This window comes from Heterocephalus glaber, unplaced genomic scaffold (genome assembly GCF_053883595.1).
Source record: "Heterocephalus glaber isolate CG9 unplaced genomic scaffold, H.glaber_assembly_v1.0 deba00001456, whole genome shotgun sequence".
NCBI lineage: Eukaryota > Metazoa > Chordata > Mammalia > Rodentia > Bathyergidae > Heterocephalus > Heterocephalus glaber.
Window position 1 is genome coordinate 2498429 of NW_028258304.1, and position 109983 is coordinate 2608411.

The following is a 109983-nucleotide window of genomic DNA, read 5'->3' on the forward strand; positions in this document are numbered from 1 at the left end:
AAATGAGTAGGAGGGTGTTTTCTTCAAGTTGAAGGAAATGAGAAGCAAAAATAAATCCAGTTGTAACAATCAGATTGTCAGTACCTAAGACAGAGTGACTCAGGACGAGTCCTTGGCAGGCAGGCTCTGAGCTAGGATGGGTCCACCCCCGAGAGTTAGAGGAGTGGTCTGTGATCCAAGAGGGAAGGAATGCATCTGCTCAGGAAAGCAGGTGAGGTGAGCCTGTCATTAAGGCAATCTGGGCAGAGCTGTGATTACAGATCGACCAACCTGTTGAGATGCAAACCACAGTCCATAGTGCCTGCTCCCTGTCATGTGCCAGTCTTTCCCGTGCAGCCCTTTTGTCCAGCTGGTATATCTTAGCAGTGTCATGGCCTTAAGTATTTGTGGATAAAGCACCTGATAGTTAGCAAAAATAATAATTTAAAAGTGTTGAGTGAACATCATTTCACATGAACTAATCAATCCTTGCCCTCTTGCTTGTTAATTAGGATGGAATGTTCTAACTTGAGAGTTGAGTTTTTGTTTTGTTTTATTTTGTTTTGTTTTGCTACAGATTGAATCCAGGGCCTCACACAGGCTAGACAAGCATTTTATAACTGAGCTACACCCCCAGCCCTAAGAGAATTTCTGTATAACAAGATAGACACATTTATTGGAGAAAACTTAAAAACTCCCGTGAACATGCAGAAGAAAATTATAATCATATCTAATCCCTTGATCCATATATATAATGACCTTTAACCTGTTATGGTGTGACTCTTCAGACTTTCTTCTATGCAAATATAAAACACAGCTGTTTCTTGTAAAAGATAAAACCATTGTGCACAAGACATTTTTTTTTTTGGTACTGGGGATCAAACTCAGCTCCTTGTACTTATGAGGCAGGCGGCGGAGCCACTGAGCTAAATCCCCAGCCCAACAAGACTATTTTGTTACTTAATTTTTTCACTCAAATATATTGTTGTACCTAATTGCGAGAGATTATAGAGAATCACCACCACTCTGAGCCAAATTTGAGTCCTTTATTTTCAGCTGGTGGCATTAGTGAGCAGCTAGTGCTGGGAAAACTCTCTTTGAAATCGGCTTGCTGGCTTCTTTTAAGCGGCCCTTCTGATTGGGAAGGGCTCAAGGAGAGCGGGAGCACAGGTAGAATTTCACAGGAGCTGAACTTTGCTAAATTAGTGGGGGTCGGGGAAGTTTCACACAGCTTAGTTGAAGTATCCTGTTTATACGGTTGTAAAGATTCTACCAAATGGGAAGGTGTAAAGGTAACATATTGTTGCAGACTGCAGGATGCTGAGGTCTGTCATGTATTAACTGAGGGGACTCTCAAGGCGGGAAAGGGGAGGCGACCACCCAGAATCACTCAACTTTACACAAATGGAATCAGGTTGGCTATCACAATACCACTTTCCAGGTCATAAAAAACTACAGTGTCATTCTTTATGTCCATTCTTTATGTCTGTATGGTGCTCCAATTCATGGTGCTTTAACTACTTGACCAATTACTTAACAGTTTCCTATTGTTACAATTAGTCATTTCCTAACAGGGAATACTATTAATACTGTACTATACAACCACAGCGATATATGTGTACCCATGTTTATAGCGGCACAGTTTGTAATAGCTAAAGCTTGGAAACAGCCCATCAACTGGAAACTGGATAAAGAAGATGTGGTTTTTTTATAAAATGGAGTACTACTCAGCCATAAAGAACGAGAAACTAGAGACATTTATAGCTAAATGGATGCACATTGAGGCCATACTCTTAAGTGAAATAAATAGGACACACATGTAAATACCAAACAGTTTCTCTGGTGTGAGAAACTGAAAGTGTAAATAAGGATTAAAATGATTAAAATGAATAATTGATAATTTGAAATCAGAAGAAAAAGTCCAAAGGGGTAGGGGAAGTGTGAGGGGAAGGGGAAAGAAAAGAAGGGAAAGGAAAAATTATGAGAAAAGGAAAAAATGGAAACAAAGTCTATGTTAATAGGGAAGGGTGGAGGGGGTGAAGGGTGCACATGTAATGGGGAAAGAATAAGAACCAAGATACATCATGTACAGGTACAAGCACCCAATGATAAATGTAAATGTACTGTATACCTAGAATGTAACAATAAAAGAATTTAAGGGAAAAAAAATACTGTACTATACATTCTAGTTCACATATTGTTCCAAACATGTCTGATTATTACCCTAGGTTCCTCCTATAAGAGGAATAGTTGGGTCAAGGGGTTTTTGAGTATTTATGGCTGGTGATACTTATTGCTCAATAGCCTTGCCCTACACACTAATTTACATCTGTATCATCACTGTGTCAGTGTTCCTATTTCCTCTCATCCTTGCCTACAGATGACTTTGTATTGCTTTTTAACAAGTTAAAGCAATTTGTTTTATTTTTGATTTCTGAAATTTTTAGTGAAACAACTTATTTCACATGTATATTAGTTTCCTATGGCTACTGTAACAAAGTATGATGCACTGGGAGGTTAAAACAACAGATACAGATTCTCTGATAGTTTTGCAGGCCACAAGTCCAAAGACACCAGGGAAGGATCTGTTCCAGGCCTGCTCCTGACTGCAGGCAGCCTCAGGTGTCCCTTGGTTTATGGGGTGGGAGCAGTTTGAAACAGGGTCTCACTGTGCAGTTCAGGTTGGCCTTGAACTCACTATGTAGCACAGACTCAAACTCAGGACAATCCTCCTGCCTCAGCCTCCCAAGTGCTGGGATCACAGGCATGGGACAACATGCCTAGCATTGTTAGACAATTTTATATTGAACTAATCAGCCTTCCTGAAATAAACCTTTCCTGAACATAATGCTTATTCTTTGAAAACATTCCTGGAAGGCTGGGGATTTAGCTCAGTGGTTTCGCTGCCTGCTGTGCAAGTGCAAGGACCCAAGTTCGATCCCCGGTACAAAAACAAAACAAAAAAATTCCTGGATTATATTTAGAAGTACTCCATTTGACATTTTGCATCGCATTTATTCATTAAATTAGTCTATTAAGTTTTGTTTGTTAGAGTGATGTTTTGTTCTTTTTACCTCTCGATCATGCTAGCTATGTAAGATAAAATTCTCTGCTATTCAACTATTTATATATCATGGAAACTCTTTCTTTGAGGACTTGAAAGAACTTATTTACACAAGAAGCTTCTTGAACATATATTTACAATTTACATTTTCTTTAAAAAGAATTCCATGAAGATTCTGAAATATAATAGCATAGAATTCTACATAGTATTTTCCTAGTAAGTTTTGTTTTCCATAGTATGTGTGTTTGAGTCTCCATTCTGATTGCTCATTTTACATATGGGTCTACCTGAGGTGTCTACTGTATTGTTGCTGTCTTGTGTTGAATTGGTTTACCCACCAATGGCCGCCACTATTTTTCACGAATCTGTCTGGCCACCCTCTTCTCCATCCCTTTTCTGGTAAGAGACCCTGCAGCCTCAACCTCAGGGCTGCACATAGGTAATGCAGAGCTGGTCACATTGCCTGAGCAAACTCATAACAGCAATTGGACCAGGGTTTGCAATGAGACCCAGGCAGAGACAATCAAGTTTTGCCCTGGGATTTTTCTTGTAAGAGCTAACAGGTCTATTTGCATCCTTTTCCTCTCTGCGTACAAGCTGAAAATAGATAACCCTTGAGTTGCCAAGATCCATGTTCTTCTCCTTGTAGAGACTAAAGCAGAGCCAACACAGAGAAAAATGCAAAAGCAAAAGGCACTCTGACTGCTCTGGGGTCCTCAGATTCAGGCAAGGCCAGTTCTATCTCTGTTCTTTCCTTATTTGATGTCATAAACCAATAAGTTCCCTTGTTAACTTTAGTTAGTTAGCATATGGTTTATTAAATACCAGACCCATCTTTTCCTTGAAGGTCAGAAAGACCTTCAGTGTTTTTGTCTTGAACTCATTTTTCCTGGCATCAATATTACTACAATCTTTAATTTCTTTTTGTCTTCCTTTGAAAGGCTCACTGAAACCTTTCTAGGTTGCTTTGTTTTGGAGGTATATCTTAATTTAGATTACATTTCATTTCACGTGCCCCACCAGGAAGTGCACCTGATACAATGGGAATATGGAGTTTCAAGATCTTCCTTGGTTTATTTCTTGGCCTCACTGGCCAGCTACGTTTGTCAGATTTCAGTCATAAGACAAAATACCTAAGAAAATCAACTTATAACTTGGTTTTGGATCACTATTGTAGCAGTTTTGCTCCATGGTCACTGTTGCTTTGGGCCTGTGGTGGCACAGTTCTTCATATGACAGAGAAGCTGCTAACCTCACAGAGGCTGTGAAAGAAAAGAAAGAGAAGAAGGGCCAGTGTCCCAACATCCCTTCAAGAGCACACCCCCAATGACCCAGCTTCCTTCCACTAGGCCCTGCCTCCTAAAGATTCCACTACTTCCCAATATCACCGTAGGCTGGTGACCAGGCCTTTAAAACGTGGTCTTTGAGATCCAAACTATAGCATCAGCAATAGTCATTCTACCTCCCTCACAAGACTGTAAAACATAGAAGGCCCCAGCCATCCTTCTACTTTGGCATTTCCATCATCATACCACTCAAAATTTTCATGCCCTGACTCAACTTCTGTTTCTTTCCCAAAATTCTCCACTGGGCCCACCAGAATTCATTTTGTGTGTAATAAATCCTCCCATACTGTGAACCATTCTACTCAATATTTTTAATAGAGACATTTCTTCACTTCCTTGCCTTAATGAAAGCCTAGCTTTTCCCATAGGGCCCTTACTTCTGAAATGTGTTTAAATTCTGTGGAAACTGCACCTCCACCATTCATTTCAAAATATTCTTTCATTTCTTTTTTTCTTCAGTATTAGGGGTTCAACCCAGAGCCAACCCAGGGTCTTTGCATTGAGCTATATCTCCAACCCTTTTTTTTTACTTTTTATTTTGAGATAAGGTTTAACTTGCAATCCTCCTGCCTCAGCCTCCCAGAGTGCTCAGATTACAGGCCTGCCCGTGCAAGCTTTCTGCTTTCCTTTTTATTTATGTACTTTATGTTTATTTCTGTCTACTGTCCCATTAACTCATCTTGTTTACCATTTCCTACAAGCCATTTTCTTGACTTAACTAAAGAACAATGCAGATATTAAATTCTATGGAAATCTTCTTTTGTTTCCTGCAATAAACAAAGACATTTTTCCTCCACTTGATCTGTGTTATAATATTCCTGCAGGTCCAAGAGGTATTTTTCTTTTCAGTGCTAGGAATCAAACTAAAGGCCTTGCAAATGTATCCCCAACCCCGAGTCATAGAATTCTTTTCTAGGATTCATGGTATTTTATGTGATTTGTTTCTTTGTTTTGTTGGTGTTGGTGTTTTGTTTTGTTTTTCCTTTGGTTTACTTATACCTAAAATGTAAGAATTTGGGAGCTGGGCCATAGCTCAGCTCTTGCCCTTAAATAAATAAATAAATATTTCATCTAAGTCTAGTGTTTCTCCTAGAAACAGAGTGAGTGGTCTTTTACTAGGATTCCTTAACTGTCCATTTGTAGGCAAGAGCTCAAGCAATTCAGGATGGAAGGTGCAGGGGCTATTCAATGGCCCATTGCAACCAGGGCCATGGATGGTCATGAGAGAGGAACTTTTTGTTGCACATATCATCTGCATGTTTAGTGAAATTGCTGTACTGTGTGACATCTATTGGTTCTTCAACCCTACTTAACATCTATAACAAATCTTGCAACCCTCTTCGTGGCTATTTTTGAAGTCACATGCATAGGCAGGCAGCCTCCTACCAGCCCACCAGGTCTTCCCTTCCTCCCCTCCTCCCACATCTAGCCCAATTAAACCAGGTGAATACCACTTATATCTGTGAAGAGCTTTGCTGGCACTCTAAACTGCTCCTCAGAAGCCACTAAAAGCTTACTGCCTCCACTGCCACAATGCCACCACTGCCCTTACATCCCACTGGACCACAGTGACCACAGGCACTCCTGTTACAAAGCAGGAAGGCATGGTGGTTAAGGGTGTGGCCTCTGGAGCCAGGTGGCCCAGGTGCAAATCCTGACTTTACTACTTGCAAACACATAGCTTTGTGCAAGCTACTTAACTGTCCTGTTCTCTCATCTGTAAAATGGGAACAATAACAATAACAACCCCAAAGGATTAAATGAACACATATTTGCAAAGTACTTAGAATAATGCCTGGCATATAGTAATCTAAGTGTTTATAAAAAAATAAATTAGATTGTCCATTCCACCTGACCTACTTCCTGTATGTCTGGCATTGATCATGGGTCCCATAATCTTCTCCATTTGCCTTCCTTTTAATTGTTTAATTTAAAATACTTCAAGTAAACAGGAAAGTTTATATAGAGACTAATATAGCCAACACCTATGTGCTTATCAGCCAAACTAATTTTTAAAACATCTACATAGCAGAGATATAGATATATAGCTACTCTAAGCGTTAGCAATGCGATCCTGCCTGAGGAGATATGTTTCCCTTATTTCATTTACATATAAAAGCAAAACTTCCAGGGCCTAGGCCAGGTGGACCAGATGAACTCACACAGAGGATGAGGTAGGAAGGGCTGCAGTAGTATGGAGGACATAACAGGGGAGGCAGGTGGGAGGTTCCAGTTCTCCACAAAAGGCAGGAAAGATTGAAAACATTATAATAGATATTGAGAAATGGGAAGAAAATGTTCAAATGGGAAGGAGGACAAGGGAGGGGGAGAGGGAAAGGAAAGAAGGGACAAGGGGAAAAGAGAATAGAAGAAAAAATGGAAACAAAGCTTTTGTAAATAAGGAGGGGGAAATGGGTTGAAGGGAGAGGAGGGGAATGAGGAAAAAAAGGAAGAAGCAAGACATATCATGTACAGGAACAAATTCCCTATGATGAATGTGATCATTATGTATATCTAAAATGTACCAATAAAAAAAGGAAACATTATAGGCCCTACTATCTCTTGTCCAAGTTAAAATTGTTACCAGGCTATGATGTCAGTTCTCTTACTGCCTCAAATTTCCAGTCAACTACTGCCACTCACACGGGCTCCACTGTGTCTGAGGCACCAAGAGGGAGAGTGGGAATCAGGGCAGTACCAGGGTAGGGTGACAAGGTTTAGAAATAGGATAGCACACACTGGAGTTGAGACGGGGCGGGAAGATGCCACAGAAGCAGGAAATTCCAACAAGGTTAACTAGAGAAATGATGGCATGCACATAAAAACCCAGCAACTCAGGAGCCTGAAGCAGGAAGATCACAAGTTCAAGGGTAGCCTGGGCAAGTTAGCCAAACCTTGTCTCAAAGTAAAATAAAAATGGGTTGAGATGTAGCTAGTGTTAGAGTGCTTACCTTGTATGTATAATGTCCTGGATTCGACCGCCAGCAATACAAAAAAAAAAAAAAAAAAGAAAAAAGTAAGCCCATTATAATATTCAGAGAACTTGGAAGGGTGTAACATTTGCCAGCAGATGTTGATGCATGGTACAAGACAATTTTGTTTAAATATTAAAAGACAGGAGAACACTGTAGACATTCAGAGGGCAATACTGACTTTACACCTGAGCACCTCTGCCAAAGTGGGAAGAAGTCATAGACTGTGGCCTCCAAAAAAGATTTCCATCAGAAAATGAAAGATATCTTAATGTGTTTTGCTAAATCTTCCCAGTGAATCTGATCATCTTAGTTCAGGTAAGAGTATCTATCAACTCAGGTTGCAAAGCATTTATTATTCTCTGAATTCTTCCTCTTAGCAGGAAAAAAGGAAAGAGGAGGAGGAGAGAAGTAGAAGGAGAAAAGAAGAAGTAAGAGAAGAAAAGAAGAGGAAGCAAAGAAGAAGATGAAGAAAGAGGAAGAGAAGAAGAAAACATCAAGAGAAGAAGGAAGAGGAAAAGAAGGAAGGAAAAGGAGGAGGAGAAGGACAAGGAGAAGACAAGGGGGAAGAGAGGAGAAAAAGAAAAAAAGAGGAAGAAGAAAGAGGAGGAAGGAGGAAGGAAAGGGGAAAGGGAAGAGGAGGACATATTCTTTCTATTACTCACTCATGTAGTTAGCAGTCTAACTATGTGCAGCACTTTCCTGGGTTTTAGAAGAAAAATGAAATGTGATTTATGCTTCAGAGTTCACAGTCAGATAATTCTGCAAAGCTGACTGGGATGAGGAGCTTGGGGAAAGTTATACCAACAAGTGCTGCAGAAATTCAGAGAAGTGTGACAGGTGTTCACAAGCCAGAGTGTTACAAGGAAGCCTGTGGAGAGGTGGGACTCACACTGGGCCTCCAAACACAAATAGGTCTGAGTAAGAGGAAAGATGCCTCACACTGACTTGTCCCACTGCCTCCTTGGCACAGCTGCAACATTAGCCCAGAGAGCCCCATTTCAAAGGCATAAGAGCTTGGGTTCTCATTTGAGGTGCCCAATATTCTGAAGAACAAAGAACTTGCTATCCTTGTGACTTCCTCAGCATGTATCAAACTCCTTTAAGCAGTTGGAACAGGACCAACTGTGCTTGATCTTGCCATGCTCTTTTCTTCTAAGCCACCTTCCCAGGCTCCTTCTCCATACCACACAAGCTGAGGGGAGAACTACCACAGCCCCAAGAGCCCCTTGTGAGTCCCACTGTTCTCAGAGGGAAAAACTGATGCCCAGGAAGGAGGCACACCCTGGAGGTCTTTGCTGTGTGTTGTCAGGACAATCCCAAGAGCCTGTATATAAAATGGCCAGAGCATATTTAAGAATAGAACTTTGGCCTGCAACCTGCAGCAACCTGCCCAGAAAACCAACCCCTTATCTGCAATAAACAATCCAAGAAGCCAGTCTGCTATGTCAGACTTGGAGAAGGCCAATTACTATCTCAAGTGACAATCCAGGAAGCTAAACAATAACTTCTGCAACAATCTACTCAAAATGGGCAGGGATTAACTAATAGCTGACAGCAACTATAATTTTTATCTCCACTTTCAAATTAGAACCAACTAGAGAAAATCAAATATGTACCCCAATGAATTACAAAGGATGCCTTGTTTCTAGTTAGCTACCTATAGCTTCCCCAGGCCAACTGCCTCCAATCAGGGCAGGCCTGATACTTCCCTTCTTTGTTCTTTTCTCTTTTATTCCATGATTGGAGATTAAACTCAGAGCTTCCAGGGCCAGGGATTTAGCTCAGTGGTTCCGGCGACTGCCTCGCAAGCGCAAGGTCCGAAGTTTAATCCCCGGTACCAAAAAAAAACAAAACTCAGAGCTTCCACACTGAGTAACTTTCCCACCCCTTTCTCTCTCTCTCTCTCTCTCTCTCTCTCTCTCTCTCTCTCTCTCTCTCTCTCTCTCTCTCTCTCTCTTTTTGTGCCAGGGTTTGAACTCAGGACCTTGCACTGGTGAGGCAAGCGCAGCACCACTGAACTAAATCCCTAGTATCCTTTTTCTCTTTTGAGATAGGATTTCACTGTGTTGCTAAATTGCCCAGGCTAGAATCAAACTTGTGATCCTCTTGCTTCAGCCGCTCAGACTGCAGAGATTACAGGTGTGTGCCACCGCACCCATCTCCCTTTTTTGAGCTATGAAGCTTTCCCAGTCATCTGCCTGCCTTTGAGTCGCAGCTAAAATCAAGGTGATGGTGATTGACTTTCTCTCATAAGTTCAGAATAAATAGCCTTTGCTTTTATTGCTCAGTTGGTCTTCTACTATTTCCACAGTGCCCATGAGGTCTACACCTCCAGGTTACAGGGGCCCACAGTGCTATCAGGAGATGACAGCCCCAGTAGAGGGGCAATGGGAGACAAAAAGACACGAGGAAACTGGTGCTAAGATCCACTGGAGACTCATGTACAGACCACCTGCCTCCACTCCAGACAATTCTCTGACTGGTTCCTTCCTTTTCCCTCAGCCACCACAACTTTGCCACCCATAACCCACTCTTTTGTGTCTCTCCAGCTCAGTATCTTGTCTGTTTTATGTCTGATTGTCAAATACACTTTAGCTTTATTGTTCCCATGTGCAAATGATGAAGAAACCCAGCCTTGGCCCCACCCCATGCCTTACTCCTGTGAGAAACACAGTTCTTCTCTGGGTAGATTAAAGCTTTCCCTGCAGGTGTTCCACTGGTGCAGGTGGACCAAGGGCATTTTTCTTTCCCTCTTCTATCCCTCCATTAAGAATGTGTTTCCCAGGGGCCAGGGATCTAGCTCAGTGGTTTCACCACCTACTGCGCAAGCGCAAGGACCTGAGTTCCATCCCCGGTACCAAAAAAAAAAAAAGAATGTGTATCCTGGGGCCGTGGATTTAGCTCAGTGGTTCTGCTGCTTGCTTTGCAAGCACAAGGACCCAAGTTCGATTCCTGGTACCAAAAAAAAAAAAAGAATATGTTTCCTTGGGCCAGGGATTTAGCTCAGTGGTGCTGCACCTGCCTCGTTAGCACAAGGTCCTGAGTTCGATCCCTGGTACCAGAAAAAAAAGAATGTATTTCCCAACCCTCTTCTAAGTATTTTCCATGCCCCTAGAAGGGAAGACACAAAAGACACAAAATCACACTGATTTTCCTCCTGGTCATTGTCAACATTATCTCACCTCCACCTCCCTGCAAGTCTACTGAGAATTTAGCTGGAACTTGCTAGTCCGGCCTCTCTTCCATTCCTGACCAGGTGCCTCAGGCTGTGGCTAAAAGCCCTAGAGACCACCAGTCCTGCTGGTAGAGTGACAGTTCTTCTCACTCCCTTCAACATGTCACCCACCTCAGCACAGACCACCTGGCAACTCTCTCCTCCCAGCCCACCATCACCTCACCAATGCCCCACTAAGTGATGATGACTTAATGACAAGTAAATGTATATATCTTGTGTTTAAAAGTTGAAGGCAGGAGAGAGGAGCAAGCAGATGGGTGAGGACTTCAGCCACATGGAGCTGGGGCTGCCGCCCCCCACCCCCACCCCGCATCCCAACAGGAGTGGAGCCACATGGGCTCCTGCAACAACCCCTGCCTGTCCCACCCACCCACCAGGAGTTGGTACCTGGTTCGACACTTCAGAGGCACAGGGGGTCATAAAGACCATTGTCCTGAGCTCCAGAAGATAGAGCAGAAGTCAACAACAGAAAGAGGGCCTCTCTCAGGCTCCTTGATGAAAATTGAAGCCCACTGGAAAGTGAAGAGAATCTCTGCTATAAAGGCACACCAGACCACCATAGTTGGTAAGTTGGAGGAATCATCACCTCCCATTGGAACCTGGACTATCTTCAGGGGAAGGGCAGCTGGAAACTGCAGTAGAACCTTGCAGAGTTCAACCCTGCAGGATGCCAGGGAGCTCAATTCGGGACTTGCAGCCAGAAATCAGCCTGAATCTCATGGGTCTGCTACTGGCTTGCTGAGACTAATTGACTTATATCTGCACACTGCTGTCCACATTGTCTATTGTGACAACAGAGACATACGCTGAAGGAGGCCCTTCATTTTTATTCTTTATTTGTTATTCTCAAAATTAGTGGGTTTTTTCTCTTATTTTTCATTTATTTTTTTCTGCTCTTTTCAAATTTTTCTTTTTTTCTCTTTTTCTTTTTTTTCTTTTCTTTCTCTCTCTCACTCTCTCACTCTCCCACATTGTTCTTCATCTCCCTTTTTGTTCCTGTTCTGGCCCTAATTCGGATTTCTTCTTTTTCTTTTCTTCACTTTTTCCTTCTGTTGATTGTGATTACTTTTAAAGGAAAGCAAAGAGTTTCTAGCCTCCCTATTGCTGTTAGGTGATTCTGTTCTCATCTTTGTTCTTTCATTCTCTTTTTCTCTAGTCTTCAACAGTTTCCTAGAGTTTGTGTGATCTTCCTCTGGCCTCTGGCCTCACTACTAACCTTTCCTTATCCTTCTACCTATCTATACCTCCTTCCCCAACTCCTTCTAAGTCCCCATCCTCAAGAGTAAAGTTGCTATATTGAAGAATTTATTCACTATAACCACATTTTGTGCTGGTCCTCGATTTTGATTTAATTCACACAGTTAAAGGTGATAGATTAGTAACGACCTCAAATTGTTATTTTCTAAGCTGTGCTTGATGCTATTGTGTTGCTGATTGTATCACTTGGGTTAAGGTGTTGTGATTGATCTAATCAGTTGTCCTTCCTGGTATAATGAAAATGGGATAGCTTCAGAGTCATTAGAGACTCAAAACCTAAAGACCAGCTATATCTAGAAGACACCTGTGAGAAGCAATCATTCCATAAGGGTTCTAAATACAAGCAACAAAGATACTTACAATAAGCAATATCAAAGTATCAACCCAGGAATTAAACCAAGTACAGTACCAACAACAAAAATAGAAATGAAAAGACATGTAAGCAAGGCACAAACCCAGACTACCAGCCCACAAAAGGCAAATTCTGGGGGAAACAAGGTGGAAAAGTCTGATAATCAACCACCTGGTCACCCTGAACTGATAGCACAGGAAGTAACAAAACAGATGAATGAGGCTCTAGAAAAATTCAAAACAGAAATAATCTCCCAGATAACTACAGAAATAATGAGCAGAATGAAAGACATGATTAGAGACTCTAGAACAAAAAACAGATAAAAAAAAATAGATGAGTTCAGGACCATGATGGAAACCATGAATGTCCAACATAGGAAAGAAATGGAAACCATGAATGCCCAACCTAGGAAAGAACTGGAATCCATGAAACAGATTTGAACAGATATCCAGGAGATTAAAAACTCTATTGAAAGCATACACAGCTTTTCAAAGCACCCTGAGCCAATCTGAAGACAGAATATCAGATATAGAAGACAGAATGGTGGTCAGTGACCATGAAAAGAGAGATCTCTTAATAATAGTAAAGGACCATGAGAATTCAATCCAAAAGCTCCCAGATGAGGCAAAAAAGAATAACATGACTGATAAGAGCCCATGAAAAAGCAGGAAAAAGTACAAATGACATAAAAAAAAAAAACTGTTCTCAGAATTAATGGCAGAAAACTTCCCAGACAGAGCAAAAGAATTTGACATACAGATAAGTGAGGCATTATAGGACTCCAACAAGCCATGATCAAAAAAAAAATCTACACCTAGACATATAATAATCAAGATCCCAGAAATCCAACAGAAGAACAAAATACTATAAACAATTAGAGAAAAGAAACAAATCACATGCAAAGGAAAGCCCATCAGAATCACATTAGACTTTTCAACAAAAACCCTTGAGTCAAGGAGAGCCTGGAGTGAGGTATTGCAAGCCCTAAAAGAAAACAACTTCCAACCTAGACTGATGTATCCTGCAAAACTATCTCTCAAAATTGATGGGGAAGGGGCCAGGGATTTAGCTCAGTGGTTCTGGTGCCTGCCTCACAAGCACAAGGACCTGAGTTCAATCCCTGGTACCAAAAAAAAAAAAAAAAAAAAATTGATGGGGAAGTAAGATACTTCCATGACAAAGAACACCTGAGAAACTTCATGAATACCAAACCAGCACTTCAAACAATTCTAAACAATATCATAGAAAAAGACAATGAAGGTCACAACTCCATGAGGCCCAATAGAGCAAATTCATCAGGCAAGGCAAGAAATTAAAGGGAGAGGGAGAAAAATTAAAAAAAACCAACAACAGGAAAATAACATGACAATGATAAGTCAATACATATCAGTTATAACCATCAATGTTAATGGCCTCAATTCACCAATCAAAAGAAATAGACTGGCAGAATGGATTAAGAAGCAAAATCCAACAATATGCTGTATACAAGAAATGCACCTAGTTCAAAAAGAAACTCACAGACTGGAAGTAAAAGGATGGAAAACAGTTCTCCATATGGCAGGAACCTGGAAAAAAGCAGGGGTAGCTATCTTATTTGCAGACAAAATAAATTTCAAATCAAAACTAATTAAGAGAGACAAAGAAGGTCACTACATCCTTGTAAAGGGAACAATCCAAGAGGAACAGATAACAATCATGAATATATATGCACCAAATACTAATGCCCCCAACTATATAAAACAAGTATTAGGGGACATGAAGAACCAAATAAGCACTAATACAATTGTGGTGGGGGACCTCAATAACCCACTGTCACAAATAGACAGATCATCTAGACAAAAATCAACAATGAAATACTAGAACTGAACCAAGCTTTTGAACAAATGGACTTAATAGACATCTACAGAGTGTTCCACCCACAAAATCAGAATATACATTTTTTCACATGGGTCATTCTCCAAAACAGACCACATACTAGCTCACAGAACACGTTTAAGTATATGCAAAGGAACTGAAGTTATCCTGCATATATTATCAGACCATAGTGTAATTAAACTGGAGATCAATAGCATAAGAAACCACAAGAACTTCACAAACACATAGAAATTGAATAACACTCTCCTGAACAACCAATGGGTCACAGAGGAAATTAAAGAAGAAATTAGACAGTTTTTACAAATAAATGATAATCCCAATACAACATACACAAATCTATGGGACACAATGAAAACAGTTCTACGAGGGAAATTCATAGCAGTTAATAGTCACACTAGGAAAACAGCAAGCTTAAATAAACAGCCTAATGCTGAATATTAAGCTCCTAGAAAAAGAAGAGCAAGACAAACCCGAAGCTCATACAAGGGAGGAAATTGTAAAGATCAAAGCAGAAATCAATGCAATGGAGACTAAGAGAATGATATAAAAAAAAATCAATGAATTGAAGAGTTGGTTTTTCAAAAGAATAAATAAAATTGATAAACCCTTAGCCAACCTTATCAAAAAAAGGAAAGAAAAGGCTCACATGCATGCAATTAGGAATGAAAAAGGTAAAGTCACACAGATCAAGCAGAAATCCAGAGGATCATCGATACCTACTTTGAGAAACTGTACTCTAATAAAATGGAAAACATAGAAGAAATGGACAGATTTCTAGATACATATGAATTACCAAAGTTGAACGAAGAATATATAAAAATTCTAAATACCCCAATTACAATCAGTGATATTGAAAACATAATTAAAAATCTACCAACAAAGAAAAGCCTAGGTCCTGATGGCTTCACTGCTGAATTCTACAAGACATTTAGAGAAGAACTATTGCCACTACTCTTTAAACTTTTCAATGAAATTGAAAAGGAAGCAATACTTCTAAATTCATTCCCGGAAGCAAGTGTTACTTTGATTCCAAAACCAGGGAAAGACCCAGCCCAAAAAGAGAACTACAGACCAATCTCCCTAATGAACATAGATGCAAAAATCCTCAACTAGATACTGGAAAACAGAATACAGAGGTCATCAAGAAGATCACACACCCTGACCAAGTCAGATTTACCCAAGGATGCAAGGATGATTCAACATATGTAAATCAATAAATGTAATACACTATATTAATAGAGTCAATGACAAAAACCATTTGATCATCTCAATAGATGCAGAAAAAGCATTTGATAAAATTCAACACCCATTCATGATAAAACCCTGCAGAAAATCGGAATAGAGGGTCTTTATCTCAAATTGATAAAGGCTATCTATGAAAAACCAACAGCCAACATCATACTAAATGGTCAAAAACTGAAAACCTTCACACTAAAATCAGGAACAAGACAAGGATGTCCACTATCATCACTCCTGTTCAATATAGTTTTGGAAACATTAGCCACACCAATTAGAAAAGAGAAAGAAATAAAAGGAATAAAGATAAGAAAGGAAAGAAAAAGTTAAATTGTCATTATTTGCTGATGATATGATACTCTACATAGAAGACCCAAAAAATTCTCCCAAAAGACTTCTAGACTTAATTGACAGATTCAGTAGAGTAGCTGGATAAAGGGTCAACACTAAAAAATCAATAGCCTTCTGGTACACAAATAACAGACTCACTGAAAGAGAAATTAGGGAAATAATCCCCTTCACAATAGCATCCAAAAAATGAAATATTTAGGAATCAATCTAATGAAGGAAGCAGAAGACCTCTACATTGAGAATTACAGCACTCTGAAAAAAGAGATCAAAGAGGATATAAGAAAATGGAAAGACATCCCCTGTTCCTGGGTAGGAAGAATGAATACAGTGAAAATGGCCATGCTTCCAAAACTGCTATACAGATTCAATGCAATCCCGATTGAAATCTCAACAGCATATTTCACAGAACTAGAGAAAACAATCCAAAAGTTCATCTGGAACCAGAAGATACATAGAATACCAAAAGCAACTCTAGGCAACAAAGTCATAGCAGGGGATATCACAATTCCCAACTTGAAACTGTACTACAAAGCCACTGTGATAAAAATAGCATGGTACTGGCAAAGAAACAGACCAGAGAATCAGTGGGATAGATTAGAAGATGCAAAAACAATTCAAGATATACTCAGCTACCTCATCTTTGAAAAAGGAACCAACCATCCTCACTGGAGGAAAGATAACCTCTTTAATAAATGGTGTTGGAAAAATTGGATTTCAACTTGCCAAAGATTAAAACTAGACCCCTCTCTTTCACCATGCACTAAACTAAAATCAAAATGGATTAAAGATCTAAATATTGGGCCAGGGATTTAGCTCAGTGATTCTGCTGCCTGCCTTGCAAGTGGGAAGTCCCGAGTTCGATCCCCAGTACCAAAAAAAAAAAATCTAAATATTAAAACAGAAACACTAAACTTGCTGGAAGACAAGTTAGGTAGAACTCTTGAAGACATTGGCATGGGAAAGGACTTTATGAACAAATCCTCAGTAGCACAGGAACAAGCACAAAGAATCAACAACTGGGATCTCATCTTATTAAAAAGCTTCTGCACTGCAAGAGAAACCACCAACAGAACTAAGAGACAGCCTACAATGCGGGAAAAAAATTTTACCAGCTGTTCCACAGACAAAGATCTACTATCTAGAATGTATAAAGAACTTTAAAAACATCAGACCCCCCCAAATATAAAGACCCAATTCAAAAATGGGAATCTGAAATGAACAGACATTTGTCAGACAAAGAAGTAAAAGCAGCAAATAAACATATGAAAACATGTTCAACATCACTGGTCATTCGAGAGATGCAAATGAAAACACTGAGATTCCACCTCAGCCCAGAAAGAATGGCTGCTACCATGAAATCAACCAATAACAAGTGCTGGCGGGGTTGTGGGGAGAAAGGAACCCTTCTCCATTGTTGGTGGGAATGCAAACTGGTTCAACTACTGTGGAAATCAATATGGAGATACCTCAAACAACTAGGATTGGAAGTCCCATTTGACCCAGCTATTCCTCTACTGGGTATCTTCCCAAAAGAATTAAAAGAATCATACCACAGTGATATATGGCCACCCATGTTTATAGTGGCCCAATTTGTAACAGCTAAAACTTGGAAACAGCCCAATTGCCCATTAACTGGAGACTGGATAAAGAAGATGTGGGGTTTCTTATAAAATGGAGTACTACTCAGCCATAAAGAATGAGAAACTAGAGACATTTATATCTAAGGATGCACATTGAGGCCATACTTTTTTTCTTTTTTTTTTTTTTTTTTTGGTACTGGGGATCGAACTCAGGTCCTTGTGCTTGCACAGCAGGCAGCGAAACAACTGAGCTAAATCCCCAGCCCCAGAGACCATACTCTTAAGTGAAATAAATAGGACACATGTGTAATTACCAAATAGCTTCTCTAGTGTGAAAAACTAAAAGTGTTAATAAGAATCAAAATGTATAATTGATATTGTGAAATAGGAAGAAAATGATTAAAGGAGTAGGGGAAGGGGGAGGGGAAGGGAAAAGAAAAATATGAGAAAAGGAAAAACATGGAAACAAAGTCTTTGTAAATAGGGAAGAGTGGAAGGTGTGAAGGGAGGGAAAGGGAATGGGGAAAAAATAAAAACAAAGATACTTCACGTAAAGGTACAAGATCCCAATGATGAATGTAACTGTATTGTATACCTAAAATGTACCAATAAACTAAATGGAAAAAAAAAGTTGAAGGCAATCTTTTTATTTCTCTAGAACCAAATGACCCACAGCAGTTCTGAATGGGGAATCAGCCACTTTTTTTGCCCTGTCAGATGTGAGCTGCCTACACTTTATGTGAAATGCCACTGACAATCTAATATCACCAAGAAAAACTACATCCAGCCCCCTCATATCACTGTCATTAAATGTGGGTGCATTTTTAATATCTGCACTGAATGATGTTTATAACAGATAAAGTATTCAGTTTTTACAATTGATGAAATTAGTCATTGGCAACTCTCCCCTTGTAAAAAGCCTCATGTAGGGCCGAGGATTTAGCTCAGTGGTTTCGCCACCTGCTGCACAAGCACAAGGACCCAAGTTTGAGTCCCTGATACCAAAAAAAAAATAGTTTATTTGGCCGGGGATTTAGCTCAGTGGTTCTGGTGCCTGCCTTGCAAGCGCAAGGTCCCAAGTTCGATCCCCGGTACCAAAAAAAACCTTCATCTAATCCCTGGTCCTCTCAGGAGCCCATTTCCCTCATTTAGCCCTCTAACTGCTCATTATTTTGATAGTACCTTTGGACCCTCACTACATTCACTACCTTGAGAAAGCCTCTGCTGAAGTTTGGATTAATGTCTCCCAAAGGCCCATGGGTCAAAGGCTTGGTCACCTATCCATATCTTTATTGAAAGGAAAGCTGAGTGGGGGAAGTTAGGTCACCAGAACACACCCTTGAAGAGGATATTGTAGCACAAGCCCCTTAGTTACCCAGATGGCAAAGGGTGAACAGCTTCCTCTGCCAAGTGCTCTCCACCCTGATGTGCTCACTCATTGAAGACCCAAAAGTAATGCAGTCAAGGCTGGGGATTTAGCTCAGTGGTTCCACCGCCTGCCTCACAAATGCAAGATCCCAAATTCAATCCCCGGTACCATAACAAAAAAAAAATGTAATGTAGCCAACTGATTGTGGACTACACCCTCCAGAACTGTAAGGCAAATAAATCTTTCCTTCTTTCTGGTGATTATCTCAGGTATTTGTCACAATAATGGAAACTTATCTAACACAGCCTCAGAACAGATCTCTTCTCCCCTCTAACTCTTCAAAATTTGACTACCAAGTATATTTCTCAATTAGCAAAGGACCCTCTGTCTCTTTGGTAAAGGCTGTTGTAGGGAATACAGTTGATAAGAACCAAAGAGATAAATTATTCCAATTCTATTCATTTTACAGCTAAAGAAACTGAGTCCCAGCAAAATAAAGGGCTAAGACCTGCACAGACGCAAGGACTTCAATCAGAGTTCTCCAAATGGGCCTTCACTGTAACGAGAAGCACAGTCCTTTGGGTTAAAAGTGTGTGTGACAGTCTCAGTCTTCTCCTGCCAGTGAACTGACCATTACCCCCAAGGGGCCTTTCTTACCAGGGATCCTCAGCACCTCAGCTCCCACAGCCTGCTCCTCAGCAGGTTCCACCAAAGAGTATCATTACCACCATTGTTGTTTATGCTTTGACAACCAAAGTAATAAGAGGGAGAGAGAAGGGGAAATTCTCAACAATAATAATAATTATTTACTTCATACCTCAGAAACACTAATTCATGGCCTGCCACCACACCCCTGAGAGTTAATAATATTCTCCACAATTCATAGGAGGGAGAAGGAAGGAAGAGAAAGGAGGAGTGGCTCTGTTGTTGACTTAGCCAAAGGTCAGATTGCCAGAGGTAGGCTAAGGACACAGAAGAGTTGGCTGCTCAGCACAAGATGGAATCTGTAGACCAGAGTTTCAACAGAACCATGTCTGTGACCTACAATATGTACCTCAGCTTGGGCTTTCCAAACCCTTTTGACCATTATCCACAGTAAGAGATAATAATTTTACATTTACACCTTTACACACCTATCACACACACACACATGCAATAAAAGTTTTCACAAAACCATTCTTTAACCCTCACTATACACAATATACTATTCCAATATTTTCTATTTCATCAAACCTATTCTACTTTGTTTTTTATAGTTACAATCATCTAAGTGGACTTCATTACACACTAATGTCTTGCAACTCATAGTTGCAAAGTAGATAGATCCTGACAGAGAAGATGAAAGTGCTGTCCTTCAGGGGAAGAGCTGAAAGAGATTGCTCAGTAGGAAAGCAGGAGAAATTTACTTACATAGGAAATCAGAAGAAAATGAGTATATAGTGAAATTGGTGAGATTAACATATAATAACAGGGCTGAATATGTAGCTCAGTGGTAGAGAACTTGCCTAGCATATGTGAGGCCTTGGGTTCAAGACCCAAGCATATATATGGCCAACTATCTAAAATTTTTGCCCAAAATGTTGAACCTGAATCTAATTGTGCAGACACAATCACACAAATCCTGATAATGTAAATTTCTACAAGCTGCAAGCCAGAAGTCTTGAAAAACCCCATTGTCATAAAAGACGAGAAAAGAATACCAAAGAGATATACCAGACAAGTGCAATACATGCTCCTTATTTGAATTCTGAAGAAAGAAAATTAAAACTAAAACCCAGCCACAAAGTACATCATGGGGACTGTAAGAAAATGTGAGCCAGGGATTTAGCTCAATGGCACTGTGCCTGCCTGGCAAGTACAAGGTCCTGAGTTCAATCCCTGTTAGAAAAACAAAAGTTCTACTGCAGAAAGTTTTACTGACAAAAAAAAAAAAGAAAAAGAAAATGTGAATGTGGTCTGCTTATTAGATTATATCATTGGGTCATGTTAAACACTTTGAGTGTGATACTGGTATTACGGTTTTATAAGAGAAGGAACTTGTTCTTAGGAGGTACCGTATATACTGAAGTATTTGAGGAAGATGACTGAGGGAAGACCCACAGAGGCCTCCCTTGTTTACTCAGGACTGGGCCCAACACAAACCTCCAAATCCCCTTCTTTGCCTTATACACAATAGCTGAATAGCTTGTCCCCATGGACCAATCAGAACAAGGGGCTCATTAACCAAACTTTGGGTTGAGCTTTTCTCCTTCCTCCAGGCCCCCAAACTCTGGTCTGCTACCAGCTTGAGCCGACAGAGTGCCCTCCTTAACGATCCCTCCCAGAAAATTGGCTGAGCTCCAATCCACTCTCCATTGATCATGCCATCCTTTGTCCCACTTCCTCACCCTTGATTCTTTCTTGCTTTGTTTGCTCCTCCATAACTGGGAGATTCTTTTTGCCTAACTCTTGAGGCCTTTGCAGATCTTACGGTCACAGGGTACTCCCTACTACAGCTGCCTCCTCCCCCTATTGTACTAGCACCCTCCCCTACTGGAGGAGTCCCCCTCCTCTTACTGTAACATTACCTGTCCTATTGCAACAACTTCCTAAATTAAAGTGACTCCTTATTAAGCCTGGATTTTTTTCTTTTCACATTCACTTGGCATTCCCCTGACAAAAGGATAACCATAACACCCACACAGCTATAGAGAGGATTAGAGGTCCCATCTTAATGCACCCAGGATATCTAGCACAATAAATAGCATCAATAAACTGATGCTACCTCTACTATTATTAAAGGCAGTACCAGAAAGGTACTGAGAAAGGTAAGACTTCACTTAGCTCACAGCTTGGATCCAGCTCCAGGCCCCACACTTCAAAAGAGGTCCATGCCATGATGTGGTAAGAATAATAAAGGAAATTGATCAGAGACATTTTAAAAGCCTCATGTTTGCCCATCTGCACTATCCCTTTAGAACTGAGCTCTGAGTGTTCCCAAGAAAGGTTCACTCTCTGCACCCAGGGGTTGCTGGCAGGTGAGAAAAGAAGCTGCATAAGGGTGGAAAGCCCTCAAAGTCTTCTTGGGCTTTCATAAATGAATAACAAAATTCTCCATATTTTACCCTGTTATTCTCTCCAGGGATCAGGGGCTAGTACGTTCAATGGTTTGACTCATAATAATAACCCTTGTACTGAATTTCTTCCAAGAACCTAAAAGTACTGTTTTTACTTCCCTGAAACTCTTCAGTGACTATGGACTTGCCTTTCTTTTTTTTCCAGATTAGGAAACTGAGTCTTGGGGAGAGAGAAAGAGTAGTCTCAGCCAGAAGCCTCTAGCTCGGGAGTCCACAGAGTTGGGAACAACTTCCAGTCAGGTCCTATCCAGGTAATCCTACCCCATACCACTCTCTTCTCTCTGATTCTAGCTAAAGTGATTTCTCCATGAGAGGCTCGATTTTTTCATTGTTTTGGTTTACTTGAGACAGGGACTCGCCATGTAGTTCAGGCTGGCTTTAAACTCACTATGTAGCACAGGCCAGCCTCAAACTCACAGCGATCCTCCTGCCTCAGCCTCCCAAGTGCTGGGATTACAGGTGTGCACCACCACGCCCAGAAAGAGGTTTGATTTTGATCTGTCTTTTCCAAGAGCCCCTCAGCAAGTTGTCCAGGATCATCTCAAGCACATAGAGGAGACCGAGGGCCGGCCACAAGCAGTGTCATCCTTCTTCCCAATCATCGGATCTTCGAAGATCCACCTCTCTGAACTACTTCTGAGCTCTGTGCTTCTCTCACTTGCATAGAGATCACTCCCTCTGGGCCATGGAGAGAGATACTCCCAGGCTGTCTGAGGCGCTGTCTGGTTCTGTGGTTCTGTGGGGCAGCTCCCGGTCATGCTGAGCCCTGGAGGACCTTGTGGGGATGGCTGAGGCCCTCTCTGCCTAGACCCATCTCAGAGCCATCACCCCTCTGGAGTCGGGTCAGCTCCCTGGGGTTCTACAAAGGCACATGTGCCCCTTCTCCTAGAGTGCATAATCTATCTGGGGACTTTAGCAACTCTAGCCCCAGGACTTTACATTTTTACATTTGTATGCTTCTATTTAACATTAATCACTGGCTACATGCTGTTTTCCTTTATTTATACATAATGAAACATGTAGATGTAAATGCAAGATATCCAAGTATCTGTATGTTATTTCTGCAGTATTTAGAAAACCACATAGGAAAAAAAGACTGGAAAGAAATAAATCAATACTATATGGAATGCCCCTCTGGGAATGGCAGAACAACTAAAAAGAAGTCATGGAGCTACTATATAAGGCCTAGCCTGCTTAGTTTCAGATGACACATGAGAAATCAATATTTATTAGGCAGTGGCACCACTGAGCTAAATCCCTGGCCCTCTTCCTTTTTTTTTTTTTTTTTAAAACAGGTTCTTCCAACCAAGAGAGATTATGTAAAGGTGCAAATTTCCAATGATGAATGTCATTATATTGTATACCTAAAATGTGCCAATGACTAGAATGAATAATCAATAATACAAAATAGGAAGAAAAGGTCCGAAGGGGTAGGGGTAGGGGTAGTGGAAGGGGCAGGGGAAAGGAAAGAAGGGAAAGGAAAAATGATGAGAAATGGAAAAAATGGAAATAAAGTCTTCGTAAATAGGGAAGGGTGGAGGGGGTGAAGGGAGGGCTAGGAATGGGGAAAAAATAAGAACCAAGATGCATCATGTAAAGGTACAAGTTCCCAATGAGAAATGTAAATGTGTTGTATACCTAAAATGTACCAATAAAATAATTTAAGTAAAAAAAAAAAAAGAAAGAAAGAAAGACAGGTTCTTCCTGTGTTGCCCAGGCTGGCCTCAAACTTATGATGCCTCAGCCTCCTGAGTAGCTGGATTACAGGCATGGGCCACTGTACCCAGTTTACATTTCATCTATCTATTTGTTGTTCCTTTTCTCTAGTTTCCAAATATTTTAGTAATCTGATTAATTAATTTTAAAGTGAAATTAATTTATTCATTCATTAAACAAACTTCCTGAAGGGTACTGCCAGACACTAAGAAATGAGGAAGAACAATGAAAAGAACAGATATGGTCCCTGTCCTCAAGGAATTTATAATCTACAAAAAAAATGGGACAAGTAATGAGTACTATTGATGGGCACTGTCACAAACCAGCACAGGATGTTAAGAAAATTTATGACAGAGGCATACAAGGCAGGAGAGGGCCAGTCAGAAAAGTCTTTTTTGGTACAATAAAGGAAGTTTCAACACATCAAAAGAATGAAATTACACAGAGTATGTTTGCTGACCATAATACAATCACCAAAATTGCCTAAAAATTACCCACATCTTTGAAAATTAAGAAGTTCAAACCAGTATGGTGATGCACACCTATAATCCTAGCACTTAGGAGGCTGAGGGAAGAGTGTGAGTTCGAGGCCAGCCTGAACTGCATAGGAAAATCCTATCCCTCCCTCTCCCCAAAGAAAGAAAGAAAGTTCATTTCCAAATAACCTATTTGTCAAAGCCTCTTTAACAAAGAATTTGTTTCCAGAGACAAGTGGAAGTCAGTTCCTTTTTCATAGCCCAGTATAGTGCCAGTATAGTGTCTTACACCTGTACTCCCAGCACTCAGGAGGTTGAGGCAGGATTGAGAGCTTGAGATCAGCCTGGAGTACAGACCAAGCCTCTGTTTCAAAAAAAAAAAAAAAATCCTTTCTTCATAAATACTAAAGAATCATTCATTTAGGTTTTTTTTTTTAATTGATGGTCAAGTTTCACATGTATTAAAGGTAGGAAAAAACGCCCTGCAGAGTGGGTTCGGGCCAAGTAAAAGTAGGAAAAAAAATAGAAATAAAAATACACCCTATGGGACCAGGGATTTAGCTCAGTAGTTTCACCACCTGCTGCGAAAGCGCAAGGACCCGAGTTCGATCCCCGGTACCAAAAAAACACCCTGTGGCATAGGGTGGGTTACGTTGAAGAGACACAATAGCCAAGAATCATTCGTTTTGTGTACATAAACTAATAAGGCTATATGACTCAACGATTTTTTAAAACTCACTTTAGTGCAATTAACTGAGTGCTCATACATAGAAGGTACTAGAAATTTTCAGTCTGACCTTTTTTTTTTGGTACCGGGGATCGAACTCAGGACCTTGTGTTTGCGAGGCAGGTGGCAGAACCACTGAACTAAATCCCCAGCCCTCAGTCTGACCTTTTATGAAAAGGAGGGAAAGTGAAGAATTTCAGATTGTGCTTTAAAGAAGAAAGAAAAACTTTCTGTGGAATGTGGGGATATAAGCACACCCAGTAAGTCAGTCACAAGAGAGATTTCCTTCTTGCACAGTCACCATCCGCTCATCAGCGTGGGAAGTCTAGCACCACCAGTTTCTGAATGTACAACAGTTAGCAAGTTACTTCACCTCCCTAGGCCTCCGTTTTCTGCCCTGAATGGGAGAAAAGTACCCATCTCAGAGGACTGCTGTGGGAGCTTAACGAGAAAATCAGTGTAAAGCACTTGACCCAGTAGGGAACAGCCAGTGTTACTGATTCCAGATGCTGCTGAGAGCTGCCTGTCGCCAGGTTTGAGGTGGACAGGAGTCCTAGCCCCTGAACAGTGGTTTCCAGGGAGCTGCCGGCACTAGGGAGAGAGAAGGCTGCGTGATACAAGTAGATGTCTCTCTTGAGAGGCCCGTGGGTTGACAGGTTGCCCACTACTCTCACACTAGGGTTACCCTGCCATCTAGTGCCCAAGGACAGCAAATGCTTGAATGCCACCAACAGGGTCCCATTCCTGTGGGGCTCATCCACCAGTCTTCTTTTCTACTCCAGGCAGTTCCCCAAAGCTTCAAAGCAGCCTCTCATGCCTGGCCTGACACTCTCTTCACACACTCAAGGGCCAAGCAATGGCTTTTTGGTTAAAAGATTCAATGCAAGCCTTGCCTCCTGTAAGAGGGCTCTCCTGAGACTGATACACACTTGCTTCCTTCTTGCCCCCTGGGCTGTCTCCAGCACAGCTTTTCCAACACTGCCTGCAACTGATACCTTGCCCTTCTCCACTGACCTCCCTTCTCCAGGGCAGCCCCTACCTAGCATGGTGCCCAACATGTGTTCAATAAACAAATGCATAGCACAGTAAAGATGGGGGTCAAGTGAGGGGATGCTAATAGACTTGTTCTGGGCGTCAGAAACAGCTCCACATTGCAGGCAATACTGGACCTGTTTCGCTGTTGATTGGGTACCTCTAGCTCCCACACTGCCCTTAATTTTTTTTATTAGAAATATATGCATAGGGCCGGGGATTTAGCTCAGTGGTTCCACCACCTGCCTTGCAAGCGCAAGGTCCCAAATTCGATCCCTAGCACCAAAAAAAGAGAAAGAAATATATGCACAAACATGATCCAACAATTCCACTTCTGGGTATTTACCCAAGAATAAAAAAAAAATCTGTATCTACCAAAGACTTGTTCAAAGATGTTCATAGCCTCTACTTTATTTATAACAGCTAATAACTAGAAAAGACAGAAATGGCCACCAACAGAGGAATGGCTAAACAAGTTGTGATACTGTCACCAGTTAGTACAAGTCCTTACTTCAGTGATAATGGAAATTAAAATTCAAGTGATCCATATGAATTTACAGAAAAATTGGAAAGTAAGTGAAAATGAAGGAGGGATACAGCTCTGACAAAAATCAAGCTGTCCCACAAACAAACAAAAGAGAAAAATAGGAAAGGGGCTTCAGTCTGAGGAGCTAAAGAGGACACAGATCTGAAGATCACACTGGCCCACAAACAAAAGAGCAGCTAACATTCTCAGGCTGTGATGTGGGCTGGGGTTTAGCTGACCATTATTTAAGAAGCCCTGGAGGAATCCTGCTGACTTGAGGGGCAATTCAGTTGCCAAGATATGATTATTCTTTCCTGGAGGGGTGGTCTCAGTCTTGTGAGACTGCTGGAATCCAAGGTGACTGTAGGTTTAGGGCAACAAGACTTCTGGATGTAGCTGAATGTCCTCGTAAATCCTTATCTTGGTGTCCTCAGTCTTGAGGGATGATGAGATAGGTTACATAAATTCAGGCTTAAGCAACTCTATTTTACCATCTTTTAGACAGACCCTCCCTAAATGACTAACTTGCCTATATGCAGAGCTGAAAAGGGATTTGACCCAAAGCTTTACAAAATAAAGGTCAGGCTTTGTTTTGCTGTTAGTTACCTATTGAGCATCTGTAGGCCTAAGTGAAGAGTCACTGTTTTTAGCAAAAAACACTTTTAAGTCCCTGACTACACAAAACATACTTTTTTAATGAGTAACAGGTTAAGGCTGCGTTTGTCCTCTGTCCCTATGGTGACCTCTGACTATGTCACTATGTCCATTCAATGGAATATTATTCAATAAGAAAAGGGAACTTAAAAACATGTTTCAGTCTAAAACGTATTGTGCTGTGTGAAAGAAACCAGACACAAAAAGAATATATATACAAAATATATTATATTATTATATATTATATTATATATATATTAGAATGGGAATATATAATCCATAGTGATAGAAAACAGATCCATGGAGTTAGAGGAAGAGGGCTCCTAGGAGAAAAAGCACAGATTGACAAAGGGCAAGGCTTGTGAAAAACTCAAACTGAAGGACGGGGATTTAGCTCAGTGGTTTCGCCGCCTGCTGCGCAAGCGCAAGGACCCGATACCAAAAAAAAAAAACAAAAAAAACCTCAAACTGTATACCCAAGATCTGGACATTCATCTGTATGCTAATTACATTAAATATATGTTAATAACCTGAAGGAAGGGACAGAGGCAGGGAACAAAGAAGGAGGTGGCAAAAGGGAGGCTGGAAGCCAGCCGAAGTACTCAGGACCCAATTTGAGTGGGATGAGGGGCTCAGTCGAGGGAGAGAGCGGGCTTGGGCGCTGGCATGTAGTAGCTCAACGAGGCCGCCAGGAGGCGGAGTGGGGACGGGTCGGCTGGGGGACGGGGCGGTGGGGAGGCGGGGCGCGGGGCGGCGACGGCGGCGGGGGGCGGGGCGCGGGGCGGTGGCAAAGCCATGTGGGCGCTGGCGTAGGGCAGCGCGGGGTCGCTATGGCGGAGCTGCAGCAGCTCCGAGTGCAGGAGGCGGTGGACTCCATGGTGAAGAGTGTGGAGAGGGAGAACATCCGGAAGATGCAGGTAACGGGCGGGGCCGAGCCGGGACCCCCTTTTCCGTGGCTGGGGTCCCGGGCCCTCGTCAGCCGCCGAGCCAGCGCGACACCGCTTTCCCCTCCCCGCGCTCTGGGGCTGAGCGCCCGTGGGGTCCCCGGGGCTCCTCGGAAGCCCGCCAGGCACTGAGACAGAACTTGTCGGAGCTGCGGCTGATCGCGTGACGTCCGTGCGCCCCGGCCACGCGCGAGGCCGCGCCCCCCCCCTCCGTCCAGCCCGGCGGCGGGATGTCCCCTGGTATGAGGCGCTGTCCTCCACCTTCCCCGTAGCGCGGCCCCTTCCGCAGGTGAGCAGCGTCAGCCCCGGGAAGGGCACCGCCAAGGTCAAAGACCCCAAGGCAGAAGTTCATCCCGCCCCGCCTCACCTGCGCTGGTTTATATGCTGTTCATCTTGGATCCCCTAAATGTTTTGTGGGTGTTGGGTTTGCCCCCTCACTAGATTATGGGTTTCCTTTATAACTATTCTTGAGTCATTGATTAATGGATCGGCTGTCAGGCTGAAATGCAGATTACCAAATTGCCGCCTCTGAACTTGGTCCTAGGTTTTCAGAACATGGCTTCATCTGGCCCGCCCCTTCCTGCTCCACTCACCCAGCCATTGATGCAACAAGTGCCAAAGAGCTAACAGCAAGAAGACCTTGAAACACTGTAATAGGCACAGAGGATAATTTTTCCAGTCATAGTTTTAAGATCCTGATGCCTGTTTTAAGAAGTGAAGTGTGGAGAAGGAGATGCAAATACAAACGTGGCCTCCTTACCTTTGTAGAACTCCCTGGTTGTCTTTGCCCTCAGAGATTTTCCTACCTAACCAGGCTCTGCTCTTCTTCCTACCCAGGGCCTCATGTTCCGGTGCAGTGCCAACTGCTGTGAGGACAACCAGGCGTCCATGCAGCAAGTGCACCAGTGCATTGAGCGCTGCCATGCACCTCTGGCTCAGGCCCAGGCCTTGGTGACCAATGAGCTGGAAAAGTTCCAGGTGAGGAATATTTCAACCAGATATCTCTAGACCTTGGTGTGCCCTACCCCAGGAAATGGCAAGCTTTTTGTTCACAGCTCTTGGCTTTAGTGTCTTGGTTCTGTTAACATTTGTGACGGTCCTATGGCTGACCAGTCTTCACAGGGTTTGAAATTCTGGAAAAGTCCTGGAAGTTGAGTGCTATTAAGTTGAACCATATTCTCCCACAGAAACAATAACATAATAGGGAAGTCCATGAGCAAAAAAGCTTTTATGCCTTGTTATTTTGTCATGTTGAGCACCAAATACAGTCTGGGTACTGTATAGTATAAAACTCCCTAAAATTTATATTAATTCATTTTTAAAACAGCAGGATCCCTGGGAAAGTGGAATAAGATAATTTTTAAAAGGTGCAGATGATAGCTGGGTGTGGAGCCAGTCTGGAGGGTAAGGCAGAAGGATGATAAATTCATACCAAGCCTGGGCAACTTTGGCTTAGCAAGACCATCTCAAAATAAAAAGGATTGGAGATGGAGCTCAGTGCAGAGGCCTGGGTTCCATCCCCAGTACCACAAAGAAAAGGAACAGATTAGAGCAAGGTCCTACCATTATTTTGTTGATTCACACACCTACTCCGGACTGTCCCTGCTTCTACACCCAGAGAGCAGTTCCTGTGTCACTGAGGTGCAGTGATTTATATGAGGCATTGTTGATTTAGTGATGCATGGCTCACATGCCCCATACAGGCCTACTAAGAGAGTTCCCTTATTCCCTCTCTGAAATAAGAGGTGAGGTATCTGCAGCTTCATTTACTCCCTTCCTCTAAGTCAGTGATGGCGAACCTTTTAGAGACAAGTATCCCAACTACAACCCAAAACCCACTTAACTTATTGCAAAGTGCTAACGCTGTAATTAAACCTGAATACTGAGGTTTTAGTATAGAAAACAACTCATACATTAATATCTTTTGTCTTAAAAGAATAACAAGTAACACCTGTGCCATAGGTTCCCCACCACTGCTGTAAGTATACTTTTGTAGAATTTGAAAGAAGAGCTCTCTTCTCAACCAGTCTTTCATAGCCTGAGATTCTCTTCACATGAAAACATTATCCCTAAAATGTGATACTTTTTTTTTTTGGTGCCAGGGATTGAACTCAGGACCTTGTGCTTGGGAGGCAGGTGCTGGAACCACTGAGCTAAATCCCGGCTCAAATGTGATACATTTTTACATTCTGCTGTACAAAACTTAGCTAAATTACTGCCATTTTGAAGGAAAAGCTCCAAGATCATGAAACTCCAAAGGGTTTCTTTGTGTTCATTCTGACATCTAATTTTTTGGATGCAGTCTTTGAAAATTTGATTCTTGGGTTACTATGTAACTTTCTCCTTCCATTCTCTTTGCAGTCTGTTCCAGGCAGACTTTCACTCTCACACTGTGCCTTCTGGTCTTGTAGTTGTGAGTGCACCTCCACGGGGCTAAGTCCAGTGGTTACTGGTCAGTGATCAGCCTTCATCTTAATCTGTTTGCATCTTCCCCTTGAATCATTTTATTCTTCATTTTGCCACCAGAACACCTCCTGGTTTTCCAACTCCCTCTCTGGCACCGTTTTTTGTTGCTGTTGTTCCTCCATACTGGGAATTGAACCCAGGGCTTTTGCACTGAGCAACGTCCCTAGCCCTTTTGTTTTGTTTTAACTTCATAAGTCACTGAATTGCCCAGTCTGGGCCCAAACTCAAAATCCTCTTGCCTTAATCTCCCAGAGTGCAACAATTATAGGTGTGCACCACCACACCTGGCTGGCCACTCTCCTGGCTTCCTTTGCTGGCTCTTCCACTCTCCAGCATCTGAGGATTGGAGGGTGCAGGCTGTCCTTGGGCTTGTCTCTTCATAGCTAACTATACATATCATCTATATGCTGACAACTCTTGCATTTGTATCTTATTCCTAAATTCAAGATTCAGATATCCAGCTGTCAACATCTCTAGTTACTTATCCCTGCACTAGAATGTAAGTCCCATGAGGACAAGAACTTTATCCATTTTATTTATTGTTCTATTCACAATATTAGAAGACTGGCACATAGTAGGTGCTTAACATATACTATAGTTGAATTGTTTCTCTGTAGCAAGGACAGACATTAAAGAATCAAGATAGAGCTGGGCATGGTGATGTGCACCTGTAACCCCAACTACTCAGGAGGCTGAGGCAGGAGGATCCCAAGTTTAAGGCCAGCCTGGGTAAACTTAGAAAAACCCTGTTTCAAAATAAAAAATGGCTGGCAGTGTAGCTCAATGTTTCTTGGATTTAGTCCCAAGTACTGCAAAAGAACACAAAGGAATCAAGGTGTTTCTAAACCTGACAGTAACCTTTAGTAACCTCTCACTAGCAACCAGTCTTCTGTACAATTTATTTGCTCATCCCCTGCTTAGTAATGGTTTGTGTGAGCTCTCCTGTGTCAGCCAAGACAATTTTGCACTCTGTGTCATTTTAACTGAACAAGATAATAGACATCAAGCCTGTAGCCAAGACCTGGCACACAGTCAGCACCCAGTAAATGAAGGCCAGCCTTTCAGCCTTCTCTTCCTTCTTGCCATAGGACCGCCTGGCCCGGTGCACGATGCATTGCAACGACAAAGCCAAAGATTCAATGGATGCGGGGAATAAAGAGCTTCAGGTGAAACAACAGCTGGACAGTTGTGTGGCCAAGTGTGTAGATGACCACATGAACCTCATTCCAACTATGACCAAAAGGATGAAGGAGTCTCTCTCATCCATTGGGAAATAAAAGTCTTTGCCAGTGGCCATCGGGGATTAGGGCAGGAAGTAAAACTTACGAATGAAGAAACTAAGGATGACAGCAAGTTTAAGACATTTCACTTGCCTCTGGACCCTGATTGCTCTACATTTGGATGCTAGAAAATGAAATGAAAAAAAAAAAAAATTGGTGCTAAAGTTTGGGTCAAAGATAGCACAAGAGAGTGTTTTAGAGCCTAAATTTCATGTGGCAAGACTTTATCCTGGCAGTAGAGATCTCAGTTGTACAAACTGAGAACCCTCCAAGGTACCTGTGTTTTAATAAACAGATATTAGCAGGCTGGCAGGTTCCTCTAAGCTGCCTGTGACCTGGTGGAGTTGCAGAAGTGTCTCTGTACCTAATTTTCTATGTACCAGAAATATCACCACACTATTTTCTACTAAGCCATAAAACAAAATTCAGATAACTAACTTACAAGCCTGTAATCCCAGCATTTGGGAGGCTGAGGCACAAGGATTGCCATGAGTTTGAAGCCAGCCTGAGCTACATAGTGAGTTCAAGACGAGCCCAGACTACATAGCAAGACCCCTCTCAAAAGAGGTGTGGGGAGGGGGTACATACCTTCATTTTGCTTGGTTTTTATAGGCAAGGGCATGAAGCGGATTTAAGATGTGGAGTTGAGAGAGTAGATGAGAACTCTGAAAGGCTCCTTGTGTATGTCCTTTTTTAGCCATCAAGATAGGGATGTGCATGTCTTAATATTCGTACACTATGTCTTTCAATCTGGAAATGATTGCAAAAAATGAGTTAGTGTCACACACTATATGGAAAACAGACCTTCCTCATGCTTTTTGTGGCAGTTAACAGGACAATCTTGCAGTGACACTTTTCCCTTGTAGGGTAAAGAGTTTTGACTCTGATAAACTGAAATAGGAACTGTTGGTTAGTTAAGAGAGCTGTGAAGTACTGAACTTGAAGAAACTGGTTTTTATAAAACAATGGAATAAAAGCCTAAACCCAGCACTGTTAGCCTCCTGAATTACAGCGCCTTATCGAGGTAATCTCCTGGCAACAGGAAGGTCAAAAAGTAAGCAATTTGAGCTGTGACTCCTTTACCAAATAACATTTTTGCCTGGGGCCTTTACAACATAGTGTTCCTGCCCCAGCATGGCACCTTATCTTTTGGATGAGGTATGTGTTGTCTTTTTACCAGTTTATTACTTGAAATGATTATATAGCCTGTCTGTTTGCTGTGTCAAGCCTGTGATACATTTTCCTAGTGGTTTGGTCTCATAAATAAAAGTTTCATTGTCTCCTCACAATTGGGTTTCTCCTATCTGGGTAGTGATAACTTTCTCAGTGTTTCTCTTGTTATCTTTAAAATAAACTGAAGCTGTCCAGAAAAGTGGGAATTAGTTATGTTACAGTTCAGATGCAGGACTAGATCATTAAAATAGGGAGCACTAAGGGAAGAATAGGGTAGTATGACTTGAAGTCCATTAATGTACAAAAGAAACTGTCAGCCAGGCATGGTGATGCATGCCTGTAATCCCAGCACCTAGGAGGCTGAGGCAGGAGGATTGTGAGTGCAAGGCCAGCCTGAACTACACAGTAAGACTCTGTCTCAAAAAACAGAAAAAAACTGTCAGAAGTGGGCATGGTCACACTTGCCTGTAATCCCAGCTCTGGAGAGGCTGAGGCAGGAAGATCCTGGGTTCAAGGACAGCCCAGACTACGTACACATCACAAGACCCTGTCTTAAAAAAAAAAAAAAGAATGTCTATGAAGATAAAAATAAATTCAGTATCCGAGGTTTCTAGTTTCAATGAAACACAGCAAATGTCAAGAAATACGACCTCTTTAGAGAAAAATTCAACATCTAGAATCTTCAACAACAAAGGAATACAAAATGGATGATGTTTGTGGTTATGGGGGGCCAGGGATTGAACTCAGGACCTTGTGCTTGCCAGGCAGGCCGTGGCACCACCAAGCTAAATCCCTGGCCCCTGTCCTTACTATTATTGATACTTAAACAGACTGCCCCCCCCGCCCCGCAGTCCTGAGGATTGAACCAAAGGCCTTAGTGCCCCTAGGCTCACACTTCTGTTTTTTTGTTTTGTTTTGTTTAAACTTTGAGACAGGGTCTGGCTAAGGCTGGGCTCTAATTTGCTATCCTTCTGCCTCAACCTCCCAGAGTGCTAGGATTACAAGCTTCCACCACCATGCCCACCCATATAGCCATTAGGAATGAATTTAATTTTGGAAAACCATCCCCTACTTACTATCATCAAGCCCTTCTGTTCTGATTTAAATATGCTATAATCCGTGGAATTTCCTATTTTGGGATAACAGAAGCAAGTAGAAGCCCATTTTCTTATATTTGTGCACTTGACTTGGAAAATCAGTACACATATTAGAAAATACATCCTGTGCCTCACATTTTATATACAGGGGCAATGGGACATTAAGTGGAGTCCTGGAAACAGTGTTACAAGAATTGTAGGACTGGGCCGGGGATTTTGCTCAGTGGTTTCGCTGCCTGCTGCACAAGCGCAAGAACCCGAGTTCGATCCCCGGTACCAAAAAGAATTGTAGAACTGTCAGTTGGAAATACAATCTAGGACTTCAAATTTCTGCAGCTAGGCCCAGTCCCTTTACTCTGTTCTGCTGCAGAAAGACCATTAATTTGGGTACTACAAATGTTTTGACCTGACAGTATGCTCTAGGTGTATATATGCCAAAAAAAATTATGGGTCCACTAACCAGAGTTCATTTTCACTCCACATATACTGTATTTAAAAAAAAAAAAAATCACGAGATCCACAAAAATAAAGGGACTGGCTGACTTCGCCCAGAACCTAGACGCGGTACCTTTATCTCAATTTTAGACAAAGGAAATAGAATCGAGGCCCCGCCTCTCTTCCCTGGCCGCTCGCTGATGACGCAACTGGGAACTGGCTTACCCACATGCCCTAGCTTCCCCTAAGTATCGCGAGGTGAAATGTAAAAATTACAGACCGGCGATTGGCTCGCGACTTGTGACGCCAGACGTAAAGCGCCGAGCCTACCGCGGGAGCGCGACGTGAGCTGCAGATTCACTTTCAAAGGATCTCTGTGCCCGTGGATTAGACAAGATGAGCAAGGCTCACCCTCCCGAGCTGAAAAAGTAAGTGGTACGTGAGGCCCTCGCGTAAGGGCCTCTTCTCTGCGTGCCCCGCATCCCTTAGTTCGTCTGCGTTTCCCTTCTTTTCCTCTGGTGGGTTTAGGTCAAACGGCTTGAGTCCCTTCACCACATGTCCTCCGGTCTGAGCCCGCCAGGATCCCGACCAGGGGCCGGCGCTTTGGAGTTTAAAGCCATCGTAGACATCGCAGGTCGGGCCGGTTAGCAGCCAGGGCACCTCCATTTGTCCAACTTGAGTTCTCGGCCTAGGTCTTCCGACGCTATCCTTATCTCTTCACTTGAAGAGCTCCAGTCCCTCTCTTTGGTGAACTACTTGAATAACATGTTCTGAGTAAGGTGGCTGGAGGGTTAATTTCATAAGGAATTACAGAATTGGCTGGAATGCAGGTGTTTGATAGTTTATAAGGAAATGAAAAGCCACTTAAGCCATGGAGAAAATGTAGTTCTTTGCGCTTTTGCATAGATAGCCCGTTCCTTTTTCTTACTTTTTAAAACTGAAAATTAATTTTAACCAATATATAAATACAGTGTATTAATTTGGTACCATATGATGTTTCAATAAATGTGTACACACAAAATGTGTACATTCCTTTTTTTTTTAATAGACAGGATCCCGCTATATAGTGCAGGCTATCCTTGAACTTACTTTATAGCCCAGGCTGGCCTCGAACTTGCAGAGATTCTCCTTCCTCGGCCTCTCAAGTGCTGGGATCACAGGCGTGCGCCACCACACTCGGCTAAATGTGTACATTCTTGCCTTATAATTAAATTAAACTTGTATGTACTGTGGTATCTTGTTCTGATATTGTAACTGTAAGAACATTTCATTACCCCAATCAGGGAAAGTTAGTTTGACCCAGTATCATCAAACAGTAGGATATCCTTCCTATACATAAAACCCAGTTTAAAGCTTTGGCCTCCTAAAACACTTCTTGACTGAACTTCACATGTTCCGTATCTACTGAGTAGTTCTATCTTTATGTATAATACTGGAATTTTGCATGTAGTAGTTGGGTTGCACAAGGAGCACAAAGTTAATACAATGATTAATTTTCCTTGTGTAGCTGTATGAGCTCCTTTTGTATAGCTCATCTGCTGTTGGGTCAAGTCAGGCACAAGGATAAGTTCATGTTGATAACTCTGTATTTAAATACACCTTTGTGTTTTTTTGTTCTCAGTACTGGGAATTAAACTCAAGGCCTTCACACTGAGCTACATCCTTGCCCCCTTTTTCTTTTTTTTTTTTTTTTAATACAGTCTCATTAATTTCCCAGACAAGGCTTCAACTTGTGCTTTTCCTTCCTCAGCCCCCAAAGTAGCTGCATGGACTACTATGCCCAGCTCCTGTGTCTTTTTTTAGCACTGGGGAGTGAACCCCGGGCCCTCAAAGTTGTGATCCTCCTGCTTCACCTTCCTGAGTAACAGGGATTACAGGTGTGTGCCACCAACCCAGCTGGACCCTATATTATACTTGGCTGGAATTGTCCCACGATATTCTATGCATTAAAGTTGAGTGAAATTTCATACTTTCTAGCCAGGCATGGTGGTGCACACCTATAATCCCAACGCTCGAGAGGCTGAGGCAGGTGGTTCACCATAAGTTCGAGGCCACTGTAGGCTACATACTGAATTCAAGGCTAGCCTGAAAAGAGCAAGACTGTCTCAGAAAACCAAAAGAAAAAAATTCATATTTTGTAGACTATAACTGGAAGAGATAAAATTTGATTTGATATCGTAGCTTAATGTTCTCATTCTGGCCTACTGTGATGGGATAGTCTTGTTTAATTCAAATTGTCCAAGGGCCAGGGATTTAGCTCAGTGGTTCCAGCGCCTGCCTCAAAAGGGCAAGGTCCCGAGTTTGATTCCCCGGTACCAAAAAAAAAAAAAGAACTAATTGTCCAAAGTTTTAAAATATGTACTTGGCTGAGATGTGTCTTAGAACTGTCCTGAAAACTTAAGCTTAAAGCTTTAATATTAAATAAACATTACTATTTCAAACAGTAATTGAATTTGATGTAGTTTGATTACCGTTTTGGAGATAACCAAAATATAACCAAGTCTTTGTTTTTCTGTTGTGTTTAGTCATAGATCCAATCACTGAATTGCTTCTCGGCCTTTTGGCTAAGATCAAGTGTAGATCCAACCACTGAAAATTAGGTCAATGAAACAAAACAGTTTTTCTTTTGTTTTGTTTTGTTTTGGTACCGGGGATCAAACTCGGGACCTTGCACTTGTGAGGCAGGCGCCGGAACCACTGAGCTAAATCCCCAGCCCAAACAAAACAGTTTTAACAATAACTTTTTTTCATAGTTCATATTTGTGAAAAGAATTTAATGAAGATTATGTAGTTTAAACATACTCTGTTTTTATTATCTTCCCCCATCCCAAATTATATTGCTTTGTATAATGCCTAATTTAGGTGTTCCATTGTTCTTTCACTCTTTACAGCAATACAAGGTTTTTACTATTTTAAATTTCATATTCCTATTGTATAAATTAAGTCAGATGTGTAATTTTTACTCTTGTTTTTTCCAGATTTATGGACAAGAAATTATCATGTAAGTTTGTTTTAATCTTGCCTCTATTACCTGTATAGCTTTTTTTTTTTTCCTGGTACCAGGGATGGAACTCAGGACCTTGCACTTGCCAGGCTGGCACAGCACTACTGAGCTACATCCCTGGCCCCGTTTGCTTTATCTTATATCTTGGCAGTATGTAATGTTTGGAATCACTTTACAAAAATTTAAAGCACACAGTCTCTGATTCATATCCATTAATCAAGCAGGTTTATCAAAGTTCTGACTAGATAGCTTTCCTTACTGAACAGTACTTAAGACTTGGGATTATCACAAATAGGCCCTCTCCCACTTTGAGAAAATTAACAGGAGTTCCCTGTGTTGTAATATTTGAAGGTTTATCAACCTTTTTTCCTTCAAACAAGCCAAAAAAGACTTAGACAAGGAGCATTTAACTCTTATTTCTTGGAAATGTGTAGAAAAAACAGATTTGTTCAGCCTCACTAAAAACCTAACCCATGCATTACTTGAAATACATACGGATTAAACACAAGGGATTTAGAGGTAAGCAATCTTTAGTTTGAATCTCAGCTCTACCATACAGTTAGTAGCTATAAAACCTTGAGCCCTGTTACTTACAACTTGTTTTCATGTATATACTACTTTAGAGTGCTTATAAATTAAAATGTTGACGTGCTAGGTGTGCTAGCACACACCTGTAATCCTAATGGTCAGGAAGCTAAGGCAAGAGGATCACTGAGAATTTGAGAACTCAGGACCTTGTGCTTTTGAGGCAGGCGCAGTGCCACTGAGCTAAATCCCCAGCCCTTGGTAAATTCTTTTACCACACGTTACTGGCCTGTGCAACTGTTTCACTCTAAACTGGGTCGTATCCCACCTGATCTGTAATGAATAGTTAATCATTGATAATTTTATTAAAACTTTTTTCCCTTTTTATAGTGAAATTAAATGGTGGCAGACATGTCCAAGGAATATTGCGAGGGTTTGATCCCTTTATGAATCTTGTGATAGATGAATGTGTGGAGATGGCAACTAGTGGGCAACAGAACAATATTGGAATGGTGGTAAGTGAAGATAAGACTTCTCAGAGATTTCATTTTTCTTTAAGAATATGTATTCTGTTGCATGAAATTCTTGGATTAAACTAGAGTTAGTCACAAGGAATATAAACATGTACTTCACAGGTTCTAATAAGCTTAAAAAAAACCCAAATAAAGACACATGAACCCTTCCCCCCCCAAAAAAAAAATAAATTGGAGTAATAAATAAAAGGCAAATAACAGGCAAGATTATACATTGCATTTCCTTTTTAGTGTAACATATACAGTCATTCAGTTGTCATAATATCCCAATGACCTGTATGTAAGATCTCAATTGTACAGAAGCTTCTAAGATCTTAGGGCTTGAAATCACTTTTGGACATCTTTTTTTTGGTGACAGGGTCTCACTATGTACAGTGGTACCTCGATTCTTTCTATGATTCTGGTCACAAATCCAAGTTGGACAAGAATGGAATCAAATTCAGTGGTTGGGTTCAATGTTAACCTAATGGGAAAATTTGATTCAGTTTGGAACTAGAATCGTCGAGAGAACTGAGTTTGTGAACCAAGGTACCACAGTAGTTCAGGCTAACCTTGAACTCGTGGAGATTCTTGTTTTGTTTTTGTTTGTTTTTTGGTTTTTTGGTACCAGGGATCAAACTCAGGACCTTGCATTTACGAGGCAGGCCGTGGCACCACTGAGCTAAATCCCCACCCCGCTTCTGCCTCACCCTTCTGAGTGCTAGGATTACAGGTGTGTGCCACCATGCCCAGCAGTTGGAAATCATTTTGAGCTTTACAGTATTCTATAAGAGAGGCCCATAGTCAGACCATAATTAGGGTCATAGCTTTCAGACTAACATGCATATATATAATTCTCCAGCATATTTTATTAATCTAGATTATTCAGTATGTGTAGGATAAAACTTGAAATTTTGCTTTCTAACAAATACACATTTTTAATCTGCTCAGTGCAGAGCTGCCAGTTACTTTTTACTTTGTGTACTTAGTTAACCTGGGTTTTTCTAGTTTATTACCCTGCTGTCCTAGAATTAAATTTCAGTGAGGAGACAGAATCATCGTGTATGTATAACTAAAGCTACCTTCAGTAAGGGAAGAAAGTAAGTTCTAGCTGCTTTTACTGTAGTTGGCTATAAGCACAGCTCCATCTGAGTCTTATTCAGAATTCTGTATTTCTAATAAACATTTCAAATTATTGCCTGTCATCCCCCTTGTGGCCTTCACTATCCAGATAATTGTGATGTACAATCCGTCAGGGACCTGTTGTTCCCAGTCCCCTCAGCTTCCAGGTTCACGTATTTTTCTCCTTGTGAATTCAGTACTAGCCATCTTGTCTGCAATCTTGTAGATGTCCCTGCTAGTTTTCATTTACCTTTCAAGCCAGGTACTGTGCTCCTGAGGCCCTTTCTTCCTAACTCTTTCTACCTCCAAGTACTATCTCATTCAAACACTTAAGATTTTTTTGTTGCCAGAATGGTTACTGTCTTTTCTCCAAATGTAGCATTTAACTAGCAAATTGTTGGTTTCATGATGCTCCCTACACTAAGATTGGCATTCAAAGCCTTCTAAGGTGGGGTGCCAGCTACCTTTGCTTTCTACTTCCCATTATAACTTTTTTGTTGAATATAGATTAGATTCTTTATACTTTGTCTTCACCTTAGTTCTGTCAACAGTTTGCCAGATTGACAAAATTCTACCCAATTTCCTCGGTCCAGCTACAATGTCATCGTATGGCCTACTTTCCACAACTTCCATCCTGGTTTATTCCCTAAATGATCTTATACTCTTCCTCCCAAGCACAAGGTCTTGAGTTTGATCCATAGTACCAAAAAAAAAAAAAGGGCCAGGGATTTAGCTCAGTGGTTCCTCCGCCTGCCTCCCTAAATGATCTTATATCCCTAAACTGGCATATTCTACTGTACCTATTTTTCCCATCAGTTTTTGGAGCTAAGGACAGGGTTAAGCATGTTCATTTGAGTCCTGCCATTTAAAAGGCAAAACTAGTCAGTGACTCAGCATCTCATAAAGTTAATTATTGGCCTTCAAAATAAATATGTGTCTCTTCTAAAAGAATTAGTGACTTCCTGTTGTGATTAAACTATTTATTTGGTGTCTGTATGGTTTGAAAAAAGCCTTACAAACTGTCATGTAATATCAAAGAATCAGGGCCGGGGATTTAGCTCAGTGTTTTTGCCACCGGCTGCACAAGCACAAGGACCAAAGTTCGATCCCCAGTATCAGGAAAAAAAAAATATATCGAAGAATCAATAAATTGGTGAAAATCGTGTAATCATTGATCTATTAATTTACTTTTCTCTTTCCTAGGTAATACGAGGAAATAGTATCATCATGTTGGAAGCCCTGGAACGAGTTTAAATAACTGTTCAGCAGAGAAATCCATGCCCCTCTTCAAACCGCTAGTTTCACTATGACCAAAAATTGAGTCATACACATTTTCATATTAAATTTTTTTGTTAAATAAACTTTTGTAATAGTCAAAAATGCTTCCTTAGATTCCTGAATACACAAATGAAATATTAGCTTTCTTTCTAAAATGAGTTTTCTTGGTGAGACTGACTTCAGACACTAAAATTAATTCATGTTTTATATACATGCACCTTATGCATGTAGCCTGAATGTGATTTTGCATAGTGTATGTGTGCCTGCATTTTGACCAGTTACATGAGGATGTGTAAGATTTTCCGCCTGTGGCATCAAGTCAGATTTTGGAATATTTCACTATATATTGACATTCAAAAGGTACTGCAACAGAAATGAAAAGTAATGACACAGTTGTTTATTGTTAACACAATCACTGGGGAAATTTTTCAAGAGATAGAAACAGGATTTCAGAGAAACAGCATATTGTAACTGCGAGTAGAGTAGTGAATGTAGCCAATAATATGTTCATCTAGTTGATGAATTTTGTTTTTGGCTCAAAAGCTGAAATGAGAGATACATTACACATGGTTGTATTATGAGCCTAACCCTAACAAACATTCTAAGCAAATGCCTAAGGACCTGTTTACTCTTTTTGTGATACAGCAAAAAGCCTGCAAATCTCCAATCAGTTTAAAACTGGAAAATACAGGTGAGCTTCTAAGATTTTTTTAAGACAATTAATGATGTATATAAATGGTGTTTTTTCTCTTTATAAAAAATGATTACAACAAAACACGAATCAAGCTAATCACAGGATAACATATTAAGTTCAGTACATTTTTTTTATTCAGCATCTCTAAATCTTCACAGATGTTGCTTTTTAGAAGTAACTGTCCAAGTGTGGTTCCTAGAATAGGAGCATCACCTGGGAACTTAATAGAAATGCAAATTTTTGTATCCCACTATAATCCTGTTAAGTAACAAATCCCAGGGTGGGACCCCGCAAAGTTTTAATAATCATTCCAAGTAATGCAGATCCATACTCAACTCTTGGAACAACTGGAGTAGACTTGGCTCCCACTCAGCTCCAGCATCATTGTTAACAGTCTCTTCCGTAAAAAGAGACTGGCCTCCTGGAGTAGCAAACCTTGAAAGTATTTTTCCTTTCATAAAATTTTTTTTTTTTTTTTGTACCGTGGATCAAACTCTGGTCCTTGTGCTTGCAAGGCATATAAAATTATTCTTTAATGGTGCAGTTACAGTAAAAACTACCCAATATCCCTGGAGTAGAAGGCACTAGTAGTATTTCTCTTCCAGTTTAAAAAAATTTTTTTTTTTAATACTGAAGTTACTTGAAAATACCTAATATGTCTGATGACTCAACCTGTTTTGGTTTTTGGGAAGCAATTTCAGATACCCTATTGGAACACTGAATCACAGTAGGTTTGATATAAGACCAGGAACATTTTAAGTTGGTATTTTTATAAGTAAAAATATATCCCACTGCAAAACAAGTCTACAAATGGTAGAAATTAAATCATTTCATTAGTATTTACCAATATTTACAGTAGTCCTCCCTATCTAGTTTGGCTTTCCATAGCTTCAGTTACAGAAAACCAAGCATAGTCTGAAAATATTTAATGGAAAATGCCAGAAATAAAAATTAAATACCTTACAGAATACAGTTTTTATTATGAGTAGACACTTGTTAATCTTACTCTGCTTAATTTATAAGTTAAACTTTCTCATGGGTATGTATGTATGTACAGGAAGAAACATTGTATGGGGTTCAGTACTGTCCACTTTCAGGCAACCACTGGGGAGTACCGGAAAATATCACCCTTAGATAAGAGGGACTACTGTAGTATATATAACACAGCATTACAGTCTCTACAAATTGTCCTCTTTAAAACCACAAAAGGAAAAAAAATATAAATCCCTCAGCACTCTTGTAAAGAATAAAACTAGGAAAGAGCTAACCCTTTGATAAACCATGAGTTTAATTCCTGTCTATATCAAATATATCTTGGCAGTTTTATCAGTGTATTATGTAATAGTACACAATTGGACTAGAGAAGAAATAATTTTTATTAAGTTAATGTCATACCATTTTCCTAAAATAGCTACTGACATAATCTGATGAAGGAATCTTTAAATGATGGTACATGTTAACCAGGTTGCAGTTATTGTCAGAATTCACAAGATGTACTTGTTCTTTATACCAGTGATAGGACAATTGATCATGACCTTTGTACAGCAAACACTGAACTGGTTTTCTCAAGTTTGGCTGCATAAGGGAAGCTCTGAGTCCTTCAACTGATTCCACTGTGCAGGCAAGTTTGAGAGCCACTACCTCACGATTTCAGCATCTACCTTCCAACCCACCACGCTACAGTAACTGATGTATTCAGCACTCTGAACATATCCTGAATTTGACAGAGTCTGGTGTCCTGTTATCCTGTTCTAGTGCCAACTGCTGCTCTAGGGTTAAAAAAGTTGCCTCTGCTATTAACACTGTTAATGCTCCTTATCAAGATTACTGTGAAAGTTCTCCCTGAGAAAAATCATTGCTTGTGAAATAGATCTGCTTTGACAATGATTTGGGTTTCTTAGGACTTCTAAGGCACTAAAAACCCCTTGCAGATATTTCATCACCCCTACATCCAAGAGTCTCTTAACTCTGGCTGCATATTAGGAGCTGAGAAAGCTATAATGACAAGTTCATATCCTCAATCCATCAAATCCCAATCTGCAGCTGTGAGGACCTATCAGTAATTTTTAAAGTTCCTCAAGCAAAGCCTTAATATTAGAATGTCAATTTCTTAATTCAGTATCCCATATCTGCTTTCCATTTTCCTGGAGATTTTGGTATAAAATCTTAAGATTTTACTCATAAGACTTCTGAAATTTGCCCCTAATAAAATGGTAACAGAGCAATCAAAGGATAACATTCTGAAAGTCCAGGATTAACAATGGGTGCATTTAGGTCAAAAAGGTGCATACTGCTAAGAGACAGCCTCAAAACATCAACTTCCACAGGCCGGGAATTTAATTTAGCTCAGTGGTTCTGCCACCTTCCCCCACAAGCTCAAAGACCCAAGTTCGATCCCCGGTACCAAAAAAAAAAAAAAAATCACCTTCCAAAATAATTATCTGAATAAAGATCATATACAAATGTGAAACTTAAATGAGCCAGTCTCTAAGATGTCTTTAAATTTGAGTTCATCTTAACAGCTCTACCATTTTGATCAAAATCCAGAGCTCCACTTCCAAACCTACTGAATCAGAATCTCAAAAGAAAAGCTTGAGAATCCACATGTTGGGATTTTTTGATTTTCTTGTTGTTGTTGCTGTTGTTGTTGTTGCTGTTTTTGAGACAGGGTCTCACTAGATAGTCCAGGCTGGTCTTGAACTATGTAGCCTAGGCTGTTCTCCAACTCTCAGCAATCTGCCTGCCTCTGCCTCCTGAGTGCTGGGATTACAGGCATGTGCCACCACACCCAGCAATCCATGTATTTTAACAAGCTCCAGGTGATTGCTATGATTAGACAAGTTTGGGAAACACTGTCATGGATATTGAGAAAGCAGGTAAATTGTGAAGATGTCCTAGATGCAAGTTATCCACTGAACCTTGCATTTGCTTATGACCCATAATTAAATGAAGATAATGGGAAAATATCTGATTCAAAATCATCTCTGCTCAGATTCAGTAATTTTTTTGCCAGTGATACTCACCGGGAACCAGAAGGGGAAAGGTGGATAGAGTTATTTCACAGCTCTGTTTTAAGTTTCTCATACAGGCCATCTTGGTCAATCATGTCTGTATGCCCATTCCAGCGATGATAGGCAAGGAGAGCAGAATTATAGCCTGCAATGGCACTCATCTCCATGGCACTCGCAGCAAACTCTATCCCATTGAGGTAATACAGCCGGTCATGGAGCACAATGGGGGGGCATTTCTGCGGGGGCCTATACACAGGATATGCACGCCAGGTCTTCTTCACAACATAGTCATAGGACAAAAAGAACTTCATAATTTGCCTTTTACTAAGAACATCTGGAGAAAATAGCTTCCAAACATATGTTCCATCTGTTGATGGTAGAGGATTTTCCTCTTCTCTTACAGGGGATACAATCCCAATGCTGTTAATGAACAAATCTGAACTATCAGTGACTAACACTGTAGAGAGGCCAAACTGATTTTTCTCTTGAGAGCTAAATACAGTTGAATTCAATTCTCCCTTAATAAGAGTTGTCACTATTTGTTGGTAGAATTGATCAAATTCCTCAATTGGAGGATCAAAGTTGAGGAAAGTTATATTGGACATTTTTTGATTCAGTGGTGTGGCCACCAAGACAATGTCATAGAAGTCTGAAAGGGTCTCAGATCCAGTTTGGTAGACCACTTCATACATCTTTGTTGGATTTCCTAATGAAAATACAGAAGTATACATTTCTTTAGTGTTTCTAACATTATACCTTTTAAAAATAATTCTTGCCAGGTGTGGTGGTACACACCCGTAATCCCACTACTCAGGAGGCTGAGGCGCAAGGACTGCCACCAGTTCAAGGCCACCCTGGGCTACATAGTGAGTTTAACGCCAGACTGGACTACATAGCGAGATCTTGTCTTAAAAAAAACCAAAATATGTAACTATTCCCTCTTCCTGTAAGCAAGCAGCTTGAGATGACCTGTTAAAATGGTTCCATATTCTCTTGACACAGAAAACCTCACAAAACCATGGAAATCAAGAGGCTCAAATCTTCATGTTCACTTTAAGGAAACCCGTGAAACTGCCCAGGCATCAAGGGTATGCATATCTGACAGGCCACCACGTATCTGAAGGATGTCACTTTAAAGAAGAAATGTGTCCCATTCCATCATTACAGTGCTGCAGCTGGTAGGTGTGCCCAGGCCAAACAGTGGGGCTGGACACAGGTTGGTAGCCCAAAAAGAGTGCTGAATTTTTGCTGCACATGCTTAAAAAATGCAGAAAGTAATGCTGAGCTTAAGGGTTTAAGCACAGATTCCCTGGTCATTGAACATATCCAGGTGAACAAAGCACCCAAGATGCACCACTATATTTAGAGCTCATGGCCAGATTAACCCATACATGAGCCCTCTCTGCCACATCAAGATTATTATGACTTGGGCCGGGGATTTAGCTCAGTGATTTCACCACCTGCTGCTCAGGCGCAAAGACCCAAGTTCGATCCCCGGTACCAAAAAAATGAATAAATAAAAATAAGATTATTCTGACTGAAAAGGAACAAACTGTTCTTAAACCAGAGGAGGAAGTTGCACAGAAGAAAAAGATTTCCCTGAAGAAACTGAAGAAACAAAAACTTATGGCATGGGAATAAAATAAATGCAAATTTTAAACAAAGATAACTATTCCTTGCAATTTTATTACAGAGGACAATTTCCTATTCAGTTTTTTTTTTTTTTTTTTTTTTTTTGGTACAGGGGATCAAGCTCGGGTCCTTGCACTTGCAAAGCAGGCAGCAGAACCACTGAGCTAAATCCCCAGGCCCCTATTCACAGTTTTGATAAGTACAAAATGTGAAATTTTTGCTTTTGTGGATGAGTTATTTCTTAAAATTCAGAGTCATGACACCAAACTTGCGCACGTTTGAGAATATTTCTACGAGGCATAACATATGCAATGTAATGTTTCCTCATTTTGGAACTGAGTGAGAGATTCCAGAAGGAAAAAGGTTTTTTTTCTCCATAAATGATCTGCAGGGGTAATTAGGACAAAAGAAGTTAAACTCACCTGTCGACTTGGTCCTTGTTTTCTCCTCTATAAACATTACTGAGCCAGATATAAGATTGGCTTTGGAAGCCTTAAGTAGTCTTGAGCAAACAACTTTATTGCCACCTTCTACTGCCCAAAGGCCAGAATCAGCACCAGACATTGACACTGCCCCTGTCAGCAGGAGCAAAAAAATGTGTTTTAATTCCCACTTTGTTAAGAGGTCCTCTCCCGACTCTTCTTTCCCAATTAGATGCTCTGCTCCAAATGTCTCCACACAATGCCAAATGATCCTTCAGCCAAAATCTTGCCCAGCCGAGAACCATTAAACTAATGGATGCCTAGGACCTTTTCCCCTGAAAAATGTACATCTACAAATAAACAGTGCTACTAACAATGTCTGAGATGTGGAGAAAGACAGCCTTTCCAAGCTCTGACCTAGTCAGGAACCACCAAAGCATCAGCTACATCCTTTTTTGAGCCTATGTCTATGACAGTACTTTCCCTGACTCACCCACAAAGGCGCTGATGTTTGTGCTTTGGCCATAATTGACCTTCATGATAGGAGCAACCATTTCACTGAGGAATTTCTCAGAGAAGCCTGCTTTCTGCAAGGTTTCATGAAGCGTGTAGTTAAGCAGTCTAAGGAAGTCATCCCCTCCTACAGCATGTAGCAATTTCTCTACACTGCTGAAGGCATAGTCATGAGATTGGTAGCGGTAGATCCTATTGAAAAGAAGAGAAATGGCCATTAAACACTAAGATGGGAGAAGGGGATTTAGAAATAAGGGAAAGAGCATCATAAGCTCTGGGGCCTCCTTCACCCTACTCCTCCTCTGGAATTCCACTGTTCTCTACATATACTCTTCCTTTGCTGTTTTAATGTGGTGTCCCTTGGAGCACTTTTGAAGAAATGCGTATGTCTTGTTCTGATTCTTTATATCTTTCTCTTTTTTTTTTGAGACAGGGCCTCACTATGTGTTCAGGCTGGCCTTGAAATCACTATGTAGCCCCAGGCTGGCCTCAAACTTGCAGCAATCCTCCTGCCTCAGCCTCCCAAGTGCTGGGATTATAGGCATTCACCACCTCACCCAGCTCATTATATCTTCTAGCAGCACCTATATATGGCCAAAATTAAATTTTATTTTTCCACCAGGTTTGAATTTCTCCACTCACCCCCATACCTCAACCAAAAATAATGGGCCAGACCAAGGGATGGGGGAGGGGGTGCAAAAAGAATTATGTGTAATGTAGATGTACTAACTTCCTATGATGAATGTGATCATTACATACTACAAACATGTACAAATGAAAATTAAACAAAAATGGTAACAGTGGGCCAGTCCAAATATCCTACATGTCATCCTCAGTTCATTTAGCACCGAAGCTTAGTGTTTTCCTGTTTCTCCCACTTACATGGGAAATCTCAATTTTCCTAACATATCTCTTGTAACTCCATTCTCATTCCCCTAATCTTAAATTAGAATTTACATTCAAACTAGTAAAATGAATAACTGATCTACCAATTTCTGGCTTATTTACTTTGAAATATTTTTTAACCTCCCCAAAGCTCCAAAATACCTATTTCCTCTTATCTTTGGATCTATGCATACAAAAATAGTCTTGCTTACTAAATGAAGTTATGATCATTTAGCCTGACATTGTAAAGAATTATGGCTTTCAAAGGCAGATTCATCAAATCTACCTCCCTAGGTTTTTTTTGGGGGGGGCATGTTTTGTGTTTTGTTTTGTTTTGTTTTGGGTTTGGGTTTTTTTTTGTAATTTCGGGGGTTTTGATTTTGGTTTTGGTTTTCTGAGACAGTGTCTCACTATGTTGTTCAGTCTGGCCTTGAACTGTGTAGACAAGGCTGGCCTTGAACTCATGGCAATCCTCCTGCCTCAATCTCCTAGGATAACAGGGGTATGCCACCATACCTGGCTCTATCTCCATGCACACTGTCCATCTGAGCTGAGCTGACTCATTCACTGATCTTTTAAAATGCTCTGCATGTAGTCTCCCCAGCACTCCACAAGCTCCTCCCCATCTCTGGAATATACTTCTCATTCCCAGCACAGAACAGCTATACTTCCTTCAGAAAACCTGAGTCTCACCTCCTCTGCAAAATCTTTCCAGTCCATAGGGACATCATCATCTCCAAAAGTCAAAAAAATATACATCAATGACACTCATTCAGCACTTAAACACTAGATTATATGATTTTTCATTCATTCAGAAAATATCACCTGGCATTTCTCCGTACTTTATGAATTTAAAAGAACACTGATATAAATTAGTGCATATAGTAATTCAATTCATAGTTTTTCACACTGCAAGTGGTACAAAGATAAGAAAGACATGGTTCCTTTCTTTCAGGAGCTAATAGTTATGGAGAGGTAAAAAGGCCTACACACGGGTAAGCATATGAAACAAAGAAAAGAATAAGTGTCAAAGAAAGACCCTTTTCAGTTTTTTTGTTTGTTGTTTTTTGTTTTCTTTTTGGTACTGAGGATCAAACTCAGGTCCTTGCGCTTGTGCAGCAGGCGGCGAAATCACTGAGCTAAATCCCTGGCTGAAGACCCTTTTTAGTGATCATCGGAGAAAAGAGTTTATATCAAGTTCCTTCTCTCAAAAAATAAAACAGTTTTAGAGAGCAAGGGACACTATTATAATCATTTCAACATTATCTACTAAGAGTATAATATACAAAATGTTAAATAAGTTTTTATTGGAAAAACTGATTACATATCAGTACCAAAACTGAGAAGCTAAAATATCACCCCCTAACTATATCATACCAACACACCTTGGCCCTTATATTTGTTTTTCAGTGCTGGGGGTCCAACCCAGGGCCTAGTGCATACTAGACAAGCACTCTATCACTGAGTTACACTCCCAGCTCCAGAGGATTTAAGTATTTTAGGGTTTTTTCTGCATATTTCCTTTTTTTTTTTTTGGTATGGGGGATCAAACTCTGGTCCTTGTGCTTGCAAGGCAAGTGGCGGAACCACTGAGCTAAATTCCTGGCCCCTTTCTGCATATTTTCTACAAAACATTTTGCCTAACAATCTTTTTTTTTTTTTTCTTGCGGTACCAGGGATCAAACTCAGGACCTTGCGCTTGCGAGGCAGGCATGGTTCCACTGAGCTAAATCCCTGGCCCTGCCTAACAATCTTATAAACAGGACTTGCAGCTATCTAGAGAACTGCTCCAAGAAACTGTAATTCCTAAATTTCATCAAACTGAAAGTTCTTAGGTTAAATGGAAGGGGAAAACATTACCTCATGAATTTGTCTAACACATCTTCTACCCACATATGCATTCGAAGAGTCTGAAATCCATAGTGCCAAACTAATTTAATCATGTTTATTATAAACCAGCTGCTCTCCTCAAACACCAGAGTCTCTCCATTGTATACCCCCACTAGGCCACCTGAAGCTGGAACCGTGGAGAGGCCTGAAAAAACAGAACAGGTAGCTAAGTCAGTGATTTCCACCACCGGTCAAATGAAAGAAAGTAATCCAGGAGAACCTCCCAGGAATACTCTTAAGTGAGTGAATTCTTGGCTTCCCCTAGTTCTCAAGGGGCCTATTAAAGAAGCTCTATCTTGGGCCAGGGATTTAGCTCAGTGGTTCCACCACCTGTGGCACAATCACAAGGACCCAAGTTTGATCTCTGATACCAAAAAAAAAAAGAAGCTCTATCTTTAGAACAGTGTGATACACTCACGGCACTATCCAAAATTAGACTCGGGAGATAGGTCAGAAGATCATGCAGATACATCAAAATTAGGCTATTCTTAATCATAGAGGAAATGGTACTAATATGGTACCATGCTACAGGAAATGTGCAAGGTAGTTCCAATTCAGATCTCATTTTTGCAAAACGAGGTATTTCAGGTAAGTGAAGAGGCCAATATTGCACAATATTCCCTGAGGAATCTGCAAGGCCTGCCCAGACTGCCTCCACAACCTGTTCAACTCTTCTGCTGGTATGGAAAGCAGCAGTCAGATGTCCTGAGTGCTAGGCAGCACATGGCTGTACCCAGAGCTGTGTGAATGACTTTAAGCCAGACAATACAAGCCTCTGGGCCTCATTTCCTCAGCTGTAAAATGAGCATTCTAAGGTTTCAGCTAGCCCAAAATAGTTTCTGATTCCTCAACACAAACCCAGAGGTTTAAGAATTCACAAGAGCAGGCATCCTTACCCCAGCCCATGGCTGTAATTCCAGATAACTGAAGGTACAGATAACAAGTGTCCCATTACAAGAGAGTGGCTCTCAACTAAACCAGTACCAACTGCCAAGTGGACACTGAGGGAATCAGTTTTACCAACTTCTCTGTAAAAGATAACTAGCAAGACATAAAAGTTTCAGTTTTCCATATGGTAAAAATATCCAGTGGGCCGGGGATTTAGCTCAGTGGTGCCGCTGCCTGCCTCACAAGCACAAGATCCAGAGTTTGATCCCCAGTACCAAAAAAAAAATATCCAGGGATGGTCACAGAGAAATTTGCTTAGCTCTAAGACCAAAATTACATACCCAGGTCTTTAACAAAACGCTTCATGTGCAGATTTAAAGGATGGATGACAGAACCGCCTGCCTCAAAGTCTTGCCCTTCCACCTTCAGGGTGGCCAAACGGCCCCCTACCTCTTGTCTTTCAAATAGATCAATCTTCACATCTTTCCCAAATTTCTGCCGCAGATAATAGGCTGATGAAGTGCCACCAATTCCAGCTCCAATAATGGCTATGAGGGGAAAAAAAGAACAGTTGTTTTTCTCTTTACCAGTATGGATTTCATTTTTGAAAGGCCATTAGTTTAGTTTTGTTGTTGTTGTTTGTTTTGGTGCAGGGGATCGAACTCGGGTCTTTGCGCTTTCGAGGCAGGCGGTGGAACCACTAAGCTAAATCCCGGGCCCTTTGTTTTTGTTTTTTGAGACAAGGTCTCGCTTTGTAGTTCAGGCTGGCTCTGAACTCACTATGTAGCCCAGGCTAGACTCGAACTCTCGGTGATCATCCTGCCTCAGCCTCCAAAGCGATGGGATCACAGGTGTGCGCCACCATGCCCAGCTCCATTAATTATAATAGAGGTTACTCAACAATTAAGGGAAAACTGGAGGTGGGAGGGGCTGCTCTGAAGATAAAAATCTCTCCTCTCAAAACCGCAGATTGACATTAACTCGACTTTTTTCCCAGATGCCCAAAGATTCTCATAGGTTTTTCTAAAGGCACCAACAGGCCTTCACTCCCTTCTCAGTGCCCAACTCATGGCAAGAGAAGAGGTGGAACCTTCCCAGCACGCATTTTAAATAAAGTGGCCGCCATTTTCCCCTAGCTCCAGTCTTTTGTCTCCGTGTAGACTCAACGTAGACAGGTTAACGATCCCAAGGGATACAACATTCACTAGGGGAGTGGGAGACCAGGGAGCCAAATCCAAAGCGACTGAAACGAAAAAGTCAACAGACTGCAGATTGTCTTGGCAGCTATAGCAGTCCTAGGCAGAGAAACTGCAGGCCAGAGACCTCAGAGCAGGCCGACAACAGCAAAGCGGAGATGGGGAAGGGGTTGCGGCCTATCAGAGGTGCAGACAGGCTGGGCTTGTTCGCACCGATCCTTGTGCTTTGTCTGCTGCGCGCGCCTAAGACTGTCTTCGGCAAGGTGCTGCAACAGGAAGGCGGCAAAAGGGATCTGGGTCTACCCGGAGCCCAGCTCTAAGACTGGACTGCAGGACACTTGGTCCCCATCCTCGCCCATGCCCAGGAATGCACCATCCGGTCCTTAGGGAGACCGACAGCCACCCAGAGGCTAGAACTACGAAAACTGCGAACTGCGCTGAGCCGCCCGGCCCTCTACGCTCCAGCGCCCTCCTGCACCGCCCCATTCTGGCCTACCGATCTTATCCGGCGGGGCCCTCAGTTCGGCTCTCGCGAGGCACCCCCAGCTACACAGCAGCAGCCACAGCCCAAGCTGCCACGACCCGAGCTCTGCAGAGGCTCGACCCATAGCCTCTCCGAGCGCGGCAGGGACCTTCCAGCTCCTCGAAGTCCCCGAATCGCGGCGCGGCTGCGCGCTGTCCGCCCCGCCCCTAGGCCCAGCGCCGCCTCTTCCCGGGCCTGACCCCTGGAACACCCGCCCTCCAGTAGTTCTCTCCCCAGGCTGCTGGTCTCCCAGGCACACCCCGCCCACCCGAAGCTCACCCTCTTTCAGAAGACGTCCAACTTGCAGGTGAGGACTCAGCCCAGCTGTTCTCCTTCCTCCCCACCTCTCTGAGTGAAGTGCCTTCATTAGTGCCCTTAGTGGCACGGTCTCAGAAAATGCACAAAGCCAACAGCTGTCAAAATAGGCCAAGGGAGCAACAAATGCTTACTAAGTGATCACTTTGTTCTGGGGTCTCTTGGGCTCGAGATGAATGGGTGCGTGGTGCGAGATAAAAATGGAGGAGACTGAGGGTTGGGCGGTGTAAAGTGAGGGGAGCGGAATATAGCGATGGACAAGAATAAAAGTAGTGTGCCTATAGGAGACCAGAATGTGCTACCTCAAAATATGCCTCTGGTATGAGAGTTATTTCAAACTGAAATAATTGAGAAGGTGTGGATACAAGAAAAGCTCTCTGCCCTCCCCCATTTTCCCAAAAGCATAACATAAATTTACAAAAGCAAAGTGTCCCTTCTCCCCCTTTCTGCCTAGGAGGACAAGAATTAATCAATGAAGACAACTTTAGATCTCTTAAATACAATTTATAGGAAACTACTGGTTTGAACTGAGCAGGTGCACTAAGTCCAACAGGCCAAACCAAAATGGAGCCACTCATAGTGAAGTTCCTTGCCACCACGCTGAAACTATATTACGTGACCTTCTGAGAAACCAGGAGAGATACACGATAGCCAAACCTCCAGACAAGTCAGTTTCCTCAGACACAATAAGGAAGTTCCCTTTGCTTAATAACTAAAAAGACCAATCCACTTTTTGTTGTTTCTGCTTTCCTCAGCTCTTTCTGCCTATAAAACTAACCTCCACTGCACAGCTCACAGAAACATGCTACTTAATATAATGGTGTTTCCTAAAAACTAGTTGAGGAGCCCTGGGTACATAGCTCAGTGGTAAAATGTTTGCCTAGCATGCTTGAGGACCTAGGTTTGATTCTCAGTGTGCACGCACACACCAACAACAAAAGTTAACTGAGAATTAAATTTGTTGTAATTTTGTCTTTGGGGGGGCGGGGGGGGGGGGAACCAGCGCTCAAACTCCGGTTCTTGCACTTTCGAGGCAGGCAACAAAACCACTGAGCTAAATCCCTGGCCTTAATTTTGTCTTTTGACAGACTTTAATCCACCAGGATCAGAAGAATCTATATGACAAACTTTACCAAAGACCTTTTCTCTATCCTTTATTTGCCTTCGCACAATTTGCCATCCCTAGAGACTCAAAATCCTTTTTCTCTGTCTTATCAAGCCTCTAAAAACTTACTGCTCTTTGTTGAATATGCTGTATAACCCTGAATTTGAATCCACCTTTTCAAGATTTACTCATTTTGGAGGTATATTCCATGTACACATGAAATGCAAATTATTAAACTTTTGTTTGTTTTTCTTTTGTTAATTTATCTTTTCTTACAGGGATCTGTCCCAACCAAGAAGGAAGAAAATTATAGATATTACATACTGATACTATACTGATGCTATATGGTAAAATGTTATGCATACATCAAAAAGAATGCCTGGCCTATAACTGTTGTCCTGATATTATTAGTTGAGAAAAGCTAGTGGGTGAGTGATGAATATAGCATGATCCCACTTCTGAAATTACAATACTCCTACCCAAAGAAAGAAAGAATAACTACTAAATGAGAATAAAGAGAAGTGGAAATGGAAGAAAACTGAGTACAAAGAAAAGTTGAACTTGGAAACATGAAGTAGAAAATCCAGGGTGCGGGGGGACACATTTATTCACTGGACAAATATTGGAGTTCATTCTAAATGACAAGCAATGGTCTAGGTGCTTGTGAAAAATCAGATTTTAAAAATTGCCATCATGGGGCCGGGGATTTAGCTCAGTGGTTCCAGCGCCTGCCTTGCAGCCTTGCAAGCATGAGGTCCCGAGTTCAATCCCCAGTACCAAAAAAAAAAAAAAAATTGCCATCATGATGGCACATCCCTGTAATCTCAACAATCAGGAGGCTGAGGGAGGAATATTGCCGTGAGTTCAGGACCAGCCTGGGCAACATAGTTCAAGTCCAGCCTGAACTACATAGCAAGACCATGTCTCAAAAAACCAACCAATCAGCAGGGGCTCAGTGGTGCTGCAGCCTGCCTCAAAGGCGCAAGGTCCTGAGTTCAATCCCCAGTACCAAAAACAAAACAGTCAATAAATAAATACTCTAATAAAGCTGATATTCTAATGGAGAGAGGGAGAGAGGGGAAGAGATGATGATTAGAATAAATAGGTAAATGATGTAGTGCATGGGATGAGAAGAATGGAAAATGTACTGTAATTTTAAATACACTGGGCTCTTTCCGCTTCTGACCTCCATGAGGCCAGCAGCTTTCTTCCACCCAGGCCTTTTCACCGTGACTTCCTGCCTTGGAGCCAGCCAACTCTGGACTGAAAAGCCAATTAGTTTGGAAAGAATTTAACTCTTATCACAGAAACTAAAAAACAAGTGTCTGTCTCTGAGGTGAATTCCCTTCATAAAGTCAAACATCCAAATATCTGAAACATTGTTAGTATGATCCAATTGTTGACCAAACCAACACAACATTATACATTGTAATAGAACTTTTGGAAGGAGGGAAGCTGGCTATTATAAGGGAAACAAGGAAGGACAATATTTGGATGAAGAGTTTTTTCTTCTAGCCATGACTCAGTGCATGCTGGCTCTGAGGAATATCACAGATGAAGTGATGGTGGTTATACTCTGCTCCATCAGGGTCTGAAAGAGCCAATGCTTTCCTGACTGGCAAGCAAAACGTCAAACTTGGGGGCTTTGGGCTAGCTAGGATATTACACTATGCTGTGATTTTTGCGAAAACATTTATTAGCACACCTTATTATGTGTCTCCTGAACAAATGAATCATGTCCTACAAGGAGATATCAGATGTCTGGTCACCGGGTTGTTTGTTGTCTGAATTGTGCACATTAAGAAGAGGCAGGATAGGGCCAGGGATTTAGCTCAGTGGTTTCGCCGCCTGCTGCGCAAGTGCAAGGACCCGAGTTCGATCCCCGGTACCTAAAAAAAAGAAGAGGCAGGATGTATCATGTATAGGTGCAAACTCCCTATGATGAATGCTATCGTTAAGTATATCTGAAATGTACTAGGGGTGGGGGATTTAGTTCAGTGGCACCGTGCCTGCCTTGCAAGCAAAAGGTCCTGAGTTCGATCCCCGGTACAAAAAAAAAAAAATGAATTGTGCACATTAATGTCTCCATTTACACAGCTTTCAACCAAAAAGAACTAGCTAAGAAAATCAGAGAAGGCAAATTCAAGCCAAGGCCATATGGTTACTCAGGTGAACTCAATGACATTATTAGGAGGATGTTAAATTTAAAGGATAAGGGCCAGGGATTTAGCTCAGTGGTGCCGCCACCTGCCTCGAAAGCTCAAGGTCCCAAGTTTGATCCCTGGTACCAAAAAAACAAAAACAAAAAAAATTAAAGGATGTCCATTGACTCTGTTGAAGAAATTACTGAGAATCCTTTGATAGCAGACTTGCTTGCAGAAGAGCAAAGAAGACATCTTGAAAGGAAAAGGTGAAAAGTTGCAGGATTCCAGCCCTGTATTGAGCAAGCTGAAACTGAAGGAAGTACAGTTGAACTCACTGTGACTGTGTAGACCAGGCTGGCCTCTTGAATTTTTGGTGATCCTCCCGCTTCAGCCTCCCAAGTGCTGGGATGACAGGCATGTGCCACCACACCCAGCATAATTCTTTAGTTTTCCAGAGAGATGGATGGATAGATAGATAGATAGATAGATAGATAGATAGATAGATAGATAGATGGGATAGATAGACAGACAGACAGATAGATAAAGATGGTCAAGGTAGGCCTCGTTGAGTAAGTGGTATTTGAGCAAAAATTCTTAGGAAGTGAGGGAGTAAGCCATGTAGATATGATGTAGGGAAAGAGGAAACAAACACATGCCTGACATATTTGAGGGGCTACCCGGAGAACAAAGGAACACAATGAAAAGGAAGGGTGTTAAGGTTTTATGGATGAAGATATAAATGCTTCAGAAATAAACACTTCTACTTAAGAAAAATAAGGAGATTAAGCCCCCTTTTAAACTACATCTGAAAATGACAAAGAAAAAAATTAAACAATGGTTTTGGGTTTCCATTCCAACTATATTATGCCCATAATACCTCAGTGCATTAAATAAAATAGGCCCTCAATAAATATTTGCTGATTGACTAAAATTGACCATGTTAGTGACTTCTGACCTATGGGTCATATTTAAAACTGACTTCTGATACTGAAACCTTGTGAAGGAATTATTGAACAAGGAAGAACTTCAGTGAAATAGTTTAAAATATTTGCAAAATGGTAGGTGGAAGGCCTTCTCATTCTGCGCCCTTGCTCTTTCAAAATAATAGTGCCAGTAAAACTCAAAATGGGTTAAAAAATCATGAGGAAAAATGTTACCACATATATGGAGTATAATTACAAGGTAAGCCAGACAGGGTGGCACACCACTGTTACAGCCTGGGCTACATAGTGAGTACAAGGACAGCCTGAACTACATAGCAAGACCCTGTCTCAAAAAAAAAAAAGAAAAGTAATATAACAAACATTTAGTCAAATGGATATTATCCAAAAAAGTCTTTTTTTAGAAAGACAAACAGTGAAGATCATTATCTCCTGTCAAAACTCCAGCTAGGATCCTCTGAGCCTTCAATAGGCCAAAACTCTGGCCTATGAAGAATTATGCAAAGCTTGCCAGGGGTGGTGGTGCACACCTGAAATCCCAGCACTCAGGAGGATTACCACAAGTTTGAGGCCAGCCTGGGCTTCATAGTGAATTCAAGGCCAGCCTGAACTACACAGCCAGACCTTGTGTCCAGGAAAAAAAATAAAAATTACACAAAGCTTTAACATAATTTCTAACAGACCAAAGATGCATTCCTACATTAGCTCTGCTCCCTCTGAAAGTAACTGCGTGAGATAAAACTGCCGAGAATTTACTGTTGTCCCAACCAACATAAGAAGATAGATATATCTCCTGGCCTCTATGAGAGGTTAAGAGGGTAACCCGGAGTCAGTTAACAAACCCAGTTAAGAGCTAGTCAACAAACAGGTGGTTGCACATGGGCCAACTTTCACTTTCTGCTTTTTATTTTTCAATGCCCTGACTCTGATCCTCTCCTCACTTTTTCCCTGTTGCCTCATTTTCCCTTTAAAATGTCCAGGCATGCCACAATGAATGTAATCATTACGTACTACAAACACGTACCAATAATGAATAAATAAATCAAAGGTCCAGTCACCTTTGTACTTGTACAAATGGAATTTGAGTTCAGTTCACACTGGAATTTTCCCTATTCCAATAATATATTACTGATTAAAATATGTCCTTACCGACTTACCATACAGCTTTATCTTTGACAGCACTCAGGCTCAAAATTAAGTTTTCTTCATTGCTCAATTAAGTTTTCTTCTTTGAAACTGCCTTGAAGAGAATTGTTCTCATAACTTTTTACCTCCTATCTCATTTTTTTTCTTTTTCCAAAGAGTCTGAGTGATATTTATTTTTTCCTTCTGTTTTTTTCTTGTGGCTCCAGCAGCCCCAACTTGGTTGACCCCAGAGAATGAAAAGCAGGGATAGATAAACCTGTCTCAGATAGATGCAAGTACATATGATAGGCTGGCTGCAGCTCTCCCAGAACTCTCATCACAGAGCATGTCTCATTACAGTGTTGCTACCTCTTCAAATTTCAGCATAGAGCCATCCACATGCAGACCAACTCTGTCTGCAGACCTTGGGTTTAATATCAGCTCACCACTGAGTTGCACCAGGCAACAAAGAACTAGTCAGGTGCAGTGATGGGTGGCTAATGTCTAAATGATATTTATTCAATAAGATGGACAATTCAGAAATAATATCAGCAATATCAGAAAAGATAAATATATTTGACTACATAAAACCTAATCATTTTCAGGTGGCAAAGGACAGAACTTATTTTTTATTATTTTTATTTATTTATCTTCTTTTTTTGGAGACAGAGTCATGCTACACAGTTCAAGCTAGCCTTGAACTCACTATGGGGTCCAGGTTGGCCTCAAATTTGCCAGTGTTCTCCTGCCTCAGCCTCCTGAATGCTGAGATTACAGGCCTGTGCCACCACTCCAGGCAAAAGTGTAGAATTTAGCTAGGGATTTAGCTCAGTGGTTTCGCCACCTGCTGCCCAAGCGCAAGGACCTGAGTTCGATCCCTGGTACAAAAAAAAAAAAAAAGTGTAGAATTTAACTAGTAAAAGTAGCCAGGTATGGTGGCGGTGCGCGCCTGTACTCCCACCACTCAGGAGGCTGAGGCTGGAGGATTGCTGAGAGTTGGAGGCCAGCTTGAACTGCATAGTGAGACTTTGTCTAAAAAAAAAAGAAAAGAAAAGTACAACAGAATTGTGGTTAACACTTGCAAACATACAAAGACCTCTATAGATTGATAAGCATAGGTAAACTTTCTTCTCTCAGCTTTCACAGATTGTTCTTGTTCTAACTCTTGCCAAGAATGCCAAGATGGCTAGTGGATCAGCTCACGTCACACTGTACAGGCACAAAAGCGTCTGCCTTGGTGGGCTGGGACAGTTCTCATGCTAAAAAAACCCACTGTAGAGTTTGAAGGCCCACACCCCAGGAGTGTTTTGTTTAGTTGGGTTTTTTTGTTTCCACCAAAGGATGGTTGCACCAACACATAGCATCTCATTATTGGCACATTTTTTAAAAGTTGGTAGGGGCCGGGGATTTAGCTCAGTGGTTCTGCCGCCTGCCTTGCAAGCACAAGGACCCGAGTTTGATCCCTGGTACCAAAAATAAATAAATAAATAGAAATAAACAAAATGTTGGTAGTCAAACGGTCAAATGAGGATGTTAATTAAAGATTAATTTTTTTCCCAAAAAATATAATGCAAAGGAAAATAATAAGATACTAATAAGACAAAAGGATTGTGGTTAATATTACAAGGCTACAAAGAGCTCTACAAACTGATAAGAGATAAATAACTCTAAATACAGACTAAGTGTATGAATATGAAATTCACAAAAGAATAAGTGCCAATGGTAGAAACATATATGAAGAGGGCTAAGGATTTAGCTCAGTGGTTCCACCACCTGCCTCGCAAGTGCAAGGACCCAAGTTCAATCCCCGGTACCAAAAAATATGTGTGTATGTGTGTGTGTGTATATATATATATATATATATATATATATATATATATATATATACATATATATATGAAGAGATTCAACCCTAGTAGCAGTTTAGATAAATGCCAAAACAAAGAGATACCATTTGTTATTGATCATATTGACAAAATTTAATAAGATTAATAACATCTTAATGAAAATGGAAAGAGACTGGGCGAGGGCTCTGGGACCAATTTTCAAGCTTTGTTGGTGAGGCTGTGAATGACTACAACCTTTATTTAATTCAGTAATAACATGTTGGGAATCAACCCTATGGAAATAAAAGAATCAATTTATAAGGATATACAAACTAGAATTGCAACATTGGTTGTAGTAGAAAAAAAGAGTCATTTGAATGTCTGTCCATACCAATTATGGTAATTTATTCAATTTTTAATTGAGTAAATCATGGCACACTCATACTATGGACTATTTCACAGCTACTATTAAAACTTGGGCTGGACTGGGGATTTAGCTTAGTGGTTTCACCACCTGCTGCGCAAGCACAAGGACCCGAGTTTGATCCCCAGTACCAAAAAAAAAAACTTGGGGTGGAAAGTAGCTCCCTGGTAGTGTGTGTTTGGGAGCCCCACGGGCCTGACCTCAATACCCTGTATCCATTCACCTATATTCGCTGAACTGGAAATATTAGGACAGTAAGTTTAAGTAAATTGCAAACTATGTACTGTACTATGTTTCTGAAATAACTAAAAATGCTAAGTAGTGCTTGTACAAATGTGTATCTGTATGTGTACAGGTTGAAATGTGGAAGATACCTACATTATTTCACTTGTAATAGTGAGCATGTATTACTTTGTAATTTAAAATAATACTCTACTAAAAAATTACTTATGTAGGGGCTCCTGATGTAGTTCAGCTCAAGGATGTGGATTTAATCCCCAGCACTTAAAAAAAAAAAAGTTTAAAAAAATGCAATATAGAGCATACAGGTGTGGTGGCACACCTCTGTAATCCTAGCACTCAGGAGACTGAGGCAGGAAGATCGCCAGGAGTTCAAGGCCAGCCTGGACTACATGGTGAGACCCTGTCTCAATAAAAACAAAAATAAAAATAAATACAAATATAAAAAAAATTAAATGCCATATAATGGCATTTTATTTGGCAATATAAAAGAATAGAGTACTGATAGGTGTTACAACATGGATGAATCTTGAATGCACAATGCTAAGTTAAAGAAACCAGTTTCAAGGAACCACATATTGTATGGTTCCATTTATATGAAATGTCCAGAAAAAGCAAATCTATAGAGTAAAAAAGATTAGCAGCTTGCGGATTGAGGTGGGACAGGAAACGCAGTGACAGCTAATTGGTAAAGAATTCATTTTGTGGGATTAAAGTGTTTTAAAATTGATTGATATTAGAAAGCTCCAAATAAATTAAAAATCACTTTAAATGGGTGTATCAAAAAGGTATTACAATACTATACGGTGTTAACATTTGTCTTATATATCCTCAAAAGACTAATAATTGATATCTTTTCATATAATCCAAAGAATATGCAACGGATTCTAATGACAATTCCAAAAATGAAAATCCAAAACACATCACAGTCTAAAGGAACTAGTTTGAGGAGGTTGAGGAGCACATCATGCTTTTGGATGTATAAATTCTCCTATGTTTAAAAATACATATTTCATATAACTTATAAAATGCAGTATGAAATGCACAGTGAGTACACAGACCCACATTGCAGAGTCCTAATACTGTCTCCTAAGAGAAAGCTGAAGTTTATATATCCCCTGACTGATTTAAGAGTCTTGTGACCACTTTGCAGTAGTAACTATTTCTTAAATGCTTTTCAATGTAGGTTCACTATACCAAAGATATACAAATATAAAGAAAAATCCAGCATCTGAGAATATTTTTCCAGCTCTCAAACAAATTGGTTAGCACCAACAAGACAGATTCTTACTGAAACCCTTTTTTGAGGAAAAAAATTAAACGAAATTGAGATTTTTCTATATAGAAACACTTCATTCAGTTGCATTGGGAATACAAATCTTTTCTTAAAAGAATGAAGAATAGCAGATTATAAACCATCAATAAACTTTTTTAATGAATAAACAAATATGAACTTCACCAAGCAATAACTTGTACTTGCATGTACTCCTAAGAGATTTTAACAACCCTCGTTTTCATCAGCGCCGCTGGTGTAGTGGTATCATGCAAGATTCCCATTCTTGCGACCCGGGTTCGATTCCCGGGCGGCGCAATTCTCTTTTTCGCTCCTTTAAAAAGGATTGAAGAATCTTAAATCTTTTCTTGTTTGGGTTCCCCAATTCCTCTGCATATTTTTATTTCATTATAATTCATTATTGAGACATTTGGGTCTGCAGCTGCCGGAAATTTACTCCGGATTTTGAAACAGTTAACTTGGCGCCTGCGCTGTTTGAGCCGTCCCCACCGTCGAAGGGAAGAGCGGCTGCGCAACAAGTGAACCTTCGGATTGAGGTGTAGTTTGGCGGCCGCGAGGCTAAACATAAGGTTACTCTGCGCCTGCGCGGCCCAGGTCACTTCTCCGGCTGCTCCCGGGCACCCGGCTCGCCGCCATCTTGAATCGGGGCTTCATTGTTCGCGCTGGCCGGCCGTTTAGGTGTAATTGCCGCCGACGAAGAAGGCGGAGTAACCTTCAGTCAGCCGCGAAATCCCGCTATTCCGCAGCTATAACCGCCCAAACGATTTGGGAGATAGTGAAAGGACGGGAGCTGGACCTAGAGGCGCCCCCGCAACAGCAGCAGCCATGGAGGACGAGATGCCCAAGACTCTGTGAGTCTGGAGCAGCAGTGAGGGAGGCGGGATGGTGGTCGTCCCGGAGGCAGGCCTCGGCCCTGCGCCGCTCCCCAGCCTATTGTTCTCCGTGGACGCCGCGATATCGTGGTTCCTCTCCTTAACACACATCTGGATGCTTAGAGCCGAGACCCGGGCTGAGAGGACAGATGGAGGGAGAGGGGCTCAGCCCTCAGAATTAATCCCTGCACCGTAACTGCACCGCTGCGTGGCCTTTGGCCTCGCCACAGGCCCTCTGAGGTCCTTAGAACTGGAAAAGACTTTTTCATTCAAACAGTTTTTTAGAACTCGGCGAAGCTTTTTGTCTCATGGTCTTACCACCCCCCCCTTTTAGTTTTAGCTTTAATTTTATTTGATTTCCACCTGAAACTCTTCCTTTCATTTTCTTTGCATTGATAGGAATCCCCCCCCCCCCGAGACTGAGGTAAACTTTATTCTCATATTTGCCAACTGGAAAAAAGCCAAACATCTTTCTTTATTCTCTCCTTGGCTTTCCTTCTGTAGCGCCCCCGACCCTCGACCAAAAAGCTTAACCGGACGCCCCAAGGATTTTCAAACTGCTTTTTAAAAATGAAATCTCACCCAGACGAATAAATGTACTGAGGGGAAGTGGATTTAATACAGGTTTATAGTCACTTACTACTCTCATGATTGACATGTTACTGATGAAGCAGGCAGTTTTTATGAAGCAGCAGTTGATAAATTCTTTAAGGTATTTAATCAAGTCTTTAAAATTTTTAGTAGTGTTAAATAATCTGAGCGTGGGGTGTCTTTGTCTTGAAGCCTCCCCCACTGTATTCTTTGTTTTTCATAGTACTGTATTATTAGATAAAGTGATCTTCCCTTTGTTGCATTTCTCGCAGAAGAAAAAAGGGAGGGCTAAATGTGTTTTTATTTGCTTTAAAACGTTATTTTTGTGTATTTGAAATTTGCAACATGATGCTTGTTACGGGATGCCTACAGATGGTAAATGGTTACTGTGGTGAAAGAGATTTAACATGTCCTCTCACATAGTTAACATTTCAGTCAATTCTCAACATAGCTTTTGTTTTTTCTTGAAATGCTGGCAGTTTGAGGAGTCAATGCATTAAAAATGCAATTTTAGGTTTCTTTTTCCAGTTCTCTACGTATTTAAATACATGTATTTTTTTCATCGCCAAATGTTTTTCAGTTTTAAGCTAATATTTGTAATGTATATGAGAATTGTAGTTACACTTGTTTTCTTAGTAGGTTAAATGCTTTGCTAGTTTATTTGATAATCTGTTACTTTTGTGTATCTTTAATAAGGATACAACTTTTGGTTTTGGAAAGATTGTATCTTTAGATGGTTACTCCCTAAAAAAACTTAGATTCCTGATGTTTATGGAAACTTTTTTTCCTCTTGCATCCTGGCTAGAGGTGTGATAGCATATTGGGTTAAGCCCTACTCGTTTTATAACATCTTTAGATTTAAAATTCTTATTTTGAAATTTTTGTAATTTCAGAAACTGCCAGAAATATCTGAGAACTTAACCTTTGTAGTAGTACATTGGTTTGAAATATCAGATAATGAAGACAACATTCTCAGGCCAGTATACAAAAAGCAGGTAGTTAAATAGCACTAGATTGGAGAAAAGGGACCAACCTTTGGCAGGGAAATTAATGGAGTTTTATTCATTCATAGTTATTGAATGTTTAGTATGTACCAGGCTCTGCATTAAGTACTCCACATGTTCATTTAATCCTCACTAGAGCTCTATTTTTTGTAGCCAAGGAAACATTAAGCTCCAGGTGGTCCTCCTGCCTCAGCCTCCTGAGTGCTGGGATTACAGGTGTGCGCCACCACGCCTGGCTCACATTCATACATGTTTGATCTTCATCTTGCAACTCTCCTGTCCTTGGCTTTTAATTCAACACTGTGAATAATTTGCCTTGTACCCTTTATTAAAGCACCCTATCTAAGTTTTTGGTTGGGTTTTTTTTTTTCTCCCTAAAGTAGTCCATGATCTGGAATTGGCTATTACCTTCTCCTGCCCCATCCCTCAGTCAAAATTCCCATTCTTCCTGTCAGACTCATCTCGATTGAGGGTAGGTTCCAGTCTCTCTAAAGTTTTCTCAGCAGTATGTTTACTGTCAAGTTTGCTTTAATGACTCTGGAAACCAGAGCCTTTTAATTTGTGCTTAGCACAATGTCTGGTTTGTGATAAATGATCAGTAAATTCATTTAAAAATTGGTACAGTTCGTGGAAATGAAACAAGGTTTTACTCAGTGTTGAAAATAGTCTGAATTTTAGTATCACCTGTTTTCCTAAATGGCTCAGAGATTTGCCACTTCTCCATGTTCAGCAGCACCTTGTTCAGTTAGAGATTCTTGTAGTATTCGCTTTCTTGTAGGTAATACTTCAGAAACATTGTAAGAAATTTTTCTTAAAGTTTATACTTCAAGGCTACTATGTTCACTCTTCCATAGTGGCCTGCCCTCACACTTTAGGGTTATACTTCTTTTCCTACTTATACTTGGCCAAACTCAGCCTGTTTCTTTTCCTGACTTTAATAAACCTTTGCTACCATTAAAAAAAGGTATACTTCAAGATTATTTTGAAGAGTGTTCAAGATACAATTAATAAGTTCAAACATTTGTAGTGAGTGGATGGGTGATGTATACATACTATTCTCATGTATAAACTTAAAATTGTCTAAATGAAAAAATAAAAATGTGTGTATGGTGAGTATGATTTGGCCTTGGTCACTTTAAAAACATTTGATTTGAGAATTAAAAGCTGCACGCTAAACTAAAAAAAGTTGGTGTTAGCTGATGGATGTAAATTCACTCAGATCCAGGCATTTTGATGTGATTACTCTCAAATGCATATAAAGCCAGTCCTGGTAGTGCATGCCTGTAATCCAAGCACTTGGGAGACTGAGGCAGGAAGGTTGCTGTGAATTTGAGGCCATTCTGGACTACATAGGGAGACTTTGTCTCAAAAAACAAATAAAAAATGCATATGAATACTCCTTAGAGATAGTATATGATTATTGTCTAGTTTTTTTGTTTGCTGAAAATGTAGGTCTATAAATTACAGTGCAACTATAAAGCCTGTAGTTAATAATTGCTGTATATTAATGTAAGCCTTACCTTTCCATCACTCCATGTATATATTTCATCTTATTGTCCACCTTCTCTCCTTTCCAAATACCTTTGGCCTTGTAGTCTGTATGAAATACCATCTATTTTGTAGTGAGTTGAATGTCATTGCTCATTCTTAACTGGAAATGGGATTGCTTGGGTGTGTTGGGGGATAAGGTTGAAGTTAATGTGAACTAAAATGAGGTATTTGATTATTGGATAATACTTATAATGTTTCCACTATAAGTAATTAAGGATAATGCAAGCCACAAGCAGTGGTACATACCTATAATCCTACTCAGGAGGCTGAGGTAAGGATCACAAGTTCAAGGCCAGCCTGAATAACCTAGTGAGACCCTTTCTGGGTTCAGTCCCCAGCACTGCAAAAAAAAAAAAGAAACATCACATTCATTCAGTAGTATTTGAGAGCATATCCCATGGGTGTCATTGTTCTTGGAACCTGTGGTACAACAGGTCATTTTAAGAACTTTCATTAATAATTATGTCAGATGTTGATAAATGCGAGAGAAAAGTAATCCCAGTAGAGAGGATGGGATGGATCTTACTTTATAAAGGATAGTAAATTCACTCTTTGATAAATGACATTTCAATAGAAAATCGGAGATGAGGGAACCTATGCACATGTATGAGAGAGGAGCTTTCTTGAAAGAACCAGTGGCCCATCTTGTGCCCTGGTTATTGGGTAGCCTGAAGAGAGTGAAGAGGAATAGAAGATTGGTTAGAATGGGGGAGCAGGGTTCAAGGGGAGGTTAGAAGGTCATCTTGTCATACATGGCCCTATAAGGATTGTGTCTTTTATCTGAAGGATGATAAAAACCATAAGCAGGGGAATGATGTCTTAACCATTAAAAGGGCAAAATCAAGTAAACTAGTCAGGAAGCCAGGCAAAGGACAGAAGGGTGGCTTATAACTCAGTACCGTAGAAGTGATAAGAAATGGTTGGATTTTGGATATGTTGTTAAAAATCTAGCAGCAGGCATTACCAATAGATTGGATGTATCATGTGATGGTTACATCAATAATAACTGAGCCTACTTACAAATGTATAATATCAGCCACCTAAAATGTTAGTTTGTTGAGCTTGGCATGGTGACGTATGCCAACACTTAGGAGGCTGAGGCAGTTCAAGGCCAGCCTGAACTATATAGTGAGACCCTGTCTCAGAAGAAAAAAAAAAAACAGTTTTGAGACCACTGATTGCCCTTGAGATCTGCAATTATGTATTAGATACATTTGTAACCCTATTTATATGTATGGTCTTATCTGCAAATGAAAGAGGTACTATCTAATAAGGGATTTCAACTGTATTGCCACAGTTGAAAGGTTGTCTATCCTTTGTGAAGAGTGGAAAGTTGTTTAATGGTAGTGAGGTTAGGATGCTGACAGGTAGCATAGGTACATCCACTTACCATTCTGCAGTTTCTTAATTAGGAAAATACATAACTATTTTTTTTCCCTGCAGTTCGGTAACTCAGGAAAACTGACATGATTTTGTAGCAAATTGCAAATGTTCAAAAGTCATTCTGAGAATTCTACAGCTATTGCCAACACATATTTACAGCATACCAGCAATATTCTGGGCAGCATTGTAGACAGTAATTTTGGGGGGGGGGTGTATCGGGGATTGAACTCAGAACTTTGTGCTTGTGAGGCAGGCGGTGGCAGCACTGAGCTAAATCCCTGGCCCTAAAATTACTTACTCATGCTTTTTCACTCATTTTCACAGGAAATTCACTATCAAGTTTTGCATTTTAATATGATTGTGGCTGGAAAGAAACCCAACTAGCATTTTGCTTTGTAAATTTTCTTTGTAACTTCATTGCTTCAAGCTGAATTAATAAAAGTAAATATTTTAAGTGTTTAGATATCAGCTTCAAAAATACGTACTAAGGCAGATATGGTGGCACATACCTAAATGCCAGGGAGGTGGATTGAAAGTTTGAGGCCAGCCTGGGCAACTTAGCAAGACCATCTCAAAATAAAAAAGGACCAGGGAGGGCCGGGGATTTAGCTCAGTGGTTTCGCCGCCTGCTGCACAAGCGCAAGGACGCGAGTTCGATCCCCGGTACCAAAAAAACAAAACAAAAAAGGACCAGGGAAGTAACTCAATGCAAAGGCCCTATGTTCAGTTCCCAAGATGGTTAAAAAAAAAAAGTACATTAGCCAAATTTGCCTTATTTATTTTGTTTTGGGGGCTGAAGCATATGATTTACTTGAAGATGTGATATTTTAAGCTTAAATACTGCTTATTTCCTAAGAACAAGGGCATTCTGTTAACCATAATACAATCATAATACAATTCTTCCCAGTAAGCATATTGCTCTGATACATTATTATTATTTACATGTGGTGCTGGAAATCAGACTCAGGTATTTATGAGTGCTAAGATGCTAAGCACTGTGCTCTTCCGTTGATCTGCATTCCCAGTTCCAGATACAGTATTAACGAACATACAGTTTATGTTCATATTTATCTGGTTGCCCAAAGAAGACATGCTGTTTTTTGAATGTGCATATCCTGGGAGGATGGTCCCTACTATGGCGGTGCTAAGATGTGGTGGAACCTTTAAGAGATGGACTAAAAGGTGGACAGGTCATGGGGGTACCACCTTGGTAAGGGATCAGTATAGTTCTTGCGACTCTGATTGTTAAAAGAAGACCAGCCCACATGCTACGTCTCTTCTGTATGTGGCTGCTTCCTTTTTCACTTCTCCGGTGTATTGCAATGTAGCCAGGAGGTCTTTCATCAGATGGGATGCTGGTACCATGCTGTTTGGACTTTCCAGTCACCAGAATTTTGAGCCAACATCACATATTTTGTTTTAACAACATGAAACAAACTGACATTTTCTAGTTCATTGCCTTAATAATTAATTGTCTTCTACTCCTGTTTTTACTTTCCAATTCTGCACAAGATTGATAAATGATGTCAGAGGTGTGATAGTAAATACCAACATAGGATACTTAAACCCTTGCTGTTAACAAAAAGCCCATGGAATAGCTAAAAAGACATTTCAGAGCTGGGTATGGTGACACACTAATCTCAGCTGCTTGGGAGGCTGAGGCAGAAGGATTCCATGTGCTAAATCAGCCTTTCAATTTAGTGAAACCTTCTTTCAAAATGTAAAAAAAATATGGAAAGCCCTGGATTTGATTCCCGGTACTACCCCCCACCCCCAATGGTTTTCATCCAAAAAAATTAAACATTTGAAAAATAAAAACTAAATATAGTGAAACTACACTTTTGTTTGGTAGTGTAGGAGACATCTTGACAAGAAATCTTCAGTATAAGTTTATATAGAAGGATAATAAATATAAGTATCAAAAATAATTTAATGATAAAAAGAATTTATTAAAAATATATTGGACTGCCAGGAGTGGTGGCACCCACCTGTAATCCCAGCACTTGGAAAAAGAATGTCACTTGATTTGCATCAAAATATTTAGGTCCTGATCATAGACCATGGACTATCCCAAGAAGGATACTGCTACCACATCCACTGAGGGTGAGATGGCACAGCTTTACCTGGCACTGGACATGAGGGTCTTGTTACTTCCCACCAAAGTAGATTTTGGTATGTGTGCTTTCTAAACCAGTGTTCTACCCAGTGAGCTGTATAGCCTGCCCTTTTTTACTTTTTGTGTGTGTGTGTGTGTGTGTGTGTATGTGTATGCTTTGCTTTTTTTTTTTTTTGGTACCGGGGATTGAACTCAGGTCCTTGTGCTTGCGCAGCAGGCGGCGAAACCACTGAGCTAAATCCCCGACCCTTCTTTGCTTTTTTAGGCAAGGTCTCACTATGTAGTCCAAGCTGGTCTTGAACTCACTGTGTAGCCTGGGCTGGCCCCAAACACAGTGATCCTCCTGCCTCAGCCTAATGCTGGGATTATAGGGGTGTAGCACCATACACAGCCCTTTTTTTTTTTAGATTTTGTTTTGAAGCCAGGTTTTACTAAGTTGCCCAGGTTGGACTTGAATGTGGGATTCTCCTGCCTCCTCTCCCAAGTGGCTGAGATTGCAGACATGTATCACTATGCCCAACAATCTCTACTTTGTTTTGTTTTGTTTTTTTGTTTTTTGAGGCAGAGTCTCCCTTTGTAATTCAGGCTGGCCCTGAACTCACTATGTATGTATCCCAGGCTGGCCTTGGACTCCTGGTGATCCTCCTGCCTCAGCCTCCTGGAGTGCTGGAATTACAGGCATGTGCCACCATGCCCAGCTCCAATCTCAACTTTTTAAAGCCTTCTTTATGGAGTGCAGGCTGTGCCCAGTAGTACTGGTATCTCTGACCTAGCCTGCATCATGTGCACATACTTTAGCTGAAGGAGGTCTACAAAACCTACTTGGCATTTTCAGCTTCTATAGGGAGTCAGATTCTGCCATGGGGTGATAATTTCTCTTAAAATAGAAAGGATCCAAAAGGAAAGAAACCATGATGCATGAAACTTAAATACATACTTCAAATAGGAAATCCTTTAGCCTCAGAAATAGAATAGTATGACAAAATGGGAAAGCAAACATTTTTATAGAGTGTAATAAACTTGATTATTTTTCCATTGAAAGTATCTTGGGTATAAAAAGTCTGCAGGTTTTACATTTTGGGGGTGTCTCAAACTAGTATTTATTTAGCAAATAGACTTGAAAAGTAACATTAAGATGTTTATAAAAATTTGAGGCAGGTATTGGTAAAAAGCAAAATATTAATGTACTGGGTCCAGTCTCTGTGTTTGTTTATTTGCACAAGGAAGAAAAAGATTTTGCTATCTGATTTCTTTAATGTGAAACTGTTGTATGTGTTACTTGTAGTTTATTGTAATGATGTCCAAGGTTGAGATCAAGTTTTCTGTATAACTTTCTCTAAAGACTCTATAGTTGTATATAGAGTACATTGATTAAAGTTCCAAGAGCTCGTACAATATAACAAGTTCCATTAAATAAATGTAAAGGCAATAACGAACAATATTTCTTTTGTGTTTGGTTTTTGAGTCAGGGTCTCACTATATAGTCCAGAATGGTGTTGAACTCAAGATACTCCTGCTTCTGCCTCGGCCTCCCAAGTCTGAGATTAAAGGCATGCACCTCCAACCTGCCACAGTGTTCTTCCCTCCCTCCTTTCCTTTTCTCCTTCCTTAGTTTGAACTATGGGCCTTCACTAAACTACATCCCCATCCCATTTTTGAGACAATGTCTCACTTAGTTACCCAGGCTGGTTTTGAATTTGTGATCCTGGCTCACCCTCCTAGATCACTGGGATTATAGGTGTGAGTCACCACCATGCTTGGCTGAGAATTATAGGGACAAAAGTTGAGTGAGAATAGACACAAATTTGTGGAGTTAGCCCAGCGTTCTCTCACATAGTCTTCACCCCACTTCTCAATGTTAACATCTTACACAACCATGGTACAGTTATCAAAAATAAAAAATTGACTTTGAAGCTTGATATGGTGGGCAAATGTGTGTAATCCCAGCACTCAGGAGGCTAAGGTGGGAAGATATTTGAGCTCAGGAGGTTTGGTTTGGTTTGGTTTGGTTTTGGTTCCAGAGATTGAACTCAGGACTTTGCGCTTGTGAGGCAGGCACCAGAACCATTGAGCTAAATCCCCAGCCCTGGGCTCAGGAGTTTTTGACAAGACTGAGCAACATAACAAAACACTGTCTGTCTGTCTGTCTATCTATCTATCTATATATTTTTTTCTTTGTGGTACTAGGGATTGAACTCTGGTCCTTGTTCTTGCAGGGCAGGCTCCAGAACCACTGAGCTAAATCCCCATCTCTTTTCTTTTTTAAAAAAATATATCGAGATAGGGGCCAGGGATTTAGCTCAGTGGTGCTGTGCCTGCCTCGAAAGCACAAGGTCCAGAGTTCAATCCCTGGTACCAAAAAAAAGAAAGAAAATAAATTGACATTTGGTATGATATCGTAAACAACAGGCTTTATTCTGTCTTCCACAACTTTCCCACTTAGTACTTTTTCTATTCCAAGATCCAGTGCAGGATACTGCATTACATTTCATCTCTCTACTCTCCTTTGGTATCTTAAGAGATTTCATGACCTTGACACACTTGAAGGACACTGTTTCTCCAATATACAGTGACTGCTTTTTTTCTTAGTATAGTTGTTGGTGAGAAGTCTCTGAAGCCAGCTTCTCAAGAAGAGAATTGATCTGATGTGGCAGTACACACCTGTAATCCCAGCACTTAGGAGGCTGAGGCAGGAAGATCGCCAGGAGTTCGAGGCCAGCCTGGACTACATTGTTCAAGGCCAGCCTGGACTACATAGTGAGACTTCTCTAAAAAAAAAAGAGAAGAGAAGAAAGGTATACTTCCTAGAAGGAAATACAGGAAAAGAATTTGATCATAGTATCAAACCTCCATTTCATTGGAAACTATTATAATATGAAAACATAATAAATATTTTTGTTTCTTTGTGATACTGAGGATTGAACCCAGGGCCTTTGCATATCCCCCTCCCCTTTTTGAGACAGTCTCACTATGTAATTCAAGCTGGCCTTCAACTCAGTGTACGATCCAGTCTGGAGTCAAACTCATTGTGATCCTCCTTTCTCAGCCTCCCAAATGCTGGGATTACAGGCATAAACCAGCATGCCTGGCTTTGTGGTATTCTATTCTAATGGTGATTTTCTGTCTCCCATTCCTTGTACATTTGTTAATAAGCAGTATACAAGACGAGGCCCTTTTTCCTCTAGCCAGGATCCAGTCAAGGATTATTCATTGTAATGACTGTCAATATGAATTTTAGGTGTCTTACTCAAGAACATCCTACCTGTTTTTGTTTTTAATTAGAACAATGGTATTGTTTGGGGGTTTAGTGTTGTTCTATTTGGGGTTTTTTCACTCTTGTGCTGGGGATTAAGCCCATGCTAAGCCCATACATATTCTATACTGAACTTCACCCTAGGCCCAGGATTTAATTAATTTAATTTAATTTGTGTGTGTTTGTTTTTACAGTACTAGGGATTGAACCCAGAGCCTTTACACTGATCTATATCCCCAACCCAGTTTTTTATTTTTTATTTTAAGATAGGGTTTTGCTAAGTTGTCAGGCTGGGCTGGAACTTGTGATCCTCCTGCCTTTGCCTCCCAGAGTGCTGGGATTACATGGGTGTGCCGACACATCTGACTCAGGACCATTGCTTGTCTTACAAAATGCCCCACATCTGGATTTAAGTAATTGTTTTTTAGGGCCAATATTCTATAAATTTGATTAAATTTAGGTTAGACTTTTTATGTGAGTATTTTATAGGTGAAACTGTAATTAGTATTCTATAATTTCTCATTTCCCATTGATAAACTAATTTAAAATTTGATTGCTTGGTCATAATAGTAACAGCCAAAGCTCTCGTTTTTAAGGTAGATTTCTCCCTTTGCAATCAGTTAAATATGTGATAACTTTGTCAGTAGACATTTCTACACTAATCTTTCACTCAGTGGTTTTAACATAAATCAGTCTACTTGGGCTTATATATTGTTACCGCTGTCCTTGTATGTTTATTAGCTAACATTCTTCTGTAAAAGAGAGCTTTTCCTCACTAACAGAAACCATTAGATCACAATGTTAATGGAGTTCCTACTCAAAACTTGGGATAAATACTTCATTTTTAACCTTAAATTACTGATTTTCAGAAGAGGACCTTAGTGTAATCAGAACCTCCAATGCTGACAAATTGCGGTTGAGTAAATTGTTCCTATATTACTTTCTCTTAAGTAGAGTACCATTATTCTACCTGATCTTTTAATATTCTTTATTGTTTCTTAAGACTTGGGGCCAGGGATTTAGCTCAGTGGTTCCATTGCCTGCCTCACAAGCACAAGGACCCAAGTTCGATCCCCAGTACCAAAAAAAAAAAGACTCAACCCTTCTCCCTTTGCCATAACTTACTCCAGTGGCTTTGAAGTAAGCACTCAGTATGTATTTGTTGAACAATAGAAAGAAGAAATCAAATCCACACTTCGTGAACATATATAGATAATTATTTTTCTGGGGAGAGAGTTTATGCCATTCATCAAATTCTCTGAAGGTTATCTGACAGTACAATGAGAAACTAGTTATTGGGAGACTACAACTCTGATAATTTTCTTAACTTTGTAACATGCCTAGAGGTAATCATTTGAAAATCCTGTTTGAAAGACCATTAAAAAGCCCTTCAAATAAAGTTCATCTCAATCATGTTGACTTGCAATGCACTGTTTATATTAGTTTTGTTACTCAGCAACTCAAATTATCTGGAATCTTGGAACTATATTCCCTTTCACTATGGGTGAAATGAAAGATTTCCCATCCTTTATGAACATCTGCAACACCTGAGGAGCAATTTGCTCATAATTTTTCAAAAATTGCATGCCCCTTCATTTCCTCAAGCTGAAGTCCCTTCCCTATTTTCTTTCTGGGGCTGGGGATTTAGCTCAGTGGTGCTGCACCTGCCTCACAAGTGCAAGGTTCTGAGTTCAATCCCCAGTACTGGGGCGGCGGGGGGGATCCTATTTTCTCCCTGTACTCTGCCTAATCAGCCTGTGCCTCACAGAAAAAGAAAAAAAATTGTTATTGCATTACCAAAGTCTACATAAATTGGCCAATGATAGAGAAATCATATGAATTGAAATTAGGAGAAAATTAATGGTTTCAGTAATATAGAAATAGAAATAATTATAATGCTTCCCAGGATTGATTAAAATATAAATAATGATTCATTTAAGAATTTTACCTCCTGAGGTAAGTCTAGAAACTTAACAGCAGTGGGTTTAATTTGTAAAACCTTGACTAAAAGACACATGCATATGCTCACACATTAGCTTTTCCTCAATTAGAAGTGTCTAAAATATTTGCAAATAACATGTTTTATATCTATTTGAAAGATTTTAAATTGTTGACACACTTCTGTGAAGTTTTCCAAACGTTGTAGTTTTTAGGCAAAGATCTGCATATTCCCAGAATTTATTTTCCAGTAAACAGCTTTAAAAACCAATTTTAAAAAGAGGCAAATCTAAAATAGTAAATTATTTTTCTTTATATTTCAGATACGTCGGTAACCTTTCCAGAGATGTGACAGAAGCTCTAATTCTCCAGCTCTTTAGTCAAATTGGACCATGTAAAAACTGCAAAATGATTATGGATGTAAGGGTATTTTACTTAGCTAACTTTCTTTTTTTTTTTTTTCCAGTACGGGGGATCAAACTCAGGACCTTTCACTTGGCAAAGCAGGTGCAGCATCACTGAGCTAAAATCCCTGGCCCTAACTTTCTTCTTTTTAGACCTATTAGTTAAAACTGTAACTTCTAGGACTTCTTAATTTATGTCTAAATTTGTAAGAAATTTAGTGAATTTAATGAGTTTTTTGGCAACTGAATTTAATTAAGGAAGAGACGAGAAGTAATCATTTCTAGAGCAGATTCATTGAGGCATCAAAATTGTTTATCTGTAAGTATCAATTGGTCAGGTGATTAAAAATCTAGTTATTACAATTAGATTGGTAAATAGGGTATAAGTAGACATTTATACAGTGAAAGTTTTTTGTTTTGTTTTTTTTTTTGGTACTGGGGATCGAACTCAGGATCTTACACTTGCAAGGCAGGCGCCAGAACCACTGAGTTAAATCTCTGGCCCTTAACATTTTTTTTTTTTTGGTACTGAGGATCAAACTCGAACTCGGGTCCTTGTGCTTGCGCAGCAGACAGTGAAACCACTGAGCTAAATCCCCAGCCCACTTAACCTTATTTTTGAAGGTCATGGTTCAGGTTTTTCTTGCATTTCGGCAATTTTTTGTTTTTTGGTACAGGGGATTGGAGTTGGGACCTTGCACTTGCAAGGCAGGTGGCAGCACCACTGAGCTAAATCCCTGGCCCCATTTAGGCAATTTTTATCCATCAGACATTAATGTATAGAAAACACATTAAATTTATTCATGATGGGTATACATATATATATGTGTGTGTGTGTGTGTGTATATATATATATATATGTGTGTGTGTGTGTGTGTGTGTGTGTGTATATATATATTTTCTTTTAAATTTTTAATGAGGTGATTTTTTGAAAAGTCCTTTTTTTTTTAACTGGTACTGGGAATCAAACTCAAGATCTTGCACCTGCCAGGCAGGCGCGGTACCACTACTGAGCTATGTCCCCAGTGAAAAGAAGTCCTTTTAGGCTGTGGTCTTTCGGTCCTGTAAAACTTTTGGTTTTCCTAGCTGAGCTTGTTGGCCACATCCTGGAATCCTAGCACATGGGAAGCTGACATAGGATATCACAAGTTTGAGTCCCACCTGGGCAGCTCAATGACAACCTGTCTCAAAAAAGGGATAGCATGGGCTGGGGGCTTAGCTCAGTGGTTCTGCCACCTGCCTCACAAGGGCAAGGTAATCGCCAGTACCAAATAAAGGTGGGTGCCTAGCAGTTTAGCTCAGTGTGAATGCCCTGGGTTCAATCCCCAGTACCACCAAAAAGAAAAAGAAGAAACTTTTTTTTTCTCCAGAAAAATTCCAATATAATTGTTTTAACCTGATGTTTTAAAAAGCAATTGTTGGCAGTGCATGCCTTTAGTATTCCCAGTTATGTGGGAGATAGAGACAGAATAATCAGGCCAGACTCAACAATTTAGTGAGACCCTATCCTCCTCCTCCTCCTCCTCCTCTTCTTACTACTGCTGCTAATAGCCAAGTTGATTTGTTTTCTCAGATATTAAATGTTGTCAAACCTTCTAATGCTGCATAGTCATATAATTAACTGGGATCAATAGCTGTTTTTATTTTTACTTTCATATTTAATAATACTATGCCTTTGTATAAAAGAGAAAAGATCCCTGTGAGATCAGCTAGGCACAGTGGCACATGCCTGTAATCCCAGCACTCTAGGAGGCTGAGGCAGAAGGATTAGAAGTACCAGCCCAGCTTGGGTAACTTAGTGACTTAGGAAGACCTTGTCTCAAAAAAACACACAAAAAACAAATCACTGGGTCTGTAGCTCAGTGTTCAATCCTCAGGGACAAACTCTGCCCCTTTTCAAAAAAAAAGTGAGTAGGGAGGTTTCTCTGAAAGCACAAGGGAAATAAGGAGAAAAAGATTGGGGAAAATAGTAGGGAAATTAAAACCAGTCTTCCTTGATCTAACTCTTTTTCCCAGTAGTAACACTTACGGATTACTTGCTATTGCCAGTTATTTTAGTGCATTATCACAAATGCTCAATAGAATCCTTGTAAAGAAAATGTTCATGTAGGGCTGGGGATTTAGCTCAGTGGTTTCACTGCCTGCTGCACAAGCGCAAAGACCCGAGTTCAATCCCCTGTACCAAAGAAAAAAGAAAATGTTCATGTATAAGGAAATACAGCAAAGCAAGGATGTAAACTTAGTTGATCTGAATATAAATCTCCATTAGTTTGTATGCTGCTGTTCTCTCTCCCTTTCTTGCTTCATATTTGCCTGGGTAAAGATCATTATGCTCCTGAATATAAAAGCTGGTAATATGTAGGACTGGGGATTTAGCTCTGGTTCTGCCACCTGCCTCACAAGCGCAAAGACCTGAGTTCGATCCCTGGTACCAAAAAAAAAAAAAAAGCTGGTAATATGTATGTATGGTATGGTTAGTTTCTTTTTACTTTAAAAGTTAGTTTTTCTGGATACAAATTAAGTAATATGCATGTTGTTTTTCATTTGTTTGGTCCACTCTTCATATATTTTCTCAGTGCTAGGGATTGAACCTAGGTCCTTGTGTATGCTAGGCAAGCACTCTACCACTCTACCACTGAATTACCATCCTCAGCCTTGTTTGTTCTACTCTTTTTTTTTTTTTTTTTTTTTTATTGGTACTAGGGATTAAACTCGGAACCTTATGCTTTTGAGGCAGGTGCCAGCACCACTGAGCTAAATCCCGGGCCCCTGTTAGTTCTACTCTTAAGTGCAAACTAGTTTCTCTAACCACACTCTAATGCCTGAACATTTGTCTTTGTAATAGAATTCTCATTAAATGAATCATTAGTTTGAATTATAGTGGTTTTTGTGGGTTTTTTTGGTTTTTTGAGACAAAGTCTCACTCTGAATTCAGGCTGGCTTTGAACTCAAGGCAGTTCTCTTCCCACATCCTCTAAGAGTGCTAGAATTACAGGGGCCACCACCATGCCTGGCTGTTTTTTTAAAATTTTATATTTTGATACATGGTCTCACTAAGTCAATAAATTGCCCGGGCAGGGCTAGAGTGTACAGTCCTCTTGCTTCAGCCTCCCAAAGTGCTGAAATTATAGCCTTGTGCCATCACACACAGCTTGGATTATATAATTTATATATTTTTAATTGTGTAAAACAAAATAATGTTTAATCCCAATATAAAACTTATTTGGTATTTTATACTGATAGGTATAAAATAATGGGTTTTTCTGCTTTAATTTATAATAAAACATCCGGGTTTGGGCTGGGGGAATAGCTCAGTGGTAAAACATTTGCCTGAGCAAGGCCCTGGGTTTGATTTTGAGGACCCCAACAAAAACTAAGCCATCCAGGTTTTATTATCATATAATCCCAACTAACACAGAGGAGAAAAAAAAATTTTTTTTTTTTGGTACTGGGGATAAAACTCTGGACCTTGCACTTGTGAGGCAGGCAGGGGAACCACTGAGCTAAATCCTCGGCCCCCGAGAAAAAATTTTAAAAGCCTCTGAGCAGGCAAAATCTTTGTGTCAGAAAGTCCACATTGTAACCCAAGTGTGGTGGCGCACATTTGTAATCCTAGCACTTGGGAGGCTGAGTCAGGAGGATTACCATGAGTTCAAGGCTAGTCTGGACTACATAGTGAGTTGAAGGCCAGCCTGAACTAGATATCAAGATCCTGTCTTTAAAAACAACAACAACAACAAAAATGCATTGTAAAATCTTCTCTAAAACTTTATTTGCCAGAGAACTTCTTTAGGTTCCATAGCCTATTTTACAAACAGGTTGAAGAAGGTTGGCTAAAGATTTCTGCTGCTCAGCAAGTTAGAAGTAGCAAGGAGATACATGCTTTTGTAGCAATAAAAAGTAACAGAAATAAGGTATAGAAAAATCATAAAGTGTTGTACAGGGTGAGGTGGTGCACACCTGCAATCCCAGCACTGGGAAGGCTGAGGCAGGAGGATCACTGTGAGTTTGAGGCCAGCCTATGTGACATATTAAGTTCAAGGCTAGCCTGAAGTACATAAGGAGTCATATTCTCTCTCTTCCTCTCTCTCTCTCTTTCTCTCTCTCTCTCCCTCTCTCTCGCTCCCTCCCTCTCCCTCTCTCCCTCTCCCCTCTCTCCCCCTCTCCCCCTCTCCCCCCTCCCTCTCCCTCTCTCCTTCTCTCTCTCTCTCCCCCTCTCTCTCCCTCTCTCTCCCTCTGTCTCCCTCTCTCCTTCTCTCCTTGTCTCTTTCCCTCTCTCCCTCTCCCTCTCTCTCTCTCTCTCTCTCACACACACACACACACACACACACACACACACACACACACACACACACAAACCAAAAGTCATAAAATATTTAAAAAGACTTCAAAACTTTTGTTTTTGTTTTTGTTTTGAGACAGGGTCTAACATTGTAGCCCCGGCCAGCCTAGAGCTTGCAGTGATCCTCCTACCTCAGCCTTCCAAGTGCTTGGATTATCAGCATGTGCCACCATGCGTGGTTTAAGACTCCAGAACTATGTAGCTTGAAGAAATAATTATGTAGTGATTGGGAAAAAATATAAATGTGTTACATTTATAACTATATATTAGTCATTATTAAATTATAGTAGTATAGCATAAGCTGCCAAAGAAGATAGCTTATATTAAAATTTTTATTTTCTTTATTTTTGTCATACTGGAGATTACACTAAACTATTTCCTCAGGCTTTTTACTTTCAAATTTTGAGGCAGGTCTAAGTTGCCCAACTGGGCTTGAACTCCTGATCCTCCTGCCTCAGCCTCCTGTGGTACTGGGATTACATGCATGTATCACTGTGGCTGGCTGAAGAAGATAGTTTGCTCTTAAGTGCTTCCTTTGCGTATGGGAGGGGCAGTACTGGGATTGAATCTAGGGCCCTGTACATGGTGGGCAAGCATTCTACAACTGAACTGAATCCCCAGCCCTCGGTGTTTCCTTTTTTTATCTAAAAATTTGCTTTTGTAGTTCAATCCCCGGTACCAAAAAAAAAAAAAAATTTGCTAGTGTAATGGACCATTCATTCTCAATGACCTGATAACTGAAGTGTGTAAAATTTGGTTTAAAAATATCTGTACATAATTTTAAGATAATCAGAGAATAAAGCTTAAAATTGACTTTTGTATCCCTTCTCCAACAGACAGCTGGAAATGATCCATACTGTTTTGTGGAGTTTCATGAACATCGCCATGCAGCTGCAGCACTAGCTGCTATGAATGGGCGGAAGATAATGGGTAAGGTAAGCTGTCATAATAAAAGGTGACTTGCCTGGAAATTTTTAAGTTATTTATGGTTTGCTTTCCTTTTTAGAAGTATTATATTGTCAGGTATGTTGCCTCATGTCTGTAATCCCAGCACTCAGGAGGCTGAGGCAGGAGGATTTCTGTGAGTTCGAGGCCAGCCTGGATTACATAGTTCAAGGCGAACTACGTGACCTTGTTTCAAAAAAACAAAAAGGAAGCATTATATTTACTTTATAGCAAAAGATCAATTATGTATTCACATTTCATATTAAAAACTGGGATAAGCTTTTAGGAGAGAAGAGGACCGTGTTTATGTTTGTTTGTATTCTCTGTGTTACCTTGCATATGATAAATATTAAAATATTTGTTGAATTACTCAAGCTTAGATAAAACATCTAGTAACATTGGATGCAAATGGAGAATAAAAAAGGGAAAAATCTATTGGTTCCTTTGGTAAAATGGGTTATTTGAACATTAAAAGAGATCTATAAAGTTTAGGCTTTTTCAAGCTGTGCATATTGCTCAGTAGTAGAGCACTTGCCTAGCATATGCAAGCCCTTGGGTTCAATCCCCAGTACTTGCAGGGTAAAGACTACAGTGTCAAACTGATCTGCATAAATATAGGCCCAAAGGTAATTATTGAAACTTTGACCAGGTCTGGTATCCCTTTTAATATTTCATCTTAAACTAATACGTACTCTCCGTATTCATAGATACAAATCTTGTTTTGAACTTTTATCATTATGGAGTGTAAAGGCAGAAATTTTCTTTTAGGAAGTCAAAGTGAATTGGGCAACAACTCCCAGCAGTCAAAAGAAAGATACAAGCAGTAAGTATATTTTGTACCCTTTGAACATTTGTTTTTATTATACCCAGTAGTTTTATTGTAAAGCTTATAAACATCGTACATGTTTGCAGTAATATTTTGATCGTTATCCTAAGATATGATTTAATGTGTTTGTGTTAATAAATTTAAGAACAAATCTAATCTTTGTCATCAGGTAGTACCGTTGTCAGCACACAGCGTTCACAAGGTAATTGTATCTTCTTAAACATAAAATGAAATCTCTTAGAAAGGCTATTCACTAACCACCTGAAGTTTTTTTGTTTGATACTGGGGGGAGGGGGGAGGGAGGAGATAGCATTTCTATTTGTTTCTTTGGCAGTATTTTCCCCTTTTTCCCAGTGTTCACCAAATGTGGTTTGTCCACTACTATAATGCTAGTTCAACTCTATGACCCCTTCGTAGCAGCTGATTTCTTAGAAATACTTTCACCACCTAAAGGGCAAGATACTCTGCTTCCTTGAGGTCACCTGGGCTTCATACCCAGATCTTCCAAGTGCTCAAGTTGCTCCTGAAACTGTTCCCAAAGAGCAACCCAGTATGTTGCTTAAGACCTGCCAAATAGGGGTAACCTGCTTTCCAAATATACTTTGTCAAAATTCATATATATACATATATATGTATATATATGCATATTATATATATATATATTCCTTTAAAAATGTTTGTCCAACAATTTTGCATTTTTGAGTGTTTCCTTTTTGAGTGTTATCTTTTTAAAGATTGCATATGGGATGATGATTTCTTTCCAATGCTTTTTTAATGGTTCTGATATAAAGTGAAGGGATTACTGTTTTCATTCTGTTGCCTTCAGTCTTAGTTCACTTGCACATGGATTCACATAAACTGAATGGTGTAATGTCTGGGCAACCAAAACTGTTGGCTTTTGAGAAAACTGTCAAAATACTTTAACATCAAACTGTTGCAATGCAAGGTATTTCTTTGATTGTTCTTCACAAAATATGAGTAAACCAAGTAGATCATGTAGCTAGCTTCAGTAAATTGTCTTAACTGAGGCAAATCTAGTCTACAGAACTTACAATACCACTATTTTATTTTAGTTTGTAAAGCTTTAATATAGTGGTTAAAATGAATAAGTAAATAATTACTATTAGAATGGCAACTCTGATTTTTTTACAGAACTGAGACTTGTTATATGTTAGTTTATTCTCATAGACTAGCATAATTGATTATAAATAGAAATGTAACTGTGAGTTTTCAGTTAGCTTTATCAGTCTTTAGAAGAATCTTTCCTGTATTGTTACCTTGATTTATGTTTAATAGGATTTTTATACAGATAGTGTAGTGTTTTATTTATGCTTTATATTATAATCTATAAATTATCTTAAGAATACTTTTATTGGATAGATTGTAGTATTTTCCAAATTCTGACGTTCTATTTTTCTTTTCACTTCCCCTTTTATCCCCTTATAAGATCATTTCCATGTCTTTGTTGGTGATCTCAGTCCAGAAATTACAACTGAAGATATCAAAGCAGCTTTTGCACCATTTGGAAGAATATCGTAAGTAACAGAAGATAAATAAAATACTTGTAATTAGAAACAATTTTAGGTAAAAGTAATTTGAAAATAGTTCTGTTGTCAATTTGGGACACTAATGTTAACTCTTCAACATAGTGTATTAGATCGTTTAGAGATCATTCAAGATGTTAATAACAAAATATTATTATTCCATTAATGAATAAATCTTTAATCTTCAATTATCTTAAAATCCATTTTCAACTAGCATTAGTTTTTAAGAGACATTTGTTATTGTACATGTTATAGTTTCTTTTATAGATATTTTGCTAGTTTGATAATAATCTTCAATAACTTGGGCTTTGACTAAGCAATATTTGGGCACTTCTATGATACCATGCATTTTGTGCTAATATAACTTAACAAAAAACCCTTCAATTCAGTCTAAAAAGCACTTGTTAAATGTTATTTCCTAGTTTTTGTCTTTTTTAAAAAAATGTTAATAAAAATAGTGCCTTATAGTTTTTGTAAAGCACTGTCTTGCTTGCATTTGATATTAATCATATATTTAGGCCCTTTCTGAGTATCTTTATTCAAGGTAGCATTCATAATAGAACTCTTAATATTTTGAAAAGCATCCCATATTAGAGAAAGAATAACAAGGTTTTTTATAATAGTTAGTAATTGTTGAATTTAGAAAAAAAAATTTGGGTTTCTGGTTGCTTTTTATTATTTTAGCTAGAAGAGTGGTAAAAAGAAAGTGCTAGGGCCAGGGATTTGACTCAGTGGCACTGCACCTGACTCGAAAGCACAAGGTCCTGAGTTTGATCCCCTGTACAAAAAAAAAAAGGAAGTGTTGGTTGTGGTTTGGGTTGAACAGACCAACAGCAAAAACTAGGAGTTGAGAATGGTGGAAAGTAAATGCCAGTAGCATTGACGATGAATTTTAAGAGTTTTCATTTGAAGAGTTGTAGTTCATTGGTAAGAGGATGAAAATGCATAGTGACTAAGGAGTGACCAACTTCAAGATTGGGGCTTATAAATGGACTCTTCTATTAGATGAGATTTGTCTTTGTGGGAATTGATTAGAAAATAAAGTTTTAATTTCTTGGTTCTCTTATCTGCTTTAGTGTTTCAGTAATGGTTAGCTTGCTTTCAGATATCTAGACTTGAATATTTGGCTCCTCGAGGGTTCTATATGCAAAACTTTGGAAGCTTTCATTTTGTTGTGCAGAATCTTTATATTAAGTTTCATCCAATCCTCAGAGTAGTTACAGGACCATAAGGGATTAAGAACCCTATTCTAGATCTTTCCTGCTGCTTTTTCAGAGAACATTTTAGAGAGAAATAAGTAAGAGTTGACTAGATTTCTGGACTGACATTTCCTGAAGCTTTGAAAAGAAAATATTTTTTCTAGCATTTTAAACAGATTAAGCAGCTATTTTGTTAAATGAGTTTTGATTTAAGTAGGTTTTCTTAAAATGGGAATTTTAGTTTGGGATTATACAAAGATTGGGTAGTAATTGGTAAGTTTAAATTAAATGACCTAATTTTAGCAGCTTCATTATTTTAATCATGGATTGATAATTTCTTTTTTTGGTACCGGGGATCAAACTCGGGACCTTGCGCTTGTGAGGCGGGCGCCAGAACCACTGAGCTAAATCCCTGGCCCTGATAATTTCTTTATGTTGAATACAGTATATTGGTATCATTTTTAGTCTGAATTTTCTTGTGGTCCCACAATTACTGATGTATGCATTTTTTTTTTCTTGGTAAGGCTTTTCTTTAAATTTCATCATTTTTAGTTGATGCATGGCTTGCATTTAGTCATGCAAAGTGTTAGCTTTCCTAAATTTAAAAGAACCATTTGGCAACGGGTACCTTATTTTCCTGATTTTTATAATTGTTGTTAAAATACATAAGTTGACAGCTGTATGTTGAAGGGTTCTCATTATAGTTAGATACTCTTTTTTTTTTTTTTTTTTGTACTGGGGATCGAACTCGGGACCTTGAGCTTGTGAGACAGGCAGCAGCACCACTGAGCTAAATCCCTGGCCCTAGTTAGATATTCTTTATAGGGTTACTAAAGCAGTGTTTGGTTTACTGAAAATGTTATAATGAATGGTGGCCAGTTAAACTATTTAGTATGAAAAAGTACTTTCCCTTTTTCACACAACTTAAACTTTTCCTGTTTCTTAAATCTAAGGTGACACAGCAAATTTTGGGATAGAAGTGTATAAGCTACCAAATTAAATGCATGTGTACCATATAGATAATTTAAGAAGTATTTTTATATATTGTGAAGTGACTTGCATTAACTTTCCCTTTTCACCAGCACCTCCTTGTCATTTTGACTGCGCTTAATAAATCACCCCTAAGTTAGTCTAAAATATGCTTATGTATACTTTAATTAATATAAAATTACATTGCATGGCTTTCTGACTTGGGTTTTTGTTGTAAAAGTGCCTGTTTTGTTCATGTGTCCTGAGAGAACAAGCATTGTGACATACCTGGCTAACTTAAAAGCAGATTGCCTGTGAAGTACAATTTGAGTCCAATTTTTTGAGGTATGGAGTTTTAGCTATCATGGCTGGGTTTTTACTCAATCTCAAATAATAGGGCTCTGGTTATTTTGCAGAGTGTCTCTGAAGAATGGACAGAATTGCCCTGGCTAACTACAAGCTACGGTTCACAGTGGATAAATGTTGGCGTGCTTTTTTACTTTCTGATTTTTTTAAAATTTTGCTTTTATTATCTTGTAGTTTCCAATCAATCTTAATATGAATGCTATTATAAAATTCAGTATAAAATCTTTCTTATATAACTTAAAACTAAAGTGTGTATTTAGTATTTTTCTTCAATGATTTAACATTTCTGAAATATCAAGTTTTCACTTTACCCTAGCCCAAAATGGGGGTGTAGATTGATTTGAGAAAATGAAATAATTTAATTAGTTTAGGAAATATATAATTTTTAAATTCTTTTAGTTTCCAGTTTTCTATTTTATTTTTTTAATGATTAGGTAGAATATGGTATCAAATAGCAAATTATAAGTTGCATGGTTAAAGAAAGCCATTCATTTATTGTGTCTGGAAAACTTTTAAGTGGTTAAGTAGTAATGCATATGAATAGCTACTTTCACCATGCTTAATATATAAAATTATAAAAAACATTTTGAAATGGGAGGCAATTTCTGTATAATATGTACATATATTTAAGAAATTACTGCCGGGCATGGTGGTGCATGCCTGTAATCCCAGCACTTGGGAGGCTGAGGCAGGAGGATTACCACAAGTTCAAGGCCATCCTGGACTACATAGTGAGTTCAAGACTAGCCTGGACTGCATAGTGAGATCCTGTCTCAAAAAAACTAAAAAAAAGAGGGAAAAGAATTATTGATTTGCATGTCTATAAAGCCTCTTTTGCTGATACATGATAAATTTTATAGTAAAAGGTACATTTTCATTAAAGGCTCACTTTAATGATGGTGAAACATGAAAATGAGTTGTGTATGAAATTCTCATTTTATATCCAGAGGACAGTTAGCAAACCTAAACTTCTGATTGTTTCTGTTTGCAGAGATGCTCGAGTGGTAAAAGACATGGCAACAGGAAAGTCTAAGGGATATGGCTTTGTCTCCTTTTTCAACAAATGGGTGAGCTCAATCAGAAGTGCATGTGTAATGCTATAAGTGTAAAGAATGCATTCGATCCCCAGTAACAACAACAACAAAAAGAATAAAGAATGGAAACACTCGGGTTTTTTGGTTTTTTTTTTTTTTTTTTTTTAACACTGTTTTAATTATTAATTTTTTTTCACTGATAATTAGCACCCTAAGAAGATATCTTCTTTCTCCTATTCATTTATTCAGCATATGTTTAGCACCTGATACGTGCAAAGTATGGATTAAATTTTTCATAAATTATAAACAGAAGATGTTTAGATTATCAGCCAAAAGTAGATGTTGAAAAAATCTTATTTAAGGGGACTGGAGGTATCTTAGTAGTAGAGCACAAATAGCATGTTTGAGGCCCTTGGGTCAGTCCGTAACACCAAAAACGAAAGAAAATCTTGTTTATGAATTTAATTCAGTACCTCCTTTTTTTATATTTTCATGGTAATTAAAAAGTAAGAAAATACTGCCTGGTATGGTGACATATGCCTGTAATCCTAGCACGTGGGAGGTGGGAAGCTGAGGCAAGATTGTACTAGCTTGGGCTGAATAGTGAGTTCAAGGTCAGCCTCAACTACATAGCAAGACCCTGTCTGAAAAAACAAAAAAATTAAGAAAGTACTCTGATGGGTGAGAGCTTTTTAACATATTATATATTGGGCCGAAGATTTAGCTCAGTGGTTCCAACGCCTGCCTCGAAAGCGCAAGGCCCCAAGTTCGATCTCTGGTACCAAAAAAAAAAATTATATACTAATACATTTGAGATATAACCATGTTTTCCTTTGGTTATTGAACATCAATTTGCCTATACTTTAAATTTCTGGTTTTTGCAGAGAAAAGGAAGGATACTGTGGTATGATTATAAAGAGAATTCCATGTATGAGGTGAAAAGCTGATTTATGTAAAAAAAATAAGAGGACATATATTTGTGTGATGTGTTTTGTGTTATTTTTCAGTTGGTACTAAGAATTGAATGTAAGGCCTTCACATTGAACTGTATCCCATTCCATTTTTTATCTGGGGTTAGAGTGTGTCACCATGCCCAGTTTTGTGTCTTACTTGTGTTGTAAATGTATTGCCAATTCAAATAATAAAGGGCTTTAAATCTTTTAATATAATAACTGAATATTGAAAGCAGTTAAATGCATCAGGATCACACAAAAATATAAGACTACAAATAAATTCTCCAGGAGATTGAATCAAGATAAAAAAAGTACAAGACTGCATAGTGGGACGATTTATATGCACAAATTTTGCAGTATACGTCAAGGTTTCATTAAATCTTAAATTTTACTGTCCTCTATTATGATTAGTGGTTGTGTATAGTAAGTACAAAAGCACTATACTTTCTGTGTTAGAGTGCCTTAGAATGAGACAGTAAAAGTTTTTTCTTGGGCCAGGGATTTAGCTCAGTGGGTCTGCCACCTGCCTTGAAAGCTCAACCATATACATGATGCATCCCACCTACCAATTACAAGACTTCTTTTCCTGTGAGATGAGAAAATAAAAATTATGACAGTGTAATTTTACTTGTTATTCTCAGCATAGTATTTTGGAAAGGAAAAAAAAAATACTTTATACATTGGACTGGTAAACACAATCTGAGTTCCTTAGAGTATTAATTCATAGATTGATGGTGTGTTTTCTTTCCTACTCTTTTTTTTTTTGGTACCGGGGATAGAACTTGGGTACTTGAGCTTGCGCAGCAGGCGGCGAAACCACTGAGCTAAATCCCCGGCCCTATGGTGTGTTTTCTAGTACAACTTGGGAAATAAGTTATGAGTTAGGGTGAGCTAGGAACTCATTTTTCCCATTTGAAATTATGGAATATAGACTTCTATATAAATTTCATTATTGATGCATATTTCATAGGACCTAGAGTCAAATGGTCTTCATTTAGATGTCTCACAGGTGTCTTAAATTCACCATGTCTTTTTATTTTTCCCTGACCTTGGCAATTGAACTCAGGGAATTTGCACCAAAGTACCCCCCAGTCCTTTTTGGTGTTTTGTTTATTTTGAGACAAGTTCTCATTAGATTGCCCAGGCTGGGCTTGAACTTGTGATCCTCTTACCTTAGCCTCCCAGAGTACGAGGGTTACAATTTAAATTTACCATGTCTTAAACAGAGCCCTTCAATACTCATACCTGTTCCTCTTCTCCCTCCCAATCTTGTAATTTAGTAAAAGCTAGTATCAGCCTTCTAGCTTCTCAAGTAAGAATCTAAGAGTTATCTTCATTTAGTCCCCTTTTGCTTATTGTGTCGTCCTCCTACCTCATTCTCTCCTTTTAGATTCTATCCACTGCTACCACCTGTCAGCAACATTTTTTTTTTTTGGTACTGGGGATCAAACTCTGGACCTTGTGCTTGTGAGGCAGGCAGCGGACCCACTGAGCTAAATCCCCGGCCCACCAACATTTTTTTAAACCTAGAGTATTGCAATAGCCTCATAAAATGTCTTTTTCCATTGTCTTCTTGAATCTTTCTCCTCCTAACACTAAGAGTGGCCTTTTGTTTTGTATTATGTTGTGTTGTATTATCGCAGTACAAGAGATAAAACTCAAGGCCTTATGGATGCTGGGCAAGTATACTCTTAGTACTGATCTATATCCCCAGCTCAGAAAAAACAAATCAAATCGTGACAATGCCTTATTTTAATTATTTTCATTTCAAGATCTGGAAGTGTACCTCAGTGGTAGAGCACTTACCTAGCATGTGCAAGGGCCTGGGTTCAGTCCCCAGCTCCACAAAAAGACAAACTGACAAACCTATAAAAGAAATATATCTTTCTTGATTTGGGTGTGGTGGTGCACACTTGTAATCCCAGCCTTTGGGAGGCTGAGGCCAGTCTGGGCTGCATATTAAGACCTTGTTACAAAAAAGTAAAATCTTTTGGTTTTGTTCTCTTACACCCTTCCTTTTTGCTCACTAGATTCTACTGAAACTAGTCTTGTTCCATGAACTTCTCATTCTTTCCAAACTTTTTCCTGCCTTAATACTGAAGTGCTTTCTTGTCTTCTGAAGCTTTCTTCCCCATCATTTTGACCATGCTAGTTTATACTCATCTCAATCTTAGAATAAATGTCATTTCAAAAATGATGGAACAGGGCCAGGGATTTAGTTCAGTGGTGCTGCCACCTGCCTCGCAAGCACAAGGTCCTGAGTTCGATCCCCAGTACCAAAAAAAAAAAAATGATGGGGCAAAAAAAAGAAAAAAGTTGGAGATCCAACCCAGTACCTAATGTATGCTAGACAAGCACTCTACCACTGAGCTATGTCCCTAGTCCTAGCCTTTTGTTTCTATCACTGCATGAATCTCAGTTTGTAATTGTAATTGTATTTTGCTCCCCAAAAGGATATAAGAGCAATCCAAGAATCTAAGAGGCTATGTGTCCTTCACTAGTGTATCCCTAGCTCTTAACATAGTGCCTAGAACATGGAAAGTACTCAGGATTTATTTGTTGAATTAATGAGAAACCAAGTAGTGTCATTAACAAGCTTGTTGGGTTGTGTGAAGTAAGAGTTTTATTCATGTTAGGCTGAATTATTACATGTATTTTATGCTAGCTACCTCCTTAGGACTTTGGAACTCCAGACTTTTTCAGATGATAAGTCTTGTGTGGTGGTGCATGCCTGTAATCTCAGCACCGGGGAAGCTGAGGCAGAAGGATCACTGCAAGTTTGAGGCCAGCCTGAACTACGTAATAAGACCCTGACAGATGCACACACACAAAGATGATTAACAAAGGGACTGTTTCCAAATAAAGATAATTTAAAAGCACCATTGCATTTTTGTAAATCTGTTACATATTGTATGTTTTGTAAAGCACTTTCACTTTTAACAACATATGTGAAAAGCACCAAGTTTTCTTTATTGTTAAGAGTTGTTGAACATCAACTAACAGTGGATTCTTTGTTGTTTCTAATGTTGTGCGGAACAGGATGCCGAAAACGCCATTCAACAGATGGGTGGCCAGTGGCTTGGTGGAAGACAAATCAGAACTAACTGGGCAACCCGAAAGCCTCCAGCTCCCAAGAGTACATATGAGTGTAGGTGTATTGGAGAAGAAAAGGAAATGTGGAATTTTGGAGAAAGATACACTAGATTTTAAATGTTAGACCTGTTCCCGGAGACTTATTGCAGAAATAGATGAGAAGCAAATCAAGACTACTGTTCAAAAATGTACTTAGTTTTCATTTTTGTGATTTTAAGTAATAAATTATATTATCTTTAATGTTAAGTCTCCTCTTAAATAGAGAATGCTGGGTAATTTTTTAGACATTCTTGGGGGAGGTTTAATCCTAAACTTGAATGTAATAAGTATTTTGTAAGCATTTTGATCAAGGTAAATACTGCCATTACAGTAGTTAATACTGAACATTTTGTCTAAGGAATTAAAGATATAAAACTTTTTTCTTCCCAGCAAACACTAAACAGCTGTCATATGATGAGGTTGTGAGTCAGTCTAGTCCAAGCAACTGTACTGTGTACTGTGGAGGTGTCACTTCTGGGCTAACAGGTATGAGAGTTTTACTTGTGGCATGTTGAAATTAATTTTTAAACCAAGAAACTTGGTATTGGTAGGATTGTAATATAACTTATTCTGGTTTCTTGTTTTTATTTTTCTAACAGAACAGCTAATGCGTCAGACTTTTTCACCGTTTGGACAAATAATGGAAATTCGAGTCTTTCCAGATAAAGGATATTCATTTGTTCGGTAAGGTTGGGTTTTTTTTACTCTTTGTGGTCCTGGGAATTAAATCTAGACCCTTCACAGTAAACTACATCCTGGCCCTTTTTAAATTTTTTATTTTGAGACAGGATCTTACTTTATCACTAAATTCCCCAGACTGGGTTCAAACTTGAGATCTTCCTGTCTCAGCCTCCCAGAGTGCTGGGCTCTTAGATGTGTACCACCACATCCATTTGGATTTTTCTTCCAAAAAGTTTCTCCCCTCAAATATTTTTGAATATTTAACTTGGTGATTTTCTTAGGAATTCTCCTTGGGGTTTGTTGTTTTTTTTTTCAGCAAGAAATAAAACTGTATTTTCTTTTTTTTTTAATTAAGTTTATTGGTATATTTTAGATATACATAATGATCACATTCATCATAGGGACTTTGTACCTGTACATGATTTATTTTTTTTGGTTTTGTTTTTGTTTTTTCAGCAAGAAATAGAACTATATTTTCTTTTTAAGTTTCACCAAAAAAAAAATTTCACCTTAGGTTGTTTTGTTTTTTTTTTTTTTTTGTACTGGGGATCGAACTTGGGTCCTTGCACTTGGCGCAGCAGGCGGCGAAACCACTGAGCTAAATCCCCAGCCTCACCTTACTTTTAAAGGAATGTTTCTTTCATTTTTAAAAAATGTTTCATTCATAAATATTTAAAAGAATTTATATTGATGATTCTTAATATTGTTTCCAATAGGTTCAATTCCCATGAAAGTGCAGCACATGCAATTGTTTCTGTTAATGGTACTACAATTGAAGGTCATGTTGTGAAATGCTATTGGGGCAAAGAAACTCTTGATATGATAAATCCTGTGCAACAGGTGAGGCGGTCCTTTGGAAAATAATTTCTGGGCTAATAATGTTTATTTTAAAATGAAGATTTATTGATAATTTTTCTTAATAAGTTTCTAGCTCAATTTAGAGAATATAAGGGCTCTTCCTATGTGTATTATAATTCCAGAGTGATGTTTCATGGATTGCAGTGGTGATATGAGTGTAACCACCTCATTTGAGTCACACTTACACAGTGGATTTTAAAATCCTCCGACAAACCTAACAGAGTCTTAAATCTTTTTTTAATACTTCGCAGATTTATCCACTTACTACTTGGAGAAGTCACAAGTATGTTTGACTCAATTGAATAAAAAATAAAGCTATAATAAATATATTTAGAGCCTTGGCATTTTATTCTTGATTTAGCAGCCTTTTGTTTTTCCAGGGTGCTATAGTGGTCAGACAAAGATTGTCTGATCCCACAAAGATTGGTGAGTGGAAGATAGAAGTGAGAGTAAAAAAATGCTAACCTATATAAAAATTTTTTTTTTTTGGTACTGGGGATCGAACTCGGGACCTTGCACTTGCAAGGCAGGCAGCAGCACCACTTAGCTAAATCCCCGGCCCCTGTATAGATTTCTTTTTTTTTTAAATAAACCAAACAGAAGAATAAGTTATCTTTGTACCTTCCCAACCTAAAGGAAACAATCGTGGATGGATTACCAAACATGTAAACATTGTACTAAATACAGTTTTTATTATAGGAGCATTACTCACTGCCTTAAAAAGACTGCCACAAAGGCTAGGGATGTAGCTCAGCAGTGCAGTGCCTGCCTGGCAAGTGCAAGATGCTGAGTCTGATTCCTGGTACCGAGGGGAAAAAAATAACTGAGGTAAAATAAACAACCATTGAATAGAAATGAGCAAAATAAAACTTAAATAAATAAAATGTTTCAATTCCCAGTACCAAAAAAAGAAAAAGACTGCCACATAGAGCATCTTGTAGCATTACAGCAATATGACGTTACTATTTTTGTAGCAGTTCCTTACTAAATTCTGTTTATCCTGTCATTTTAATTATAATGATGTCCCTAATGTTTCAACCGTTTTTGGTGTATCAGGGCTATATATATACAAACAACTTAAAATAGTACTGAAATATCTGTTATAATTTTTTCTAATAGCAGAATCAAATTGGATATCCACAACCTTATGGCCAGTGGGGCCAGTGGTATGGAAATGCACAACAGATTGGCCAATATATGCCTAATGGTTGGCAGGTACCTGCGTATGGAATGTATGGCCAAGCATGGAACCAGCAGGGATTTAAGTAAGCATATTTGATCTTTTCCATTATTAACCTTTAAAAATATTAAAAAGAAATTTTAAGTATTCTGTAGGTAATGTGACCCTACTATGTACAATAAAATATAACTAACCTAGGGCCAGGGATTTAGCTCAGTGGTTCCGGCACCTGCCTCGAAAGCGCAAGGTCCCGAGTTCAATCCCCGGTACCAAAAAAAACACACGAAAAATATAACTAACCTATAAAGGACTTAATTTAGAATAGTTTTTAATTTATAGTTCTTTAAATATGTCTCTTTAGAAATTTGCCTAGAAGCCGGGTGTGGTGGCACATGCCTGTTATCCCAGCACTTGGGAGACTGAGGCAGGAGAATTGCTATGAGTTTGAGGCCAGCTTAGGCCACATAGTGAGTTCAAGACCAGCCTGCACATAGCAAGACCTTATCTCAAAAAAAATTTTTTTTTGCCTTGAAGTATAATCAGGGTCATACAAATTTTAGTAATGTTTGGTAATAAATGGAATAATTTTTTGTGAGAAAGTAAGTGCTTAATAAATGTTAAGCCTTTCACATGACTAATGGTTCCTTTAGTTATTCTCTTTTTTTGTACTGGGGACCAAACTCAGGACCTTGCGGTTGCAAAACAGGCAGCAGAACCACTGAGCCAAATCCCCAGCACTCCTTTAGTTATTCTTGAATACATATATTTTCATTGAGAAAGAGCGTTTGTTAGCATTAATTGAACCTCACTCTGTGTGGCTTCTGGCAACCAGCATCCGAACACACTCACAGTTTTCTCCTGGATGGCAAGCTTCTTTTTATACCCTAAATTATACCATTTTACTTACATTTCTGAAAAACAGGCTGGAAGTAAAAATACTTTGCAGGTTAAAAATTACCTTATATTTGTAATGATAAAATTTGTGAATTTACATACACTAATAATTGTTAATTTCTTCCAGTAACATAATTGCTAGTTCTACTGTATTTGGTGATGGAGTTTCTTTCAGGTAGAAGCTTGCTTATCACATGTCCAACCCAGATGGAGATGGACAGTTTTCCTTTCTGAGATGAGAGATGGGTTTTCCTGAGGTCAAAGGGAATAAACATAATAGGTTAAGGGTATTTTCTTAGCTGTATTTCTCACAAAATTTAACTGCCTTAATTAAATCTATGGGGATGCTTGTTTTGAAAAGAAAAAGTTTTTACTTATGCCACTGCTTTCCCTGGCATAGCAGTTTTTCTTCTTTTTTTTTTTTTGGTACCAGGGATCAAACTCAGGTCCTTGCGCTTGCGCACCAGGCGGTGAAACAACTGAGCTAAATCCCTAGCTCCAATTTTTCTTATAAGTGTATTTCCCATTCCGCGTGTATTTGTTAACTTGTTCTTGGCATCACATTGTTTTAACCAGTGCATTTCCTTGCCCCTCTGCTTCTTTCACATTCTCTACCAGTCAGACACAGTCTTCTACACCTTGGATGGGACCAAATTATGGAGTACAGCCGCCTCAGGGGCAGAATGGCAGCATGTTGCCTAATCAACCTGCGGGGTATCGAGTGGCAGGGTATGAAACCCAGTGAAAAAGGACTCCAGAATCTAAAGCCAGTGGCTTGAGGCTACAGGGAGTGTAGTGAAGCCGTTGTTTACTTAAAGATTTATCAAATCAGTCAGTGCAAATATCAGATACAATGTATTTATTTAAAAGATTCATTTTTAATCATGAAATTACTTATCATCCACATTGTTTTAAAAAGAAACAAGATGCTGGATGTCTGCCAATTTTTGCCTTCATTACCTGTTTTGATAAAGTTTCTCAGATCCTTGTTTCAAATACAAATGCAGGGATTGCTGCCACTTTTTTTTAAAAGTAAGAGGCAGAAAATTGCACAATGTTGAACTTTTTTCCACTAAAGTAGTATGCAGTTCTAGTTTGCATTTCTGACATGATTTAAAACATGTAATATAAAGATGTAAAAAAAAAACCAGAAGAAAAACCAAAACTGTGCAAAGTCTCGAAGTTCTTTGTAACCTTCTGCTTCTGCACAATTCTGTTTTAGGTTTTTAAAAATGCATTGTTTGAGTAATCTCATTTCCATTGTTATCCCTTTAGGGTTTTTAAATATAAATTATTAGATTTGCATCATTTTGTATTTACATTTTTCAAAAATTTGTCTTGCCTTATTAAAGTTCTGTAAAATACACTTAAATGGAAAAAAATGATGTTCACTTAAATTGAAGACTTTTCTCAGATGAATTGATAATTGCATTCATCTTGTGTTTTATATGAGAAGGTGCCTCAAGAATTCCCTGTTGGATTTGTTTAAAAGGATTTATATCTTCTGTGATAAACTTTGCTGTGTACCAGGAACTGTAAAAACAAACCTTGTTACTAAAGAAAATCTCTGAAATGTGATAAGTTCTTATGCCATGTTACTTTCCTGTGTCAACCTCTACATTTACATGTATTATTTCATTATGTAAAATGTTTTAGCAATTTAATATTTTGCACAGTTAGCAAACTTTGTATGTCGTTTCCTTCTTAAAGGCAACATGGAGGCTTGACATGAAGTTTATAAGTTTTAAGTTGTTTGCATGTGAATATCAAATACACACTTTGGTAGCTTTTGAGTACAAAGTCATCTGCTCTTGTTTTTCAAGAATTTTGAGACACAAAAGTTGTATGTAAAGGAATATATTAATTTTCCATTTTCTAGTTAGATTTACTTCAGAAGAGTAAATCAAGTGAATTTTAATGTGTACAAATAAGTGGTAGCTGTGAAATTGTAGAATATCCTTATGTCAGGCTTGGGGTTCATTGTAAACTCCAGAATTAGCCTAAAGGACCAGCTAGGCAAAGCATTTTTTAAATGTTCAGAGGCCAAAAGATAAACAACAACAACAAAAAACCCTTTAAAATCCTACCTCCTTAAAACAGCCTTCAAAGAAGAAAATCCTCAGTGCAATCATCATTTTTATTCTTTTGGTACCTGTTTTCTTGGAGTTCCCAATGGGAGAGAAAGGGCAGGATGGCTCCAAGCATTAAGAGGCTTACTGTTTGATGGCATTATTCTAGCTTTGAAATTCCTAGTACATTTCAGTCTCTTAGAAGAGTTGTAGGAGATGGTTTGGTTTGGTTTTCAGTGAAGGTCAGAAACCATCTTCTTCCTTAACTCGCAGAGACAGAGGGTCCCCAGTATATGTATTTGAGTGGTTGATGGTTTTTAAGACCTTCAGAGAGCTCCCAGCAATTTACTTAACAACAACAGCAACAAAGGTCTGTGAAATCTTAAGAGCTTCCTGGCCTGTATCTTCCAGGTAGGAGCAAAGGATTCTAAGCTGGTCTCTAAGCCAATACCTTTTAAACCAGAGCCCAGGAAAAACAGCTTATCATTCTTTGGAGCTCAATTCTATGCAGTTATACTGATGTTTCATTAAGTCACTGTGTATTTTTAAGTGTTGATACATTAAAAGTTGCTTTGTGGGAGATGAGTAAAATTTTGGAATACATGGAAATTTTATTTCCTTGTTAACTTCTACAAATCAGGGCATGCAACCAAAAGCAGCTTAAATGAAATACTCAAAAGTAAATAAATATCAGGAAACTATTTTTAGGTTCTTCTGACTTATGTTTCTATTTTAGGACCCTCATTTTTTCTCTTACAAAAAAAAAAAGATTTTATTTGCTATATAGCTCATGGACTGCAGGGTGAATTGTTGGGGAAAAGTAATTTAATCTGAATAAAAGTACAGTTTTCCATTCATTTTCGCTATCTCAAGTAATAGTTTTTATTAGCCAGTATATTTTCTTACTGTATAAATCTTAAAATGTACATTGACTACTTTTTGAGAAGTGGTACCAGTATTCGTGATGAAAAGGTTACTACTGAACAACTGCACATTTCAGAAACATTGCAAACTTGATTTAAATCTTAGTGTTAAAGCAAATGATTTAAAGATATTTTTCAGTCTAAAAAATTATACTGGTGTTAGTATCAGGTAAGGAAATTGTTCTTAAAGTGATTTCATTCTTTGCAATATGCATTCAGATTTTACTTTCGGATACTGTAAAGAGCCTAAAGTGATTCACTCTCAAATGGGTCATTAATCCAAAATTCTTTACCCTGTTTGGATATTAAAGTTCCTTTATGTTTTCTATAACCCGTGGAATCTTCTTGCAGTGATTATTGTGTGTGAGAATTTTGTTCACTTTGGTCTAGCCATATTGTTATTCATTCTGATATTTATTTATATACTTTAAATCTTACTCTGGAAACCATGGTTTACATTGGGTTACTGCTTAATACCACAAAGAATTTGCATTTTGTACACTTAATTACAGAGCCAGTCTCATTTTCCTTATTAATATCATCTGTGTTGAAAATGAGATTCACGTTTTAATTTTTATTCTCTTTTATCTCTATGCTTGTTCATCTTCCTTTTATATATGCATTATAGTTCTGCTTCACTTTAAAAAGCATTTCAGGCCTAGATTGCATTTACAAAGTTGTTAGATTTACTCAGTAATGTAGGGTGCTCCTGAGGTTACAGTTAAATTTGAAAAACAAAATGTGTTTATAGAAAGTGAAAAAGCAAACCTTTTAAATGAGAGAGTGATGATTTCTAAAAGCAATTACACTGGTACCTTGGTTCACAAACAGTTATTTCCACGATTCTCATCACAGAATTTATTCTCCAATTCTGGTTGCACCCAAATTGCAAGTTTATGCAGTTGTGGAAAGAATTAAGTTTGTGAACCCGAGGTACCATTGTATTTCTTTGTGCATTTTCTTCCAATCCTTGTTGTGTTTAGAATTTGAAGAACATAGCTCTAAAACTGTGGGTTTTAATTTAAGGGCCTTAATTAAAATGAGTATGTCTCAATTGAATAGGGTATTTTTTCCCCTTTTTTTTTTTGGAGACTTCATCTATGGCAAGAGATTAACCAAACATGAATCCTTACAAGTATTTATAGTAGAATTCCTTTAGTGTCCTTCAGTTATTAAAAATTTCTGCTCTATTCAGTTGTCTGCATCACTACCTTCAGAGATGAGATTTTTGCCAAAATTAAGCAGTATTTATGTCCTCTGAAGTTGGAGGCTGAAGTTACTCTAACAGTAATCCAAGTATAAAAGGAAGCAGTAGACTTCTTTACTGGGCTATGCTGTCTAGAAAATAGTGTCAGATCATGTTTACTATATAAATGAGTTTGCTGGCTCCTTATTCTTGTTCAGCTCTAAAAAATACCAACAGCCAGATCTATACAAGATGTGGGAGGATGCGTCTATGGGAAAACTGACTCCTGAGAGAGAAGATAGGGCCTCACAAAAAAAAAGTTTGGCAGCACCTGCCTGGCCCTGTAATGTCAGTACTTTGAAGGCTAAAGCAATGAAGCAGGGGGATAGCCAGAAGTTTGAGGCCAGCCTGAGCTACACAGTGAGTTCAGGAACAGCCTGGACTACATAGTAAGACCCTGTAAATAAACCATAACTCGCCACCAATCTCCCTACAATTGAAGTGCATCAGGCAGTTAGCTCTGCCCAAGTACACTTACCTTCCGAACAGGTTTATAATGCTTTAGTTTTTAATAGAGACAACCAAATGCCATGAGAAAATTGAGGGAAAAAATCATTTTAGCTCTATATAAAAAGCAACTCTTAAAAATCAGGACATTTCAAAGAACTATAATAAACTCAGATAACTTTTCAAGAAATTGGAGCAGGATACTAGTAAAAGTAAAATTAAAATATGGATAAATCTGAGAATATTAAAAGACAAATGTCTTAGAAGTCAAAAGGGAAGGGAAGAATTAAATTGGATCGATTCAGAAAGCTTTATACACAACAGATCAGATTCCAAGAAGAGAATTCTGTTTGTGGTACTAAGGACTGAACTCAGGATCTTCACACTGAGTGATAATCCCCAGCTCTTTCTTTCTCTTTTCTTTCGTGGTGGTGGTGGGGTACTGGGGATCGAACTCAGGCCCTTGCACTTGCAAGGCAGGCAGTGGCACCACTGAGCTAAATACCCGGCCCTTTTTTTTTAATTTTTTACTTTGAAACAGGTCTCGGTAAGGTGCTGAATTGCCTGGACATGAACTTTTGATCCTGCCTCAGCCTCTCAAAGATGTAGAATTACAAATGTGTAGTAATCATGCCCACCAGCCAAGAGGAGAAATTGAGAAAATAGGGATATGGGTGGAATTTATTAAAAATAATAAGGGCTGGGAATTTAGCTGAGTGGTTCTGCTGCCTGCCTTGCAATTGCAAGGTTCCAAGTTCGATCACTGGTACCGAAAAAAAAAAAAAGTATGGTACTAAGATAGACATAATAATGGAAACACTGAAATGGGATTCAATTTTTTTAAAATTGAAATGAGTTCTGGTGCCGAAAGGGCCTGTGTTAGCTCACACATAATAGAAAATTCTCACCAAAGTTAATAATGTCTAGTGGAGTGTGGTAGCACACACCCGTGATGCCAGCATTCAAGAGGCTGAAGCCAACCTGTATATATAGTGAGGCCCTGACTCAAAAACCAACACAAGATCCTGGGATTTAGCTCAGTGGTTCTGCCGCCTGCTTCGCAAGTGCAAGGACCCGAGTTCAATCCCCAGTACCAAAAAAAACCCAACAACACAAAAAACAAAAACCCATAATGTCTGAATTGTGTGAAAAATCCATACTGGAAATGGGGAGATAGACCAGGGAGGAGAAAGGCTCTGCCTTAATTTTCTCATTTGTAAAATGGAAATGTTATCTATTCCAGCAGAAGATTGAGACAGCACATATAAAGCAAACTGCCTGACACAGTAAACACTCAAAATGCTGCCAATACATAAATTCAGAAAGTAATTGTTCTAGAGCAATATTTATGAATTACATTATATGGGTTTGCCCTTAAGTAAGTCACTATCTTCCATTTCATGTGGCAGTGGCATATGGCTGTAATCCCTGCACTTGGGAAGCTGAAGCAGGAAGATTGCAACTTCAAGGCCAGCCTGGGCTGCATAGTGAAACCCTGTCAAAAAAAAGCGGGGGGGGGGGGGGATTTAGCTCAGCGGTTTCGCCACCTGTACCAAAAAAAAGAAAAAAAAGAAAACTTGATTTTGTGCATTCTGTGTTATAATCATTTCTGGTCTGAGTTGTTTTTTTATGTGAGTCAACTTGGTAAGGAATTTAAAGATGAAAATGCAAAAATAACTGAATGGGGGCTGGGGATTTAGCTCTGGTTCTGGCGCGTGCCTCACAAGCAGAAGGACCTGAGTTCGATCCCCGGTACCAAAAAAATAATAATAATAAATAACTGAATGGCATATAAATTTTATATAACAGATAAAGCTTCCGGTACTGATGGCAGCTCAAGAAATGGACTCCGTTTTGAAAATGTCAGAGTAGTACAAAACTTGCATTCATGTACTTGTAGAAAACTGCTCTGCTACCAAAACAAATGAAACATCCATCTTTAAATAGTTTTATCAAAAAGCAGTCAAGTGGGTGGCAGATGTAGCTGAGTGACAACGCTCCTGCCTGGCAAACGCAAGGTTCTGAGTTCAATTCCCAGTACCAAAAAAAAAAAGTCAAGTCAGGTGACCTTAAGTCTTCCCACAAATCTCAAGATGTCTTTGAAAATTACCTAAAGAAGTCTGATTTCCATAATATAGGGCCATTTTAGGAGCTTTCTCTGCTGATTTGTTGCCATACAACAAGGGTTAAAAAGTAGGACTTTTGTTCCCTTTTGAATACCACAGGGTAAGTTATCAAACTAGCCAGGTTACTACTTGAAGCGCTTTTCAGTTACATTGTGCTATGGCTGCGTCTAGATGTCCCCCCAAAGCTTCATGCAGTCATAGGTGGGGCTTTTCAGAGGCAGCTGAATCTAGAGTGTGTGACTGATTCATGTTGCAATGCTAAGAATAAGAGTGCTAGGATTAAGGGTGGGTGATTATTAAATCGGTCCACTGATTGGTTTGGACCCACCCTAATCCCAGTAACCTAGATAAAATATAAAAGGGGGAGAAAAAAGCTGCTAAGGGGCCAGGGATTTAGTTCAGTTGTTTCGCCACCTGCGGCACAAGCTCAAGGACCTGAGTTCAATACCCGGTACCAAAAAAAAAAAGCTGTTAAAGTCTCTGGGACTTGCTACTTACCATCTGCCTGCCCTGCTTTGCCATGAACTGTTTCTCTGATGCCCCTCTGCCATGCCATCATGCCTCAGAGCCAGCCTGTTATGGACTGAAACATCTACCAACTATGAGCTAAGTAAACCTTTCTTTCTTTAACTTTGGGGGTTGAGTATTTTGTCTCAGCAATGAGAGAAAAGTAACCAAAACGTAGCAAGCCTAAATTAGTATTCAGATGGGTATTGTTTTAGACTCTTCTTGGCAATGGATACTCTAATTGGATTCTCTAGGATTTGTTTTGCGTTTGGAGCAGGGTGTGCACACTTACAATACCAGCACTCTGGGAGGCTGAAGCAGGATTGAAAATTCAGTCTAGCCTAGGCATTTTAGCAATTTAGTGAGTCCCACCTCAAAATTGGGGTTAGTGAGGATGTCGCTCAGTAGGAAGGGCCTGAGTTTAACCCCCAGCATAGCAGAAAAACATTCCTGTTATGAGGATACACTACTAATTCATTAATTTGGCACCTAAGTTTTGTTTTTATTAAATAGCATGTGTTTTTCTTGGTTTGGGAAAGAATAACATGTAGGGAAAATTGGGGGGCAGGCAGGGCCTCAGTGAGGTTTCTGGCAAATACAAAGTTAAATGCCTGCTAGAGAAAGAATAGCTAAGAAAAACAGCTGATAAGGCTGGCTGTCTCACCATGCCAAGACACAATTCCCTCCTCCCTCCATCTGCAATTAACACAAAAAAAAAGTGGGGAGGGGAGACTATATTATAAAAACTCAGTATATAAAATGTACACTAACACCTAAACCCTCACACACCCAATATATATAAGTACATATAATTATTCTGACCATATTAATACACTAAAATGCATATGTATCCTTTTTACTAATTCGGCCTTGAGTGTAACTTTCCCAAGATAAGCACCTGGACAGCACAAAGAGACCAAAGAAATGCTTATCCAAAAATGTACATGTAAGCAGTGGAAGGGGCAGTGGCCAATTCAGGGTCTCAGAGCCCAAAATAGCCAATCAAGTTGTAACAGCTCTCAAGGCAGTGGTCCCTTTCTCGCCATGTAATAAAAGAGGCTTAGAACAAAAACCCCAGAATGCCAGCTCTGGTCTCCCTACCTTACTCCAACAAGGTAATTATCTACTTACTTTCTCTCCTTTTCCCAATAAAGTGATTTGCTTCCCTATTTCTCTTCCCTTTCCAATAAAGTGATTTTGTTTTTCCTTCTGAGCCTTTGGCTCTAGTTCTTTTATTGATGTAGGTTTTTTTTAAGAACCATAGATACAAATCTATCCTCACAAGACATAACAAACATGACCATTTCCCATCTTGAGGACATTTTACAAAGTGCAATGCAGTTTACAAGTGTGACATATTTGTGTTTGAGCAAAAATCCATCTTTGTACCTGGGTGTGCCTGGGTGGTGTACATCTGTAGTCCAAGTGGCTGGGGATTTAGCTGAGAGTTTCCGCCACCTGCCTCGAAAGCGAAAGGACCCAAGTTCAATCCCCAGTACCAAACAAACAAAAAACAGTGTAGTCCAAACACTTTAAGCTGAAGGAATAGTGTTACACAAATTTAGTGAGACCCTGTCTCAAAGTGAAAATTTTAAAAAGCTGGGGATGTAGCTCAGCATGAAGGCCCTGGGTCTTTAGCCATGGGCCCTCTGTCAGGTTGTAACCATGCTCAAATGGGAATCTGTGCTACCCCTGAACTCCCTTAGTTTCTTCATCTGCTACATTAAGAGATCCAGTTCCTGGGCCGGGGATTTAGCTCAGTGGTTCTGCCGCAGTGCCGCCACCTGCCACACAAGCACAACGTCCTGAGTTCAATCCCTGGTACCAAAAAAAAAGAGATCCAGGTCCTGCCTCCCAGGTGGTCCCCTAACTTGCTTCTTAAAATACATCTGGACCTCCTCAGAACCTCACAGTCCTCCTTTCTCTGCCTCTTCTAGCCCTCGAATCTGTTCAGTCTTACTTATGGTAGGCTCCACTGAGGATCAGGCAATATTTTCTGCTGGGAATTATTTGCTATGACATTTGAATAATCTAAAATGTTCACCTGGCCCGAGGTGCCTCCTATAGTGTAAATTTTACTGTCCAACTTTATAGCAAACCATTTTCCATTCTCCCATAAGCCTTCAGTTCCATGCTGATCTTTGTTTCTTGAATAGGTAATTTAATATCAGACAGGAGACAGAGACCAACATTAAAACTAGAAATGTGGGCCAGGGATTTGGCTCAGTGGTTTCGCCGCCTGCCTCGCAAGCACAAGGTCCCGAGTTCAATCCCTGGTACCAAAAAAAAAAAAAAAAGTATATATAAGCTTAAAACTAGAAATGTAAGCAGTTAAATAGGAAAAGTTGGCTAAGTATTAAAAGGGATAAACAAGAGTTGGGGATTAAGCTTAGTGGTTCTGCCCCCTGCCTTGCAAGCACAAGGTCCCGAGTTTGATTCCTGGTACCAAAAGAAAAAAAAGGGATAAAGACTCTCATCCACAAGTTGGAGGTGCAAAAAAAAAAAGCAGCTCCTGTCTAGAAGGAGGGCTTAGGATAGCATCCTATCCTATTTATTTATTTATTTAGGTACCAGGGATCGAATTCAGGACTTTGGACTTGCGAAGCAGGCAGCTGAACCACTGAGCTCCCTTTTATTTTTATTTTGAGGCAGGGTCTCACTAAATTGCCCAGGATGAACTCAAAACTTCTCTGATCCTATACCTCAATCTCCCAGAGTGCTTGGATTACAAATGTGCACCATCACACTTGGCTAGGATTTCTTTTTACATAAGGAGAAGATAAATGAACTGGGTGTGATGGTGCATCCCTGGAATCATCTGTGAGGCTGAGGCAGGAGGATTGCAAGCTTGAGCCTAGCCTGGGCAACAAAATAACTTAGAACTTGTCTCACAATAAAAAATTAAAAAGAGGTGGGGGTGTAGTGCATTCAGTCAAGGGTCCTGAGTTTAATCCTCAGTGCAATAAATTAAAAAAAAATTTAAATCAGAATTCTAGTTAAAGAATGTGTGTTTTTGTACATGTGTAAGCTGTTTCTAGAATAATTAAAAACTGAATGGTGCTTTAAGAAATGTGAATTTAAAAATAAAATAAAATAAAAAATAAAAATAAAATTTTTTAAAAAATGTGAATTTAACACTGGGCATGGTGGCTCATGCCTGTAATCCCAGCACTTGGGAGACTGAGGCAGGAGGATCCCCATGTGTTTGAGGCCAGCCTGAACTACATAGTGAGACCTTGTCTCAAAAAAAGAGAAATGTGTTGGGCTGGGGATTTAGCTCAGTAGTTTTGCCACCTGCTGCACAAGCATAAGGACCAGAGTTCGATCCTCGGTACCAAAAAAAAAAGAGAGAGAGAAATGTGAATTGTAAAAATTGTAATATATGTTCAAATTACCCTCATTAAAAGGCCATAATCATTTATCACTCCAACCAGTTATGTGAGAAAATATTCATTTTTCTCTTACTTTCACCAATGCTAGTTGTTACAAAGCTTTCATTTTCATTAATCTGATGAATGTAAAATGATCTATATTTCCTTGATTATAAGTAAACTCAATCATTTTTCATGATAATTGGCTGTTTGTATTTCTTTTCTGTGACAGGTTTGTTCATGCCCTTAGTCCATTTTTTTTATTAAATTGTTGAATTTTTTTTAATCAGTAGGAATACCTTATGTAATTTGGGCACTTAAATTCTTTTTTTTTTTTTTTGTACTGGGGATCAAACTTGAGACCTTGTGCTTGCAAGGTAGGCACTAGAACCACTGAGCTAAATCCCCAGCCCCCGAAATTCTTGCTGGAAGTATGTATCCTCCAACCAGCCCCTCAGAATTACCTTAGATTAAAATGATTGTGAACTCAACACTGCAAAAAACCAAAAACCACCACTCCTCCCCAAAAAGCGGGTATAAAGAGCTTTGGAGGTGAGCTTTCCCAAACATTCTACCACCATCAATCAACAAATTATCCCATACAGATGCTTCCTGAGCCAGGTGTGGTAGTGCAAGCCTGTGATCCTAAAATTCTGGAGGCTTGAGACAGGAGGATCACAAGTTAGAGCCCACCCTGGGCAATTTGGCAACTTAGTGAGACCCTGTCTTAAAAAATAAGAAACAGGGCCGGGGATTTAGCTCAGTGGTTCTGGCGCCTGCCTCAAAAGCGCAAGGACCCGAGTTTGATCCCCGGTACCAAAAAAAAGGGGGGAAATCACAAGAAATCACAAGTCAACTTGGAGTTCACAGAATTCTGAACATCTCATACAAAGTGGGACAAGTTATTTATTAGGGTGGACTACCCATTGTAGGAGGATTTCATTTCCCAGGCTGTTGAATTCATACATGGTCATATGACATATAATGTCCACACCCCAGAAATAAGCAAAAGTGACCTGGGGTATTTCTAGACAGATGCATATTTGCCAGTAGTAGGGCAGATAGTGTACATTCTCCCTACATGGGCTCTGGGATGAGGAAGATAACAATGGCAGATTTATCCACAAATTATTTGTACATGTATTTTAGAATTCCCACATTTTTTTGTTATTGATTCCTAATCTAATGTCTTTGTTGTCAGAGGAACTCATCAAGCCAATTACACCATTTGCTTAAAAAGTTAACTTTAGGGCCTGGGATTTAGCTCAGTGGTGCCTCCAACTGCTTCGTAAGCGCAAGGTCCAGAATTTGATCCCCAGTACCAAAAAAAAAAAAGTTGACTTTAAATTTGGATATTACAGTTAAAAATAATTATTTGTGTTAGTTATTCAGTTCATAACTATAAAAGTATATCTAAAAGGGCTGGGGATTTAGCTCAGTGATGCCACACCTGCCTTACAAGTGCAAAGTCCCGAGTCCGATCCCCAGTACCGAAAACACACACACACACACATTTATTTATATTATGTTCAGATTCCTCAAGCTTTCTTGCTTTAAATTCTTTTAAAGTTGACTTTGTAAATTTACCTTGCTTTCTGTAAGTTTCCTACAGAGTATAAAAAAGTGTCTACAAAAGAGAAATACATTACTTTATTGGCCTCATAGAAATTCCTGTTATGAGGCTTAAATGAGACAAAGACATAACAATTTTATTTATTATTTTACAAAGTATACTTTTTATTCTGTGTGCTAAGTGTACAAAATATCCCACTTCCCCTGAGAAGTATCACATCTAAAATACACTCAGATGACCACCAAATATTAAAACATTCTAGGACGCTGGGTAAGTGGATTAAGTAGAAGTAAATGCAACTACATATTCTCCAAATTTCCATTATAATATATCACAAAGACAAATGTTTGGATTTCTTTTTCTTTTTTTGGTACCGGGGATGGAACTTGGGTCCTTATACTTGCAGGGCAGGCAGCAGAACCACTGTGCTAAATTCCTGGCCCTGGATTTATTTTTCAATTCAGAAGTCTTCTGGCTGTTCTGCTGTGAAGGGCCTGAGAGGGGAAAGCGTGATCAGGTTCCCATCTGGGCAAAGTGGTGACTGCAGGTCAGGTCTGGTGAATCAAGAAGGTGGTATTCAGTAGGGGGACTTTCAGTGTCAAATAGTACCGACTGAGAGGTTTTAGCTGCTGCTTCTTGCAAGATGTTATTTTGTGATGGCGAATTTTTGGGGGGACTATTCATCAGAATATCCTGTGCAGTAAAGGAAGAATTCAGTTCCATTCCTTCCACAACACCCGAAATTTCCTCTTTTGAGGGGCAGGGTACCGGGGATCGAACTCAGGTCCTTGCGCTTGTGCAGCAGGCAGTGAAACTACTGAGCTAAATCCCTGGCCTTAAATTTTCTTTTTTTTTTTTTTTGGTACCAGGGACCTTGCACTTGCAAGGCAGGTGACAGAACCACTGAGGTAAATCCCAGGCCCTCTTCTTTTTTATTAGTCATATCATCTGCTACTCCACCAGCAAGAAGATACAAGCTCATTGTTTCATGGGATAAACACTCCATATTGAAGTTTGTCTTATTTATATCATGGTTCATTTCAATTAAATCTTGTAATCCAGGACACTGAGCACCTTCTACTGTGTTGTTCCTGCTTTCAGGAATATTTGAAAACAGTCTTATCACCAAAAGACATGAAGATTTTAGCACTTAACACAAAGCATACAACATTGTTTGAGTCATTTTTTTTATTACTATATTTTCAGATCCTAGTTCGCCACACAGTTGGAATTTTAAAAATATTATTTCTGGGTCTGGTCCTGTTGTTGAGTGGTAGAACACTCTTTAGCATGTTGGAGGTCCGGGTTCCATCCCCAACACAACCAAAAATGAAAGAAAAAGAGAAAGAGAAAGAGGAAGGAGGGGAGGGGAAGGAAGGAGATGAGAGGGAGGAAGGGAAGAAAGAAAAGAAAAAATAGGAAAAAAACCCCACTTCTGCAGTATTTTCCCTTCCTTGTGTAATAACTGTGCCACTGTACCAAAACATACCTTTTGCATGTGCAGTGCTTGGGTTGGGACTCGGGTATGCTGTTATGGTTTATATCTAGATGTTTTACCACAGCTTCATGTGCTCTTAGGTGGGGCTTTTGGAAGGTCATTGGATCATGGAGGCATAATATTCATCAGTGGATTAGTGAAGACCAGGCATGGCCTGGTCTACCTCCTTCCTTCCTCCCTTAATCTCATGCTGCTTCCTGCCTGTCATGCCATTTGCAACTTTCCTCTGCAATGCCCTTCTGCTGTGCTGCCTTGCCGTGGAGCCAGCCTACTATGGACTGAAACTTTTACAAACTGTGAGCCAAAGTAAACCTTTCCTCCTTTACGTTGTGGGTGTCAGGGACTGTTTCTCAGTGACCAGAAAGTAAGACACATGCTGCTCTGATCTCAATCACTGAGCTATTTACTTAGCCCATCTTATTTTGTTGTTGTTGTTTTTTTTTTTTTGGTACCAGAGATCGAACTCGGGTCCTTGCGCTTGCAAGGCAGGCACTGAAACCACTGAGCTAAATCCCCGGCCCTGCCCATCTTATTTTGATTTGTTTGTTTTTGCAGTGCTGAGGACTGAACTCCAGGTTTCGGGGTGCCAGGCAAACAATCCACCGAGCTACATTCCTAGCTCTTTTCTTATTTTGATACAGTGTCTAAGTCCCATGCTGACCTGGAGCTTGTCATCCTCCCACCACAGGCTATAGAGAAAGTAGCTGGGATTACAGGTTGGCGAATCCATGCACAGCTCCATTATCTCTTGATGCCAGAAGGTTCACTGTAATTTAAGAACTTGACTCAAGTAAAACACCAGAAATCTGCCTCAAATAATAATGTTCAGATAATAGTTGACATAGTTTTTTTGTTTTTGTTTTTTTGGTACCGGGGATGTTCAGATAATAGGAAAGCAAGGCTTGTCAAACTATAATTTAAGAATTTTGGGGCTGGGGATTTAGCTCAGTGGTTCTGTCGCCTCCCTCGCAAGTGCAAGGACCTGAGTTCGATCCCTGGTACAAAAAAAAAAGAATTTTGAACTGTAAAAGCAATTTTGAAAATTATGAGGAGGGCTTCATAAAAGGCAGAAAGGGCTTTGTAAAAGGCTTTTCTTTGACATAGAACCCTGAGTGCTTGGCTTAGAGGAAACCTCCTTTACAAATGGGGCTGCTTCCCAGGTGTGGTGGTGCATATCTATAATCCCAGCACTCTGGGAGGCTGAAGTAGGAGGATTGCAAGTTCCAGTCCCCCTTGGTCAATTCAGCCAGACCCTGTCTCAAAATTTAAAATGGGGATGTAGGGTGGGGATTTAGCTCAGTGGCACCTCGCCTGCCTCCCAAGCACAAGGTCCTGAGTTCAGTCCCTGGTAGCCCCCCCGCCAAAATTAAAACGGGGTATGTGTGTATGTGTGTGTGTTGGGATGTAGCTCAGTTCGAAGGCCCTAGGTTCACTCCTCAGTACTAAAAAACAAAATAAAGGGCTGAGGATTTAGCTCAGTGGTGCCATGCCTGCCTGCCAAGGTCCTGAGTTTGATTCTCAGTATAAATAAATAAATAACCAAACAAACCTAAAATAATACCCATGAGTTCCTCAACTGAAAACTCAACTAACTAAGACCCTTTAGGCAATTCCATTGAAAAAAAGTTAAATCTTGTCTTTTACAACAGAGTCTCTTGACTTTGGCACTATTGACATTTTGGGCCACATAATTCTTTGTTTCGAGGAGCTATCCTATGCATTGGTAGGATCTTTGACAACATCCATAGCCCTTAGTCACTAACTAGATGCCAGTAGCAGCACACCCAGCTGAAGTACACTTTAGATAACTTGGCACCAATATGATCATAAACATAACCATGAATGGAAAACCCATTTTTGTTACAAGGTGATCAGCTAGATGATCCAGGACATACTGAAGATCATTTTTTAAACACTAGAAATGAAAAGAAAAGTGCTCTCTGGAAAAATTGTACCTCCTCCCTCAAGTTCAAAAAATATTACAAATCTTAGTCCTGAAAAGGACCATTTCTCTTATAGTCGAGAAGACTAAAATATCTCAATGATAAAGCAACTTTCCCACAATGCCATTACTACTAAGTAGGCAGATTAGGACAAGAGGTGCAGAAAAGTCTCATTCCAGAGTTTTCCAACAGGCCCACCTTCAAACACACGGAGCTATGAAATCCTCAACAAAGAGCATTTATATTTATTCTGTGGGATTTCAAGGACCATAATTAGGACACACAGGGCCCCAGTTTCAGCACAATATAAGGGAAAACATTCAACTACTAAGTCAAAATGTAGTTAAGGGAGAAAAAGGTAAGATAAACATACAAATGATGGAAAGAAACAATGAACACTAGTGGGCAAGATCTCTAGACTAAATCGCAGGCGACATCTGCAATAAGGTACAAAAAATCTCAGGCGACTTTTCCA

The 109983-nt window shown here is 39.6% G+C and overlaps 4 protein-coding genes, 1 non-coding gene and 2 pseudogenes across 21 annotated transcripts; 6 read left to right on the top strand and 1 right to left on the bottom strand.

Moving 5' to 3' along the window:
• Positions 1–27630: 27630 nt before the first annotated feature.
• Timcc (TIM double twin CX3C motif chaperone) lies at positions 27631–32544 on the top strand. 2 transcript variants are annotated; one of them, XM_087215940.1, is made up of 3 exons: positions 27631–28099; positions 28355–28788; positions 31365–31840. In XM_087215940.1, exons 2-3 carry the CDS (start codon positions 28654–28656, stop codon positions 31551–31553), a joined length of 324 nt encoding a protein of 107 aa, XP_087072066.1. In that variant the 5' UTR covers positions 27631–28099; positions 28355–28653; the 3' UTR covers positions 31554–31840. The 2 variants fall into 2 exon arrangements, with proteins under 2 accessions (XP_087072066.1, XP_087072065.1); XM_087215939.1 differs by having other exon boundaries at positions 27649–27783; positions 28648–28788; positions 31365–32544.
• A 1988-nt stretch (positions 32545–34532) lies between these two features.
• Positions 34533–40804, top strand: Snrpg (small nuclear ribonucleoprotein polypeptide G). Its single transcript, XM_004849909.3, has 4 exons — positions 34533–34689; positions 37240–37262; positions 38181–38305; positions 40628–40804. The coding sequence occupies exons 1-4, from the start codon at positions 34658–34660 to the stop codon at positions 40676–40678; spliced, it is 231 nt and encodes a 76-aa protein (XP_004849966.1). The 5' UTR covers positions 34533–34657; the 3' UTR covers positions 40679–40804.
• LOC147827108 (U2 spliceosomal RNA) lies at positions 36806–36961 on the top strand (annotated as a pseudogene).
• A 273-nt stretch (positions 40805–41077) lies between the features above and the next one.
• On the bottom strand, positions 41078–52538 carry Pcyox1 (prenylcysteine oxidase 1). Its single transcript, XM_004849910.4, has 6 exons — positions 52330–52538; positions 50979–51185; positions 49720–49894; positions 46955–47166; positions 46462–46614; positions 41078–45113 (listed from the first exon to the last, which is right to left on the bottom strand). The coding sequence occupies exons 1-6, from the start codon at positions 52439–52441 to the stop codon at positions 44455–44457; spliced, it is 1518 nt and encodes a 505-aa protein (XP_004849967.1). The 5' UTR covers positions 52442–52538; the 3' UTR covers positions 41078–44454.
• A 386-nt stretch (positions 52539–52924) lies between these two features.
• LOC101724431 (serine/threonine-protein kinase Nek2 pseudogene) lies at positions 52925–55706 on the top strand (annotated as a pseudogene).
• Positions 55707–61996: 6290 nt separating this feature from the next.
• On the top strand, positions 61997–62067 carry Trnag-ccc (transfer RNA glycine (anticodon CCC)). Its single transcript has one exon. It is a non-coding gene; the product is annotated as a tRNA-Gly (tRNA).
• Positions 62068–62278: 211 nt separating this feature from the next.
• On the top strand, positions 62279–97128 carry Tia1 (TIA1 cytotoxic granule associated RNA binding protein). 16 transcript variants are annotated; one of them, XR_015452931.1, is made up of 14 exons: positions 62394–62621; positions 74802–74898; positions 80061–80159; positions 80938–80992; positions 81165–81197; positions 82443–82530; positions 85124–85189; positions 86065–86140; positions 90100–90208; positions 90583–90678; positions 90792–90876; positions 91590–91713; positions 92851–92996; positions 94424–97128. XR_015452931.1 is itself a non-coding variant. In XM_087215952.1 (14 exons), exons 6-14 carry the CDS (start codon positions 81935–81937, stop codon positions 94548–94550), a joined length of 858 nt encoding a protein of 285 aa, XP_087072078.1. In that variant the 5' UTR covers positions 62405–62621; positions 74802–74898; positions 80061–80159; positions 80938–80992; positions 81165–81197; positions 81822–81934; the 3' UTR covers positions 94551–97128. The 16 variants fall into 16 exon arrangements, 14 of the variants coding, with proteins under 14 accessions (XP_004849968.1, XP_004849970.1, XP_012929526.1 ...); XM_087215952.1 differs by lacking the exon at positions 85124–85189 and adding an exon at positions 81822–81941 and having other exon boundaries at positions 62405–62621; XM_004849911.4 differs by lacking the exon at positions 85124–85189 and having other exon boundaries at positions 62279–62621.
• The last annotated feature ends 12855 nt before the right edge of the window (positions 97129–109983 follow it).

Excerpts from the sequence above, each read along its gene's own strand:
- Timcc (XM_087215939.1), top strand. The coding sequence starts at position 27,697 with ATGGCGGAGCTGCAGCAGCTCCGAGTGCAGGAGGCGGTGGACTCCATG. Across the intron at positions 27,784-28,647 it reads AGAACATCCGGAAGATGCAG|GGCCTCATGTTCCGGTGCAG; the intron begins GTAACGGGCGGG and ends CTTCCTACCCAG. Across the intron at positions 28,789-31,364 it reads ATGAGCTGGAAAAGTTCCAG|GACCGCCTGGCCCGGTGCAC; the intron begins GTGAGGAATATT and ends TTCTTGCCATAG.
- Snrpg (XM_004849909.3), top strand. The coding sequence starts at position 34,658 with ATGAGCAAGGCTCACCCTCCCGAGCTGAAAAA. Across the intron at positions 34,690-37,239 it reads CACCCTCCCGAGCTGAAAAA|ATTTATGGACAAGAAATTAT; the intron begins GTAAGTGGTACG and ends TGTTTTTTCCAG. Across the intron at positions 38,306-40,627 it reads AGAACAATATTGGAATGGTG|GTAATACGAGGAAATAGTAT; the intron begins GTAAGTGAAGAT and ends TCTCTTTCCTAG.
- Pcyox1 (XM_004849910.4), bottom strand. The coding sequence starts at position 52,441 with ATGGGTCGAGCCTCTGCAGAGCTCGGGTCGTGGCAGCTTGGGCTGTGG. Across the intron at positions 51,186-52,329 it reads GGCCCCGCCGGATAAGATCG|CCATTATTGGAGCTGGAATT; the intron begins GTAGGCCAGAAT and ends TTCCCCTCATAG. Across the intron at positions 47,167-49,719 it reads GTGTTAGACAAATTCATGAG|GATCTACCGCTACCAATCTC; the intron begins GTAATGTTTTCC and ends TCTTTTCAATAG.
- Tia1 (XM_087215948.1), top strand. The coding sequence starts at position 62,596 with ATGGAGGACGAGATGCCCAAGACTCT. Across the intron at positions 74,986-80,060 it reads CCTTTCACTTGGCAAAGCAG|ACAGCTGGAAATGATCCATA; the intron begins GTGCAGCATCAC and ends CTTCTCCAACAG. Across the intron at positions 82,531-86,064 it reads GCACCATTTGGAAGAATATC|AGATGCTCGAGTGGTAAAAG; the intron begins GTAAGTAACAGA and ends TTCTGTTTGCAG.